The 129640-nt window shown below is 24.1% G+C and overlaps 20 protein-coding genes and 2 non-coding genes across 23 annotated transcripts; 16 read left to right on the top strand and 6 right to left on the bottom strand.

Annotated features, from left to right (window-relative positions):
* Positions 1–11575: 11575 nt before the first annotated feature.
* LOC128958266 (transcription factor RFX4-like) lies at positions 11576–19007 on the bottom strand (the record flags this gene model as incomplete). Its single annotated transcript, XM_054304083.1, has 11 exons — positions 18970–19007; positions 15658–15798; positions 15267–15565; positions 15012–15151; positions 13254–13302; positions 13024–13128; positions 12674–12915; positions 12124–12581; positions 11952–12046; positions 11742–11865; positions 11576–11670 (listed from the first exon to the last, which is right to left on the bottom strand). Coding segments are annotated over exons 2-11 (1671 nt in total), but the record flags the coding sequence as incomplete, so codon positions are not given.
* Positions 19008–22636: 3629 nt separating this feature from the next.
* On the top strand, positions 22637–25855 carry LOC128958265 (Bardet-Biedl syndrome 2 protein homolog). The gene is made up of 7 exons (XM_054304082.1): positions 22637–23104; positions 23521–23709; positions 23777–24448; positions 24525–24857; positions 25039–25421; positions 25526–25674; positions 25755–25855. Exons 1-7 carry the CDS (start codon positions 22637–22639, stop codon positions 25853–25855), a joined length of 2295 nt encoding a protein of 764 aa, XP_054160057.1.
* Positions 25856–27965: 2110 nt separating this feature from the next.
* On the bottom strand, positions 27966–29741 carry LOC128958444 (uncharacterized). Its single transcript, XM_054304301.1, has 5 exons — positions 29611–29741; positions 29283–29415; positions 29063–29200; positions 28518–28652; positions 27966–28376 (listed from the first exon to the last, which is right to left on the bottom strand). The coding sequence occupies exons 1-5, from the start codon at positions 29648–29650 to the stop codon at positions 28058–28060; spliced, it is 765 nt and encodes a 254-aa protein (XP_054160276.1). The 5' UTR covers positions 29651–29741; the 3' UTR covers positions 27966–28057.
* A 399-nt stretch (positions 29742–30140) lies between these two features.
* On the bottom strand, positions 30141–33306 carry LOC128958264 (ABC transporter G family member 20-like). The gene is made up of 5 exons (XM_054304081.1): positions 33174–33306; positions 32126–32411; positions 31942–32024; positions 30800–31852; positions 30141–30724 (listed from the first exon to the last, which is right to left on the bottom strand). The coding sequence occupies exons 1-5, from the start codon at positions 33223–33225 to the stop codon at positions 30141–30143; spliced, it is 2058 nt and encodes a 685-aa protein (XP_054160056.1). The 5' UTR covers positions 33226–33306.
* A 2541-nt stretch (positions 33307–35847) lies between these two features.
* Positions 35848–36736, top strand: LOC128958263 (elongation of very long chain fatty acids protein 7-like). Its single transcript, XM_054304080.1, has 2 exons — positions 35848–36393; positions 36470–36736. The coding sequence occupies exons 1-2, from the start codon at positions 35848–35850 to the stop codon at positions 36734–36736; spliced, it is 813 nt and encodes a 270-aa protein (XP_054160055.1).
* A 2834-nt stretch (positions 36737–39570) lies between these two features.
* Positions 39571–40502, top strand: LOC128958262 (elongation of very long chain fatty acids protein 7-like). The gene is made up of 2 exons (XM_054304079.1): positions 39571–40438; positions 40492–40502. The coding sequence occupies exons 1-2, from the start codon at positions 39571–39573 to the stop codon at positions 40500–40502; spliced, it is 879 nt and encodes a 292-aa protein (XP_054160054.1).
* An 8270-nt stretch (positions 40503–48772) lies between these two features.
* LOC128958261 (stearoyl-CoA desaturase 5-like) lies at positions 48773–53749 on the top strand. Its single transcript, XM_054304078.1, has 5 exons — positions 48773–49293; positions 49979–50163; positions 52251–52547; positions 52712–53019; positions 53738–53749. The coding sequence occupies exons 1-5, from the start codon at positions 48893–48895 to the stop codon at positions 53747–53749; spliced, it is 1203 nt and encodes a 400-aa protein (XP_054160053.1). The 5' UTR covers positions 48773–48892.
* Positions 51701–51771, top strand: Trnag-gcc (transfer RNA glycine (anticodon GCC)). The gene has a single exon. It is a non-coding gene; the product is annotated as a tRNA-Gly (tRNA).
* On the bottom strand, positions 52023–52093 carry Trnag-gcc (transfer RNA glycine (anticodon GCC)). The gene has a single exon. It is a non-coding gene; the product is annotated as a tRNA-Gly (tRNA).
* A 1030-nt stretch (positions 53750–54779) lies between the features above and the next one.
* LOC128958260 (motile sperm domain-containing protein 2-like) lies at positions 54780–56862 on the top strand. Its single transcript, XM_054304076.1, has 2 exons — positions 54780–55591; positions 56832–56862. Exons 1-2 carry the CDS (start codon positions 54834–54836, stop codon positions 56860–56862), a joined length of 789 nt encoding a protein of 262 aa, XP_054160051.1. The 5' UTR covers positions 54780–54833.
* A 205-nt stretch (positions 56863–57067) lies between these two features.
* LOC128958259 (putative inorganic phosphate cotransporter) lies at positions 57068–59010 on the top strand. The gene is made up of 4 exons (XM_054304075.1): positions 57068–57370; positions 57499–58330; positions 58413–58657; positions 58780–59010. Exons 1-4 carry the CDS (start codon positions 57068–57070, stop codon positions 59008–59010), a joined length of 1611 nt encoding a protein of 536 aa, XP_054160050.1.
* Positions 59011–62445: 3435 nt separating this feature from the next.
* On the top strand, positions 62446–69385 carry LOC128958258 (uncharacterized). Its single transcript, XM_054304074.1, has 8 exons — positions 62446–62627; positions 62693–63521; positions 63587–63828; positions 63915–64103; positions 67610–67867; positions 67954–68779; positions 68852–69093; positions 69191–69385. Exons 1-8 carry the CDS (start codon positions 62523–62525, stop codon positions 69383–69385), a joined length of 2886 nt encoding a protein of 961 aa, XP_054160049.1. The 5' UTR covers positions 62446–62522.
* A 1503-nt stretch (positions 69386–70888) lies between these two features.
* LOC128958477 (uncharacterized) lies at positions 70889–72275 on the top strand. The gene is made up of 5 exons (XM_054304338.1): positions 70889–71282; positions 71500–71579; positions 71660–71673; positions 71744–71806; positions 71945–72275. The coding sequence occupies exons 1-4, from the start codon at positions 70908–70910 to the stop codon at positions 71746–71748; spliced, it is 474 nt and encodes a 157-aa protein (XP_054160313.1). The 5' UTR covers positions 70889–70907; the 3' UTR covers positions 71749–71806; positions 71945–72275.
* Positions 72276–72456: 181 nt separating this feature from the next.
* Positions 72457–75723, bottom strand: LOC128958256 (putative fatty acyl-CoA reductase CG5065). Its single transcript, XM_054304073.1, has 6 exons — positions 75277–75723; positions 74877–75174; positions 74736–74810; positions 74626–74658; positions 73868–74448; positions 72457–72471 (listed from the first exon to the last, which is right to left on the bottom strand). The coding sequence occupies exons 1-6, from the start codon at positions 75721–75723 to the stop codon at positions 72457–72459; spliced, it is 1449 nt and encodes a 482-aa protein (XP_054160048.1).
* A 5318-nt stretch (positions 75724–81041) lies between these two features.
* LOC128958255 (uncharacterized) lies at positions 81042–82443 on the top strand. Its single transcript, XM_054304072.1, has 3 exons — positions 81042–81556; positions 81714–81888; positions 81940–82443. The coding sequence occupies exons 1-3, from the start codon at positions 81042–81044 to the stop codon at positions 82441–82443; spliced, it is 1194 nt and encodes a 397-aa protein (XP_054160047.1).
* A 6749-nt stretch (positions 82444–89192) lies between these two features.
* LOC128958254 (elongation of very long chain fatty acids protein 7-like) lies at positions 89193–90268 on the top strand. The gene is made up of 2 exons (XM_054304071.1): positions 89193–90102; positions 90192–90268. The coding sequence occupies exons 1-2, from the start codon at positions 89337–89339 to the stop codon at positions 90266–90268; spliced, it is 843 nt and encodes a 280-aa protein (XP_054160046.1). The 5' UTR covers positions 89193–89336.
* A 5164-nt stretch (positions 90269–95432) lies between these two features.
* LOC128957562 (elongation of very long chain fatty acids protein 1-like) lies at positions 95433–96648 on the top strand. The gene is made up of 2 exons (XM_054303351.1): positions 95433–96060; positions 96230–96648. The coding sequence occupies exons 1-2, from the start codon at positions 95521–95523 to the stop codon at positions 96608–96610; spliced, it is 921 nt and encodes a 306-aa protein (XP_054159326.1). The 5' UTR covers positions 95433–95520; the 3' UTR covers positions 96611–96648.
* A 912-nt stretch (positions 96649–97560) lies between these two features.
* Positions 97561–100174, bottom strand: LOC128958299 (protein TIS11-like). Of its 2 annotated transcripts, none has more exons than XM_054304117.1 (2): positions 100157–100174; positions 97561–98643 (listed from the first exon to the last, which is right to left on the bottom strand). In XM_054304117.1, exon 2 carries the CDS (start codon positions 98469–98471, stop codon positions 97746–97748), a length of 726 nt encoding a protein of 241 aa, XP_054160092.1. In that variant the 5' UTR covers positions 98472–98643; positions 100157–100174; the 3' UTR covers positions 97561–97745. The 2 variants fall into 2 exon arrangements, with proteins under 2 accessions (XP_054160092.1, XP_054160091.1); XM_054304116.1 differs by lacking the exon at positions 100157–100174 and adding an exon at positions 99908–99981.
* A 1517-nt stretch (positions 100175–101691) lies between these two features.
* LOC128958482 (uncharacterized) lies at positions 101692–102419 on the top strand. The gene is made up of 2 exons (XM_054304344.1): positions 101692–101879; positions 101954–102419. Exons 1-2 carry the CDS (start codon positions 101731–101733, stop codon positions 102321–102323), a joined length of 519 nt encoding a protein of 172 aa, XP_054160319.1. The 5' UTR covers positions 101692–101730; the 3' UTR covers positions 102324–102419.
* A 3708-nt stretch (positions 102420–106127) lies between these two features.
* Positions 106128–106658, top strand: LOC128958253 (uncharacterized). Its single transcript, XM_054304070.1, has one exon. The coding sequence runs from the start codon at positions 106128–106130 to the stop codon at positions 106656–106658; it is 531 nt and encodes a 176-aa protein (XP_054160045.1).
* Positions 106659–123744: 17086 nt separating this feature from the next.
* On the top strand, positions 123745–125703 carry LOC128957354 (glycerol-3-phosphate acyltransferase 4-like). Its single transcript, XM_054303097.1, has 3 exons — positions 123745–124282; positions 124361–125017; positions 125112–125703. The coding sequence occupies exons 1-3, from the start codon at positions 123958–123960 to the stop codon at positions 125657–125659; spliced, it is 1530 nt and encodes a 509-aa protein (XP_054159072.1). The 5' UTR covers positions 123745–123957; the 3' UTR covers positions 125660–125703.
* Positions 125704–126419: 716 nt separating this feature from the next.
* LOC128958251 (uncharacterized) lies at positions 126420–127944 on the top strand. Its single transcript, XM_054304067.1, has 4 exons — positions 126420–126848; positions 127109–127231; positions 127291–127435; positions 127511–127944. Exons 1-4 carry the CDS (start codon positions 126420–126422, stop codon positions 127942–127944), a joined length of 1131 nt encoding a protein of 376 aa, XP_054160042.1.
* The last annotated feature ends 1696 nt before the right edge of the window (positions 127945–129640 follow it).

Here is a 129640-nt window from a genome sequence, read left to right as displayed (position 1 = left end):
TCTCATTTTATATTAATATATAAAAAAAAAACTTTTTATATCTATTAATATAGTAATTGATTGACTAATTTGACTAAATATTTAATATAATTATTATTATAGCTATTATTTCTTGTTTTGTAACATAAACAATAATTATGAGATTATGTAGTAATTGGTAGCAAATATATTAATTACATAAACAGTAACATATTTTTTTTGTTTTATTAATTTATTTTTACTATTTTTTATTTACCATTTTTATCAATTAATTGGTTAATTTGGTTCTTGATATTACTTGATAACATAGTTTAACATTATACTATTTAATGGATTTAATTATTATTTTTAATTTTTTAAAAAAAATTAAGTGCCTTTAATTTAATTGTAACTTACAAGTTGTACATTACATGATATCAATCTAATAATCAATTTATTGAATATAATTTCAATATATATTTGAATTGAATTATATTTTTTATTAATTTTCCGAATGAACTTATTTAAATTAACTCTAATTGTGAAATTTATATTATTATTATTATTTTATTGTTTTTTTTTATTTGCAAATTGTTAATAATTATTTTAAATATATTAAATTAATCAAATTTGATGTTAAAAAATATTATTTTTATTGTCAGTATCATTTGAAAAATTTATTTCATTAAATTATCAATTTGTGAATTTTGTTTTATTATTATTTTTTATTGATATTTAATTTCAGTACATTTTGTTTAATTTAATTTTATTTGTTGTTTAAGCTAATTTGATTTATAACTATAATATAGTATTAGTAGTATAAATATCTAATGTAATATTATTTGAATAACACTAACATATCTTTTATTTTATTAATTTCTATCACAAACCTGTTTGCACTATATTTCCATATCCCTGTCCTCCCCCACACACTGTACTCACCCGTTAAACATAACGTACCCAAAAATAGGTTATGAAGACTCAGAGGAAGCGCTTATCATTGAATATCATTACAATTGATGACAACAATCCGTGATATAGCGGTCGACAATAATATTTAAGCAAAAAGAAACGTTTAAAAATGGTTAACAGTTTAATAAAATTAGTAATTTTTTATTGGGAGCGAAATTGATTATAACATAATTAAATAGTATTATTATTATTATTATTAAAATATTTACTAATACTAAGAATAATTAAATTAACTAATATATTAATTGCAAATCAAATTAGTGATTAATATTTATATAATAAAAATAGCAATATCAATTTGTTAATTGACTAAATTTAGTTATAATGTATAATATATATATATAATTAATTAGACATATCAGGGAATTTATTAAGTGAATATTATTACAATTTATTACTCTAATATTATTATTATATTAAGTGTCAAAATACATTTTTTTGTTGATAATTGTAAGTAATTTTTTGTTTAATTTGCAAATATTTGTTTATAAAAGAAAGTGTATACGACAATGAAAATTGAGTTTTTTTTACAAATTTATCAAAATAATATTTATTATAAATACAGTATCTATTTAGAGAGAAAACTTTGTATTTTTATTATTATAGTTTCTAGTATACAATTGTAGATAAATTGTGAGAAAATTTTCAATATATTTTGAACCTAATAAATGTCATTTTTTATAAATTTTTAATATTACTATATTATTTTGATATTGGATTACCGGTAATGTTTTATTTTTATCCAATGAACTAATAAATTAATTTTATATTTAACTTTTTTTAAAAAAATATCAATATACATATGTATATTTAATTATGTATTAAATACTGTAAAATCTAAAATGAAAATTATATAAAAAAATAAAAATGTAATAATTTTTTATTGCTATATTTTTTCTATTTTATCTATTTGTTTTGTTGGAACTATCAGTTAATCATTAAATGACCGATAAAATGATTTTTTAAAATTAATAATAACGGATATAAATAATGTTAATATACTTTACTATTGATATAAATGTATTTTAAAATAAATGAAATATATTAATTTAAAAAATTCATACTAATACTAATTATACAATACTACAGTACATATATTATATAATATACTTTATAATTAATTGTAAGTGTTATTTATAATAATTATATTTTTTAATTAGTTATAATTTTTAAATAATAAATTATTTCATAAGAAATATTGTTAATGTCATTACTTTTTTAATTGTAAATAATTAATATTGATATCAAAGCAATTATGAAAATGATGCGCTATTATGATAATAAACACAATATTTAATATATGATAATTCAATTAACGATATGATGATATAATTGAAAATAATTTATATAAATAATTAACTAAAATTAATTTACATTTTTTATAGATATAAAATTATTTTAAAAAATTTATTTTATTAAATTTATAAACTAATTAATTATAATTAGGATATTATATTAAAGTTCTTATTAATACTGTATTATTAGTACATTATTATATCATTAATTTGTAATGAATTTAATATAATATAGGTTTTACAATCTTAAACAATATGAATCATTATAGATATAAAATCAGATAAAATAAAATATGTATTAAAATTATCACCGGAAAAGAAATATGATTTTGCAAAATAAACATTAAATTTCATTCACAATATAAAGTTATTATATAAAGTTATTATGTATTGAATGTGTCATAAATATATATATATAATCAATAACAAAAATATTATTATAAGTTATTATTATTCAAATATAAAATAAATTTAATATTATAAATGTTTTAATATCTAAATTAAAAATTACATTTTTTTTATATTGACATTTAAATAAATACTTTTAATTGTTTTTCAATAGTAAAATAATATAATGTGTGTAAAAAAAATATTACACAAACTGTTAAATCACTAGTAAGTGAGTGAGAGAGTGAGTGAGAGAGAGAGAGAGAGAGAGAGAGAGAGAGAGAGAGAGAGAGAGAGAGAGAGAGAGAGAGAGAGAGAGAGAGAGAGAGGTAGTTATTAATTATCTAATCTGTAAGTCGGATCTGATTTAAGTTTATCAATCAAAAGCACCGGCCGATTGAGTGGCGTTACTTCATTATATAGTAATTACGGTAAAAACGGTGTACATAACTATTACTTTTTTATTGTATTTGTATAAAAATAATTTAACACATTTAGGTATACATTATAAACTTTATTCAGTACTATAATACTGGTATACACTCTATTGCCGTAAAATGTTTTATGTATATGTCATGTACTGTATATGTGGCTTATGTATTGAAATGGAAATTATATAACTAATAGCGATTAAGTAGTTATAGTATAATAAATAATAATAATATTAGGACACGTGTTTCAAATAGCATCTGTAATTAATTTGGTAAAAATTTAAAAATTGATTTAAATAATAATTTATTATTCAACTAAATATAAAATAAAATTACCAAGTTCTATTTAATTATTTATAAAATAATCATAAATGTACAATATTATTTTTACTTAAAAAATAAATAAATGTGCTTAAAATAAGTTATAGTTTTTTATATTACTGTTAAAAATAAAGCTTATCGTATTTATTATAGTATAAATCTAAAAGTTTTAATTTAATTAATGAAAAACTAAAACGTTTCTAAAATGTAAATTTATAATTACTATTATCTAGAGTTAATTAAAAATCTTACTATAAATATTACATTTTTATCAAATTGTGGTAGCTTCAATTTGTGATTTTCGTAAGTAAGTAAGTGTTTGTGATTATATGTTAAAGAGAGAGAGAGAGAGAGAGAGAGAGAGAGAGAGAGAGAGAGAGAGAGAGAGAGAGAGAGAGAGAGAGAGAGAGAGAGAGAGAGAGAGAGAGAGAGAGAGAGTCAACTATATGATTAGCACAACTTTAGCAAACATATGGGTCTACTAAATAATAACATAATAATAATAATAATATAATAATCAATGCCTGGTATAAAACAAACTTAAAATAATATATGTGTCGGCAAACATTAAAGTCAAACTTTTTTTTTCTCTCTCACTCACTCTCTCTTCTCTCATTTACTCACTCACTATTTAACAACAATATCATAATAGTTTAGTTAAACATTTACCTACAATTACTGTGTATAGTATATAGATTTTTTTTGTCATATCATAGCGCACACAATGCCGTATATATATGTATTTTCACACATTACGAGACTTACAATACATTTAATCTTAGTTCACTGTATGCATTGCATACTATGCAACCCCTCTCTAATGGACAAACAGGAGAGAGAGAGAGAGAGAGGAATGGGAGGTATTGTTAAAAGGGATGAGGGATGTGACCAACAGTTGTGACTTTGTTTCATCTAATTGCTGAACACATACAAAATATAATAAGCTATTAGTAGTCTGTATTTTTTTTATTTAAATCACTACATTTTTATATACTGTATGATATTAGACAAGTAATCTATAAATAAGTTTTTTGTATTATAAAAATGCACTTTTTTAATTAATTAATTATTTTATTATAATAATTATTGTTTTATACACTTATAAAAATGATATATATATATAAAAGTTTTTGTTTCTATAATAAATGTGTTTCATTTATTTAGATGAAATATTTACAATACTATTGCAAGTTTATTATATAATATAAATAAAATACTGTATATTAACATTATAAGTGTCGGCATTATAATAATTATTAATAACAAATAAACTGTTTGGTTGTTTGATTATATTCATTACTGTTTCTCATTCATTGACTATATATCTGTATCTGTATTTACTTCCTAAGCCGTAATAATAATAATAACAATTAATAATTGATATCAATTTTCTTGGTATAGACTGCGTGGCGATAGTCATCCCACGATTTTATATAAATAAATATATATATATATATCTATATGTATTTGATTTTCTCTACCTGTCCCATTAATTACTTAGTTTATATATACAATATTATTAATTTAGTAGTGTTTTCACTACTAGTATACATAAAATAATAATTTATTATAAATACTTAGTTAAAAGTTAAAAAGTTATAAAAGTTTTTTGTGTTATTTTTATGTTTTAAAAATTAAATTATTTTAAACGATATGTCTAACCGGAGAAGCCATCACAGAAGATTAAATGAGCACACATTGAACTGGTATATGATTTTCAAAAAAAAACTAAATAAATAGTTTTATAGTTACCATATAAAAAACTATATCCATTTAGGCTTGAATCAAACTACGAGATCAAGGATGGCATATGTCTGCCCAGGTGTCTACTATACAAACACTATTTGGATTATATGAGGCGCCGATCCGGCAAACCTATCGGTGCCGCAGCCTTTGGCAAAGTACATAATGATCATAAATTAATTATAGAAATTATTATTATAATAAAAAAAAATAATTAACTAAATAATTATAATTAATTTTAAAAAAAAAATTTAGTTAGTCCGTCAAAAATTTCCGAAAATTACGACCCGTCGGCTGGGAACGAGAGGACAGTCGAAATATCATTACTATGGTGTAGGCATACGCAGGACATCCATATATTATGCAGACGAACAAGAGGTTCAAAATCAAAATAAACTAAATAATAGGTAAGAATACTATTCAGACATAAATATTTTTTTCAAAAAAAAAAACTAAATAAATATTAATTATTTTATTATAAAACTTAAATTACTAATTAATAGAGTTGTAACTCATGACAAAATTTGCAACAAAACTCTTAATAATAATAATAGTGATAATAATTTTAATAAAAATATTAATATTAGTAAAATTAAGATTAAGTGTAATAAAAATACTAATAATAATAATAATAATGGAAATAATAAAAACAAAAAAATGTCAGCAGCTATTAGAAAATCGTTAACCGCACGACCCATCAAAACGGCTGCACAGGTAATGCCCCAATTGATTAGTTTTAAGCCACAGTTGCGACACTTTCCCCGGGCCCGTGATTTTATCGTACCGGTGCACATTTCACCTGATAAGTTATCAACATTTTTGCTAATGTATAAAAGCCATTGTCAACGTATTTTGGACACTATTATCATTGCCAATAGCGATGAAGTTCAAAAATATTTGTCACATTTTTGGACAGGTATTCCACAACATTTGACCGACCTGTTGGACAACCAGTTTATGGTCGATGTCATTGAGTGTGCAGATTCTGTACTGTATTCGGTAAGTGTCTAGAAATTACAATATTTTATATCATTTTAAATTTTACATATATTTATAATTTAACAATTTTCTAGTATTTTGTCTTATTTGCAGTATATATGCTTTTTTTGTTTACAAATTTTATCTATATTATCACACCATGATAATTGGTATATATATATATTGTTTTGTTTAAAATGATACTTTTACAATATATTAATAATTTATTGAATAGTGTGGGAAAATTAGCAAAACAGTTAGTTTTATCTCTATATTAAACTCTATGTTTTATAAGTATATCATTTAGGATTCACACACCAATTATCATACAATGATATATACCGGTAAAGTTATAAAGTAACTTATAAGTAACTGTATATTTAAAGTGTTGAAAATAGATAAATAAATATATACAGTATATATATATAATAAATAATTTTTATTATATAAAATTTTTTTTATGTCAACAAATTAACAATGATAAAACTAGTTTTAAGTGCATTATAATCTAGATATTCTTTAAATTTTTTATGTGTATTATATTTTGAAACATTTTCATAATAATAATAATAATAATATACTGTATATATACTATAATATTTTGATATAATAAATTATTTTTAAAACAAAGTTTTTTTTAATATAAATGTTACTGATAGTAAATCAATTATATAAATATTTAATATAGTTGTGGGTATTATTATTAAAAACTTAAAATTCAATTTCATTGCTCAATTAGTTTTAAAAATCTATTAAATAAATTATAGTATTGATAGTATAAAGTTTATATTCAATAACTAATTAAAATTAAAATGCAAATTAAAAACCCTAATACAAATAATACACTTTAAATATTTGTTTAATAAGACAAATTAGCGCATTGCTACTAATAAATACTAAATTACAGATAATTTATATATATGCAATACATAAGTAAATATAAATTAAATTACATAATGTAATAGAGATTTATTAATAATAAGTAATTATATTTAAACTATTAATAAATTCTAGATTAATATTATATATCCATTTACTGTAGTTTTATTTATATAAAAAATTTATTTATAAATTAAATTAAGATATGTTGCTATAATTAATACATAAATAAATTCTTAAATATAATTTACATCATCTCTAAAAAATAATTAATTAATACAAAAAAATATATATTGAAAATTAATTTCTCAAATTTGTTAATCATTTTAAATATATAATTTTAAAATCTTATTATTTGTTTGCTATTAGATTTTGCTAAAAATTTAGCAATCTTGCAATGATTTTTTTTAGAGATATTAATTATTTTGAAAAATTACAATATAAGATTAATTAGTTATTTAAAACTTCACATTCATTACACATTTATTAATAAATTAGTGATTGATTATGAGTAAAATATAAATTTTAATATTGTAGATTTGTTATCATTAAATCATTAAGACTATTATTTTATTTATTAGCAAATTTTTAAAAATATCAAATAGCATGCAATGTATTAAATATTAACAATTACAATATATTGACTATTTTTAAACATAATATCTATCTATAGGCTATTGAAGACTCATTGTCCCCGAAATCGTTGTATGAATTGCCGGAACAGTTTACACACGAGTTGTTACGGATCATCCAATCGATGCCTAAATGGATCGAACTATCCATGAAAGCCCTGTCCGCGCAAATAACAGTCAAAAAGTTGGATGTATTGCAACAGTTTACACGTGCTATCAAACGACAGCTATCTTTCCTACAATTAGTCAAAGTATTTTAAAAACTAAATTTTTTTACTTTACTAATATGTTATACATTTGGTGACAGTTAAAGTAATATATTGTATGTATTTTGTTTTTACTTATATCTGACTTTGAATTAGAGCTGCAAAATAGTGGTCTCACAGCCGGCAAATATACTACTCATGTGTCGCGAAATAGCCAGTGTTGAGACACAAGAAATTTGGTCACAAATGGTGACATTGTTGGCCAACAATAACACCTCCACCACTACTACTGCCAGCCTATCAGCTGACGGTGGTATATATCAGTCATTTTGCGATCTCATTGGTGCCGTACGCCAGGACATCCAATTTGATTATATGACCGATTGGGTCAATAATATTGTTGATAAGCATGTGGTTAATGTAAGTGTGAAATATTTAAAAAAAATTAAATATAATATATATATTTGCATTTTTACTTTTAAATTTCAAAACTTTTATTTATGTATATCATATTATACTCAAAATAAAAAATCTTAAAATTTACAAGAATAGCTTAGAATATTTATAATAATAAAAACATGTTATTTAATATATATTAATATATAATATAATTAAATATTATAGGTATAAAAACAATATTTTATTTATGATTTATTGATAATATAAACAAACACATACACACACACCGGAAATTATATTTTTGATTATAAACAAGATTTCAATAAAAATAAAATATAATAAAAATATTATTATTAGATAAATAATATTAATAAAAATATTTATTTTAAGTGTTAACTATAATTTATTGTCTTTGTATATAGATATACAACAATTTTTTATTAGTACAGTTAAAGGGAATATACAAATTATTTTCAATAATAAATAAATTATATAATATATATATATATATATATATAAAAATACCGGTACATTATTAGAATTATCATTATTTATTTATTTTTCAACAAACATGTTATATAAATACTAATTTGATTTGTAATACTAATAATAATAATTTTTTTAATAACAAATAGGGGAAACACGCGTGTTTGACAACTAGGGCGAGTCAATTGGTGTTTGCATTGGGCACATACCTATCCGGTATAATACGTGATCTTACATTAAGCAACGCTAAAAGTTTTGGTATATTATTTATATAATCAAAATATCATTAATTAATTAATTTATTGTTATTTTTAAAAAAATATATAAATCAGTTTATGCTATTTTGTGTGCAATTAATTATAGACTTTAAATCCTTTATAAATTATGTAGAATAAATAGACGATTTATTTTTTATTTATTTATTTAAATAATTATTAATATATAAATAAATACAATATTATTTTTTATCTGAAAAAATTATGTGAGCTTTACAACTATAATATTTATAAAAATAATTAATTTCTTTTTTTATTTGTTTTTATTAATATCATACGCGTGTATTAACTATTGTAATCGCAAATACAAATTATTTCAATTAGTCATCAATTATATTACTCATTGTATAAATATTATTAATAATAATAATTTATATTATCTAATAATCTATAATAAAAGTTAATCTTATAGAGTTAGATAATTTATATGAATTATAGCTTTAATTTATAGGGTTAAAATTAATATATTAATTAATTATACTATATAATTTTAATATTAATATTAAACCTATATTGTTGATTTTTATTTATACAGAAAAACATAATATTTTACTTGAAAGAAATTAATAGCATAAACTAAATTATTAATTTAATATTAAATAATTAAAGTACAAAAAGTAAAGTAATCATAAAATAATTTTTATTAAATTATATCATAATAGGCTTTTGGCACTTATTGTTTGTAACACTTGAAGAGTACACCCTATTGAGGGTTTGCCGATCAATAAGACACGAATCACTTTCGGTTAGGAGACTAACCATAATGAAACAACCGCTCAATAATAACAATATTATCATCAATAATGGTATAAACAGTAAATTATTAATTATATTAATTATTATATTAATTTTTGTTTGTTCAAACAAACTATAAAGATTTGTCTCAATTAATATCATGCGATACAACTACATCACTAACTATGGACAGCTATCATCATCATAATCATCATCAACAACATCAACAACAACAGCAAAACCATCATCAATCACAAGAACAAGAACAACAACTTCAACAACAATCCTATAACGATATCAACCAATGGTTGTCAACCATAAAATGGGATCAATATATTTGTGACGACACCGACTACTACTACTCGCCCACATTGACAGACTCATCAAACAACGACTCATTGTCGCCACCGTCGGCGGCCAACTATTCATCATACAGTGGTCAACAACAACACTATCCAGTGGACTATCAATATGTCATAGACGGCGATCAGTATATTTTTGATAATAACGGAGCCATATTTGACAATACTGTTAACAGCAATCATATTATTGCCTCTAATGGCAATCTCTATGCATGTTTGTCTTAAATATATATATATACAGTATATATATATATATATATATTAAAAATCTAAATACTATTAATAATATATATACAGAAATTACAAAACTATTTCTATTTAATTTTATAATAATAATAAAAGTTTAAATCTTATTTTTATTTTATTTTTTTAATAATTAATTGTCAAATAAAATTTAATTGTATAGATTATTTTACTTGTAATGAATTTAATTAAGTATTTATTGTTATAATTTTAATTTTTATAGAAATACAGTATAATATAATTGAATTTTAGTCAACTAATAATATCTAATAAAAAATTGTATTATAAAATATCATAAATTGAAAATTACACATACAATAATAAAATTTAATAATAATAATATTGAATACTAAATAATAAAAATAATTTTTTTTAAAACATATTTTGATGAATATAATTTTCGATGACTTTAATTAAATCAAATGTTTCAAACTGAGCCTTTTATAGTTAAAATATTAATTTAAGACAATAGATATGATATAAATTTATATTAAAACAAATTATTGAATGCAATCATAAAACTCGTTTCCATTCACTTGATTCATGCCATCAATAGTCTGTGCGCTAATTACTTGATCCCCATTATGTTGTTGTTGTTGATGATGATGTTGATGTTGGCTGTGATGATGTCCATCAATTGGTTGCTGATTATCGCCACCAAACTCATACATCCCGTGACCGCTGTTAGGCGTATACCACGAATAGTTGGATGAGTTAGTAGTATGTCTTTGACTGTGTTGTTGTTGATGATGATGGTGTTGTTGTTGTTGTTGCTGCTGCTGTTGATCTACTTGTGTATCATATATTGCACTGTTATATACGATATAATAGATAACACTTTTGAGTCAATACATAAATTCTTATTAATACAAATATTTTCATTTAACCATTACCTGGGATTCTGATATGTAGTATACGAGCCTTGAGTTAATGGATAGGATGTATAGGCATAGGACTGTTGTGCAGTAGTACCAGTCATAGTGTCGTGACTGACATCGACTGTTATATTGCCGTTTGGAGTATCGTTGGCACCAAAATCGCCTGTACTGCTGCTTACAGTCGACTCGTACTCGATGGGTACCGTTGGGTTTGGCACCGGATGACTAGTATTAGACATTTCACAGTCTATCAGCACAAGAGAAATAAAGAAAGAAAGAAAGAAAGAGAGAGAGAATAAATATTTTATATAATACTAGTGTGATATACATTTTTTTTGATAATAACCATTATAATAGAAAACAGTAAAAACAGGTGGTTCGTTGTTAGGTATGAGCCGTAGAAATTGTTTCATTTGTTCATCCAGTTGGACATATTCGACCAAATAGAGGACATAGTCGTCAAACATAAGCCGTAATAAGTGAAATGATCCTAAATTATGATCAACAATAAGTTCAACGATTTTGTGTGTGTGTGTGTATGTGTGTGAAACTATTGCATACCAAAGCTTTGTGCACTTTGTAGAGTCATGTCTTGGATGACACGGGAGCCAAATGCCGACCACAGAAGCAGAAAATGTCGGGAATAGCGGCGTAAAGTCGATGTATTGGTACATTTGAGACTCGGCTAAGCAAAAAAAAAAATCATAAACAAAACTTATTATAATATCAATGATAATATTTTGAAAAAAATTATCAATGGTTTGAACATACATATAGGACACACTTGTGAACGATTGACTCCAACCACTCTAAATAGTTTTCAATTTGTGCCTCCTCTTCCAGTAAATGCTCAAATTGCTCGCAAACTATATATATACCGTTCCCCACCACAAAAATAATAATAATTAGCATTATTATACTAAAACACACGGAATGGACTTACATTTTGAGATCAACTTTATCTTTGAATTGCAAGACCTGTTGCTGTTGTTGGTGTTGATGCGTGTATTGCTATTATTATCATCAGCGCCGACACCAGAAGCACAGGTATCGTCATCATTGCAATTGGTGTCGTTGTCATCCATAACGTCGTTGTTGTCGCCATTATCAACAGTGGTATTGTTTTCAATGTTAAAATAGTCGGCAAAAATGTTGGCACAAATATTTTGGACATCAATCGTACGCCAGTCCCTTAACATTTGTAGTGTTATATCTGTATTGTTGACAACCATACGTAAGGCCTGCGACAAATGGTTCAGCGATGTCTGTCGGCGTAACACTTGACCGAAACGTCGGGCCAACTCTAGCTTAACCGAGCGTAGAGTCTCCGGTAGATTGTAGAGTGACATACGAAGCCAACTGTCCAACTCAGAGGCAAACTGTTTCATCATTTTTGTTAAACTTTAAAAAATAAAATTAAATTCTCAATTAGTTTTACGAATTAATATTATTTATAAATTTATTTAAAAATAATTATTGATAGGAATATATACCTTTCGGGCAATGTTTGCAACACTGACGGCAACAGTACGTTAGCTATTGTCTTGTATAGTATTGAGTCGCAAACACCAATTAAATTGATTACTGAATTGCACTCAAGTATTGGGCTCAGGTGTGGTGGAACCCCCTGCCAAAAGTGTAACAAAAATGTCTGGACCTCATCGAAGTTGGCCCGTATGACAGTGTCCAGTATGCGCTGACAATGGGTTCGGTACATCATTAAAAATGTTGAAATCTATAGGCATATGTGTGTGTGTGTGTGTGTTTGGGAAGCAAAGGGATCAAAATTTAGATATATAATAATAGCTAACAATTGTAACAATTATTAGTTGATAATCCATACCTTATCCTTATCCAAACTGCTGTGCAATATAACATCTTTTAGGTTAGGAAACTGAGGCAACATTGTGGCCGTACGGCTCCGGGAGCTGATTGTTGTTGGTATAGACTATTGTGTTTTTTTTGGTTATTGTGTCAAACAAATATTATTATTACAATATTATCAATAATATTTAATATTTGTATGCTAAGTTTTTTATTTGGTATGAATTTTATAATAATTTTTATGTATACCTGTTTATTAATATTTTCACGTGCCTCACGTTTTAGTGGATCAACATTACTAAATTAATAAATAATATATTAATAGTGTATAATATATATATATACTTACATGTATATTATAAAGTATTAATATATTAATAAATATATATAAAATGTTTTATATTATATTGTTTTTCTAAAATCACATGTTTTGACAAATATTTTGTTAATTAAATTAGATTTAATTATGTAATATACCGTAATATATATGTTGAATAAAATAAAAATAATTTACAAATTGATATACTATTAATTCATTTCAAATACAGTAAGTTACTAATATAGCAATTTAAGTTAAATAATTTGAATACGGTTTCATAGTTTAAATAATTATCGTTTTAATTTAAGTAATCTAATTTAAAATTTATTTTAGTTATTATTTAGTATAATTATTTAGTAAGTTATTATCAATTTATATCTAATTATGAAAATATTCTTTATAAACTTTAAACTTTTCTCATTAAATATGATTAGTAGTTTTAAATTTTTAAATGTTTTAATTAATTTTTAATTAAGTTTTAATTAATTTTTATTAGCTTACTTATAAATAATAATATTTAATTTTTTCTATATAGAATATAAATAATATAATATATTTTCTAATAAATTTTTATTAAAATTTATACTAATATTAATGTCAATTATTGCACAAATGTTAACCAATTAATATGACAATTGTTATAAACTGTAATAAATTTGATTTCGTTGCACTTTTAAATGCAAATAATTGAATATAATTATTATATCTTAAAAGTAAAAATAATATAATATAATTATAAAGTTTAAATAAATAATTAAAAAACATGATAACACAAATTTCTATTATTTTTTATAATTACTAATAAATAATAACTTCAATATCTATTGCTTATACTATAAGTTTGGTTTGTATTCCCGTTCAAACACATATACATACTCTACATATACTGTGCATAGTTTGTATGTCATTGTGTTGGCTTAACGACTGTCTCACACACAATACATTTATTGTTATAAAAGGTAATAACAGTAGATATCAGTTATGTATAGGATATAGGATTACTGATGCGATTTGCTATACACACCACTACTAATTGAATGAGACATTTAATACTCTCTCTCTCTCTCTCTCTCTCTCTCTCTCTCTCTCTCTAACACACACACACACACACACACACACACACACTCACTCACTCACTCACTCACTCACTCACTCACTCACTCACTCACTCACTCACTCTCACGTATATTAAATACAAGTTATTGAAAAACATGAATTAGTATACTATAAAATTCAATACTTATATAATATTGTAAGCATTTTTTCAGCAATTACTGACATTTAATGCAAATACTGTATACACAGTAAATGTATTTTAACAATTAATTTATACAATTCACTATATTTAATTATGCATTGTTTACTAAATTGATAAATTTTTGTAATAATTATCTTTATTAATATTTGTAATTATATAATCAAATAATGATATATATATATATATATATATATGAATAATATTAATAAAATATTTTATTTTAATTTAGTATGCTTTAAATTTTTTACTTATAGTAGAGCTAAATTTACCTATATTTATTTATAAACAACTATAGTATAATATGCCAAACTTAAGATTAATATATAAAATATAAGACTATTTAATTAAAAATTAATATAATATTTAGATTAATCAACAATTTACTATAATATTACGATTTTAAAAATCAATTAAATTGTTGATTACTTACTTTTGTCCCGATTTTTTCGAGTACGACGACTGATAGTAAACGGATGTCTCTCTAATGGCAATACCATAATAATGATAACGTGATTGGCCTCTAGTGCCCAATCGTCGGGTTGTTAATTGGGGAAACTGTTGTCTAATAATCTAAACGAAATATACAATAAAAATGACCCGTTTGTTCAATTTTGTTGTTATTATCAATTGGTAACTACAGTATAATCTAAAAAAATAAAAATAAAATAAATAACATCACAAATACCTTTCCAAAGGAGGCAGCGTTTACGGGCTGGACATTGTTGTTGCCGCAGAAGTCCACGTAATGCATATAAAGTACGCTCCGGGGTATGCAAACACCTTCGGCCAACTCGTAATTATCTTCCAACCAGATCAGTGTTGCCGGTGTCGAGTGCGGTCTAAGTATACGTGTTGTTGGCTGCGGACAACCTATCGTTGATGCCGACGATGCTGTTGTTGTCGTTGTCGGTGTCGTACATGCAGTTGCACTGCCGTTGGCGCCGCCATTGATGGTCGTCATCAGCGGTGCCATTGATGAGTTATCTAATGATAAAATAAAATAAATTGTTTATGTTTTAAAAAAAGTTTAATAATAGCACTAATTATAATAATAATAATAATAAGTATTTTCATACAAAATTGATTTGTTTGATGACTTAGACAACCATTACTTGTATAACCATTGCTCTGGTATCTCATGTGATGATGAACTAGTGGTTGTTGTTGTGTATATACCGGTGAATCCTGTGTCGATGATATAGATGACGACCCTATTTCTAAAAATAAATAGTATTATGTAATCAAATATTAAATTAAAAATATTATTAACAATAAATTTTATATAAAACAAACCATTTTCAATACTTGTCATAATTTTGTTATCAACAAAATATATTTATATATTTATTACTTATAGTTTAAAATAAAAAATACAAATAATATTCAATATAATTTCTATAATAATATTATATTATTTTAACTATATATTAATCAAATCAATTTTTATTTGACACTATTTTTTTAATTATTATTTTTTCATATGTTTATTATGAGAAACCTTTTTATTTGTATATGAAATTGAAAAATCCAGACAGATTTAAACGGATAATAAAATATTACTGTATTTATAGGTTTTTATAAAGTAATACTGAGAGGATAGGGATGCGCACACATACACACATACTTACAGTACATCACATACAACACAGACGTAAACTATCGGCTCAGACATCCATACCGTAAGCAATGATTTGCCGCATCGATCGCACTATTAAATTGCTTTCAACATCTCTGTGGCCATTCAGTGGGCGTTTCGTTTTTATTGCTATTGTACTGAATATATGTATATATAGTAAATCACATCATATTATTTGCACAACTATTCAATACTATAGATATCGGATATATATATATATCTTTAAATTAAAAACTTAATAAAATACTTATTTAATTGAAATTATTTAAATATGGCTTTATTAATAATATGCAAAATTTATTTATAAATTTTTATTTAGTTTTTTTTGAATTATATATATATATCTATAATTGTATAAATGTATAAGAGCTAACACATGTAGTTGATTGACAAGTGAATTGATTTTTGAAAATTTAAAAATATTTTTTGAAAATTTCAATGTGTACTTCACATTATATTTGCAATGAATAAGTTATATTTAGTAATATAACTTAAACCAGATAATAATTTTAATAGTTTAAAAATTATTGAGGTATTTAGAAATTTATATATAAATTTACAGTACTATTATGTATTGTTATAATTATGTGCATGTATATAATATTTATATTAAATAATATATTAATACATAAAAAAAATTGCTAAACATATTAAAAATAGTTGCATTACACATGTATATTGCATTAATTAATGTATAATATATACCTAATTGATTAAAAAGTATATGACAAATAATTAAAATAAATAATATTTAATTATTTACAAAAAAATCTAACAAAACATTGAATTAATATTTAATTATATTTTATGATGAGTGTCTTTTGACTATTTGTTTAATGAGAAATATAGGAGAAATATCGGAAATGTGTGTGTGTCTGAGTGAGTGAGTTAGTGAGTGAGTGAGTGAGAGAGAGAGAGAGAGAGAGAGAGAGAGAGAGAGAGAGAGAGAGAGAGAGAGAGAGAGAGAGAAAGAGAGATGACATCGGGATGTTTAAAGGAAAGATAGCTATAATATTATATTACTATCCAAAAGAGCATTATAAAGGATCATATGATTAAATCATATAATTTTTTATATGCTTTTTTCACAATTTAGTTATTAGTATTGAATATAAGAAGCAAAAAAACTAATAATTGTTTTTTTCTATATCTATTCATTTAAATCATGTTATATATGCATCACTAAATATGTAAGAATTTTTTTTGATTATTTTTTTGTTGAATAGATTATGATTATAAGATCAAGTATGTAATAAAAAATATGACATACATATTGTGACTAAATTTTATAAAAATTTTACTTATTATCAAAAAAAAAGTTTTAAACACTCGTATGTATCGTACAATAACTACAACACTGTAATTGTAAAGTTAGTTCTGAATATTTATTATGATAATTACTATTTTAATTTTGTAGGAATTTTAATTAGAAAAATTTAATTATAATTAATTGTAAAACAAAATAATACTATTTTGACTATTTTCTCATTTAGCTAATTTTTTAGTCGTTTCAATAATAAAATATAGTAATATAAGTATATATATATAATTTATTATATTATAGAATCTCAATCTTAATTTACTATAATTATATTTATTACTACTGTATAATACTGTACAATATCAAATAATATATATATATATATTACATTAATTTACTGAAATGCCACTCATAATCATTGCTATTATTGTATTGTATATGTATTTATACCATATATAGAGAGTTAAGTGTCAAACAGTACACAGTTAAGAGTATAATTAAATAAAGGATAGTTAGTATAGGCATATATAACACAGACATTGGCACTGATAGCTATTAATATAATCTCTCTCTCTTTCTTTCTTTCTCTCTCTCTCTCTCTCTTTGCTAATCAATGTGTTGATGTGATTGCTATAATCAAAACTATTGTAATCAATAAATTCTCGGACAGTCGACAAATATCTTAATTAATTTTTATCAATTATTTGGGAGCAATTTGATTGTCATTAAGTCACATTTTACTGACTAATTATATACTAAACTACATTATTATTATCAACGTTATAATAATAATAATTATTATTATTTCAAATAGATGACATTTAAAAAGACCAATTAATTGATAAACAATTTGATTATATTGTCAAAAAACAAATATTTTTATAAAACATTAATTATTTTTGACAAATTTATTATAAATATTTTCAACTAGTTTATAACTAAAAATATGACTTTACAATGATTTAAATGATTTTTTGTTGTTAAAACGTTTAATTTAAAATTTTTTGTTTTATTTGAGATTATTATTTAAAAACACTATTCAATGGTTTTAATATTATTCGTATGGTCTGTATTGTATTAATATAAACTATACTATCTGTATAATATTGCAATATAGTACAGTATATGCTATGATATAGAGTATTATACGGTATATAATGTATATAAAACTTATAGATTTGGTGTATCCCTTATCCATCAGTTTATGGTCAATGCATTTATTCAATGTCACAATAAATTGGCTCAAAATCTATCTATCTATATATGTTTTGTATGCTTCCCTATATTACATACATCCACACAAACATATATCTCTTTCACTCTCTCTCTCTCTCTCTCTCTCTCTCTCTCTCTCTCTCTCTCTCTCTCTCTCTCTCTCTCTCTCTCTCTCTCTCTCTCTCTCTCTCTCTCTCTCTCTCTCACTCACTCACTCACTCACTCACTCTTTTGACAAACTGTGTCTCAACAATAAGTATTTTGTATGACACTTACCGATAAATGCCAGTCGACATATGCCAATGGTATGTAACAATTGAATAGACTGTGTGTCGACTCGTGTGTATGCTGTCGACCCCTTAAACTTTTCCTATTTATTACTCTACTAATAATAACCATCAGATTAAATAATTTTTGATCCGATTTGATGATGTGATTCATATAAATATATTACGATTTTTCTCTTTCTCTTTTGCTTTCATTCAGTGAATTACTTTCAATATATTTAAAATTAATTACAAACTTATCTAAACTTAATATGAAATCAGTTTCATTTCTAATAATGCAAGTTTTTATGTATGTATGTATGTATGTATGTGTGTGTGTGTGTGTGTGTGTGTGTGTGTGTGTGTGTGTGTGTGTGTGTGTGTACATGTGTGTACATGTGTGTGTTAAAGTTAATAAGTATGTAATAATTTAAATAGACCTCTCAAACAAATCCTAATCCAATAATCCTTTAATAACAATCCTATTAATAAAAATGTCATAATAATAATATCAATATTATTGCTTTTACTGGTATAATATTAATAATTATATTAGCTATATTAATAAAGTAATGGATACATAATAATAAGACTAATATTTTATTATTAAAATATTATATTACTATTTATGCCTGGAAAATAATTATAAAAATATATTTAAATATTTTAAATACATGTCAAAGAAATAAATAAAATAAAAATATAATATTATAGTAGTTTATATAAAGTAGTAAAAACTACAATAATATTATCGTTTTTAATAAATCTAAATTATAAGTGACATAAAATACAATATATACTTTATATAAAACAAAATATGTGCGGAATTTACTTATTGAAATACTTAAATAATATTGTTTATATTGATGTTTATACAGTATTTTCTTATAGTTAAACCAAATATATATCAAAAATATATTGTATACCCTTATATAAAGTTATATTATTTACTGTATACATATAGATACATACAATATCAGGGTTAAGCAAGGTTTTGGATTTTAGGGGGGGGGTAGACCGGGGTAAAATTTACAAAATTCTCAAAAAATCTTGGGGGGGGTATTGGGTGGGGTAAGATTTTTATTGCATTTTTAAACGGCAATTTTTTCAAAAATCCAAAATCAAGGGGGGGGGTCTAGAGAAAATTCCCTAAAAATTCCTTAAGTTCCCGAATATTCCCATGTAAATTCAATAAAATTCCCACAAGTTCCCGTATAAATTCCCGGGAAAATAGGTAAAATTTCCAAAAAATATAAAAAAACTTAAAAAAAACTTAAAAATTAACAAAAATTTAAATTTTAACAAAAAATAAATATTTTTAAAAAAAAATTTTTTAAATTAATAAAAACTTAAATTTTAACAAAAAAAATAAAATAATGTATTTAAGATTTAAAAATAGTTGATAAAAGCATTAATGATACACTATGAGTTATTTTTAGTATTTTAATAATTTTTAACTTTTAACATAATTAATTTTTTAAACAATAATTAATGTTTATAGTTTGTTATATATTTTTATTTTTATACAAATACTGACTGAATACTACTTATTTAACTCAAATTTCGTTAAAGTTTAATTATATTAAGTACAAAATTGAAAATATTTTTAAATTTTTTATTTAAAATTTAAAAATTATTAATAAAAACAAGTATTTATTGTTTTATTAACTTCTTAAACTTATATTTAAATTGTAATATGATTACTCTTTTCAACAAATAGGTAATTTTTAATTTTTTAGTTTATTTTAATTAAAATAATGTTATTTTTTGATGACTTTTAACGTTATTTTAACTATTTTTAATCAATAATTAGATTTTTATAAATATTAAAAACATAAAAACACTTACTAAAATAGTATCAACTAAAATTAAAATTTTTATAAATTTCAAAAAAATTTTCGGCGCCTTCGGCGCCGAAATTTTAGGGGGGTCATTTCTCCTCGTTTTTAAGCGACAATTTTTTCAATTTGGTCAAAAAGTCTGGGGGGGGGTAAAATCCCAATTTCTCGATCTTAGGGGGGTATTTTGGCCTTACCCCCCCCCCCCCCCCCCCTTACTTAACCCTGATACAATATATATCTCCTAAATTGATATTAAATCTTCAAATAATTTAATCCAAGTTTTTATGTATATATATATATAGATAAATACTGTATATGTTTATAGATATAAATTTATAATGCTAAATATCTTTTTAAAAAATAACCTATAAAGTAAACTATTTTTATATAATATCTAACTAATTTGCAAAATTAAATTAAACGTAATTATTATTGAAATCAGTGACAATCTAGTTTCAAATTTATTAGTATAATATGTTTTTATTTAATATAACAATAATACTGTAATAATAATATCAAATTTATTTAATTTATAATTTAAAATATTTTCAGTAGAAATGTAAATTATTTGGTCTTTATATGCTGTATTATAATTTATATATTTATATATCAAATAAAAAATACAGTATTTATATAAATTTTATATATATATATAATTTTATATATCAATTTATATTATATACACAACAGTTAATTGTTGTCATAGAGATCGCCCTCTAAATGCTATGCAAAACATAACAAAAATAAAAAATATATACTGTTTTAGTAGTGTATAAGAAAAACGTGAATTACTAATAACGATAATAATAATAATATATTCAGAAAAATATTTGTTTTTCAGTTAAATTCATTTTATAAAATTAAATTTGCTGTTTGTTTGAGAATATAGTTTGTTTTTTTTTGGTGATAACATTTGAATTTAATATCAAATGCTTAAAACAGTATTCACTGTAACATTAAATGAGAAAATATTGCCCAAAAAGGTTTCAATTGGAAAGTTTGATGGCATTAATCCATGCATTGTTGCCGCCACTCATACGGATAAGGTATGGCATATTGAAGATACAGTTATGTTGTGTTGTGTATATGACATTCATTACATACTTAACATCCCTGTGTTCTATAAGCTATAAGCATACAGTGTGTGTACACATAGTACTACTACTATTATACTACTACTGTACAGCTGTATTACTGATGACTGAGCTATTTATACTGTATATATCAATATATGGCACATAACGGGTACTACTAAACAGTATATAACTGTCCACCAAATTAATTGGACAGTTATTTCTTTTATTACAATTTCATTTAATTTTTATTATTATTATTGTTGATTATTAATAGCAGTATTAATAATACATTTAATTATTTTCATCAACTAATTAATTTTTATTTACTTTTATAAATAAACTAATTTTTTCTCGATAAATATTTTAATTAATTTAATTATGTAGATTTTATTTTAATTAAAAGTTATATTTTAAAATAAATGATAATACAAACAAATACTGGATATATAATACAATATCTAAGTACTGTATGATTTTAGTAAATTATATTTAATTATATTTATTAACTGTTAGTTTAATTGATATAAATTAATCTTAATTAATATATTAATTGTCAATTATAATTTAAGTCTTATTATATACTTAAAATTTACTTATAAACAAAAGTAAAATTATTAATTTAATATTATTTATTCAGCAAAATTGAGGGGGAGTTATAGTAGTTTTCATATGCATTTTTTACTACTATTATATGCATAACTAACCTCCTAACCTTTCTCCTAACGTGACCCTCAAACCCAGTGGTTATTGTGTGGTTACAATGGACTGTAAACATATATTTATACATATAAAAGCACTCATTAAAATTGCTATCATATTTCTCCTATTTATCTATATATATATATTACATATCTGTCTCCCTATTGTACGTCATAAATCACAGGTGTTTGTACACAATCCGAACAGCCGTTCCCTCAATGCTGATGGCCGGTGGGTAATGAGCGCATCTGTCAGCGATATTAACTACTTGAACATCAACCAAACGGTCAATGCGTTAGCCGCCGGAAAGTTGCGGCAATCGAGGCCAACATCGACTGTTGGCGGCAATCAAAAATCGGCCAACAATAAGTCGAGAACCAGCTCTGCCAACAGTAGCACAGGTAGCACTAGTGGTGGTGGTGTTGGTGGCACCAACAGTGGCGGGGATAATGATGTACTGGTGATAGGAACTCCTACTTCTATTATGGTCTACGATGTTATAACTAATAGTGATTTATTTTATAAAGAGGTATATAATGTAAATTTATAATTATATTCAATACGATATATACTGAACACAAAATAATAATAATTTTCCCAATAATATTGTGATATTTCAATACAATTCAATTATTGTAGAAAATCATAGACTATACTGTCTATTGAAATATGAATTTATATAACATTTATAATAGTTTCCTTAGAAATTGCTTACAAACTATTAATATTAAACTATAGAGAATATACAGTACAATAGTATAGTTTAAATAAAGGAAAGGTATTGAATAAAAACGTTTATTTCCTAAACTTTAATCAATTTGTTGTATGCATTATATGTTATAATTGTATTTAATCATTGAATAGATCACAACTGGTGCATAACTTACTGTTTTAAAAAATAATTTTTTAAAACTTTTTTTAATAAAAAAATATCTCTGATATCAGGTACCTGACGGTGCAAACGCTGTAATCATCGGCGAAGTGGGAACTATACACAAACCGTTGGCTATTGTTGGCGGCAATTGTGCTCTACAGGGCTTCGACTACGAAGGAACTGACAGCTACTGGACAGTCACCGGTGACAACATTACATGTATGGTACTGACAGATCTGGATGAGGACGGCCAAAATGAGGTATGGGATGATAGTAGGATAAGGTTATAATTTAAGATATTTTATTTGAACTGTCCTCTCAATACAGCTGTTAGTCGGTTCCGATGATCACGACATACGTGTGTTCAAAGAAGACGCCATAACCTACGAGTTGTCCGAAACCGATACTATTACCTCACTGTGTGCTATAAGTCCGCACACGTTTGCCTACGCTCTGGCCAACGGAACGGTAGGCGTGTATCACAAGAAGGAACGATTGTGGCGCATAAAGTCCAAAAATCAGGCAATCTGTTTGTTGAGTTTTGATGTCAATCAAGACGGCAAACCCGAATTGGTTACCGGCTGGTCAAACGGTAAACTGGACGCCCGTAACATTGAGAACGGAGAAGTCCTGTTTAGAGATAACTTGTCGCACTCGATTGCCGGCCTATTGGTGGCCGACTATAATCTGGACGGTATTGACGAACTGATTGTTTGTACAGTTGAGGGCGAGATCAGGGGGTATGTATCGGCTTCGCCACAGGAACGCCAATCGGTGATGGACGCTAACTTTGAACAGGACACTGTTAGGGAAATGATGAAAAAACGACAGAACCTGTTGATGGAGCTCAGGAACTATGAAGAGAATAGCCGTATTCAGCGTATTGCCGATCCGTTCATATCTAAAGCTAAGGCAACGATGGAGAACGACCAGTTCGGTGCTATACCGGCCAATACACAGCTAAGATCGGCACTGGTTATCAGTCAAACAGACAAATTGGTTGAGTATATGTTTTTTGAAACAGTATTAATGTATTTATTGGTTTATATATCACTATTATTATGCTTAAACTTAGCCGTGTGTGGAGCTGACACTGGAGACAACAAACGATACAATCATTAGGACAGTTGTAATATTTGCTGAGGGTATCTTCAAAGGCGAAAGTCAAGTAATACATCCAGTCGACAGTCAGGTGCGCTCCGAGATCAGTGTCGCCCTCCGACCGCCCAAAGATTTGGCTATTGATCTGCACGTCAAAGCACTCGTTGGCTATAAATCCAGTTTTCATTATCATGTATTTGAGTTGACCAGACATTTGCCGCGTTTCTCAATGTATGCCGTCACCAAATTGACAGCAAAACCTCAAAGTCATGTATCATTTGTTTTACCGGAAAAGTTAGTCCGAGTGGTATGTCTTTACAATCAATCATACTATTAATATCTAACTTTTCCCTTACCGTAAAAGTATAAGAGATATTAAATTATAAATTAATTACATTATATATTAGCACTTTGTACAGAAATTTTAACATATTTTAGTTAATTATGTTTTTTTTAAATTTTTGTTTCTCTCACAATCGCACCGGTAGACAACATGGCTAAATGCAAACTTTCTATTGGTCGAAGAGTTTGATTACGGCGAAACACTGGACATATCGTTTGTATCGCTACGGGACGGTTCGCCACTGGCACTGGAAATGGACGGTCGTACCGGTGAGCTTACTGTCCGAACCGATAATATTGAATTAGCCGGAGATATTGTACAGTCACTGGTTTATGAATATCTTGGCATTGAAGACATGTCCTCAACGGCCAGTTTTCCAGTCGAAGTGGACAAACTCAAGAAGTTTGTCAATCAAGTGGAAGAACTGCAGAATGTTCGCCAGCGATTGGCCGCCGAAATTGCCGACAATTCGGTGGCGATCAGAGAACTAGTGGTTCGGGCCGAAGACGCCCGACTTATTGGCGAAATGTTTGTTTAATTACTAAAAAAATTCATAATTTATTTTTTTTTTAAATTTTATTTGTCTGATATAATATTTTTTTGCTTAACTAAAAATCTATAAAAAAATATAGTAAACTCATGAAAAACTTATACAACGATTTAAACACTTTTAACACGGATTTGATTACTGAATACAAGATCCGCTGTCAGAATCATCAGGATTTGGTGGACAGTCTAAAACAGGTCAATGTTTGCATACAGAGAGCCGGCAATCTGAGAGGTATGTCTGTTTGTGGTCTTAATTTTAAAAAATAACATTTTATTTATTTTTATTGTGGCACCTGTATCTGAAATAAAAAGTTGGTAAACCCAAGTCCCAGTTGATTAACTCGTGCCGTAACGCTATTCAACAAAATAATTTAAATCTATTGTCTCGTATTATAAGCGATGATGAGTTTTAAATATTATATATAATACTGATATAAATTTAATAAATATTAGAAATAAAAAAACATTTATTATAAATAATATTCTATAATTATGATGTTATTAATAATTGTCATTAATCTCAAATGATTAGTTAATATATTAATAAATAAATATTTTATTGTTATATATATGTAATTAACAATTAATTATTTATATTAATTATTAATTATTGAAAAAATTCTAATTTCATATAAGTATCGCAACAATTAACATAACTATTACGAGATAATACAAAATTCAAAACAAAATAATATTTATAAATCAAACGATTTTATAGTAAAACTTATTTTAGAATATATTAATTGTAATAATCAATAGCACCGGTAGTTTTTTTTTTATTAAATCAAACCCATTAATATGGGTAATTGTTGTAATTGTTGTGACAAAGATAATGACAAAGTGGTGTATGATAATGACGAGAGTCTACCACAAATTGAGGTCATAAATCATAGATCAAGTGTTGTTGAAGTTGTGGACAATACTGATAATATTGCCACCGATAGCATTGCCATCGATAACAACAGTCAACAAATAGACTGTCAAACAGATGACAATAATAGTCGCCATTTATTAGATTTGCCAAAAGAAATCATTGTTATGATTACAAGACATCTATCACTTGAGGATCGGTTACGTTGCGAACAAGTGTGCAAACAATTGCAACAATTAGTATTCATTAACCATAATGTTGTGATAATCAACAAAAAATTGATAGAAAAAGATGTCAATACTTTAGATGAACAACAGTTGAATGATTTTTTTCGGCGTTTAGAGACACTAATCAATAAGTGTTATAATATCACACAATTTATCTTTGATATCAACTGTAATACTAAGTTTGACGACCAAATCCTCAAATCAGTTACCAAATGCTGTCGTCGTTTGCTAAAAGTTTCTGTAATAATCAATCAATATGTGACTGTAGAAACCATTGAATTGTTTTTTGGCAAATATGGCGAACAATTGAAAGAATTGGTAGTCTATGTAAACTCAGTTGACGATACAATTGGAAATTGTCTTCAGCAATTTGTTGGTCAATGTCATCAATTGAAAGTTTTAGGTTTTATTCATAGATTAGTCACCAATAGAGAGCAATGGACTAATTATGTGTCAGACTTAATGGGATTAAATCCACAGACCAGTAGACCACGATTTGTCAAACTCGAGAAATTGTATTTGATTTTTATTAGTGAGACAACAGTTGAACCGTTTTTCAATCAATATATTAATGAAAACATCCAATTGATTGTCAAGAATTATAGCCGAAAATTGAAAGTTTTTTATATAAATTTTGAATATTCAATTAAGTGGCCATATATTCAATCGTTATTTAAAGGCATATCGTCTATGACTGAGCTTCGAGTTCTGTGTTTGTATAAAATTTGGTGGACCTCACAATTTGATCACTGTTTCAGACAAATCAGTAGACAATGCCAACAACTCATTGAACTTTATTTCATAATTATTATTGTCGACAACCAAGACATGGCTGACTTTTTATTGATAATTAATAATTACTTCAACCGATTGAAAGTTTTGATAGTAATTGTCGATAATTTTGAAGCGTTTGAAATACCCGGCCATTCCTTGAATCTGTGCAAACAATTGACAACATTGTCTATAGAATGTTATATACAGTTCCCTTTGTGTGATGTATTTCTTGAGAATATTGATACAAATTTACCACAACTTGAATCGTTGTCAATCAGATGTCATATTAATCAACAATAATCCCAATCTCTAAATAAACATTAAATAAAAGTTTTACATCATTTTAGCTATTTTTTTGAAGAAAAATAACTTTTATTTGTATATTTTTTTATCAAATATTTTTAATACATAATATTATTTGCGATAGTTTTATTATAAATTGTTATATTTAACACTATATCTAATTATAGCAATAATAAACGCTAATTATTTTCAACCAATACAGACAACCATTGAACAACTTTATTATATATATATATGTATTTTGTTATTAACTTTAATAATAACACTAATAATAACAAAAACAACACTAATAATATTAATTAATAACAATAAATAATTTAATCAGAAAATAAATAACACATTTAATTTTACGACAAATTATGTAGGAGATGTATTTTGATTTTAAATAGTTATAAGGGACAGTGGGGTGGGAAAGGGTTAGTATTAAATTGTTTGCCAAATTATTTGCGTCCTTTTTTCTTATCTTTTTTTTCTTTCAAACTTTTATTAAACTGTTTGGCTTTTATTATACAATTGTCGAGACCGAGAAACCAGTTCATCAATAATGACTTATACTGTGGTATATGTTCGGCGGGAATGTCGACATTTGAAAAGTCGCATTCATCCGGATATTTGCTTAGCTTACGGTACTCGTGGGTCAGTTTTTTTATCTTATCCAATGCCCAGAAAAATGTATTATGCATTTGCTCTTTAACCAGTTTCTTGGCTTCGTCATCTTGATATACAAATATTATCTTCTCCATGTATAGCTTTGTATAACTGTTTTTGTTGGTGATGGTGATGGTGATGGTGATGGTTATAATGATAATATAGGAAGGGAGTGGTGGATGATATCGTAATATTGATTATTAGTAAAAAAACGTTATTTACATATTATTATATAATTTAACAAATTATTACCAAATAAATTGAAGCAAATTTAATTTAGACTCTGGATCGTGACAGTGATCGATAACATTAGTTAAAAGTACATTGAAATCTTTAGCGCCCGTTTCCACCACTTTTTTACTGCCGCATAGATCCCAAAACTCGGGCCTAAAAATTTAACACAAAAAATAATAGTTTATTTAATCAATTGTCGTACAGTATGTGTTTTTTTGGGCATTACTTACCTTAAAGGGCTTCGTTTTTTATATGGTTTTTAATGTATAATATAAAAGCATTAATTTTATCTTTGGGTTAGTTTGGAGGTGGGGTGGGATAGGGTGTGGGAGGTTAGGAAGTGGTGGTGAGGTGTGTGGAATTAGATAGTAATGTGTTAGGTAGGGGTGGTGTGGAGTCATATTATGATTTATATATTTTTATTGACTTCTAATGTGAATTATATGAGAAGCCCTCTAAGGTAAGCGTTGCCGTTTTTGTTGTTGTTGTTGTTTAGATGGACAGTTAGATTGGAAAAAGGAGTATTTATGTAGTTTTTGTTGTTGTTGTTGTTTGTTACTAACTTTTTGACAGTATATGGTTTGCAATGAACTGGTTTACTTTCCAATGAGAAAACATTTTTGGCTGCCTCTTGTAATTCAGGTGATGTAACTTTTTGTTGAATAAATTTTAGCGACTCTTTTTTGTATTTAGCCGTATCTCTGGAAAATATTATGAATTTTTTTTTTAAATTTATAATTAAACTAAACAATCAAAATAATAATAATAATAATAATAACATACTTGCAATAATTGTCTAATACCTCACGAGTATCATTATTACACTCTACTAGCTCATCATCGCCATAGTAAAATGCAACACGCATCATTGCATCAATTTCATATTCATCCAGGTCATCGCATTGTACAACATTAGCTTGATAATTTATATATATATATATAATTAAAATATACAAATATATTTATATAAATTATATATATAAATTACTATTTATTAAATTTACATACTATTTTTATTATTAGTAATTGTATTTTTTTTATAATAAAATTACAAAATGCAATAATTATATATTTATTAGTTTTAATTATTTTATTTTTGTTAAATACTTACATAGTGTTAAAAATCCTACGATTAAAATAACTATATACATTTGTTTTATTTCCTTATTGTTATTATTATTAATACTATCTGATATTTTTACAATTAATTTGCATTAATTTATTTATAAATGGCGTACAAATTAATTTAATAATAATGTATGAATATAAATATAGTAATATACGGTACATTTACATTATATATATATATATATATATATATATATATACCTCATGTAAACTAATACTACATACAAATGTTTTTTCAATTAAATTCATATATTTTATTTAAAAAAACATTTATTGCGTTTGTTATTTATTAATAATAGTTTACTACTAAATACTACTAAATTTAAAAAGTTACATTTATTTTTTGAATAGTTTATGATTTTATTTTTATTTTATAAAATATATTGATAATATTGTATTTAAAAATGTATGTCTATTACAATTATAAAAAATTGTAAATACAGTTACTTATAAAAATTTATTACATATTTTTTTTAATTATTAAACTTGTTATTGAAAATATTAGTTGATATATCATCGAAAAGATATATTATGAAAACCGATGGCCGCTATTATAACTAACAATACAAACCAAACGGCGGGCGCAACTAATCCATATATCACTGACAAGTAGTAGATATCCCAACCGCGCGATATGACGTACCGCATACTGTCCAGTGCTAGTGTTTGCGGTCCAAAATAGCTAATCGGTTTCATAAATGACGGCATAGCTTCTACGGGCCAAAAAATACCAGATATAATGGACACCGGAAGGAATGAGGCCATAGACATTGCCAGGGCTTGGCTTTCATTTTCGCTAAATGCCGACACCACAAGTCCCAGTGCCATACCGCACATTCCCTGTATTAATGTTATAGCGTATACCAGTCCAATGGATCCTTTGCTGTCGATGTTCAATATGTAAAACATAGTGATTATACTGAGCAGCACCTGTACGGCCAGCACAATGAGCTGTGTGCTGATCTGTGATACTATAAACTCAAATGTCTTGACACCGGCCACTAGTGTCCGCTCAAACACACCGTCTTTACGCTCCAATACCAGTGTTATGGCTGTCAGTGCCATTGCGGCAAAAAATATGGCCATCGATATAAGACCTACCGGTTCGTTCAAAGATATAACACTTAAATATGAAAAAATGACTAAATAATAATAATAATAATATATAATACCCGGTGCCATAAACTCTGTCATTTGTGGTGACTCTACGCCGTAAACAATACCCTCTATGGCTATTGGATTAGGCAATCCATCAGCCGATATATTAGCGCCGGCCAACTCGGCCATCATTAGGGCTGTTCTGTTATAAGTTAGATACAGTTCCTTTTGTATGGTATTACTGATCACATAGTTAGTGGTATCCAAATAGAGACCAATTTTCGGTATCGACTCGACGGCCGAGTCTTCGTAGGCCAATGTCTGCATCTGTCGGCTATAGTTGGCGGCAAACGATATGACTGCCCAGGCGTTGCCTTCCCGTACCCGATCAAGTGCTGCGTCTAACGTATCAAACGGTATCAAATTAAATGTGACATTACTGAGTGAACGGAGAAACAAAGCGCTCATAACGGCCGGTGAATCGGGATTATAGACAGCAATCGGCAGATCATAGGGATCGGGACCCAGACATGTAAAGTTTAACAGACATTGAAACGATGGCATAAGAAACTGTATGACAAGCATCGATAGGTTGCGGCGAATACCGGTTATGTTTTTCCAGTTCAATGCCGACACCCGACGAAAAAAGCCAAATCTTGATTTATTAGTCAACTGTTGTACGGGTGTTGCCCTAACTGTACGGCTAATTCTATGATTGATGCTATCAATGTTTGGCGAAAGATTGCTATCTGTGCGCACCTTTAGTTCAAGTGCATTGCTATCGTAAACGGCTATACTATTGTCGGCACCGGTACTGACCACTGAGTCCAGATTGTCGCCAGTAGTAGTAGTAGTAGTACCAATTGAACCATTATTGTTGTCATTGTCGTGGGACTCAATTTGGCATAGTTTGAGAAATACCGACTCCAGTGACGGCAGATTCATAGCATTCAACAGTTGTATGGGATTTCTTTCCATCAGTAGTTTACCGTTTCTCATGAACGACACAATGTCAGCACTGCGCGCCTCTTCAATGTATTGGGTGGTTATGATTATTGTGAGGCCTAACTCACGGCACAGCATCTCCATGTGTGACCATATACTTTGACGGAGTACTGGATCCACACCTAAATATATTAGTTTATTATTATTATTATCATAGAAAACAATAGCTATAGTTAAAAAATATATATTTAAAAGTTTCAAACATACTGACCTACTGTAGGCTCATCCAATATGAGCAACGGTGGTGAATGAATGAGTGCCATGGCTAGCGACACCCGCCGTTTTTGTCCGCCACTGGCCATAACAATATAGAAATATATTTATATAAAATTATAAATAACTTATTATATCATTATTATTATTGTTATTGATATTAAATCTAATTTTAGACAAACCTTAATCTTTTAATAAACGTGTGTTTATTCGGCAAATTCAACAATGATATCAATTGGTCAGTCCTTTCGTTAACTTTTGATAAATCAATTTCATATAATCGTCCAAAATATTGAAATGTTTCGTAAATTGAAAAATCAGTAAACAATGCGATCTCTTGTGGCATATAACCGAGTCCTGGTCCCGGTATACCACTGTCTGGTCGACCGGGAACTTTACCGAACACCGTTATGCGTCCACTATCGGGTGCTCGTATGCCGACCACACAGCGCAATAATGATGTTTTACCTTGGTAATTTTTGTTGTGATTAAATTTTTTAGTTGTTTAGATATAATATGTTTAATCAATTAGTTTTTAAAATATTTAATGTACTCTATTTTATAATCAATAATTAAATAATATACTATTAAATATTTATATTACTTGAATATAAAAAATAATTTCTAATAACAACAAATACAGTATATAGACTGACCACCCAATTTATTAGTAAACCTGTATAATAGTATAAAATATATTATTTTCACCTGTATTTTCCTGTATATTAAATATTATATTCCTGTATGTTAACCTGTACTTAAATAACTCTATATATTCGTATATTTTTATAATATAAATTTTAAAAAATTTAATTTAGATACTATATTTATATAAAAAGTTGAAATTTATCTTTTATATTAGATATGAACAATTTTATAAATATTTATAAATTTTTTATAATATTTAAAAAATAATATTTAGATTATTTAAACTGAAATTAAAAATATAAGTAATTTTTTACTAACAAAACTTAATTTATAGTTATTTTATACTTTTATTAATCAATTAGTTTTACATATTTAAAACTCTATATTTTATTATACAGGTTAACCCCTTTCCTGTCACCTGTATCAGACCCTTGATTCCTGTATAATACAGGCGTCACCTGTATGGGTGGTCAGTCTAACAGTATACAAAATAATTGTGATTTTTATTTATTAAAAAACAATTTTAGCTAATAATTATAAAATAGTTTTTATTAGCAAAAAAATAATAACTCAATAACATACCACAACCACTGGGTCCAAGAAGTCCATATATTTTTCTAGCCGGCACAGTCATGTTAATACCGGTAAGCACCTGGTGTTTGCCATAAGCCAATTGAACGTCCACTATTTTGACGGCATTTTCTGGCGGCTTACTAATCACCCGGTGCTCAATAGATTTATTTTCATCGTAAAATGCATAATTTTCATAATAATTACTAACAGTAGACATAACTAATTATATTTAGATAAAACAAATATTTACTTAATTATACACTTAATTATATTAATTAATTTAGATTTAAATTTAACCAATATTTAAATTAATTATATTAAATTATAGTTTTTAATTTAGAAATGAATCATATTTAAAAATTTAATACTAAAACAACTATTAAAATATTTTTTTACTAAACATTTGTGAGAGAATGTTATAAATAATTTTTTTAAAATATTTTTTACGAAATATAGTAAATATTGTATAGTTATTCGTATTATTGTTTTTGTTATAAAATCTAATGTTATTATATTTTTTAAAATAAAAATAATAATATTTTTATAATTTTTTACCACATTATTTTTGTTTATCTAATAAGTTGATTTATTAAATTTTTTTTGTCAAATATAATAATAATATATAATAAAAAAAATTAAATGTGTGATAATTTGTAAATATTGTTTTAATTTAATTGTTTAATTTTTACATAATAAAATAATACAAAAATATAGTACGAAATATATTACAGAAAATGTAAATAATAACCACAATATTGCAAAATTATTATAACAATATTTTATTTAAATATGAATACAATATATACAATAAATGCTAATAAAATAATTTATTAGTGATACATACAGTTGTAGCTACATATAGTTACATAGCTAGATATATATAGCATCGTTTCACTTAATAATAATAATACTAATAATAATGAGATTATAATTTTATTTGCGTCCAACAAATACATATGTTATGAATGAAAAACATAGTTATATTCACAGTATTTGATATTTTTTTATAAGAATTATATCTTATATTTTTCAATTCAATAGTATATAACTTTTGAAAATACATAGAAAGTCAATAATAAAAATTATAAACACTTTAAGTGTACAATACAATTATTTTATAATAATTATTTTTTTGTGAACTGATATAAAATATAAATCAGATATGTTTCCCGTATTATATTCAATAATTGTATGACAACTAAATAAATAAAACAAACTATTTGACAATCACTGTTACAATCATAATAACAATATAGCTTATATTTTTTTAATAATTTATCATTATTGTCCTATAACATACAGTATATAAGTTATAAATAAAAATATTAAGTTTTTTAAACCAAAAAAAAATTTATTGATATACAAAAAATAAAAAAGTAGAGTATTTATTATGTTGAAATTTTGATCCAATTCAATTCAAATACCAGTTCACTAAAGCACCCGATAAATACCAAATTATGTCCCAATTGATGTCGGATTACATTACCTACCTCCCTGTGCTTAACATTAATTTATAGATTAGCAAACAACATAATAATAACAATATACCAGAATATAAATTTACATAATACTACTAATGTCTAAGCCATTAAAATTTATTTAAAATTATAAAAAATGTTTAAACTTGTATTTTTAAGCAAAAATGCCTAATATAATGGTATCTAGTATTTTAAAAATTACTACTTAATTTATTGTCATAATATTTATTTTTTTGAATTTCACTTGAAAAACATTTTTATAGATAAATCTTAAAATAAATGCTAAAAATATTATAGAAATTACATTTTTATTCCGAGTCTTATTATAAGATTAGATTAATCTGAAATTACTGTATTTACTATACATTATTAAGTTTGATACCCATATTAAAATTTTTTATTATTTTTAACATTTACTATGATTACACATTTAAATTGGCACCATGGTTTTTAAAAAACAACAATTTATTTGAATAAGCTAAAATTAATATAAAAATATAGTAGATTTGTGCTTTAGAAATAATCACATAATTATTAATAACTACTAAATTTTATTAAAGTACAAGTGACTAAAAAAATTAATAAATATTTTTTTCTTGAAAAAAATTAATTTAATAAAATGTATTGTACAATACTATCTTGGTTATGTTAATAAATTATTTGGCTCATCAACCTAACAGTAGGTTATTTAAGATTAAAAAAAATTCAGTTAATAACCTTGAACATTTTTTTCTAAATAATTATGACAAATAACTTATAAGCGGTTTATTAACAATAAGTTCATATTAAAAAAAATTACATTTCATACGGTATAAATATATCTAAACATTAAAGGTAATATATATATATATATATACATGTTATATAACTTTATTAATCTATACATGAAATACATCATTAAAAAACAAAAAAAAATAACTATGCAATCATTGATTTGAACGATAAGTTAATAATTTTGAGCAAAAATAAAAATAGTTAAACAAAAAAAATTACTTTCACTTAGTTTAACATCAAATCATATTTATTTATTTTTAAAAATAAACATTTTTTGTGGGTTTTTATTACATTATTTCATAACAAAGGAAACAATCATTTATTTGTCAAATTAGTTTTTCTACTGTCATTCAGTATTAGACATCCCATTCCCATCATCAACATCTCATTGCATACCATTTCTATCAATAACAACAACAAAAAATAAAATGATGAATACATCGGTCATCGAGAGTGATATCGGTGTTACCGGTGCTGTAGTTTCTGTAGATCTAAACAATGATTTATCAATAAATTCAGTAAAATATTTTCTGTATGACTACTGGATTCGCGAGTGCGACCCAAGAACTCGACACCATTTTTTGACCCGCAATGGACCCGAACGGTGTCTATTGGTAATGATATTCTGGTTATTGTTTGTCATTCGTTGGGGACCCGATTGGATGCGCAACCGTAAGCCGATGAACCTGAGGACAGTTATGTTGGCCTACAATACATTTATGGTAGCAGTCAATGCCTACTTCTTTTATAGGGCCCTACATTGGCTTAACTTTGGTCGACGACTCTGGGAGTTTGAATTCCCTGAGCGTAACGACAACTCGCCCTCGACACTGGCGCTCATCGACGAGCACGTACTCTACAGTTATACCAAATTTATTGATTTGATGGACACAGTGTTTTTTGTATTGCGCAAAAAGGACCGGCACCTATCGTTTTTGCACCTGTATCATCATTTTACAGTACCAGTTCTAGCATGGGTAAAACTATAAGTAACTTTTTATATGACATTATAATGTATTGATTAATTTGTTTTTTACATATATATAAAAACAGGTAGTTATGAAAATTGCGCCAACAGTTGTGCCGATCGGTGTGTTTGCCGCACTCAATACGTTTGTCCACACATTTATGTACGCCTATTACGCGCTGTCGGCTTTCGGGCCACAAATGCAACGATATCTTTGGTGGAAACACTACATCACTATCGCACAGATCTTACAATTTGCTATTTTAATTATTTACGGCATTTTCAATATATTTCTCAGCAATGGTTATCCAATTGGTCTCTATTGGACAGGTATGTTAACTAATTTTTATTGACAATAAAAAATATTACTGTTTAATCATAATATTATAATAATAATGCTTTATATATTAGTTTATGTTTAATACTATATGTATAATATAATATTATATAATTTATGTTTAATTATTATTATTTTTAATTTTTTTAGCACAACTACAAAGTCCTTTATTTTTATATTTGTTTTGGGATTTTTATAAAAAATCATATTTGAATTTAAATTACAAACACGAATCCAACAGTAAATTAAATTAATTAATCAATTATTTTACTTTAAACAACATTTATTTATAATATTTATCATTTCTTTTATTAGTTAATTATTTAATTAACTATTTGTCGTATATTGTATAAAATAATAATTTTTATTTAATTTTAATAAACATTTATTTTATATATTACATTAAATATTGCTAATTGTTTTATTATATTATTTAAGTTATAATAATTTAGAAAAATTTTAATTATATTTTTAAATCAATCAAAATATTTCATAAGTTTAAATAGATCTAAAATCACGTATTAATATTTTATTTAATAATAAATTTACTATTTTATGATATTTATCGCATGTAATATATGATTCATAACTTTTTTTTATAAAAAAAATAATTATTGCATTATTAGATAAACAGATAAATATATCATAAAATACAGTAAATTAATAAATAGATTTTATAATTTACATATTTTATATGTAAATATGTGTAAAAAATGCGGTTAAAATATTATCTATATTTACTAAAAAATTTACTTATAATTTATCAAAAAAAACTAACAATTAAAAAAAATCAAATAAAAGTTTCAGTTATTATAATGTTAATAGTTTTTGCTGAAAATTTTAATTAATTTATTTCCTCAGTAAATCTCAAACTAAATAAACTAAATAAATATTTATTATATGTTTTTTGGATATATCAGTAAATACAGTGAGATATAGTTTATACACAGTAATGATTATACAGTATAATATATGCATATTTTTCACTAATAAATCCGTTTAAAACACTTATAGTTTTATTAATCAGTTTACAAATCGTGTCCTTAAACTTCATAATATAAGTTTAAACTTTTGATAGTGTGTTATCAATAAATAAAATCAAATAAATTAATGTGAATTTAACAAAAATAATATGATATTATATAAATCACACGCACATTACTATACATACTATACAACTACTACTACTACACACAGGTTTTTAATAGGAAAAAACTTTAAAACATTTTTTTTGCTGTCACTATTAGTATATCTCAAAGTAATGTAATTTAATAGTAATAGTAATAATAATGTTATTTTTTATTTCATTTGTTGTATAAACACATTTAACTATATTCAAGCAAAACATTAGTTTATATATGAAATCGCAGGTAAACAGTAAGTACAACATATATATACTGTATGTTTGTTGACCTAAAATTTTTTTGTGGACTTTTTAAAAAATACCTGTTCCCATACCCATAGGTCCTAAACAAACTGCAAACATACATACACACACACACACACACACACACACACACACACACACACACACACACACACACACACACACACACACACACACACACACACACACACACACACACACACACACACACACACACACACACACACACACACACACACACACACACACACACACACACACACACACACACACACACACACACACACACACACACACACACACACACACACACACACACACACACACACACACACACACACACACACACACACACACACACACACACACACACACACACACACACACACACACACACACACACACACACACACACACACACACACACACACACACACACACACACACACACGTACACACAATTTATATATTTCAGTTTATTTACACTAGTTAACATAGTTATTAAGCGCGCACCCCCGAGACCTCCCATCCCCTCCCGAGAAAATAGGCACACAGTTAGATATACTGTTAAATATTTGGTGATACATATATACTGTATATACATAGACATACTGTACATATATATATATAATACAAAAAACTAGATGAAACTGAGTGGACAAGTATGTCATCGACAGTTTAGCGATAAATGAAAATTTAATGACTTTTTAGTTATACACTCACAAACACATACACAGCAAACAAACAATCAGTCTTTAATAGTTTGTATACTTGATTAACATTTATAATATACTATATTATCTGTAAATAACTTTAAGTGCTTACTGTATATAAATTTAATTGTATTGTGAATTTGTTGATCGGTATTGAATATATATATGTATGTATTTAGGGACGTCCTATTAATAAAATTATTGTCTATTAATCATATATACTAATAAAACTTTTATGCGATAAAAAATTTTACTAATCGTTTATAATAACTTTTTGATAACTTTTAACCTTGTTAATTTATATTTACACTTTTATATATATATACAGTATAACTATACTGTAATTTATGAAAGTTTAATATTTTTTTGTTTGTTATTATATCATTTCAAATAACTCAAAAAATATTATATAATTTTGATTATGTAGAAAATATAAATAAAAACAAATAAATTTAATTATATAATAATTTTTTTGTAAAGTATTGTTTTTATTAATTTTAATTTAATAATGATGATAATAATAATATAAATTGTTAATAATAATGTTTGTCAGTTTAAATTAAATGTAAACTTATTTCTATTGTGATATTAATACTACTTAATAATAACAATAATATTAATAATAAATCATTAAAATAAGTATTCAAATACCTGGTGTACATTAAAAAACAATATACATTATTATAAAATATTTTTAATAAATCAATTGTAAAAGTGTTATAATAATAATAATAATAAATATTAATAGTTATGACAAACATTAGTGTTACAGATATAAATGACTTTACTTCTAACGATATCATCAAAACAATTAACTACTATCTGAACGACTACTGGCTCCAGGAGTGCGACCCGCGTACCCGTGACTACTGGCTGGCCAGAGATGGACCGCAATGGTTGGCCGTCGTAATGTTTTCGTGGCTCTTATTTGTCACCCGAATCGGTCCGCATCTGATGGCCAACCGTAAGCCGTTCGAGTTGCGCACAGTTATGTTTGCCTACAACGTATTCATGGTGCTCAGTAACGCCTACTTTTTTCTACTGTCCATCCGATGGCTCGGCTACGGTCGCCGTCTATTTGAGTTTGAGTTTCCGTCTGCGGCGGACAAGTCGGCCGGCACTTTGCAGCAAATCGACGAAACAGTACTCTACGCGTACACCAAATTTGTTGACTTAGTGGACACCGTTTTCTTTGTGCTTCGCAAAAAACACTCCCACCTGACATTCCTTCATCTGTACCATCATTTTATGGTACCTGTGCTCGGCTGGGCGGCCATCAAACTTGGTCCCACTTGTCAGCCGTTAGCCGTATTTGCTATACTCAATACACTTGTCCACACTATTATGTACTCATACTATGCTCTCAGCGCATTCGGCCCATCAGTTCAGCCCTATCTCTGGTGGAAACGGTACATAACTCTCATACAGATCACACAATTTGTACTATTTGTTAGCTACGGTTTGGTTAGCGCCTACCTGAGCACTGGTTGGCCGCGCGGTCTCTATTGGATCGGTTGGATACAGAATCCACTATTTTTGATGCTATTCCTCAACTTTTATCGCCAGTCTTACAATAAATGCAATCGTAATAATCATAAAACACATATTAATAGTAAACATAATAGTATTGTTACTAATAATAATTGTAATAAAACTAAAAAACATCTGTAGTCTGTAACTGATTTAAATTTTTAAAAAAATATTATTTTTTTATAATTTTATTAATTAATTAATTTTAAATAAAACGCTATCATCATTCAAAAATAATGTTTTTTATAATTTTATAATATTTATATAAACTGTATAAACAATATTGTTTTAATACAATGAATAAATATTATTATTATTAAAATAATTTTTTAAAACTTGGCTGTAGTTTAATATACATAGTGTAGAGTAATTTTTTATTATTGTAAAAATTATATATATTTTTTAACTAAATGATAATCTTATTAATGCATTATAAAATACAGATATATATACTATACTATAGTATATCTGTAGTGCAATATCTTGAATCACAATTTGATTTCATTGTGAAATATAATAAAAATAATACAATACTATATTTCAAATATTTTAGCAATTTTACTATAAAAAACAAACAAATTATTGTAAAAACCCAAATCAAACAAAAATTATTGTTCATAATAGTATTGCAAATAAGTTTTACATTGTATTAAACATCTCAAACATTAAATATATAATTAGTATGAAAAAATTAAGCATATTTTTAATCATCAATTTGTCAATTTACGTACCCACTATTGATTGCAATAATGATATTACTATTATTTTTTATTATTTACAAAATATTTATAGAAATGATAATTATTAATATTATTATTGTTATTATTTGCTATAACTGGTCTCTTATTACAATTGACTATCTTATTATTCTTAGTATTAATTTTACATTTATTATATATATATATATATATATTTGAGTTTAATAAATATATAAGTTTATTAATTATCAAAATTAATGTTATACTTGTTTTTCATTTAAGCTTTGAAATTAAAAAAAAAATGTTCAAACAATGACAAAAATATGTGACTTTGCACGTCCAACAATAGCTGAAAGTACACTTAGGTATACCATCGATGACCAGGGGAACAGTATATACCGTACAGATCGTAGTATTATTAGCTGCAGCCTGCAAGTGATGATCAAGTAACAAGGTCAGGGCATAGTAGGAGTAGATGAGCACATGTATGATACAGTTAACGATGATAAAATGCATAGAGATTTAGTGTAGGACCTTCCAGTGTCGAAAGCACATCCAGTAAATTCAGTAACATCAGTGATGTAGTAGTATATGTGATATAGCAATAGGTGAGTATGTTTTTTTTGCGCAACACACAAAAACACCGTTTCCCAAACAAATCGATGTATTTAATGATAAATAGAAAATGACACAAATCTCGATTAGGATTAGGGCTTCAGGGCGTAGGTCAGTACGATTAGGCTTCTGGTGCACAACTAGAGCCAAACTGTAGTCGACATAGACCAGGATAGACACTAAGATTTTTTTTATGTTCAATAGGACCATGGTTAGCTATTGTATGACTGTAACATCAATCGGTGCAATCGAAATAGCAAGCGCCGGGACTTACATTTTGGACCTAAATTTTAGTTATTTATTTAGTTTTTAAAATAAATAAAAACTAATTAATTAATAATTGGTTGTGTTTTTTTCTGTTTGTTAGACAATTTAGTTACATGTAGTTTCATATTATTTAAGTAATTGTTAAGTTATTTATTTATACTTTTTCTTTGTCACTACAAGTCATTGGTTTAAATATATTGTAAGTTATTGACTATATTATTACTATTACTATTATTTAGTTTTAAGTTGTTTAATTAAACTTTTTAAAAATATTTGATAATGTAGGATACAGTACAATATTTTTTATAAAAATTATTATTTATGTTTAAAATTATTATTGCTATTAATTATATGCAAACACCAAACTTATATAAAGTAAAATTTAGGTGTTTTTAATTAATTATTATTTTTGTTTGTTTGTTTAAATTCTTGCTATGCCTGATTGATTTAAATAGTATTATATTTTACTATCAATTATAATAATTATTTTAAAAGCTAATTAAAAAAAACCATAATTGTCATCCTAAATAACTAAAATATTTTAATGTGCCTCAATGAAAAATTAATTGCTAAATTGTTGTTATTTTAATTATTGGTCTAAAAACAGTATATTTACTAAATATAATATTAATTTTAAAAAATAATAATCATTAAGTTAATTTTATTTAACAACACTTAATAATCATTATATTTATTTAATTGGCTAAAATTTATCAAAATAATATCTAAATAATCTGAAATTTTTTTTATATTATACAACTTGTATATAAATAATTGAAATAAAATACCCAAATACTGTATAAGCTAAATAACAGATTTGTGGTAACGATGGATAGTGTAAATAGTGGACCAGTTTTAATAAATAAAATAGTCGTCAACACGTGTATAGTACTACACATTGTATCAGAACTGGTAGGTTAGGTATCGCCGTACTAAACGACTAACTGAGCGTTACATTTGACATGAGATCATTAATTAGATGATTACCCATATTATTGTTAATTACAGTTTATTATAAATCGTATAATAATTATTTTATTGTTTTAAATATTAAATTTATTTGAAGGTTTTGTCTTTAACTTTGGTGTCAAACAATACAAAATTATAAAAAATAATAATAATTAATTTAGAAATGTGTGATAAATGTATAGACACTAAAATTAAATAATAACAATAATAATTTCAAATTAATAATATTTATTTGTTTGCAAACATATAAATCTCTTACATTATAATTATTTATTTTAATAATTATTTCTAATATTTAGTGATTATATTTAGTAATGATGATGATAATAATAATACAAACTAATTACAAAAAAATTAATTAAATTTATTTTTGTATCTTAAATTTTTCAATAAATAAATATATATTTATTAAACAGTTTCGTGAAAATAATATTGTTTTTTACATAGATTATCTACAATAATTATGTACATTGTATTATCATACAATAGCCATTTAATCTTACAATATATTGTATTTGTATGTAAAAACCAAATTATTAAAAAATTATTATTTTATTATTTTCCCAAAAAATTCATTCAAATACAACAAACATTACATGTGTTTCTAAAATATATTTATTATTATTATTTTCATTGTTTAGTACTGTATTATACAAATTCATTTCAATTATAATTTTGTAATTTGTCAAAAATAATTTAATCATAAGAAAGTTTATTTTATAAATTTAATAATTTAAATTTAGAACTTTAAACTATTCTATATAAATATATAATAAAAAATAATATAAAAAATAATAATTTTTAATAACAATGTTTTGACAAATTATAAACGAAATATTATTTTTTTAATTGTAAAAAATAATCTAAAATACCAAAAAATAAAATATATATAAGTCTTATATTAATAAAAATAAATACTAATAAATGTCTGAAAAAATAATAGTTATTTAAAATATTAAGTATTTTTGTTGTTGAATATAATAAATGATTATTTTGATTCTTAAAATTAATTATTAATTTAAGATAAATAAATTAAAATAATTTATAAATATCAACAAAACTAACAAATTTAATTATAGCATAATTTCAACTTTAATTTATGTAAAAATAATTTTGTATATCAATATTATCTAAATAATTTATATCTTAATTATTTTAATATTGTTTTTTGTTGTTGTTAATTATACTGTATCAATATATAAATACATTATTATATTAATCAAACAAAAATAAAGTTGTTAACTAATATTATTTTCCATAAAATAGAGTATAATTTTAAATTACTGTATATATAATAAAATATTTAAAACTAAATATTGGATTAATTGATAATAATAAATATAATAATGACTACAATTTCCTTATTGCTTTTAAATATTTTAATTCATTTAATTAGTTCAAAGGTTTACTAACAATAAAATGATTACTTAAAGTATAGTTTTTTTTAAATAAAAATATATTTAAAAATTATTAGCAAATTTAGTATTTTTTTTTGTTTCTAATAAATTTTCACTTAACAAAAATCTTTATCACTAATCTGTGCAATTATTTAGTAGCCCATAACTCAATGAAAAATCATATATTACAGTAAAATTTTGATTATAAACTATACTCAGGTTTTAATAAAAAAAAATTCAATAAAATTATAATTTATTATAATTTAATATTTCAAATGATTTAATGAACTGTATTAACTTTTTATAGTAAAAGTATTAAAATATTAAAAGGCTTTATATAGTCAATTATAAGATGAAATTTAAAAAAATATAAACAACAAAAAGAGTGATTGTTTTTAATTTTAAATTAAATTTATTTATAGCTCTCTCTCTCTCTCTTTCTCTCTCTCTCTCTCTCTCTCTCTCTCTCTCTCTCTCTCTCTTTCTCTCATTGAGAAAATACTGTATTATTTAGGACACAAATGTCTTATTGTTTTTAACTAAATTAAAAACATTAGTACCAAATATAGGAAATTTACACGATTTAATTTATTTTTATGTTTTAAAAAAAATATTATACAATCTCTAATATCATATTATTCGCATAAATATTTTTATATTGATATATTTAATTTGTTTTCAAATAAAACATTTAAGAAAAAACATTTTTATTATTTTACAGTTCAATAAGTTATCAAATGATAATAATAAAATAAAAATTTCAATAAAATATATATTAATTTATTCCAATAGTAATATAACATTTATCATGTTAATAGATAATGAATTTTAATAATGCTATTGATAGATTACATTCACATACATTTTATTTGGCTTATTTTTACAATTTAATTAATCTATAATATATAACAGTAATAATAATCATAATAAACAAACAAATTTATTTATTTATACTTTATAGTTTATACTATTGTAACATTTATAAAAAGTTAAAGCTAATCAAACCAAACAAAAATATATAGCTTTGAGTTGTACAGTAAAAATTAGCAATAATAATACACATTATAAGCTTTATATTAGTAAACTATAATTTTAATTTTAATGGTTACACAAACACCACACACACACACACACACACACACACACACACACACACACACACACACACACACACACACACACACATACACATACACACACACACACACACACACACACACACACACACACACACACACACACACACACACACACACACACACACACAATAAGAACAAATTTATTTATAAATAAAACATTTATATATTTTATTAACTTTTATAAAATCTTTTTTCCTATCAATTGAGGTCACAGTGTCTTCACTTAATAACAGAGTGAGAGAAATACCTTATAAACAGGTATTACCATTAATAACAGTACATCATTGTACTCTCTCTCTCTCTCTCTCTCTCTCTCTCTCTCTCTCTCTCTCTCTCTCTCTCTCTCTCTCTCTCTCTCTCTCTATGCTTAAATAAAAATATTTTTATTTACTGTACAATTTAATTGCATGGATTGCCACAAATCTATTAATAGACATTACGGTTTTTTCTCTATTGGAGCATTGGCTGGGAAACAGGTATAGCACACCTACCGATGCTAAACAATTTTGGTGCTAAAAGATGATTTTGAATACATATTATACATGACTTATAAACAAAACCACACAGAGAGAGAAAGAGAGAAAAAAAGATTCAAACGAATATTTATATAAATTTTATTAAAACTTTTTTTTGGGCCATTTTATACAATGTGTTGTTAAACCCGTCTGTGGATAATTAAAATATTTATACTATATATATATAATATAATACATATTATGCTTTTAATGAAACAATTTTTTTAAAAATTTTATTAATAAAACAAAAATATAAGTTTTTGTTATGTTATTAAGTTATAAACTAAATGTTTTTCTTTCTGTTTTTGTGAACAAAAATAATGATGACATCCCATATTGACTATACTTTTACTATCGATTTTCTATTATATAAGATAATTAATTGTTGTGTATTTTAGTTTAATATAAATAATATCATATATAAATATATGAAAAAACAACATCACCGTAAAGGTAATTATATGTTATTTACTATTTGTAACTAACATTTTTATTGACACAAATTTTATGTACGACAATTTATTTTTCTAACTTAATTTAATACTATTTATAGTAAGATTTATATATATAAAAATAATAATTAGTAGCTAAATGGTAGACTCACTTTAGGCTAAAGTTAAATTTTTACAAACATTGTCAACAAACGATAATATGTGATACAAGTTATTAGTTTATTAAAAATTTTCCAAATTAAATAGGTTATGATTTTTTTAATATAATTAAATATATTAAATAAACATTTGTATTTAAAATATTAAAAAAGTCAATTTTTTGAAGTTTCCTAAACAAAATAGCTTTATTTACAGTTAAAGTGTAATTTAAAATACAAATAAATTAAAATAAATAAATATATGGGAATATATATATTTTTAGTTATTATTTATTAAATCCAAATATCTGTTATTTTATTATATAATATAATTATTATTATTACATGATAAACCCAATAAACATATGTCAATTTATTTATAATTAATGTTTTTTATATAATTATTTTATTTTATTTTTATAAGTTACAATACTTGTTATTTTATAATAATTACATTTTTATTTATGCTTAACTAAAAGTTTTTAATATAAATATTTGTAATGTATGCATTTATTGTTTTCGCAACTCTAATAATTAAATGTATTTATTATTTAATTTATTTAAATTTCTATATATTATTGAAAATTATTTTATGAGAAATTTATTTGAATAATTAATTACTAAATTTTTATATACATAGTAATCTCAGTAATAATACACAGTAATATTAAAAAAATTAAAGGATTGAAACCCATAGAAATATACATAATTATTAACATAATAGACATCAAAACTTTATATAATTTGACACAAAAAGATTTATTAAACTATTATTTTTCCTATTAAAAAACATACACTTTATGTATATGTATGTGTGTGTGTTTGTTTATATGTAAATACGTGACTATCAAACAAATAAACAGCAAACAAAATTGCCGCAACAAAAAACTTCAAAATATTTATAAAAAGGCATCTATTTTTAATACATACCATCAGTATTAATAAATGTGTCACACTATTGATAGTCTGTATCTTTCTCTCTCTCTTATCTCATCTACCGGTGCCTATTTATCTATAGACACTAGTGCAACATCCCAAATATAGATAGGTTGGTATTATAATTTTAAATTAAGATATCCTAAAAAAATTAACATTTTAATATGTAATCTATGTATATAACTATGAAACTATTTTAAAGTAGCACTTATATACATATGTTATTGTATTATGGTTAGATACCTGTGGTGGTAGTAGTAGTAATAATAATAATAGTGTTTTCTCAAACAATACCCCAACCATAATATCTATGTAATCGGTAAGTGCTATTTAAAAAAAAGTGATTTATCAATTATAATGCTAAACAATCAATACATATTTATAATTTATGTAATGTATTATGTATTGTAGTTTCTATTTATATATATATATACATAGAATTTAATAATATATGTATATATTGTAAACTGTATACTAATTTTTAATAACAATTATAATTAATATTAACAATGAAGTTATTTTTTGTTCATTACATAGACTTTATATAATCAGTGCATTACTACTGTAAATAACAATTGCTAATATATTGTTGTAATTTATTATTGTCTTAATGATAAATATCTTTCAAGTTTGGTTATTTCCAAATATAATATCTGTTAATGAAAAACATTAATATTTGATTATAATCATAAAAACCAACATAATTTTTTTTTTTAAATTTTATATATTAATGATGATGTCTTGTGTGTTGAATAATTTAGCTTCAAGTGTCAAAAAATTATTGTTTATGTGATTACTATCAATATTTAAAATACTGTAAAATAATTTATTATTTTATTGTTATATAAAAGACAGAAAAAATAATAAATTTCTTTTAAGTAGTAAATGTTTGACTATATTATTGGAGATTTTAATGATAAAAAAATATACCAAAAATATACTGTAATTTCAGTGCTTAAAACATAAGAATAGTAATCATTTTTGATATATTCATTAGTATTAATATTTAAAAGTTTTTCTTTTGGTATTTTCCTCTAATTGACAAATTTTATAAGCAAATTATAAACTTAAAAAACTATTAGTGATGTTATTTTTTGATAACTGACCCAAAAATATCTCCAGTGAATGACTAGTTGATTGCCAGTTATAAACATTAGCTTTCAATTACACATTTAATCTATTATTTCACAACTTATGACAATTAAATGTATTGTTAACTATTTTAATATCTTTAAATATATCTAAAATTGTTTTTATTCCTAATATAGATATATATTTGATAGATATATATATATAACATTTAATTATTGTTTCTGTGTATTAGTGTGTGTTTGTTATCTGTGTTGTCGTCGACAAATCCATACCTATTGAGAGCCACGGGTGCGGACAGACACCACAACAGACAATAAAAGTATAAATGGCACCAAAGTTTGGCTCATATGAACATCCGGCCAACGATAACGAGCTGAAGTCTGTTCACAGGGGAACAGTAGCCACGAGTAGTAACAGTGTTAACAATACCAGCAGTGATAGCAACACCACCATCACTAATGACAGTAATGATGGCCATCAGTACACTAATGGCGAGAACTATTCATATAAGACCAGTGAGATTGTCTGGCGAAACGTTATCCTACTGTCCATTTTGCATGTACTGGCCTTCTATGGATGGTTTCTATTTATTTTCATCAATGAACTGAAATGGCAGACAGCAGTGGCCACCTTTCTGTTTGGCCTATTTTCGTCATCTCTGGGCATTACTGCCGGCGCTCATCGGTTGTGGTCACATCGTAGCTATAAAGCCAAATGGCCGCTCAGGTTAGCCTAATTCAGTCATTAACTAAACTGTGCTTATTTTTAAATCAAAAATTCAAAAAAAAATATTATTATATTATTATTATATTATAAAATGATTAAATTTGCTATTTTAATATATATTTAAAAATGATAAATTGTCTGATAGTTGTACCGATAATATATTAATGTGATAACTTTTTATGTATTATTATTACTAAAAAAATTGCTAAATAATAAGATAACTATAGTATAATCTTTAATTGTAAAATAATTGTAATCAGTTTGTAATTTATATGAAATTTATAATTTATGTTTTAGTAAATTAGTTCTTAAATTTTAAATTATTTAGCAATTTTTTAATATAAAGAGAGAATATACTGATCTAATCTATATTTAATAACAAAAATCTGATTAATTAGTTAAATAAATAATTTAATCTGTATATAATTTTCTATTTATAAAATTTTGACAATAATTTATTAAATAATTTTAAAAATCTTAAACAACTAATATATTTTAAAAATATTCATGATTAAACATTAAAATAAACATAACAAAATTGTATGAAATTACTTAAAAATTATTATTTTTTTTTAAATATTATATTTCAAATAATAACAAATGTGATAACATACTAGAAATTAAGGACAAAAATTATTGTATATATTTACATTAAACAAATAATAGTTTTATTTATATTTTATAGACTATTATTAGCATTTGCTAATACAATGGCCCTACAAAACGATATCTATGAATGGAGTCGCGATCATAGGGTCCACCATAAGTACAGTGAGACCAATGCCGACCCCCATAATGCCAATCGGGGCTTCTTTTTCTCGCACATGGGATGGCTATTGTTGAAGAAGCACAAGGATGTCAAACATAAAGGTCAGCTTTTTTTAGGATTTTTAATCTATATATTATAATACATACTGTATATGCATAGAGCATACAATAGAAATATTTAATTTATAGCATACATATAATATTATATATAAATTTAGTATATATTTTAATTGCATATAAAAAGATTTAGATTTAACTGATAATATGCGTGAGTGTATGTATGTGTGTGTGTGTTTGTGCGCGCATTATATAATAAATTATATGTAATAATTTATTAATGTTTATATCGCTATCTATTTTTTAATCGGTTTTTTTAGGAAAAAATATTGTTAATTTAATTTAATGCACTTAATTGTAAAATAATTTAATACAAATGGAGAACCTATATATATATAAGATTGTATACAGTATAAGATAGTAAAACTTGAGTTAATAAAAAACGGTATCACCTCTATTGACCCTATTAGACCCTCTTTTGTGTAATTGATAATTATGTTGAAATGTTGGGAACAGTTATTTTTGGGTAAATTTTTCGCATAAAAAAATTCCTGTTTTACTATTAAAAAAAATGTTTGTTTATATATAATTTTATGGAAATATTTAGCATTAATTTTTTTTGCGGGCAAACAATACGATATTATATCAATCAAATGAAAGAAATGTATGAAAAAAATTATATATTATTTATTAAACTATTGAATGTTTAAATTAATAGAAGATATTCATAGATTTTTTTTAAGTTTATAAATAAAACATTTATATTATTTTTATATCATTTGTTATTTTAAAAAATAATACTTTTTTATAGCTATTAATAAAAATACAATACTATCTGTTTGAAAATATTTTCACTTCTATTTAGGACAATATTATTATTTTTCAATTATTTTGTTATTTTATTTAACAACAATTTTAAAAAGAAAAGTAAAAAAATACGTAATATTTATATATTAATAATAATAAACATACGAAAATATTTTTATTTAAAAATACTAAGAGATATTAATATTTTATTATAAAGTGATATAAAATTCATTGAGTTTATTGATCAGTATTTTCAATTTTCTCACTTAACATACATTTATATTTTTCCAAATAAACTTAATATAATTTATATTTAAATATTTTGACTCTATTTTAAATGTATGAAAAAAATGTTTGACATAAAACTCTAAACATTAAACAAACAAACTATTGATTATAGAATTGTTTCTATTATTATAATTTATATAATAATACAATTACTATTAGAATGCTCTAAATGTTTATGTATTTATGAAATAATTTTTTAATACATATAAGTTATAGAACATTGTAATGATATTTACAAATTAGTAGATTTTTAATATTATTATTAATTTAAAAGTGATAACAATTGTTTATTAGAAAAAAATTGATTGAAATAATTATTGTATATAAAAGTAAAAATTACAGTACATTATGTAATAATTTACTAAATGATAAATAATGTTATTTTAAAAACCATATGTGCTTTTAATATCTATCTCTAAACGGATGATTTAATTTATTAATTTATTATACAACCGGTTGATCGCTAAAACTTGCTTACATAAGCAAAGCGCCGGTGGTTCAGTGGTAGAATGCTCGCCTGCCACGCGGGCGGCCCGGGTTCGATTCCCGGCCGGCGCAATTTTTTTTAATAATTATTTTACATTTAGATTTTTTTTCAAAAATAAAAACGAAATGTCTGACTTTATTACAAAACGAAAATAATAATAATAATAAATTCTACTATAATAAGTATATGAGTCAATGAGTATATTTTTCAATAAGTAAAAAAGATAGATTGATATTAAAATTAGTTAGTAAAATATATGATTAATCTTAAAAATAATTTAATAAAAAAAATTATTTTAAATTTCTAAAAAAACTACAAAAAATGCGCCGGCCGGGAATCGAACCCGGGCCGCCCGCGTGGCAGGCGAGCATTCTACCACTGAACCACCGGCGCTTGGTATATGTAAACTAATTAATCGATCAAACAGTATTAATCTAAATAAATTATAATTAATTAATAAAATATTAAATAATACTAGAGTTAAAAAAATAAAATACCAAATAATTATTTTTACATTAAACTTATTAATATTAATATTATTGATATTAAGGTATAACTGTTGATATGAGTGATGTATGGGCCGACCCTATCGTACGATTTCAACGCCGATTCTATGTACCACTCATTATATTGATATGGGGTGTCATACCTACACTCGTGCCCTATTATGTTTGGAATGAGCGACTCTGGTACGCGTTTTTGGGTTGTGTATGCTTTCGGTACGTGTATGTACTACATTGCACGTGGCTTGTCAATAGTCTGGCACATTTGGAGGGTAACCGACCCTATGATCGCCATATTGGACCCAGGGAGAATAACTCAGTTATCTATTTTGCTTTTGGAGAGGGTATGTAATAAATAATAAATAATATTAATAGTTATATATATATATATATACTGTATTATATTTGTTAAACATAATTTATGAAACATAGTTTCAAACGTATAATTATATAATGAAATCGATTATTTTGTTAGTTTTTTAATTCATATATTATTATTATTATTAAGGTTACCATAACTATCACCATACGTTTCCCTGGGACTACTCGGCCTCCGAGTATGGCTGGAAATGTAATTTCAATTTGACAACACTGTTGATAAACTTTTTTGAGTGGTGCGGACTGGCCTACGATCTGAAAAAGCCATCCAATGAACTGATAAGACAACGGTGTTCGCGAACAGGTGACGGCACCGATACCAGCAATGCTGGCTATCGTATGAATGTGGCCAAGGACTGGGTCATCGGTATGGGCGTCACATCCGGTCAATTGATAGTCTCACTGATATTGCGACATACATTTCAAATGATTTTTGCTGTTTTTAAATATGTTTTTTTAGATTAATTTGATTTTTAAAAAAATTTTATACTTTAATTTACTTTTTTAGTATATATTTTTTATAAAAATAATAATTATTAATAAATATATTATAAATTTGTTGTTATGCAAAATTTGTATCTTAAATAATATATTATAATATCAATTAAAAAATTAATTGTTTTTAAATTTTTAATAGGTTTACTAATAAATACAAATTATTTAATAATTTTTTTAAAAAACGATTTAAAATGATTAAAACTTATCAATTATGAACATAATATAAATTATAAATATGTTGTAATTGTTAGATACAACTATTGTATAAATATACTGTATATATACTGTATTTGTCATAAATATAATTTTGGACAAATGTTTTAGTAAAGTTGACTACAGTGTCGATATAGTCAATAAAAACTATTTATTAATTATATGCAACAATGAACATGGTCAATTTTCTATCTATTTACAAATATTATGTTTCTCTGTGTAAATATAAAAATGACTATGGCAATTGTTATATATATAATAATACAATTTTATAGTGAATATATTTATAATTGATCATTTTTTTTATTTACTATTACGATTGTCCAGATAATAGCATTTAAAATTTTTTTTAATGGTAACGCATTCAATAAGTGGTAGCAAAAAAATAATAAATTCCCTTGGAATTCCCAATTACAAAATTTTTGGAAAATTAAACGAGGCATAGAATTTGCCCTGACACTAAATACAATATACATAGTTATTCATATTTAACAAACAAAATGTTAAGTACAAAAAAATTGCAAAAATTACAAAAATCTTTCTACAATATTATGTTTATTTGGATACTATCAACAAAACTACAATAAAATTATAAAATTATTTATTATAATAAATTTTTGTTATTATAGTTAATCTTCAAAAAATTAATTATTTAAATATATATGTTGTCATGAAATCAATTGAACATTGATTGACTAAACATTGTTATATTATATATATAAAAACTTATTCATTTAACTATTTTTTCTAATTTTAATTTTTGCTTAATTTAAACATTAAATAAATTATTTATTAGAAATATTTTAGACTATAAAAATTTACTTTTTTAAAAAACAAATCTATTTATAATTAAAAACAAGTAATGTATTATATAAATAATTAATTGTAATTTATAGAGAATATATTAAGCGTTTTTAAATTATTTTAATTTTATTTATATACTGTTGATAGCAATTATTAAAATTTAAAAAAATAATTATACAATTTTAATTTTCACATTAAGTTATATTTAATATCATTGATATATCAAATAAGTATTGATATGTTTAATTAAATATAAACTATGCATTAATAAGTTAGATTAGTTAATGAAAAAAAAACATATATTTAATGTGCATGCATAAAATTTTCTAATTTTGTCCAGCATATAAATAATATTTGTTTGAAATAAAAATTTATAAATTTATAAATTCAAAATTATTAAATGAAAATGTAATAATGGGTAGTAAATGCAAATGGATTTGCAGTATAATAGTTATTATCAGTTTAATAGTTTTACTTATATTTATAGTATATGTAACTTATTTGTCAAAATATGTAAGCTATTTTTTTAATAAATAATAATAATTAATTAAAAATTTTATTTTTTTACTAAATTATTTTATTTTTAATTTAATAATAATATTATATTTTACTTTACATTTACTTAATATAATTAGTCGACAAAATCATTAAAACCAAAAGCAATAACAATATATTTAAATAAAACCGATAACAACAACAACAACAACACCAACAACACTGTCAGTGTATTTGATGAAATGCGTCAAAAGTTTTTATCGATAGTCAATAAGTCCAGCTATGAGTTTGACAAACGAGACATCGAAATGGTTAGACTGAAGGACTGGTGGATCGAACGGTTCCTATTGGTCAGCAATACGGAAGACGAAGCACTGGACTCATTGGTCGACACAATGAAATGGCGCAAACAGTTTGGTGTCAACGATCTGACCGAAAGTTCATTTCCCGAAGAGTTATATAGAATCGGCGAATTTTTGCAGTTCTGTCGGGACCGGGAGGGACGTCAAGTGCTATGGCTTCAGATGCACAGACATCATAAATGCGATGAAGACAAATGGTATGATATGGCCAAACACTATATCGTCTATTGGTTAGAACTTTACGACCGAAATAATACTCACAAAGGCGGTTGGGCAATGGTCAGCGATTGTAGCCAACAATCATTGAGCAATGTAGACATGGATCTCAACAGTTTTGTTGTCAACACATTACAGTCCCGCTATCCGAAAGGTCCGAAATATTTGTTGAGCATAGACTTGCCGTGGCTATTGAATTTTGTGGCCAAAATTGTCGTATCGTTTATGAACGACGAGCTCCGGGCGATTTATAAGCCCATATCGAGCAGCGAATTAGATGGCTATATTGCACCTGAATATATACCGGTGCATCTGACCGGCGGTAAGTATGATAAACCATTGATTCAGGTTCCGGCGGGCGTCAAACCGTTGACCAAATTTCCAAACTTTACCGATAGTGACATTAGTAATATTTATGAAACGTATAGCAATGAATTAAATTAATTTTTAATTTTAGTTATTGGTATTTTATAACAAAAATTTTATAAATAAATATTTATTTAAATATTTATCGTTTTTAGTAAAAAATTGAATTTTCAATTAAATGAATCCGTTTTATGATAAAATGTTTTGTTTTATTTCTCTCTCTCTCTCTCTCTCTCTCTATATATATATATATATATATATATAATATTTTGTTTATACAGTATTTTTCTAATATTATATGTTTTTTTCAATGACAGCAAATGTTTGACTCAAGTTATAAGACATTTAGTAATTATTTATATGAATTTATCGTTTTTTCTGTATAATAAAACAATTTTATTTGAAACTTTAAACACAACAAAAATTTAATAATAAAATAAATATAATTACTTTGACAATTAAAATTTTATTACAAATTCATATAATTTATTATCTTTAATATTCTGAATAAATTCTATTAATAATATATTAATTGTTATTAATATACAGTACGTTAATTTATTAATAATATTCATCAATTAAAATTTATATACCTGTAGCTATCTATATATCTATCAATAACTATATATTTATATGTTGTTAATGCTACAAACATTGTCAGTTAAACAAACAGTAATTATTTAATATTAATAAATGTAAAATTAATAAAATTTCAGTCATAACTTTGAACATATAAAAAACTAATATTTTTATGACACTAGGAAAAACTAATCATTTAAATTTTAAATTAAACCCAAACTAAAAATAGCTACATTTGTATAATACATTCATAGAGTACATGTAAATTTATGTCAAATATGTCAAATAAAAAAAACAACAACACATCAATTAGATGCATATATTATATATATTGTGAAACAATTTATATGAAACAAAAATTTATTTGTTTCCAAGGGCTTACTAAATATTAATACATTTAGATGATAGTTTAGTTTGTTATTTAGTAGTATAGTAATGGCAATAGGGAGCACATGGTTTTTACAGTATATATATATATATATATACAGAATATATTAATATAAATGTTGAAAGTTAGCTGAATGTCAAACTATTATATAGAATAGTGAGAATAAAAGGCATACATTTGAGGAGAGAGAGAGAGAGGATGAGTGAAATATACTAGTATTACATCACAACATAGTAGTAGTAAAATACAGGTTATTGATTGAAACAGTATATACTGTGTGTAATGTATATATACTACAAAAAATAATTGTGTCTGTGTTATGACATTAGGAATGGGAGACTGACGGGAGAGTCGGTCTAAACCAGAATTGAATCGATTGTTTTTAGTACTCATATGATCTCTCTTTCTCACTCTCTATAACAAACCAGTGATTCTGCTGCTACTATATACAGGTTAAATGTAATGCGTTTAGTGTATGAAATTATTTTTTTAAAAAAATTAGTTACAAATTTTTAATATTTATTTTTTTTTAATACAAAATAGAAATCTCTAATTAATTATTATTATGTGTGATATTAAATACGCTAAAATAAACAAACCGCCAGTCATACCGTGTCGGGTGACGGTAGGTGTTTTAGGTTCACTGGGTTGTATGCTATTGTTTGTTGTCCGGTCCAACCTTAGTGTGGCCATCATAGCGATGGTCGACGAAAAACTCTTGTTGACAACCGAAACAAACATTAATAATAACAGTGCTGTCAATAGTGATAACACCAATAATTTTAATAATAATAATCAGGATATCTGTTATGACATCAATAGTATTGTTAATATTACTACAACTGATAACAATGATATTACAGGCAAAGTGAGTACTACTACTAATACTACTACTACTGCTACAAGTAGTGCTTCTACTACTGTACCGTAAGTCTCAATTGATTTCAAATAGTTTTTAGCTATACCTATGTTTATCACTTTAAAAAAAACATTTAGATTCAATACGATTGGAGTCAATCGGTTCAGGGCATAGTTCTCGGCTCATATTTCTATGGCTATACACTGACCCAGTTTTGCGGTACATTTGCCGACCGGTTTGGTGCCAAATGGATGATTGGATTTGGCGTATTCATACCGGCAATTCTCAATGCATTTATACCGGCAGCGGCCAGCATACACTATATGGCCGTAGTGGTTGTCCGGCTGCTTATGGGTGCCTTTCATGGTGTTGTATTTTCATGTTTGTTTTCAATGTTTGCCAAATGGTTTCCTCAATCAGAGATGACATATCCAGTAACTGGTATATTGTTTGCCGGCAATTTGGGTGGTGTCATAACAATGCCATTGGCCGGGTATCTGTGCGAACTGCCAATACTCGATGGTTGGCCAACAGTTTTCTATGTGACATCACTGATGCACATACTATGGGTTATTATGTGGTTTTGTTTCGTGCATAACAGTCCGGCAGACGATCCCCGTATTGGCGACGACGAGCTTAAGTATATAAATGCTAATAAATGTAGCACCGGTAGCAAAACTGTACGCAATTTGCAGGTTCCCTGGAGGGCCATACTATTATCCCGTGTGGTCTGGGCATCAATGGTTACGAAAATATGCTGTGCCTTTAGCTACTATATATTAGCCGCCAAAATGCCATCATATTTGGACACTGTGTTTGGTTTGTCAATACAAACAAACAGTTGGTTTAATTCATTATTTTATGCAACACTGGGTCTATCTGTTTTGGGTTCCGGTTCGCTGACCACATGGGTGGCCAGCAAGCAGTGGACATCATTGACAAGAACTCGAAAAAATTTCCAAACTTTCGGTAATATTAATATAATAATAATTCATTAGGCCATCAAATTTTATCATTTAAATTAACAAAATGTATTATTAATTTTGAATAGGCATGACCTGTGCCTGCATATCGGTGCTCATCATACCGATGGTCGGCTGCGATAGCAATGCCGTAATATCTGTATTATTGGTCGGTATGTTTTTGTTTGGATTTGGCTTTGCTGGCGGCGAGTACGCAGCCATACCCGAGTACGCGCCTAATTACGCGGGCACTGTGTTCGGTGTGACCAACACACTGGCCTCGACTACCGGTTTTATGGCACCATTATTTGTTGGATTGCTACTCGACTATGGTGTATGTATTTTAAAAATATAACATTTTTTTAAAAAAAAAGTTAATAGTTTTATTGATATTAAAATTTTGGGATAAAAATAAATAAATAATAAATAATTATCAACAAAATAATTTTAAAAAAGGAGGCGTCAGGAGTCCGACATCAGTGGAACATTGTTTGGTATACATCGGCTGCGGTCTATATATTTGGTGCCCTTGTCTATGAACTGTTCGGTACGGCCGAACCCCAGCACTGGGCTATCGCTAATAATAATAGCGGTTGTGATGATGTCAGCGACACATTGATGACTAAACAACATAATAATAAAATTAAACATCAGGATAACGATAAAAATGTTAATGAAAATGTATAATGGTGAAATGTTTTAATTTTTTAATTTATTATCTAAAAAAATAATTAATATAAAAAATTAATAATAATAATAATAATATGAAAATAATTAATAAGTAATATTTTTAATTTTATTTTCTATTGTTATTGTAAATCTCATTTAATTGTTTAGTTAGTAATTGTATTATTTTTTAAACTGTATGCTATAATCATAAGACAAAAATAACAAAAAAAATAATTGTTATAAAATAATTATGTTTTACTGTAAATACTATTAATTATTTTTTTATGTATGACTAGCATTGATGATACTTTAAGACAATTGTTATACAATTTATTTAATTATCAGTTTATTTTTTGATTTTCATGATGATTGCTAATTTTATTTTTTATAATATATGTCTTATTATATATATATACACACAATAACTACTCTATATGTTTTTAATTTATTCATTTAATAATAATATCATTTTATTTATAAAAAATTAAACATCGTGACTATCATAATAATATTTATTATTATTATTTATATGTAATAAATATTATGTATCAAAATTTAATATAATTACTCTTAAATAAAATGTAATTTTCATTTTAGTGCTGTCAAAATATTTTATAGTTTTTTACCAAATTGAATAATAAATTATCAATTAAGTATATATATATATATAAATGTATAAAATTGATAAAAGTGTGTTATTTATATTAAATCAATAGTTAATAATATTATATTTATTAAAAATATTACATTACATTTAATAGATTTCACTAAATATAAGTAATACTGTATATAATAGGGTTTAATGAATTAAAATTTTAATATTGAGAACATCGCACTTAATTAACGCTAAAATTTTGTTTTATTTTTTATAAATATTTATATCAATCAATCATATGTTAATACTTTAAATATAAACATAGGAAAACATTAAATATACTATAAAATAGATTTTTAATGTTTTTATTTTGTTGTAATTTATTATTTTTATTTATGTAGTAAATTAAACTAACATTAGCAGATTATTATTTTCAATTGTTAAATTATGTCATTTAACGATATTCAATCAAGTTATTTCAATAATGAGCATGTACCATTACTTGCCACTAAACAATATCGCTATAATTATAAGGTAAATTATTTATAATAATTATTTTTACTTTTTCAATTGTATAAATAGTAAATATTAATATAATTACTATAATAATAATTAGTACTACACCAGAAATATGATGTTTATTTTAATTTTTATAGTAAATCATAATTATTAATTTTTTATACAATATTTGCTTAAATATCAACATTAAGTGCATTATTAATAATAATTATATTGATAATAATAATAATAATAATAATAATATAACAAAATATAATAAATTACTATTTTTTAGAATTGTTTTTACATTTTTATTTATTCATTCATTCAAAATAATATCTATTATAATTAATTAATATATTAAAATTATAAAAATAAAAAATAATAGTTTGAGTTATTAATGTTATTTATTATTTGAAATAATTTAAAAAACATTAAAACTGTTACTAACTAATTATACCGAGGACAATATAATAAAAATTATACATATACTATGCCATAGTAACTATATTTGTCATATAAACATTTGATTTATATGAATTGCAATCTAATTTTAATTATTTTACACATATCAATGTTAATCAATTACAGACTGTAATTTACAATACTACAGTATAATAAAAGAAACTAGATCAATCTAGTTTCAAAAAATACAAATTTCAGTACATAATTCAAAAAATATTTTACAATTAAAAAAATTTTGTTAAATTTTTTTGTATTATATTTTTAGTTATTATTAGTCACAATAAGCAGAATTTTTTTAGTTAATTCATTTTTTTGCTTATTATATATTTTTGTATATATTTATTTATACTATAATAATATATTGTTTAAGTGCTAATTGTAGATGTACTCTATTGGCCTATTTGATTGATCATGAACAATTTACTCTATATTTTTTATAAATAAAATTAAATAAAAATACATTATCATTACTGCTCAATTATTATTATTATAAAAATACAATAGTCTATATAAATGTAATGCTTTTTATGTGTATTAGTAGTACAAGTTTTTATGATTTATTAAACAGGGAATTAACCTTTAAGTAAATAATATATATATGTATAAAATCGATTTCAAAAACGGTTGACACAGTTTTTTAAAAAAGTTATGATGCAAGAAGAAAATAAATTATTAATAAACTATGAAATCATATAAATTTTGTGTTAAATAATAAAATAATAACATTTAATTTAGCATAGCTCTAAGAGGCGAGATTTAAAAAAAAATAAATAAAAATGTTCAAATTTGTAATATACAAAAAAAAATGTTATATATTATTATCGCATAAAACCAATTGTGATATTTAGAATTAATAAATTTATATCTATGTAATAAATTAAATTTTTAAAGTATTTTTGAAATCTTTTAGTTTATAAGATACAATACATTTCCTCCCTGGCCTTGGATCTCAAATTTATGTTATTAAAATGTTTTCATATTAAACCAAAAAAACTATTTTGTCTAGCTCTATTTATTTGAAAATAAAAATATAAAAACCCGTTATAACCATTTTTTTGATAAAAATTATGACTATACTATATATACCGGTAATCGATTAAGACGTTTTTTAAAGATATTTTATCAGTTTTATTAGAGGACAGTTGTTTTACTTAATTTTTTTTATTGAATTACATGTATAATGTATATTGTATTAGTAATTACATAACTAAACACTTATCAATAAAGTTCAAGAACAGTACTTTTAGGTGAAATTTTATTTATTTATTATAACATTTATCTAATGAGAAATATGTTATATTATGTAATAGCGAAATACCACACAAAAACAAAAATTATGATACAATTTATTTTTATTGGATATATCTATTATAGTAAAATAAAAATAAAAAAGTTTTATTGCATTAATACATATGATGTTTCGGTAAATTATTTATATATTAAATAAAACTTTATATAAATACTGAGACAATTAGCTGAAATTTCTAATGTTATTATTATTATTATTATAAGTGACATTATTGAACACTATTATTAGACTATTACTACTACTACTACTTGAGTAATATAGTAATACCACTTTGTCTTAAAACATACCGTTACTAACAGAATATATAAAAATATATGAATTACATAGAATTTTGGTTATAAATAACAACTTATCAAAAAAAAAAATAATGGGTTACAGAGTATATTCTACTTTTTAAGTCCCAAATTTGCTAAATACTGTATAACCAGTATTGAAAAAAACATATATTTTATTTATTAATATTATATAAATAATAATATTATTAATATTAATCTAAAATATTATTTATTGAAAAATAATATTATATTAATTATGAAAAATGAAAAGTTGGCCAACAATGGGAAGCCAGTGGTACCGAAACGGGTGTTCGTTGGTCTGCTCGGGTGTATCGGCTGTTGTCTGCTATATGTTTTGCGATCCAATCTGAGTGTAGCCATCATTGCAATGGTCAACGAATCAAAGGTCATGACTGATGACAACAGTGCGACGACCAATGATTTGTGCTATGATTTGGACAGTCGTCAAAATGAAACTAAATTCAAATATAGTGTAATAATACAAAATAATTTGATAATAATTTAAACAATAATAATTATCCAATTTTTTCTAATTAGGGACCCAAATATGATTGGTCGTCATCGACACAGGGAGTTATACTGGGCTCGTATTTCTATGGCTATACTGTTACACAAATGTTGGGCTCGTATGCCGACCGTTTTGGCGCCAAATGGATGACCTGTTTGGGCATTATGTTGCCGGCACTTTTCAATGCACTGATACCGGTATTATCTCAATGGCATTATGGACTGGTAGTTTTTATGCGTGTGCTTATCGGTGCCTTTCACGGTGTAGTATACGCTAGTGTTTTTTCATTGATGGCCAAATGGTTTCCGCAAACTGAGAAAAATTTGGCCGTAAGCGGTACACTGTTTTTTGGCAATTTTGGTGGTGTCATTACTATGCCAATAGTCGGCTATCTATGCAAAGCCGACTTTCTGGACGGTTGGCCTGCGTCCTACTATTTGACATCAATCATACATATTATTTGGTTTGTTTTGTGGTACTTTTTTGTACATAACAGTCCATCAGACGATCCAAATATCAGTGTTCAAGAGCTCGACTATATTACCGAAAACAATCCCCAGTCACACAATCACAACAAACTGATCATTCCGTGGAAGTCTATATTCCTGTCCCGACCGGTTTGGGCATCAATTATGACCAGAATGTGCGGTTCATTTGGCTATTATTTGTTGTGCACCAAAATGCCCACCTATTTGGACACTGTGTTTGGTATGTCTATACAGTCTAACTCGTGGTTTAACTCAATGATGTACGGAATGCTCTGTATTTTTAACATAACTGCCGGTCCTTTCTCTGATTGGGTTCGCAGTAAGCAATGGATTTCGCAAACCAGAAATCGCAAGAATTTTCATACATTTGGTAAACTATTTTATATATTTTATAGATAACTAATACGTCTAAATATAACTGTTATAATCCAATAGCACTGATCACACCAGCCATATGTCTGATACTGATCCCAGTAGTTAAGTGTAATAACAATGCTGCCATAGCATTGATGTTGATAGGGATGGCTGCCTATGGATTTATAACGGGCGGTGAATACGGTGTGGTACCAGAGTATGCGCCCAACATGGCTGGCACTGTGTTTGGTGTGACCAACACATTGGCCTCGTCTACCGGTTTTGTTGGGCCACTGATTGTCGGTGTATTACTTGATAATGGGGTTTGTATTACAAAATAAATTCATAAAATATATTGTATTATTCGTATATTAGTATTTATTGCTAATCTATTAATTAATGTGCACAGGGAGGTAATGGCATACGACATCAATGGGATATTGTTTGGTATTTATCGGGTGCTATCTTTGCATTTGGTGCACTGTCATTTGAATTGGGCGGTACAGCTGAACCACAATCGTGGTCACTGATAGCTAACAGTGATAATAGAAAATCAATTGAGCATGATGATATTTCTATAATATCAAAAATACAATCTGTATAATAAATACTCTATTTATTAGGTATATAATTTAAGTTAATAATAAAAGATTTTTTTAATAAATTTTAATATTATCTTATATTACAATAATTAAAAATTAAATAGTAATAATAGTAATGATAAGTTATATAATAGTTTGTTGATAATTTGTTTTAGTTATTTAGTTAATAAATTTTTAATGAATGTTTACTGTTAATGTAAATTATTATTTTAATTTTGTTTTTGCGAAATAATTATAATAAATATTAATTATTTATTTCAACATAATATTATAAGTAATACAAATTACTAATGCGTTTTATAATACAGTAAATAATAAATTATTGATTGTTTTAAGTATACAGTGTTTACAATATTATAAATATGTATAAATATATATTAATAGTCAAGGTTAAGCAGGGGACAGGGGGTTAAGCCAACTGACCCCCTAAGATCGAGTTTTCCAAAACCTTGCTTAACCATGATTAATAGTATATATGTTTATCAAAAAATAGTTATTTATTAAAAAAAAATATTTTTATCAAAATTAATTTTATTATTAACAAAACATTATATTTATAAAACACAATTTCTAAACAAACAATTATCACTGAAAAACATAATATACAGAAAAATAAATACAATAATTGGACTAACTGTGCTAGTACCAATATCTCAAACTTGACAATATCTCTGACCGGTTCCATATCAAACCGTATGGCATAACCGTGATATGATAGTACAGTGGCCATCCATTTATTATAGATACCTGTTTCCTTAACATTAGAAATACTATAATAACAAAAATTTTTTTTAATTAATTTAATAGCTTATGTTTAATATCAATATGTAAATTAGTGTTATATAAAATTAAATTGTACAGTACTAACAATCTATTGAGATGATTGAGTATGTAAACGGCATTAAATGATACTGGCATTGCATGAGCCAATTGATGACTACCATATTTAGACAAATGTAATTGATCCAAAAAATCGGTTACACCCCTGCGTCGATCAATTTGTTTAGCCATACGCATCAAATGATAGATCAATGTTAACCGATTGCTAACGTATGCCATTTTGCCATCATATAGACCATCGATTACGGAGTCAATGAATGTGTTGTTAAAGTATTGATCGGTTCCATACGGTATCAATCGTTTAGCAAAATTCATAGCCATTGGATGATCTGGCGAACTGTCTACAAATGTCTTCAATGCTCCGGAATCTTGTTCAATAATGACAACATCCCTGTGCTCGTACAGGCCATACCAAGTGTCGATTTTTGAATAGTCAATTGATCGCAACATTGACTCCAATATAAGATTGCCATTGTATTTTGATATAAACATTGCCGATAGTAGCCAGGTAAATATAATAATTTTATAGCTAATAGATCCACTAATGGCCAATGATGGCCTATGGGGTGCATATAGTGATGTCAATATATCAAACAATCTATTAATTAATTGGACAATAAAGTTAGCATGTTTATTTTTATAGGATATTGACAAATAGGCGACAACAATACAGGCGGTAACTAATATGGCCATGATGATTTTTGAATAGTATTCATTGAAATCATCAATCATATTATCTGAGCCTGGATATTTTCTATAGGCAATGTGCCCAATTGTATCAAAACCGATTATACTGGTTTCGGTTAGATTGAGTAGATAAGCAATGTCGTTGAATAAAAAATATGGCTTCTCCATTAGTATAATATCCCTGGGCAATTGTTTTATTTCATCAAAACCATTTTCAATATTAATGAAATCTATATATTTAATACTAATAAACAAAACAAAATATTATATTAAATTTATATAATAAAATAACACAATAAATAAAGTAAACATACATATAGATTTATTTTTTTTTATAAAATGTATACTACAATATTACTTACGCATAATTATGTTTTATGGCAAAATCTTTGATCAATATTAATAATGGACCGCATACCTGGATAATTTTATGACCATTTTCAATATTTTCATTTTTATCAATCATGATAAATGGCATCGTATTCAAACCCACTGTAGTTATAACTTTTGACAAATTAGTTTGACTAAAATTATATTGATAATTATATTCTTTATTAAATATTAAACAAATTTTTGATAAATTTTTTAACATTATGTTTTTTCACAACAATTTATTAGAAAATAAATAAAGTGAGAAAAATAAAATGAAAAATATTTATTTTTTGATTTAGTTTTTACAAAAACAAACTATAATTTAATATATTATTTATGAACTGTTTTATTGAATTATTATACTAAAATGTAATGTTTCATATTATACATTTACAATAATTATATAAATTTTATGTATTATATTTATTGATATTTTGTACAGATATTATATTAATTATTTTACAAAGTGTTTTATTAATCAAACAGTACTAGATGCATTAACTTATAAAAATTTACCACCTTATAAATAAATATTTAGATAGAAAATATCATAATATTATTTAAGCGAATTTTTATATTATAATAAAATAATTAATAAAATTATCAATAAAATACTCTGTTTACAATATAATAATAATAATAATATTATATGTTAAAATATTGAATTAATTTTTAGTTAATCAATACTATATTTAAATTTTTATTGCTAAATATTTTTATTAAAATAATTACCAAATGTTTATTAAACAACTAATGTATTAAAATATATGATAAATTATGATTAAATTATGAAAAAAAATAATTTAGATGATAACTATAAAAAATAACTAATAAATGACAATCTATAAATAATTAATATAATTTTTTTTACTGTAGATAATTAATGTATTATTGCCATAATATATGAAACTTGAATACTTAATTGAGTAATTGTAACCATAATTGTAAATTTTGTGCAATAATTGTTTATTACAGAGATCTATTTTTTATATATATCATATTAAATAAATTTTATATAATAAATAATTGTACAGTAAATGCAACAAATAAAATAAAACTATTATTATTATAAAATATTTCACATAACGTTTATTCTGTAATTAAAATTATTATAAAATTTTTATTATAACTTATAACGTATTAATTTATTAGTACAGTATGTATATATACACAATAGACACGCTATCATATAATTTAATAATTTCTATACACTTACATAACTATCATATATATAATCTTAAAGTATCCACAATATAATATTAGCAAAAATAATAAAAATTATAAAAATAAAAAAAACTTAATTTAATGCTTAGAGAACTATCGCAAATGCTTGCAATTTATTAATGTCATTATTTTTTTCATAATTATTTTATTTTATAAACTAAAGTAAAACTAATTTTTGTTATTGTTTTATATATTTATATATATAATCATTAGTATAATAGATCATGATCATTAATATTGATATTAGTTAGTTTATATGCCAACTAATAATTTTTGATATAATAATTTTGTTTTGTTTATTTTGTTGACATAATAATAATACAGTATTTAAAAAGCATAACTATATTAGATACTGATATTTATTTATTTTTAAAAATAGTACAATAAATTAATGTCATTTCGGATTAAAACAACACAAGTAATCAATACAAATAAGCCATTAGTGCCATGTCGTCTACAAATAGGTATATTGGGATGTCTAGGCTGTACGCTTCTGTACATTTTAAGATCTAATCTGAGTGTGGCTATCATAGCTATGGTAGAGGAAACAACATCGGTTAGTGAGGACAGACACAAATCACAAGATCTGTGCTATAATGTTGACACTTATAATACAAGTACAGGTCATGACAGTAAGGTATGTCATATTTAAACTATAATTTCTAGATCTAATCAAAAAAAACATTCATTAAATATACTAATTGTTTGACATATTTTTTAAAGGGTATCTATCAATGGAATGATTCAGTACAGGGAATAATACTCGGATCCTATTTCTATGGCTATACGGCCACCCAATTGTTTGGTTCCTATGCCGACCGTTTCGGTGCCAAATGGATGGCCGGTTTGGGTATATTTGCACCGGCCGTCTGTAACGCTCTGATACCTGTGTTGGCCAACATTCACTACGGACTGTTGGTCTGTATGCGTGTCCTAATCGGTGCGTTTCACGGTGTAGTCTATTCGTCAATGTTCTCGTTATTTGCCAAATGGTTTCCAACAACGGAGAAAAACTTTGCAATAATGGGTACAACATTTGCCGGCAATATCGGCGGTGTCCTAACAATGCCAATGGCCGGCTATCTGATAAAAACTGATTTTCTACGAGGATGGCCATCAGTTTTCTATATGACATCACTGGTACATGTAATTTGGTTTATAATTTGGTGTATTTTGGTTACCAATAGTCCCGATGAAAACTCCAGAATCACTGATAGTGAGCTCAAGTATATAGTAGCCAATAATCCAAGTTCAAGATCGGCCCGAAATATGACAATTCCTTGGCGCAGTATATTGGCATCCAAAGTGGTCTGGGCCTCGATTATTGTCAAAAGCACAGGTAGTTTTGGCTACTATTTGTTGTGTACAAAAATGCCCCAATATTTGGACAGCATATTCGGTATGGCAATACATACAAACAGTTGGTTCAATGCGCTCATGTATGTGGTACTGTGCACAACATTATTGGCGGGCAGTCCGCTGTCATCATGGATACAGACTAAGGGTTGGTTTTCACAGACACGAAACCGTAAAAATTTTCAAAGTTTAGGTATAAAAATAAGTTATAAAACAATAATTTAAAAAAATAATTAATAACTTATTTATACTTATATTGTTTAAGCAATGTTTGGATGTGCTCTTTGTTTAATACTTGTGCCGATTGTTGAGTGCGATAGCAGTGCAGTCATTGCCTTATTATTGTTGGCAATGTTTGTTTACGGGTTTATTACAGGCGGCGAGTATGGCGTTATCGTTGAATATGCACCCGATTTTTCGGGAACAGTATTCGGTGTGGCCAACACACTGGCCTCGGCCACAGGATTTGTTGGACCTATGATTGTCGGCCTATTGCTCGATCACAGGGTATATCGGGTTTTTTAAAAAACTAATTGATTAGCAAATAATTATAGTACTAATATAAATATTTGATTTATGGATCGACTATCTGTATGATGTACAGGAAGCTACCGGTGCTCGACATCAATGGAATACTATATGGTATTTGTCTGCCGGTATCTGTTTGTTTGGCGGCCTATTCTACGAATTGTTCGGTACGGCTGAACCACAGGAGTGGGCGGTTGTCAACAATAGAGAAGATAGATATAGATCACCGAAAAAAATTAGTATTGTATCACAACATTTGTTTTGCGAGTAAATTGTGATTAAATTGAAACTATTAATTCATATTATATATTATTGTAATGTATGGTATATGAGTACTGTATTAAACTTTATGTTGAAATTATTATTATAATAATATATTTTAATAAAAATAAATATTGTATAAAATACTATTAAGTTATAAAGTATATGTATATAAATAAAAAGTATCAATACATTAATTAATGTCATATTAAATATTTTATATAAAATAATAATTATTAGTTACACTCAAAATATTTCAATTATAATTTATTATATGAACAGTGACTATTGCATTACTAATTTAGATTAAATCAATTAAAACTAAACATATTTATTACATTTAATGACATCTATTTTGTTAATTTATAATTATTTATTTTATGTTTAAAATGTCTAAAAAATCATATTAAACAAATACTACTGAAAAATTTTAGTAAATACATATTTCAATTAAATTTTATACACACTTTAAACATACGTTTGACTATAAAAACGATTTCAAAGATACTGGTCTATAGTTTTTACAAAATATTTCTTTTGCTTAACATTCCGATTATTACCACAAAAAAAATTAATTGTTTGACGAGACAATTGTCAACAGTTTTTTTTGTTGTTGTTGTTGATATGTTTTATTAATTAAGATTTACATTATTATATTACAACTTACATTTTTAATATTCAAATTTAATAAACATTTCAATACTTAATTTTTAAATTATATAAAAAATGCGAAAAATACATAATTCAAAAATATAAATTTAAATATTTAAAAGTTGAGATCTTTTTATATAAATAACGTATAATTATCAATATTGTATGCATAAGTTTTCATTTTGAAAGTATTTATCAATATTGTATGCATAAGTTTTCATTTTGAAAGTATTTATCAATATTGTATGCATAAGTTTTCATTTTGAAAGTATTTATCAATATTGTATGCATAAGTTTTCATTTTGAAAGTATTTAAATTAAAAAAAAAGTTGCGTTAAATTATTTTATTTCGTTTATTTTATATAATTAAAAAAAAAATTATATACAAACATATAAAAAAATGATAGATAAGACAACATTTTATATTAATAATATATTTAATATGTGCACTAATTTTAATTAATTTTATTTACATAAACTGTCTTTATTTTAATGTGAAATGACGTCAATTAAAATATAAATTTGATTAAATACTCTGCTTTTAGTATTTAGTTTTACAATAATTTGTTTATACTTTTTATGTGATATATTTTATAGAATAAATCATTAAGAAAATGATAGATTTAGTTATATTTTTATTAATTATAATTATATTGATTATATTAGTAATTGTATCTACAATTCTACATTTATATGATAAGTATAATAATAATAATAACACACTTACTTCAAAATCAGTTTTACTAAAATTTTCTTTGATTGCAAATTTGAAAACAATTAATTTGATTAATAATCCGATAAAACCTGACCATGATCAGTTTTGTTTTCTTAATGGTTTGCGTTTTATTAACACTTTGGGTGTATTTATCGGTCACTTAATTATGTTCACTGCGATTATGAGCCAACAAAACCAATCAGACAAATATCTAAACTATTGGTTTGTATTATATTTGCGAATCCTAATGCACTTTTCATTTATCATAAACGGTATATCCAATGGCCGATGGCTGACCAAACAAGTGTTGGTCACTAATCAAGTAAAAGGAGGCAACTATAGCGGTATATGGAAACAGTATGTCGTCACCAGATTAGCTAACTCACTGCCCTATCATTATTTTGTGCTATTCCTGTACTATATATTAATAAAATATATGGCACTCGTCCGATGGCCGGATCCCGATGTCTACGAGGCCTGTAATGACAATATATGGCTAAATGTATTGTTAGTTTCAAATATATTTTCATCCGACAAAATGGTAACAAATTTTATAATTAATATAATATATTATAGTTTTAAGAATTTATTAGAATTGATTATATTGTTTATTATTTACAGTTTTATTGTTTAAAAAAAACATTTAAAAACAATAAATGCAAAATATAATTTTTTAATAAATAATTAAACATAAATATAATATTGATTTATTATATATTAATACTTAATTATTTTTAATACTATTTATATTTTTACAGTGTATACCATGGATGTGGAGTAATAATACACTATTTTTGTTTATTATAATTAGTCCATATTTTATTATACAATTACACAGGTAATTTTAATTAAAAAAAACAAACTAAGATTTATTGTAATATTAAGTTAATTAAATGTAAATTTAATTTACTATTATAGGAACAATAAATTCGGTAAAACATTGATTATATTAGCAAATATAATGACAATTTGCGTAATATTTTATGTATATGTAATCAATAGTTTAAAAATGAATGGTTTTCTCTATAATATCAATCCAACTCTAATTCCTAGTAATCTTTTATTGTAAGTAACAAAACATATATAAATATTTTATTAATAATAATATCGCAATAACTTCTATTATTATAATTATTATTAGTATTTAACGGTATTGTAAAATATAATAAATATACCTAACATTTATTAATTTAAACTGAATAGTCCATTAGATAATCTAACAAATCAGTTACATATGAAGCCGTGGTATTACATTAGCCCGTATTTTAACGGACTATTATTTGGTTATCTGTGCGAAACCATTGACATCAGAAATACTATTTATAATAATACCAGTGCTAAACATATAATAAAAACAATGGCATTCATATTGTCAACAAACATTATGATTGGTTTTATGGCCGATTATCAAATACTACTATCACCGGATACACTATTGGGTGCCTATGAATCAGCTATGTTTCCCGTATTATATTCAATAATTATATGCTATTTAATGATTATTATATCACAAAATAATGGTTCAATTAAACACTGGCTATCGCATCGTTATTTTAGACTACATAGACATCTAAATAATTCAATATATTTATTACATCCAATGGCAACTATTTTGTTTGTTTATTTAATTGATTTGTATGAAATGCATGGAGATTTCTATAAGTTATTAGCAATTGTAATAGTAATAATCTATATATTAATTATAATAACTTATCTTATATTTGAAATGCCTATCAAACACATTCAACAAATTTTTATAAAAAATATATTTGAAAAATTAAATACTGAGTAAATGATAATATTGTATTAGCTATAATTTATTAAACTATATAATTAAATAAATTAACTATTAAAATGTATTAAATTTTACAATGTTAAAATTAATTGTTAAAATACAATGCTTTCTCTATAAGATCAACAATTTTTTAGTCTAAGTGTTTAACATATAATATTTAAAAACTTTGCTAATAATCATAATAATAATAATAATAAACATCTAAAATTGTATAATATTAACAAATAGTTCAATAGATAATCCTACAAATCAGTTACATATGAAGCAATGATATTACATTAGCCCTTATATTAACAGATTTTTTGTTTGGCTATCTGTACGAAACCATTGATATTCAAACTTAAAATAATACCTGAGCTAAAAAACAAATAATAATTATATTCACATTAATACTGTCAACAAATATTATAATAGATTTGATGGTCGATTATCAAATACTACTATTACCGGTTAAACTAATAGGCGCCTATGAATTAGCTATGTCTACCGTATTATATTCAATAATTATATGTTATATAATGATCATTATATGGTTAAATAATGGTCTAATTAAACACTGATTTTTTAGACAGCTATTTTAGACTACATCTACAACTAAAAAAATTATTACATTTATTACAACTGATTTAATTTTCTGATCTAATATTTAATAATATCAGTTGATAATTATGATCAACTGATATTATTAATAAAATAATTATCATGAAATGTGTACAAATTTATTTAATGTAATAGCAATTTTAATTATAATATCTTATATATCAATTATAATTTTTTTAATATTATTGTTATATATTGGCAGTAATTTTGACTATGAATTCATATAAAACTTTTAAATCTAGAATCTTAAAAGTTTTTTGAATATTTTACTTAAACAATGACTCATTTAGACTAAAATTTTGGTTATAAAATGATTGTATAAAAAGTTTTCTAGCATTATCAACTGGTTTAAATATAACATCAACAAAAAACCTAGTTTATGTTTAAAACATAATTTTTAGCTTTATTAAAAATCATTAATTTATTTTATTGTTTTAAAAAACAGTTTACAAAGTGTTGCATTTTATAGATAATTGAAAATAAATATTATATAGAATTAAAAAAAAAACATTATTAAAAGTTTAATTAAAACTAATCGGTATTTCTATATAACTAGCATAAGATTTTTTGTTTTGATTAATTAATTTGATTAATTTTTTTGTCTATAATAATATACCGGTTATATAATAAATTTAAATTTTGAATATAAAGAAATATTATTTAAAAATAATTAAAAAGTATAACAAATATAAAAATATGATCCATAAAGTTATCAATAATGTATAATAAACTATTGTTATGATTAGTGCTCTTTTGCGGGCTCTGTCTATATTAGAGTCATCCTCTCTGAGCTGATATTTACGAAAACCAAAGTATAGACAACATATATAGTCTTTCCATTCAATTTGTCGGACATCCGAATAATAGATGAGCTGATCTTCACGGGACAGTTGGTTATAAATGTTATAATAGTTGTTACTATGGAAAGTCCATTCATTGATCATAAAATATTTATAGACTTTTAACGTTAAATGTAATTTATTAACCAGTTTAATCAGTGACCATTTGCCACCGATTAACGCCTGCATAATATCAACAAAATAGGCAAATAATGTTTCCGATACAAACCGTTTTAATCTAAATTTTATGCCATCTATTTTGCTAGCAATTGGTTTACACATTGTGTAGTTTGCTGGTCTGACCATTTGAATAGATGGCGCCGACATTATTGCCGACATTAAATAATTAACTAATTGTTTCCATGTTATCGGATTGAGTGCACCGCTGGTCAAATTGATGACCCGATATCGATCATTGGGATGACTTGCCGTATGCCATGCCGTAACAACTAAACTATTAGCTAATATGTCGACTAAATGTATATTTAAAATGTATTATTGTATTATTATTATTAACTTACATTATTATATTACTACTGTATACATTATCATACATATTACTATACATCTTATATTATTATACATTATCAATGTATTAATATTATTATCAGATAATATAATATTAATTATATTTATTAGTTTGTACTAACCTGGAATTATATCACATTTTCCATCAATTAAAACTAGATAAAAGATATAAAAAATAGGAACTTAATTTTTTTTTTAAAAAATATTAAGTCTAAATAATATATTTTTTTACATTCACAAATGCGTACAATACCCAATGTTGACAAAAAAGTTAGCATGATAATACCATTAAAATTATCAATCCAACCTAAAAAACAATAAATTTAAAATACTATTTAAGAGTTTTTATTTTATTTTTATTTTTTATTAATACCAGGAATCGGCTCTTTGAAAACTGGTGTTACAATAGATGGCCTAACGATGACAACCGGCAAATGCGAGTACTGTTCAGATATTAGATTCTCTGCAATAGCTTTGCTAAACGTATAGGGATTAGGCCTGTCGTCCATCAGCTCACTCATGGCTGACGTCTCACTGGAGAAGCCTTGACTTTCACCGATTGAATTGATTGCGGCGATTGTGTCCAAAGCGTTGTGTTTTAATTTGTAAACACTTTCAGCGATATCTTTAACATTACAATTGCTATAAGCTGTCGATACATAAACAATTGTCTGTATGTAATAACAAAATAAAACAATATATATATATATATATATATATTAGTTTATAATTATAGTTAATTTTTAGTTAATAAAAAAACATTTTTTGTTTACCTCTAGTTTTGTCATTTTATCGCACAATTTCATTACTTCATTAGTTGCCAACACGTTTTGTTTGATAAAACTGTCGACCGGTCCGACAAAATTGATTGAAGCGGCCAAATGAAAAACGACCGATACTTTGCTTATAAGAAGCTCTTTGTCATTATCAGACAATCCCAAACCAGGTTCACAGATATCACTGGCGATGGCAACCAATTTGTCAACTTTCAGACAGTCTATGTTAATGCTATTAATAAATAGATTTGAATTAATGATTTCTTTATCGAGTCTTTCATCTGCCGATAGATTAGACTTTGGTCTCAACAATACATAGACTGTATTTATCTGAGGACACGAACGGATCAGTTTCTCGCACAACACTTTTCCAACAAAACCAGTGCCACCAGTGATAAGCACCGATCGATTGGCATAATATTGATTTATTTGTGATAATTTCATTATGTATGATAAATAACTTAATTTTTAAAAAACTAGTTATAGAGTCTATATAATTATTTATATTTTTAATTATTATATAAAATAATTATTTGTATTAAATTATGTTAAATATTTTACTATTATGTAGTATGTCTTTATGTTAAAAAAAATATTTTAGCTATTTGTTTTTTTAAAATAATAAAATGATTTTGATACGATTTTGACATGATAACTTAGAAACACATTTTTAAAAATTTAAATACGATTTAAATCAGTTGAATTTTATAAATAGTATTTTTATTATTATTTTTAAATAATATATATTTATTTTTTATTCATATTTTTAATTTATTTATAACTGAATGCAAGGCTGTATAAATAAATTTTGATTTGATTTGATTTATTGTACTAAATTATAAAAAAATTCAATGTTGGACTTTTAATAAATTTATTGATATATAAATTTATATATTTTTTTAATAAAATTTCTGATTTTAGTTTAGAAAAATTAATTTTTTATTATATTTATATATATATATATACAAAAAATAGTTTTACTCATTTAATTGAATTAAAAATGTTATCATATTTTTATAGATGTCATACCATGAAATTATTATATTATGATTTATTATACATTAAAAGTTTATACAAAATTATTGAATCGTTTTAATAAGTTTACTATTTTATCACTGATTCAGTATCTACTGTATAGTAAAGCACTAATAGCACAGAGAGAGAGAGAGAGAGAGAGAGAGAGAGAGAGAGAGAGAGAGAGAGAGAGAGAGTCTTAAATAACAGCGGCGGCGGTGATGCTATTAATTACAATTATACTTTGGATTTAAAAATGACCAAGAGCAAAGTTATAAATAATTTTAAACTAAATAAGATTGGTCATTTTTTAAATTAATTATATGATTTGCCAGATAATTTCAGTCGACTGTTAAAACAGTTGCATTTTGTTGTTGTTGGTTATACTACCGGAAATGTCTCATATGATATATACATGTAAATAGTTATCTTCAATAAATATTTTAATATACTATCCCATATAAAAATATACGGGTTATCTATTAACTATTTTCGATGTTATATTATAAATTCAGATAATAAAAATTTAGTAATTTATATATCTGGGCTAAGCTTTTTAGCATTATCAACTAGTTTTAAATATAAATGATATTCATATTTTTAAAAACTGTATATAAATTTATATACTGCAGTCTTTTAATAAATAATTAAATTTATAATGCATTATAAACTAAACTTTATTAAATTAAATTTTTACATAATTGTTAGTCTGTATTTGATTTTTCATTTATTATTTTTATAAAAAGTTGTTGAATATGATTTATAGGCATTTCAAACATAAGATAAAATATAATGACAACTATATAAGCTAATAAAAATATAATTACCATTAACTTAAAATTATATGAATGCATTTCATAATCATCACTCGCATAAATAAATAAAATAATTAGCAAACTATGTAATGAATATATTGAATTGTGTAGTTGTCGATGTAGTCTAAAATAAGGGTGCGATAACCACTGTTTAATTGGACCATTACTTTTTGATATAATAATCATTAAATAGCATATAATTATTGAATATAATACGGGATACATAGCTGATTCATAAGCGCCCAATAGTGTATCAGGTGATAGTAGTATTTGATAATCGGCCATAAAACCAATCATAATGTTTGTTAACAATATAAATGCCATTATTTTTATTATATGTTTAGCACTGGTATTATTATAAATAGTATTTCTGATGTCAATGGTTTCGCACAGATAACCAAATAATAGTCCGTTAAAATACGGGCTAATGTAATACCACGGCTTTATATGTAACTGATTTGTCGGACTATCTATTGGACTATCCGTAGAAATTGATAATTATTAAGTATTTTATTATTTAAATATATAATTATTATTTTTATTTTATATTTGTTATGATATTTTTAATTATTATTATTGAAAATATTTATTATTACTTACAATAAAACATTGCATTGAATTAGCGTTGGATTAATCTTATGTAGAAAACCTTGCATTTTTAATCCATTGATTACATATATATAAAATATAATAAATGATGCCATTATATTTGCCAATATAATTAATTTTATACCAAGTTTATTGTTTCTTTATTAGAAAATTAATGATACAATAACAAACATAATACGATATATATATATAAATATATAATTTTAGTTTATTTTTATATAAATTACCTGTGTAATACTATAATAAAATATGGACCAACTATAATAAACAGTATTATTACATTATTACTCCACATCCATGGCATACACTAATAAAAAAAATTATTATATATAAATTATTAAGCTTATTATTTTATAATGTATTAAGATAAGTCAAATTGTTTTTTTTTAATATTTATTGCAATTGGGATTATTTTTAAAAATGTTTATCAATAATTAATTACTAACTTGTAAATACTAAATAATTATATTTATTAAAATATAAATTAATAATTTACCATTTTGTTAGACGAATATATATTTGAAATTAACAATACATTTAGCCATATATTGTCAATACAGGCCTCGTAGACATCGGGATCCGGACGTCGGACGAGTGCCACATATTTTATTAATATATAGTACAGGAATAGTACAAAATAATGATAGGGAAGTATATTAGCTAATCTGGTGACGACATACTGTTTCCATATACCGGTATAATTATTATGTTTTACTTGATTAGTGACCAACACTTGTTTGGTCAGCCATCGGCCATTGGATACACCGCTAAGTATAAACGACACCTGCAGTAAATGACGCGCATATAAAACAAACCAATAGTTGAGATATTTGTCGGATTGGTGTTTATGATTAACCATTACAAGTATCATAATAAAGTGTGCAATTGCCACACCCATAGTGTTAATATAACGCAAACCATCAAAAAAACTAAACTGATCATGGTCAGTTTTAAGCGCATTATTAATTGGATTAATAGTTTTAAAATTTGTTATCAAAGAAAATTTCAATAAAACAGATTTTGATTTAATTTTGTTATTATTATTATTGTTATTATTATATAAATGTATAAATGTAGACACGATTACTAATATAGTCAATATAGTTATAATTGATAAAAATATAACTAAATCTATCATTCTATCAATGATTTTGTATAGAAAAATATAACATAAAAGGTATAAATAAATATATATCACTCATAAAAAATAAGTATTAAACAAAATAATTATTAAACAGTTACATATTTAAAAAATATATATATTAAATTTAATTTTTATTAATTAAATATGACGTAATTAAACATTAAAATAAACACTATTTACATACAAATATTTAATTATATAATATTTATCGAATATAATATTTAATAATTTTTTAATATTAAAAATTGTTAAATATTTTAGTTTAAAAATCTATAAAAATGCTTTTATGCGGATTTAATTTGTTGTTAAATTAGGATATCTGTAGTTTTGTTAAGATTATATTTTTAAGCAAATTAAATTACTAGTAATAATTAATATTTATATTTAGAATAAAATTTTTTTTAAAAAATACTATTTAATCCCGCGTTTCACAGAACCTAATCCTACAAAACAACTAAACATAATCTTAAAAAATTTTTTTTTAAATTAAATCACAATTAGCTAATATCACGGTGGGCTATACCATATAAATAAAATGTACACATCACTCGTCTACCTGTCCCACTAACCTACCGTTGCTTAATAATATTTAACAAAATTTCCCATAGAAATAACAATGATTTAAATTAAATAATTGAAATATAAGAATAAATATGTTATGTTTTTTTTTATAAATATAAGATTGTTTGTGAAAATTGTCACAAATAAATACAAAATTATTTTTTAAAGTGTTATATATCTTGATTTTGTTAAAAAATTTTAGGTAAATAGTAATACTATTCATATTTCAATTAGATTTTATATATAGTAAAAACATATGGTTTTAAAATTATTTATTAAAAAATAATGTAGTGTTGTATCGATTATAGTGTTTCTTATTTTTTCTTTATTTTTTAATTGATTTTTGACTTTTTAATTTAGATCCTAAATGTTAGAGTAGTTTAAAAATATTAATTTTTTTACAATTAATTTTGATATCGTTTTTATTAATACAAATAATAAGCAACTGTTTGTCACAAAAATTATTTTCTGATAAAAACATAGACATTAAGTCTAAACAGATTTACCGACAGTTCACTCGTGAGTCCGAGTTTACAGAAGAAGAGATAGAAATTGGTAGACAATATTTAATTAAAAGATTTGCAAAGATTGGATCAGTTAGACAACAATGTAAACGACTAAATATACGTAAAGATATCAAATGTATGACAAAACAAGAGATACAGAAACTGATTGAAATGTTTTTTAAACGTCTGTATGCTATCAGTTATATGGATTTATGACAGCATTGCATCTGAATAGTTGGCCACAAATATACCGATGGTTTGTTTTGGCAAACTATGCTTTATTCCCGATCTCTTTGTTAGACCAATCAATCATTTGATTAAAGGAGTGGTCAAACCAACGGCCGTTCCCGAAGTTATCAAACGATTCAATAGTTCACAACCGGATAAAATAAAATACTATCAAAAGTCTACTTTATATTTATATGAGATTACATGAGTCAGCACCAGTTCCTTAACCTCACAGACCCCACACACCAATAATTAAAGATATAATTTATAATTAAAATAATTTATGATAAATAGTACATTAAATTACAATAAAGTGTGTTTTACTCGTATAAAACCAGTCGCGAGACTTATAGCAAATCAATATAATTTAATTATTAATGATTTTCATTGTTGAAATGGACTATTTGTACATTTATGTAATTTTGTTTGTAATCACAATTAAAACTTTATTTTTTCATAACTTTTTTTTAAATATTGATTTGTTATACGTCTCGCACCTGGTTTTACGGTACATACACGAGTGAAACGATAGTTTTAGTTAAATCGCGCGGTGCCGACAAACCATTATTACGGTTAGATATATGAACACATCTACAGATTAATAAATATTTTGAAGTTTTGTTTTCTATAATTTCATAAAAAATATCTCATATGATATATCATATAAAAGTTATTATAATAAAATCTATTAATGTATTTATACGAGTGGAAGATAATTTATAATTGTCTCGTGAATTAAATGAACGAACAATTAATTGTTTACTAATTGTTAATAAACTAAGAATTTAAAAAAAAATAAATTTAAAAAAATCCATCGGTTGTGAAGCTCAACATGTCTTTTGACTAAAAAAAAAAATCTTAGACCAACAACAAGACACCATAGATATGACTAAAAAGAGTTCATCTGATGAAGACCTTAATGACAGAAAAGACATCAATGATATTAACAAAGACAGAGCTAAACGAATCGTTGGTCTCACAAAAGATCCAAATAGTTGTCCCATTTGTCTCCAACCTGTGTCTAACCGTTCATTGACCGACACTTGTTTGCATGAGTTCTGCTATGAATGTATTCATGAGTGGTCCGCTGACCACAATCGGTGTCCAGTGTGTCGGCTGAGCTATCGAAATATTATTCACAACGTAGTGTCTGCCAATAAATATGACTGCGAAACGGTTCCCGATACTGTCGCTGAGTTGAATGATGAGGAGGAGGATAATGAGGAGGAGGAGGATAATGATGAGGAGATAAGTGAAACCATTGCAGCACTTCTACAACAAATCCATTTACTCCATTGCGTGTATTCTGTCCGCAATCAAAATATCCAACAAAGAAACAAAGCTATCAATGATTTGAATGCCATCAACAATGAGATCATTGGTGTGGACGACAGTAAGCGGCAAACAACTGAAAGATTCAACAAATTGATAGAAGAGTCTATAGTATTATTACAGACCATTGAAGAACTGGACAGAGATTCTATTGCTTATTATAATATAATAGTTAATAATCATTCAGAAAAAGACCAGTTTTTAATTGAATGGCTTCAATGAAAGGCAATCTGACTTACCTTTCATTGAAGAATTTGAAGACATTGTGGACTACAATGAAACAGATGAGTCTGTAAACAGTGATTTACATGAAGAAGATTATAATTGTGACTATCAATTGCAACAATACATCCAAGTTTGTAGACAAAGACGCGATCACATCACTAGTGAATTGCATTACGTTAGGCAAACAAATCAGTTATAACGTCGGATCAACTATTCGTACAATCAGAGTGTCCAACAACGAGACAGAGCTATCAATCAATTGAATGCAATTACAAATGAGATCAACGGTATGGCCGACAGTAAGACACATCAATCAAGAGAAAGATGCAATAAATTGAGAGAAATGTCCGCAGACTTACATAAGACTATCGATGAACTCAATACAGATCTCAATTCTTTCTCTGGGATAGACTACACCAATCACTTACAGTTATTGGATCAATGGCTCAATAGTCGAGATAGTGATATACCTCTCAATATAGACTTTATAGATATTAAAGACTTGTTCGTACAAACCATTGGATCACATGAGTCATCGCCGTCATCGCTAGAATCAGTTAAAAGTAATTCACATGAAGATGACAACGATTGTGGCAATGAATCGGGCGATGAATGTGAAGATCATGGATGCCATGAATCCTATAGAAAAAGACAACAAACCGATAATTCCAACGACAACGACAACTCTTTTGGCGGACAATCAGACATCAAAAGAATCCGAAAAGAATAATATATTATTGAAGTAATCAATTGATAGAAGACATATAGTGTTTGATATTTAAAAAAAGAGTAATGAAATTATTTTTTAACAAATAAAACAAATTATAAATTATGACAATTGTATAAAAAAAATTATTCTATATAATAATTTAAAAATTCAAATTGATTTTTTTTATAATAACTTTTATATATTTTAAGTATAGATTTTTACACTGGTATTTATAGTGACTGGTGTGGGTCTACTGTATTTTTCCAAACAGTTTGACTTGGATTATACTAACTGTTGTCCGCTGTATGGTCTCAGACGGTGCGCCCAGACTTTGATAGACAATCCCGAAGCTGAGGGATGTAAATGTTGGTAGAAATTGGAATTGAACGACAACTTTCTGGCGCCGGTATATATTTACTACGGACTCAGCAATTAATTCTTAAAAAAAATCATTGTATGTAATGATAACTAACAATTTTCTTGAGATAGACTACAGTATGTGTTGTGTTATAAAAATTAATTATATTTTTTAAACAAATGATGTCATCTTTTTTTTTGTTTTGTTTGTCTAAAAACTAATTTATTATTATTACTACTAATTATAGTTTATCTATAATATAGATTCTATATATTATTATCTATTAATAATTTATTAATACTAAAAATGAAAACAAACTATTATATAAGGAGTCAGTCAATTAATCTTGCGTCGCGTAAAACTTGAATAACTTTTAAACGGTTAGAGATAATTTAATTCTGTAAAATACATTTAAGAATATCATATCGACCACACTTAATATACACGCAATCACAAAACTAGGGTGACCAGATATACAAAATATCGGGACCAACGCAAGACACTATGTTACAGGCAAAACTACAACTGACAAATTTATTTTGACAATGAAATTTTGTAGTCAAGAAATAATAGTTTAATATAAAAAAGAATCATCAAAATCGGATTGGTAGTTTTACTTTTATGGTTTATCAAGTTTGTCATAAATCATATTATATAAAATAGTCTAATATGAAAATGGCGTTATTTATGACTTGTATATGACTATTAGATAAATATTTCAATTATATTACTAATTCTAAAAACAAAATTTAAATATGTCGATTATTTTTCAAAATAATTGAATTTCAATAAAAATTTTAATATCAAATTACAATAGTGTGATTTATATTGTAATTCGATTATTTCAAAAACTAATCGACATATTGAAATTTTGTTTTTAGAATTAGTAATATAATTAAAAAATCTATCTAATAAATATATACAAGTCATAAATAACGTCATTTTTATATTAAACTATTTTATATAATGATTTATGACAAACTTAATAAACCATAAAAGTAAAACTACCAATCCGATTTTGATGATTCTTTTTTATATTAAACTATTATTTCTTGACTACAAAATTTCATTGTCAAAATAAATTTGTCAGTTGTAGTTTTGCCTGTAGCATAGTGTCATGCGTTGGTCCCGATATTTTGTATATCTGGTCACCCTAGTTTTGTGATTGCGTGTATATTAAGTGTGGTCGATATGATATTCTTAAATGTATTTTACAAAATTAAATTATCTCTAACCGTTCAAAAGTTATTCAAGTTTTACGCGACGCAAGATTAATTGACTGCCTATTTATATATTAAATAATTAAATTTATAATATTTAATATATTATAATATGTACAGCATATTTTACATATTTAAATTTTTTATTTTCTGATTTATATTTGTAATAAAATTATTTATGTGATTTGACATGTGTTTAAATTGTTATTAAAGGTCTATTTTTTAATTATCATATGATAATCATACTATTGTAAAAAAATAATTACAAACAAATTAAAATAATTTTAATAAGAATTTTTGAATGAAATAAAAATTAATTTCATTTTTATATAAAAATAATATATTGTATTGTGTAGATTATAATGTATTTATTTTTATCAAATTTAAATTATTCAATTATTTTATATCATTTTAAAAGCTGTTCAGTGATAGATTTTAATACAATAAGTACTAAAGTATTATTTTGTTAAGTTTATTTATAATTTTATCATTTTTTTAAATTTAAAATAATTAAAAAATGATAGATTTAATTATATTTTTATTGATTATTATAATCTTAATTATTTTAGTATTTGTGTCTACATTTATACATTTATATAAAATATATAATAATAATATCAAAATTGGATTAAAATCTGATTTATTGAAATTTTCTCTGATAACAAATTTTAAAACTATTAACCCATTCAATAATACGATAAATCCTGACCATGATCAGTTTAGTTTTTTTAATGGTTTACGTTTTATTAACACTATGGGTGTAATTATCGGTCACTTAATTATATTTATTGTAATAGTTAGCAAACAACACCAATTCGGCAATTATTTAAACTTTTGGTTTGTTTTATATGCGCGCCATTTAATGCACTTTTCATTCATCATTAACGGTATATCCAATGGCCGATGGCTGACCAAACAAGTGTTGGTCACTAATCAAGTAAAAGGTAACAACTATACCGGTATATGGAAACAGTATGTCGTCACCAGATTAATTAACATACTTCCCTATCAGTATTTTGTACTATTCATGTATTATATATTAATAAAATATGTGACACTTGTCCGACGCCCGGATCCCGATGTCTACGAGGCCTGTAATGACAATATATGGCTAAATATATTGTTAATTTCAAATATATTTTCATCCGACAAAATGGTAATTCAGTATATTTATTACTAATATATTAAAAATGTCTATATTTGACTTTAATTTTGACTTTTTAGTGATTTATTTGTGAAAATCTATAAATACTAATGAAAAACTTTTATAAATAATTAGATTTAATATTATTTAAAGTATTTAAAAAATAATTTTAATAATCTTTATTTTATTATTTATATTATTATCAGTGTATGCCATGGTTATGGAGCAACAACACATTAATACTGTTTATTATAGTTAGTCCATATTTTATTATACTATTACACAGGTAATTTTAATATAAATAAATCAAAACTATATGTATTATTAAAATTATCTATTGTATCATTAATTTACTAATATAGAAACAATAATCTTGGATTAAAATCAATTTTATTAGCAAATATAATGACAACATTCATTATATTTTATGTATATGTAATCAATGGTTTAAAAATGCAAGGTTTTCTATATAAGATTAATCCAACACTAATTCAATGCAATCTTTTATTGTAAGTAACATATAATTTAATAATTATATTCTGTTGTAATTTATTATATATATATATATATAATTTTATATAATTTATATATGTATAATATATTATCATTAATATCCCAATAATTGCTATTATTATAAATAATATATTATTTTAATAAACAAATATCTAACATTTAATAATATTAATATATAGTCCAATAGATAGTCCGACAAATCAGTTACATATGAAGCCGTGGTATTACATTAGCCCGTATTTTAACGGACTATTATTTGGTTATCTGTGCGAAACCATTGACATCAGAAATACCATTTATAACAATACCAGTGCTAAACATATAATATCATTATTAGCATTATTACTGTCAACAAACATTATCATTGGTTTTATGGCCGATTCTCAAATACTACTATCACCGGATACACTATTGGGTGCCTATGAATCAGCTATGTTTCCCGTATTATATTCAATAATTGTATGCTATTTAATGTTTATTATATTGCAAAGTAATAGTCCAATTAAACTGTGGCTATCGCACCCTTATTTTAGACTACATCGACAAATAAACAATTCAATATATTTATTACATCCTATGATAACAATATTTTTAATTTATACATTTGATAATTTTGAAATGCGTGAAGATTTATTTAAATTATTAGCAATTGTAATAGTAATATTCTATATATTAATTATAATATGTTATATTATATTTGAAATGCCTATTAAACATATTCAGAAAATTTTTTATAAAAATTATATTACAAAAATCAAATACTTATATACGTATATAAACTATAATTGATTTTAATATACGATAATAAATTGTAATTTAATAAGTTATAGAATTAAGTTAAATAATTGTTAAAATGTAATCAATTGCCGGTGATATTAGTCAACCAGGTTTAGGATTGTTTGTTTATATTTTTAATATACAGTACGGTATGCTCCGGGAGGACAACACTAATATTGCCAGAGCTAGAAAAAAGAGTATTAATTATAACAATAGATTACTATATATTATTAATTATTAGTTTTTTTATAATATCATTATATTTTTCTATACAATATATTATAATTATTTATTTGTCTGTGATGTATGTGTACTTTAATATGTGTAATATTTTTTTTTAAATTTTAGTTTTATAATAAGTTGTTTTAATTATATTAAAGGGACAAACATTTTATAAATATTAATTGTATAGATATATTAAAATAATTAGCTTATATATTGTATTTTTTGAATATTTTTCTTTTAACTAAATTATATAATTATTTAATAATCTTTTTTTTTAATAAAATAACTTAAATTATATAATATAAACAAACATTGCAATATTTAAATAAATTTACTATGTATTTTTATTAAAAAATAATTTTTGATAATTTATCAATAAATATTTTTAGTTATTTATTTATAAATAAATGCACACACATTTTAAATTGTATGATAAAACTATATGTATGATAATTGTATATTATATTATTTTAAATAAAACATTTTTACTTTGCATACAATAATTGACCTTCAAATTAGGCGACAAAAAATAACAAATTATTTAAATAAACTTAAACTGAAAATATTATATATTATTAACAGAGAAATACAATTGTCGTTTGGATAATACATAATATAAAAATTAATAATAATATAATATACTATATGTATCTAAAGGTATATTTCAATACCCTTTCCGTTTTTGACAACCATTACAATTAAATAAAAAGACAGACAGACAGACAAACATAAAAATAAATTTTTTTTTAAAAATATTATAAATCCGGACATTCCATATCATTATCTAACCGGCCGTTAATAGACATATCATTTACTTGTGAGGTCATACTATATATATGTTAGCATTTTATTTTCTATATTTATAAATTTAAAAAAATGATTTTCATGCATTAATTAACAACAAAAACAATAAAACATTTTACAATTAATAGCCATTAAATTTAAACAAAATAGTATAATTATTTTTTTTTTAAAAAACGTATAGACTAAATTGATGATAATATTTTTATTTTTATGTCAGTTTTTTTAAACATAAAATACATTATTTTAATATATAGTTTATACAATTAAAAGTTTAGATAAATTAAGATAATACAATATCTATAATAATAATAATAACAAAAAGTCTAAATATTATACGTGTATTAATTAATATGAAAATAATTTATTAATATAACAATTGCATAATCTATAAAATTGTTATTTTAAAAAAATAAAATAGTTTACATAAAATTATTTATAGACATATAATTATTAGGAATTATAAAAATAATAATTGAATAAAATTTTCCCACACCTATACATTATTTTTTATTAAATATGTTAAATTTATATAGTATTTTTTTATTGGAAATTTTCAGAAAATTATTTTACTGCAATAATTATTATTGACATGTGATTTACATTTATCTCCCGATGATGTCTATTGTTTGTTAAAATTGTTATCAATATAAAGTAAATAATACAATACAGTATTTTTTATTACAGTGTTTACATATAATATTTATATAGATTGACATATAAATTACAGGTATTTACTGTATACTGTATTTTTATTAAAACATATTGTATTACATTTTTAAAAAAATATATAATTTATATATTAATACAGGTATATTTTATTTATATATATATATCAATACATACAGTATAATATCATACATAAAAAGCTATGTAATTAATAATTGTCGGAAGTATTGAAGGTTTTATTTTCTATACTATTTAGGAAATATGGAAAATTAAAATAATTTATTTGTAATTTTTTTTCATTGCCTTGTGTTATGTGTGTGTATATATCTATGACATTAATATTAAAAAATTATTATTATTTTTGAAAAATATACACATAAAATTTTTCTAAAATAATCAATATATAGTATTTAATATTAGATTTGTCATAGTCTTATCATATATTTCATTATATTTGTTTTTAGAAAATAAAAAAAAAACATTAAATTTATGGCAAAATTATTATATTTTAAGTGAATATTTTTATCAACAAACAAACAGTTTATTGTTGTTATTATATGTAATATAATAATATTTTAATATCAACGTTTAACTCTTATAAATATAAATAAATAGATAATATATATTTATAAAACAAAATCTGTTGAAAATATTTTTGTTAAAATTATTTTTCAGTGCATATCATAAATTTTAAAATTATATTTTTTTAAAAATACATTGTGTTTTTATACTTAATTTGAATTATTTTAATTTGTATAACAAAAACATCATTGATAGTGAAATTTTTCTTTAATAATATAAATTTCAATTCAATTTTAATTAACAGAAGACTGATTTTTCTTCAACTATAATAATTGTCATTTTAAATGAATATTATTTTATTATTAATATTATTATGTGTATAAATACTGTATATTAGTACTAAACTAAATAGCAAAATATTTGTTAACAAAACGATAAGATTAATAGTCTATTGTTATATTGAATAAAATAATAATAATAATAATCATTACTATTATTATTATTATTATTATTAAATTTGATATCATCTCTACATAAGAAAAATCCTTTCAATTACTATACAATTGATTGTAATTAATTGAAAGCTCCGGGATTTTCGACCTGAAAATAGTTGGGTGTTTTTTATTTTGATTGTCAACCGGTTTTCCTAATCAATACAAGACATCCAATTCACTATTCATTAGTAATGTCAACCCCTTATCGTGTAAGCGACTCGACATCGAGCACACGGGTGTCGGGAGGCATCAGGTATTACCTGCAACACTACTGGCAGGACACTGGCGATCAGCGCACGGTTGGCCTGCCATTGATTCGCGAGGGTCCCTGGGCTATGCTATTTGTAATGACACTGTACCTGCTGTTCGTTACCAAACTCGGCCCACGTATGATGAAACACCGGGAGCCCTATCAGCTACGGGGGCCGATGTTTATCTACAATACTCTTATGGTGGTCATCAACTACTACTTCTTTTTTCAGGCCTTTCGCTGGTTAGACTATGGTCGTGAATTGGCCAACTTTAGATGGCCGGACGGTTCCGATAACTCCCAGCGCACAATGGACTATATTTGGTCATTCTATCTCTATTGGTTGACCAAATTTGTCGACCTATTGGATACAGTGTTTTTTGTATTACGCAAAAAATACAGACAAATTACTGCATTGCATCTCTACCATCACACTGTCGTACCAATACTCGGTTGGCTATATCTATGGTACTGTTGGGGATCGCCGGCCATTACACTGTTTGCTTTGCTAAACTCGGCCGTCCATGTGATCATGTATTCGTATTATGCACTGGCAGCTTTTGGACCCAGTATACAAAAGTTTCTCTGGTGGAAACGGTATATAACACAGATCCAGTTGATACAGTTTGCACTGTTATGCATGTACGGGTGCTTTATCTATAAGTATCAACACGGCTATCCACAGTTTGCCTTTTGGTTGGCTGCCAGTATGTATACATTATTTTTATTATTTGTTTTATTAATTTTATTTAAAAAAAACTATTTTTTTCATTTATTATTTGTTTATTTTTTTTAGCCCAACCGCCGCTATTTTTGATACTATTTGCTCAGTTTTATCTTCAATGTTACACAAGAGTCAAAAAAGTCGATTAATTTATATTTATATATTTTAAAATATATATAAAATAAATTAAATTTATATAATCAATATTACCAAAATAATACCAAATATCAGTAAAGCTTTAATTGTGATAATTTTTTATAGTAATGTACAGTAATTTTAGATTAATCTATATATTTGTAAAATATCTTTTTTATTATTTGGAAAAAATATTTTCTAATTACAATTTTTTATTGTATAATATATTCAAATTTTTATTATAATAATTAAATATAATAAAAATGTTTTTTTTCTTAAATTAAACTATTTAAATATTATATCATCGTTTACATTATAAATAAAATGAAATTAATATTATTTGTAAATAAACAGTTTTGGTAATTAAAATTAATTAATAATGTGGGTTTGATTTTTGCTTAAACAAAACATTTCTATTAAATATCAATACAGTATTTAATATAAAAATAATAACAAGTTTCTCACATATATAAGTGAATTTTTAAGGGAATTATTAAAAGAGGGAAACTTCAAACAAATTAAACCGGTAATACTATTATGCCAACAATGTTTTTTTATATAATAAGTATTATAGCTTAAACTTAATAATATAATTTAAAATTAAGTTTTAAAAATATAATATAATAAAAATAGTTTTATTATTATTATATTTAAGTATAAATTTTATGAAACTTAATATAAATATTTATTTTTTCAAAATATTAGCTAAATATTTCTTTAAAAAATAGCAATACTAATAGATTATCATTATAATTATAGATTTTTATTAATACAAAAAACATGAACTACTGTTAAATGCTAAACAATAATGTAATTATAATTTATTTAAATATAAAAATTAATTGGATTTAAATTTATTTAAACTATTCAAATTTATGCATTTATTTAAATTTATCAAATATATAACTTTTTAATAAGTTTTTAAAAGTTGTATAATTTTCCATATAAGACACTTTTGGTGGTAATTTTGATATATTAAATATATACAGAATTTACTATTATATGACCCATGCATTAAATTTAAATCCTATTAGCATTGATACAGTATTTACATTAGTATTAAATAAGTTAAATAAGATGACTGTTTTTATTATTGATAAATTAATTTAAAAAAATAGTATTAAAAAATCTAAAACATTAAACAAAAAATTAATTGAACAAAATTTTATTTTTATAACTTCAAACTTTTTAAATAATGTCTTTATATATAATAATATATAAAGTTTATATCACACCCAATGTCTATCTGTACCACCAAACCTAACAGTGTTTAAATATTTATTTAGAAACAAAACAATTAAATTAATAACTAAAATACTGTACGTTCATTATTTTTAATATTATTGTTAATTATTGTTAATAATTTTTTTTATCTACTTTTTTAATACTTCAACATAACTCAAATTAGTTTTGTAGTTATAGTAATTATAATACTTATATTAATTACTTATTGTTTCTAGTGTTTTATAGTGAGTTATAAAAATCATGTATTAAATATTTTAATTAAAAAAAGATAAGATAATTGCTTAACAATATTATCATCATTTCAGCAAATAGTCTGCCAGTTCTGTACTGTATTTCAAATGTCAATAAAATGTTCACTTTTTAAAAGACTTTTATTAAAAACAAGATTTTAGTTAATAAAGTTATAAACAAAATTAAATGCTGTACTCAATATTATCATATTTATAATAGTTATTAAAGTGCTAATAATAATAGGTTATCATTAATAATACTTAATTTAGTTATTATATATATAATATATATAATGACATCTATTTTTGTTAACTTAAGCAATTAATAATTATAAATTGTATGCTGAGTGTTGTTTTATAATAATAATTGTATGACTAATAATATATTTATATATAATATATTAATCAAAATATTTTATTTAATGTTTGAAATGTCTATAAAGCATATTCAACAAATTTTTATTAAAAAATATATATTTTAAAATTTAGTCAAATATTATTAAAGAATTGAGTAATAATAATAATAATAATAATAATAAATTTTTCAAATGAAATACATATAATTTGAAAAAACTATTTAAAGAATATTTTATAACAAATATTTAAATAAAAATAATTTTTTGAGTTTGAAACATAATATCATAGTTAATACAAATTAAATTATACAATCAAAATTAATTCACATTTTGAACATATGGTTAATTTTGAAAAAATGGAGTTAATAATATATTTTAATTAATTAATAAAAAAAATTTATTAAATATTATACGACTGTACGATAATACATGTAAGTTAATTCATAATTTTAAATTTTAAATAAACATATTTAATAAAAAAAAATATTTTTGTTGTTGATTAAATCACGTACTGCAAGTTTACGATCAATTAATTAGTGGCACACAAATATATAAATTAAAAAAAAGGAAAGGCCGGTTAGGACAGCAATATTGAGGTGCTTTAATAATTTTTTGTTGTATAATAAAATCAGTTTAGTAAAAAAAACTTTAGTTACAAAAATTTTTTTTGTTGTATTTTAAATAAATTAAATATTTTATAGTATGCATGGATTGTTATGTAACAAAAAAGAAAATGTTTTTGTGATGTCAATAAAAAATATTTTTAAAGAAAAGTTATTTTGTGTTAATTTTCTAAATAATATTAATACTATTTTATAATAACAATTAAACGTGAGTTACGTGTGTTTGTCATTCAACAAAATTTTTTTATTTATCAAAGTTTAATTATGTAGTTTAATTTGATTTTCTATGTAAGTATTTTATTTTATTATTATTTTTATTATTATTACAATCTATTTAATAATAATATTATATTATATATTTATGTACATATAATTAACTAAATGCCTGGTATAGGATACTATATTTATTATAAATATTATTATTTACAATTTATTATAATTATTTATAATAATAAAAGACATTTACCTTAAATTTTTTCTTAATTATTTGTCTGTACTGTTAACCGCAACAATGACTAACTACTCCTACAATATATTCAATAACAATATAACTTATACTAAACTATTTGTTAACCTCTAAAACTTGTATATGAAATCAAAATTTTTGTTTATATTGTAGATAAAAAAAATTGCCACAACAAATTTTTTACTAATAAATTATATATGTACTCATATATGTAAAAATGCAATAATAGTTTTCCCCCTCTAAAATGTTATTAAAAAGTAATACTTATAAACTAAACATTTTATCATGAATTTTATGTATACTGTTTGCATATAATATAATAATAATGTATAGTATATGAAAATAAATCACATATATATACAGTAAATGTATAGTTTATTTACGTGCAATTATCAACTTCCTTGTCATTGGATTTTTTTTATATATCATTATTTTGTAACACAATATTTTGTTAGTTTAATTCAACAAATTATTAGTAAAATTTAATAACTGACAAATATAAATGTATAAATATAACACTAATTCATTACTATTGTGTATTATTGTTAAAAAAACAATTTTAATCAATGACTTGTACAGTACTATAATAACTAATGCAATAAGTTTGTCTGCTAAAAAATTAAACTGAGATATCTATTTAAAAAAAAAACAAAACAAAAAAAATTATTATACATTATTGACAGACAATTCCTTATAATAATACACGTGTGAAGTGTAAAATAATGTATGGATGGACAGTCATATACCAACAGTCCCGGAATAAATGACATTGAAATCAGTTTTCAAATATATCCGTTATTTTTCTTAATAATAGACAACAAAAAACTTTTTTTAATGGTTGGTAATAATATTTCACTCTTTAAAATCAAACTTTTAACTTTTTATCGCATATTGTGATTAATCTTATTGCATATAAAACAATGTTTAATATTTTTTTTTAAATTTTAAGTACTAACCAAAAAAGATATATCCTTATTAGTATTAATTCAATTAGTATTTTTTTAATTCAATAATTATTCAATAATTGAAATAATCATTTTCAATGTGTATAAATGTTTCAGCTTTGTTAATATTTTTTGTTTATAAATAATAATCTTTTAAAAAATATTTAATTTTTTTTTTGTAAAGTGCTAAATCTAAAAATAAAACAAATTAAACTTTTTTAGTTGAATATTTTCTGTGTCATAATGTAAGTTTTATTATTTTTATATTATTTTTATTTTAATTTTTGAATTATGACAAATTGTTTTTAAATCATTAGATAAATTATGTTTACAGCTAAATATTAGCAGATTAGTTAAATTGTGGTTAAACTTTTTTTTTGTATATAAATTTAAATTTCTATTTATAAACACTTTTTTTTGCTATTTTGTACATATTGTCAATTTTTATTACTAATAAGTAACTTATTAAATACAAATATGTTTTAAATATTATTTTAAAAATTAAACTTTATATATAATAATAAACTGCTATACAGTATTTTATTTTTAATTAATAATAATTCAATTAATGTTTTATCATATTTATATATATCAATAAGTAAGTAAAGTATTATTTAGTTTTTAATAACTTTTATATAAAATAAACTTAAATATTATTTAGTGTAAATAATATAAAATTTCTGTTTGAAAACATTTTTATTATTTGACAATTTTATAGTACATTTATTTACTGTATTAACAATTAGTTTTTACTAATTTTATTATCAATATAAAAGTGATAGTAATAGTTAATAAAATAATACATTAATACTAAAAATAATCTGACTTTTATTTTATGTTTGTTTATTTATGACAAAAATACTAGTTGATATTTTTTTTAAAAATCATACAATATACTCTATATTATATTTATACAATCAGGATGTAATTGTAATTAATCAATATTTTAGTTTTATTTGTTTTAAAAATATATAATAGTTTACTAAAAAAAATTAATAACTAATTAATTGCAATTATTTCCTTGATTTTTTTTGCCAAAATTGTCATCACATTTTATTATGTAATTTTATCATTACTATTTTTGATATAGTATAATATTAATTTTGTAATTCATTAATTTATTTTATCAAACTGTCATATACTGTATCACTATTTTTTTTTTGGTTGTTCAATAAGACAACTAATAAAATATCAATTTGATTAGGTTTTATTAAGTTTTATTTAAGTATAATTTATTTATTTTTAAAAAAATAATTTTATAAATAATTATTTAAATAGATATAAATATTGTTGACAACTATCAAACAACAACAACAACAACAAAATAATAATCAATATTCTAATCAATTATCAATTATTATTAGTATTATTATTATTATTACTATCATTGTTGACAATTATAATGTCATCGTCAGCCCAGTTGATAATAAACACAACAAAAACAGCTACCAGTGCTCAAACTGATTATGGCATAGATTATTATCGGCACCAATATTGGGACGACCGGTGCGATCCGCGTACTGTTGACCTGCCACTGATGAACGGCGGTCCGTGGAATTTGGCCGCTATATTGTTAGTCTATTTTGTGTTTGTCACCAAAATCGGTCCCAAATGGATGGCCAATCGGAAGCCATACGAGTTGCGACTACCGATGCTTATCTATAATATCGTAATGGTGGCCATCAATGCCTACTTTCTGTACGAGTCGCTCATTTGGATTGAGTTCGGGCCGCGACTGTTTAACTTTAAATTTCCCGATAATCGGGAGCAAAGTGAGGCCACTATGCGTGTGGTCCGTATGTTTCACTATTATATGTTTACTAAATTTATCGACTTTTTCGACACATTCTTCTTTGTGTTGCGAAAGAAAGACAATCAGATAACTGTCCTCCATATCTATCATCACGTATCGGTGCCTATCATCGGATGGATCAGCGCTTGGGTTAGTTTTTTTTTATTCACATAACTTTCTCTCTCACTCTCTTTTAACACATATATATCATATACAATATATTTGACATAAATATTAATAAGAAAAAAAAGTAAATTTATTGAATAATTAATGACTTTTAACTTTACTACTGACTACTTGTCCTCTCGACCTCAAACAGGTATCTCCATTGATGCCAGTGCTGGGACTGTTCGCTCTACTGAACTGTTTCTGTCACGTATTGATGTATTCATACTACGCGTTGGCCGCATTCGGACCGGCCATTCAGCCCTACCTCTGGTGGAAACGGTATATCACACAAATCCAGATGATCCAGTTTGCCATTATTGGTATCTACGGTGCAATACTAAGCGCATATCATGTTGACTATCCGCTCTTCTATCGGCTTATGCCTACCAGTCAGGGACCGATATTTTTTGCAATGTTTGCCAACTTTTACATTAAATCTTATCGACGAAAACATCGGTCAACTAATAGTATTACTGATAAACAACAAAAACAACAACAGCTTAAAAGTGATGAAAAATACAAAACTAATTAAATTCATTCATTAATAGTTTTATTTTTTTTAAAAATTTTGTATTATATTATATTTGTATAATTATTAACACAAAAGTGATAATATTGATTTAGCATTTTTTATGGTCATAATTTTTTTAGATTATTTTTTTTTTAAAGTTTAATAATAATATATATTTTGTATAAACATTGTATACATTTATAAATCATTATATATGGGTGTATAATAAAATAAATTTTTGAAAATATTTATTATTATTTTTTGAATAATTTAGTTTTATGTAAACATTAATTTTTTATTAGTATTTTTGTTTTGATTAATCTTGAGTTTTAATTAACAAATAAATGTTTTAAACAAAAATTTTTGAAAACAAAATCATTATTATTATTATTATTTATATCTCTTGTGTTATACATATATCAAATTTTTTTTTATTAAATATTAGATAAAATATGAAAAATATTATTTAAGTACAATTTCAGTGATTATAAATTAGTAATGAAAAAAAATGAAATACTTAAAAATCGCTTATTTAATATAAAATAAATAATTACTAATATCATAATTGTAATTATTTATTCTGTTTTAACATAATTATCTAAATATTTTCTTAATGTATTTATCATAAGTTAAATAAATTTATAGCAAACAGACACCAATAATTTAGATCATATTTTTTAAATCAATTATAAATCATGAAATAATTAATAATACAAAAAACAATACAAACAATGAAATCATTTAAATAAATGGACACAATTTTAATACATTATTAGATAATATTAATTATAAACATAAAGATTTGTTTAATATTATTAATTATACACTTGAATAAAAAAGACGAATCAATTGACAAAACTATTTTAATAATGTTTTAAACAAACAAAAAAAATCATATTTATGATGGAAAATATAATTTGGTAATAACCGTAATAAACACATAGAAAATAAAAAAAAATCTCATTAATATAAAGTAAGAAATTAATTAATATTGGTTTTATATTTATATCTATATATTTCATCTAATGAATTGTTATATCAGATATATCATATATATATAAGCACCAATTTTTGGTGACGGCACACATAGACAAACACACACACAACTGTCCTCCGCACTATTAAAGCCAACTTCGGTACTGTTGTTGTCTGCACTCTATTTCTTAGGTCGGCTCAATTCAGTGCGTCGGTTGGGTCGTATGGATCGCGAAGCACGTACTTTGGTCGGTCCTCCATCGCTGCTACCGCCGCCGCCACTACTACCACCACCGGGGCCATCCTGAATGCGGGCCTCCTGTTTCTTATGGATGAACGCACACCGGGAGCCAAACGAACAGAAACCGGAGCTGTGATAGGAAGCGCACAGTTTGGTCTTGTAGTTGGGTATACGCTTCAGTTCGTACTTTCCGTGTGCAAACAGACACCGTTCCCCGTAATCGCAATACCCGTACTCGTAGTACTGGCGACACATCTCTGTCTTGTAGAGCGATGGATGATAGGATGAGGCATTTTGTTGGGACTGTTTGCGTCTCAAGCCGTCACCACTATTGGACTCCAAATGCATTCGGTTCTGGTGTTGCTGTTGTTCGCGAGTCTGGGATATATGTGGTACCGGTTCGAGTACCGAACCGGTAGCAAATGCCGACCGTTCCCATCCAATCATGGCGTCATACTTTGGCGCCTTTTTGTTGAATCGTTGCTCAAAGTCCATACGCAAGTCGTCGATAGACTTACCAGTTAGCTGTCGGTCGTGAATCCAGACACTGACCACCAGTTTCTCTTCAAGCGAATAGTCGTCGCGCACGTCATTCAATGGTATGTCCCGTACGTCACGTATGTCTCTGACGTCTCTCACGTGTTCCCGCATGTGTTGGTCACTCATATTGTCGTCTTTTTAAGTCAGCAAAAAAATGTCAAATACTTGTGTCCGTTATCTTCAGGTCAAGTCTTCAATTACCACTTCTTTTTGTAGATTTTGATGAAATACTTTTTGATAGTTTTTAAGTTTAGGTTTCGTTGGATAATAATTTTCAACTAAATCTTGTTTATTAACTCTAATGGACATAAAATATAAGACAAACAGCAATATTAAAGCCATTATTAATATTTAATTATTTTTTAAAATTGTTATTATTATTTTCAATATTATTATTATTAAAAACTTAATATTATTATTAATTAATTTATTATAATATAATATTAACTCTTAATAATAAAATTGAATCTCATTTAAAAAAAATAAACTTAATTAATATAAAATTATTTAAACTTGGTTTAATTTTTAAAAAAACATATATAATCACTGAGTTTATTATTATTATTTAAACTTATGTTTTATAATATTAATTAATTATTATTATTAATAAACTGATGTCAAAGAGCTCCCGGAGCTGTCATAGACATCCCAAATATTATTAAAAAATAATATTAAAACTTTTGTCTCCCTTTCCTTTCATATATCCTTCCTTTTTGGATAAATCAATCAATTAATGATAAATTTAGATAAATAATTAAAAAATTAACAAAAAATATAATTATTAATAAAACAAACAAACAAAATAAGACTCTTTGATCTCTATAATAGATATCATATTTGTTTGACATTTGTTTATTAAAAATAAAATTTATTATTTATTTTTGATTAAACTAATAATATTAACTAAACTTTCTTTTATAATATAGTAGTTTAAGTAATTAATTTTATCGAAAATAATGTAAATTTCAATATTAAAAAATATTATTATTAAATTTAATTAACAAAAAAACATTAATATTTATCAATTATTTAGTATCACTATTATATTGTCATCAAAATTATTATCATATTATATACTGATTATTAAAATAAATAATAATATCATAATTAAAATATCATATATTATGCAAAATAATTGTCAATTTTATATCATATATGATATTAAAATAGTGATAAAATATTAAACCTTTATATTTAGTTAATTATTATTAAATTGCAAAATAAACTATAAAAATATTTATATATTATATATTAAATAGTGTGTTGTTATTAATATTTAAATATTGTTGTTGTGTTTAATAAATCAATTATTATTATATATAATACAATGTATTGTTGTGTAATATGACTGTCCATTCAATATAATTGTACTGTAATTATAATACAATAATAATAATAATAAACATCAAACCATTGGTTATTAATTAATTAATAATAATAATAATAAATTAATATATATATTATTAGAAAAACAATTATTTTTAAATATTTAATTGAATTTTCATTAATAATAATAACTATTATTATTATTATTGAAAAACATTAATGAATTGATAGCTCACTCTCTCTCTCTCTGTCTGTCAATGTTTTGGCCGACAATTGTTTTACACAAACACTTGATTTTTTTTAAGACACAAATTAATTAATTTAATTTTCAATTATTATTTATTTTTAATTATAATTAATATATATATATATATATATAAATATATGATAATTAAATCAAATCAATTGTTATTAATATATATATAATATTTACTTTTAATTATTAATTAATATATTATTATTAAAATATAAACTCAAAACTCAACTAATAATGTCTGCCATTTGTATTAGCGGTCAATACATTCACTCTCTCTCTCTCTCTCTCTCTCTCTCTCTCTCTCTCTCTATAGCTATATCTTCACAAAAAAAATATAACATAAATAACGTATTAGTAAAAAATGGCAAAAAAATAAAACCATTTCATTGATAAACTTATTGAGTTAAATCTAAAACTACATGTAATATATATATATATATAGAAATCCCTCCATATTTTGTTTTATAACGTTATTTATGTAAACACTTATAATTTTAATGTTGTCGATATACTCTTTTAATAATTGTTTGTACAGTACTGTAAATATATATAAATACATACAATGCATAGATCTGTAATATTACAGTATACTTTATACACATTAGTTGATTTATTATTATACTACAAATAATACACTGTATACAGTTTTATATGGCTCCTCCCTTACGTAGCTTTATATATGCTAACATGCATTTATGTGTATGAAAACAAATATACTGTAATAAACTTTACATTTGTAATGAATACCCATTTTTTTCTGTATTAATATTAAAAATCTCAAACAAATAATTTCAACTTATTTTATACATAAATAATGTGTTTAACCAATAGTTTTAATACTGTATTAAATATTAAATAATTTTATGATTTTATACTATAAGTTATAATTATATAGAAATATTAATTTTTATTAACTAAGAAAGTAATCCACAACTTATAAATTAATTACTTGTATTAATAAATGGCATATAATTAATATATTAGTATAACTTTGGGCACATTTATTAGATAATATATTTAGAAATAATTAAATTAGAGATAATAATTATGTCATAAAAGTTACTATAATGAAATGTTATGAAATTAACTTGGTGATTTTTCTATTTAATCAATTAAAGGCTAATAAAAAAATACCACCTAGTGCAATTAATTTTGTTGTTGTTAATAGTAATTAAATAAATAATGGGATTAGCAAAATATTAGTTGATTTAACAAATTATTTACTTTATTTAAAGTTATTATCAGTACATTTGTTACATTTTATTAAATCTATTTTATATTATAATAAATAGTGTATAAATTATATATATATATATATATATATATATATATATATATATATATATATATATATATATATATATATGCAAAAATAAAACTCATTAATAACATTTGGTAAAGCACCCTGCGATTATGTCCAATTATATGGGCGCACCCCCTCTAATAAATTCACATATAAGCACAGTGCGCCTTTAGGACAGTTAGATTTCGGAAACTATATTAATGTATTTTATATATAAATTTATACCAATTGTTTAGTTACTTACAGTATATCGGTATTAATAAATATTTACAAACATTACAAACTTTGTATTATGTAGTTTTAATATTGCACATTAAAAACTACTGTAAATCTTATGATACCATGCAATGCAGTTAATCGGATAATTGTTATCAATAAATAAAAAATAATTATCTAAATATTTATAATGTTTAAGAGTATAAATAGTCGTCAAAAAAAAGTAAAGAACAAAATATTACAATTTTTTTTACTAATATTTAAGATCACATAATAATAAAATAATGAAATATTTTTTTGCAACTTTACTATTGATTAGTGTTTATGGTGTCTACAGTGCAGTACCGGACCCATCACTGGTGACCGGCTATCACTTTCACACCTATTTCTTTCAGGACAACCCCGTCAGCTACAAGAGTGCTCTTAATTTTCGGTAAAAATTATTATTAATTTATTGAAAACTTAATTGTTTTTTTTTAAATAATAATTAATTAATTTAAACTATAGACGCCAAACACACGAACAGTCAGTGAATGGCACACTAAAGGGCTGTCGTCTAAATCATTTTAATACCGTTCCCAGGGGTCCGCATCCAATCGGAAGTTTTGAGACATGTTGTAATGCCAGTACGTTTGCCAACGGCATGTCGTGGTTTATGAAAAACCGCGGCAACCATTCAGTACTGATTCACCCGTTGACCCGATATGAAGTGGTCGATCACACCCGGGATGTACTGTTTTTGGGTAGTCCACTGTTTATCGATCTGACACCCCTTGCAGAGGATATCGGTGAAGCTGATAAGTGTTTGCCCATTCCCTGGGAGGACGGCAAGACACCCATACCTACCTGGCCTGCCAATCCTACTCCGTTTGAATAGAAATAATTAAATAATTAATTTTAAGTTATCATAATTAAACCAAAAAAATAACAATTATTAAAAAAATGTTTTAATGTTTTATTTTTATTTTATACCTAAACTACTAAATAAATCAACAAAATTACAATTATTTTATAATATCAACAGTTATTGAAGTGCATAATAAAATGCTATATTTATTATACAATTTATTTTTGTTTGTATTAAATACTATTAAAAAAGGTCATTAATATATTAGTTTTAATAGACTTGACATAAATTATTTAAACAATTGTTTTTAATGACTTTTTTATTTTATATAATTTGCTAAGTCATCTGATCATTAGATAATGCAAACAGTAGTTACTTTTAGTTTTAAAATAAATTTAGATATATTTAAAAGTATTATACAGTATATTATGATAAAATATAACCTTTTAATTGCATTATTATTATTATCCAAAAAAAAGGTATTTTCTTGACTTAGCATTTGATTCACGCAATGATTTCCCGGTTTTTTACAATGTCTTCAATAATCTATTAGTTTAATATAAAACACAATATATTTAAAATCAATAATAAAGATCTTGAACTTCAAAATCAAATCAAAAGGTTATAAATGAATAAAATAAAAATATTATATACAACAAAAAATTACAGTATTATAAGTCCTTTAGATATAGTTAAATGATATCAATTTTTACAATTAATATTACTTTTTAAAGTATGAATACCAGAAAAAAAACTTTATAAATATAAGCAACTAATTTATGACAACCAAACAATTAATTGCTATTTTATAATAATTTATTTTTGTGTTTTAATGAATAAAATATTTCAAAAAATTGTTTTTATATCATGAGATTAGATTCACTATTATTGAACACACTGTCGGTTGTCACACACTTTGGACTGGTAGGCACTCAATTCAGTCGATGTAAGGACATACCCTATAGTTTAGGTATGAGCGATCTGGTCAACTTCGGATGCAAACTAGTACGCGGTATGTTGAAACTTAAATTCAAAAATATTTGCGAAGGCGAACCCTGTCCGGGACTCGGAGCCAATACGGTATGTCATGAATGAGACATAAATGTCATAATATGGATATTATTAGTATTATTATCTATAGCTATGATTTGTTACAGATATGCGCAAACGGCAAATGCATCGATAGATCAGGCGGTTCGGGTATTAGGCCACGACTGCAGCCGCCGCCGCAATCTCGACCGTCAGCAGGTGAGCGCACACACCAGGCAACACCATCGGCACCGTTAGCAACACCGAGACCACGAACTACCCGTCGTAGGCGGCCAATCAAAGGTGCCGGTAGACTAAACGTGACCATCATATCGGCCTCGTTGGCCAATACGGACACATTTATTAACGCTGCGGCCGACGCTTATATAGTGTTGTGTTCGTTCACAGGTGACAAACGTGAGTCTACTGGACAACCGCTCGACGACAGAGATAACTGTTTTTGTAGGACAACTAAGCGTGAAGATAACAACGAGCCGTATTGGGAACACCAGTGCGAACCGTTTGATTTGAATCAATACAATCAAAGTACAACTGTCCTGACGTTTGAAGCCTACGATACCGAAGTGATCGCTGACGACGAGTTTATAGCCGGCAATGATATTACGATCAAAGAGGTCATCGATAGCGGCAATAATGGCATACCGTTAGAGCTTCCGCTATATGGACCGTATTCGGGATCAGTTACCGTTAATATCACGTGGACTGCCATTAAATAATGTGTTGAAAAACAGGTATTTAAATTTTTATTAAAAAAATTTGTTTTTTTGTAAAATTTTATTTATATAAATTTTTAAGATATTTATATTTAATTTCTAATCATTGTAAAAACAATTCAATATTAAATTGTAAAGTATAATTGATAACTTTTATTATTTTAATTTATTTTATAAAATATACAGTGCATTGTATAAATAAACATTGTTACTTAAATTATTAAAAAATACAGATCTAAATTACAAATAATTACTGCTATATTACAACTATTTTTACAAATTGAATTTAATTGTCTATAATTAAGTAAATAAATCTATTATTAGAAAGTTTTTAATAAAAGTATTTACATAAATACATACATTATATGATTATTAAATTTCATTAAATATATATAAATATATACAGTATATATTAAATTAAATACAACTAATTACTGTTTAAATTTAGAATTTTTGTAATATATATTAGATATTACAAAATTTACTGAAATTACATAAATTTTTTTCCATATATGTTTACTTTTGTTGAATTTTAATTAAAAAAAATCAAGTATTGTAAATAAAATAAGTTACATTTCCTAAAACATAATAATGCGGTAGTTATTAATAATAAATATATTTATATTGTATTATTATATGTTACATAAAATATCGATATATTAATGAATAGAAATTATATTAAAACTTATAATTTTTATTATGAAATATACAGTAATAATTTCCTTAAAAAATTAATTGTATTAACACTAATAAAATATATCTGATATTACTTTTAATCTATAATTATAAATATTTATTTTTTTTTAATTCTACAACTAAAATATTGTATTGTATTTATATTATAATTCAAAATAATAATAAAGATTTTAGATTTTATAAAATTTGTTTCACTACTAGTAATAGTGGGAATAAAATCAGCACATCTTATAAGTCAAACCAATAATTATAAATTACAAATATTATATATATTTATATATAAATATATTTGTGAACAATAATATGCAATTAGTTTGTACATAAGTTATTAGTATATAAAATATATTTTATATAACTGAGAGAGAGAGAGAGAGAGAGAGAGAGAGAGAGAGAGAGAGAGAGAGAGTCTATCAATTGTTATTATCCTAAATATAGACCATTGAAGACCTGATTTTCATCGCATCGTTGACTTGTAAGTCCAATAACTGTGACATATTAACTATTGGCTCAAAAACTATTGCTTTAAAAATTAAAATTTTCAATACCTATTACAATAGTACTGCAAAATATACTTATGAGAAAGTATTGTTTGTTTCAGATTACTAGTTAATGATAATACTCAACAATCAAATAGTAAACAAAAAAACACATATAAAGTTTAATTAAATACAATTAGGCTTTTTTTAAAAAATAGTTAAAGTTGTCTTCAAATTTAATTAAAGACTTGACATACATTTCATACACTTATATATATATATTAAATCTATGGCACTGACCAACACACACACACACATACATACATACAGTTAAATAAATATATCGTTCATGTATTGTATAAAAATGTATAGTTTGTGAAATAAATAGAAATAAAAAAATTTCACTTATTTTTTCGGGTAATATACCATAAACAATATTATTAATTTTTTTGTAGTTTTTATAACAAAAAAAGTTGTTTTTAATTTTATTATATATGTTTGTATACTAAACTAACAAGAATAGGATTTTTTTTATTGAATTTTTATGCGTTTTTATTGCGAAAAAATGATAATTTAATTTAATGAGAAATTTTATTTTTACTTTATTTAATTATATATTTAACTTAAATGTTAAGTTTTTTATAGACTATCTATTAGAGTCACATATAAAAGTGTTATCAAAAATTGCAATAAAAACAGTATTTACTTGACATTTGTTTAAACCACTAAAAGCAACCAAAAATTCCTCAAAATTTTATAAAATTTTTAGTCAAATTTTTCTAATATTATTTGTTTAATTTAAAATAAGTTTTCCAAATGGTTTTTATTTAGAAAATAATGTCATAAAAAGTATTTAGTGTTTTGGATTTTACAATTAAAAAAACTGTTTTAACAAAATTATGGCCAAAAAATTTGTGACAATATATTCATCGCTTGTGTTCATACTGTGCTCAATAAACGAGTGTCTATCGGGTGGTAATACTATTATATCGGGTGCGGGACACGGTGGTATCGGAACACTGGTCAACACCAACGGTCACAGGCGTACAATAATTACTGGTGGCGGCGGTGGTGGTGGTGGTCACGGTGGCGGTCATGGAGGAGGCGGCGGACCCATAATTGTTAAGACAAGTGGAGGCAAAAGAGGTGGCGGAACTATTATTATTATTGGTGGTGGCGGTGGCGGCGGTCATGGACATGGACACGGTGGGGGCGGACCTACTATAGTGAAAACGGGAGGTGACAAACGTAGTAAAGGCAAAAATATCATTATTATTGGCGGTCACGGAGGCGGCGGGGGTGGTGGTGAACATCATGGAGGACATGATGGCGGACACGAACACGAGTCCCATGAAGTTAGTCATTTTAGCCACGGGTGGGAAGGGGGTCACGGAGGTGGTCACGGGGGTGGGTGGTGGAGGAAAAGGTAATAATAGTAGTAATAATAATAATAATAATACATGTTATATTTCAATATGATAATTAAAATATTATTTGTTTGATGTAATATTTCATATTAAATAATACTAATAAACATTTATATATTATTAATACCTTAATATATATCATATATTTCATACATTTTACACTTTTCTATACATTGCCTTTACATGTAATTTATTTATAAATATGGGTTTAAATATATACATATAATAAATAACATTTTATAATAATAAATAGTCTAATTATGCTTTTATGGGGTTAATGTTGACTAAGTTATTGTACTTTAAAAAATAAAAACTTTTCATTACAAATATAGATTTTGTAATTTTGTTCATATTTGATAAATTTATATTTAATTGTAGTTTAATTTGTTAAACTATTTTTATCATACTAATTTGTCAAAATTATAACTATTATAACTATTATAACTATTAATTTTTTATTAATTTTTTAATTATATAAATAGTTATATATTATTATTATTATTGCATATTTATATATAACATTTCTTTATTGTAACATAAATATAATGTATTGTCAATAATATTTATAAAACTATATTTTATATTATGTTTTTTTATTCAATTATAGTTTTCATTATAATTAAAATAATTAATTAAAAAATTTATATAAATATATTTATTTTTGTAATATTATTTATATTTTCAAGAAAATAAAAAACTATTCTGTTATATGATACCTATTAGTATTTGAAACAGTTATAAATTATTTTAAAATAACAAATATTATTTATTTTTAAAAATTGTTAAAGCAATTTAATATTTAATATTATTTTTAATATTGATAATGTATTTTACAACAAATTATACAAAAAAATATTAATTATATTATGACATTAAATGTGATATACATATATATATATAATATAATAATAAATGACTTGAAAACATTGACACAATATACAGTAAATATACACTAATATACACCATATATACACATATAAACACTAAGAAATAGAGAATCGGTAAGTAATATAAATGGCATATTATTTTGAGGCAAACATACTATACATCCAAATAATAATAATAATTTTAATTATTATTAGTACACAATTAAAGTATTTAACAATAACACCAACACCAACAACAACGGTAACACTGACTAAAAGCTCATAAAAAATTATAATATTAATAAAAAACACATAATTACAACATTTATTTAAAGGGATTATTATTGAGAGACTATACGACCAATACATAAATATTTACAGTAATTACTAATGAGTTAAATAAAGTAATCCCCACTAAAACAAATCAAAAACTGATGATAATATTGCATGAAATACTTGACGACTATTTTTGTTGTAGTCGACAGAGATTATCGGCGTCGCCTCCAACCGCCACCCATTCCTCCTCCTCCACCACCACCGCCGTGCATATCCATATGCATGGGCACCGGTACGGCAATATATTTGACCTCCTGTTCCTTTTTGACTTCCTTACATTCGGGTCCTATCAGTAATATGTTGTTACGTTTGCTGCCCTTGCCGTTAGTTTTGAGCACAAGTCGCGGACCACATTTACCGCCCACTATAATCAATTCGTTTCCTTTTCCCTGTGCCCAAACCAACTGCACCAGTAGTCCGAGAGCACAAGTAGCTAAACAGAGTAATTTGAAATAATCCATGATATTGTTTTGATGGTCACTATTATTATTTATTTTTTTGAGTAAACAAATAAAACTTTATTAAAGTTTCACTAAATAATTAAATACAGTTTATATAAATATATACACTTATAAACGATAACTAATATACAAAATATATGTTTATTATAAGTGAGATGAGGACAGTTTGATTTGTCAGTTAACTACTAAACAATAATTTTTGATTCAATCATAACCGTTATATACCGTTTTTTTGGAGTGCATTTAACTATACTATAAATTGTTATACTTAGCTATAATAAGAAAAAATTAAGATAACTATTTTTAGTTATGGAAAACACTCCTCTAATCATATTTTTAAAATTTAAATTATTATTGTGTCTACAAATAACCTTTTGTGTAATATATTAGCAAATAATTAATATTATAATGACAATTATTATATAGTATTGTATTCATGTTTTTGTTATTATTATTATTATTGTTTTTCATTTTCATGCATAGCTTTACATACTTAATAACAGTTAAACAATAAAACTACTGTTTATTAAATCAAAATTAATTACACTTTTTTTCTTGAGTTATATTATTTTTTGTTCACCAAAAATAGCTCTCGTTTTTTAATGTTATAGCTCTCTCTCTCTCTCTCTCTCTCTCTCTCTCTCTCTCTCTCTCTCTCTCTCTCTCTCTCTCTCTCTTTCGTCTCTCTCATGGCTCACTCACTCCTCACTTATTAAAGCAAATTCATCCGATCGTGAATTTTTTCGCTAAAATAAATAGGTTTTTCTCACTTTTTTTGTTGTTAATTATTATTTTTTGGTTTTAGTTTTTGACTGAAAGTTATAATTAAAGAGTGAGAGCAATATATTACTAAACAAAAAAAATATGAAGTGAAAGCTCTCAATAATTGTAATTTAAATTTAGTGATTTCAAACTATTTATTATTTTGTTGTTGTTATAAATCATAGATCTATTTTTGGGTGATATATTATTGTTGTGTTTAAAACAATTTAAAATTTACATAAATATATATTAGCATACAATCTAATATAATAATTATTACTAAATTTTTAAAAATTGATTTTTTTATTAGGAAACTTATTTTGGTGTCAAATAATATGTAACATATATTGCATATACTATTATAGTATTTTATGCTATATATTATTTAACTAAATTATAAAATATCATTTGACTAATTTAAAATTTATGAGACAAATAAACAAATAATTTTTTGTTAATTTTTATTATAATTTGTTAACAATATATTTCCTAAAAGAAAACTAAAACTAAAGAAAATAATTTGTACTAAATATAAATGCAATTAAATCTATATTATTTAATAATATGTAAATAACATTATAGAAAATTTATAATTAAATACTAAATAATTAAAGAAACGGTTAATGTCATTATATTGAAATAAAACTAATTTAAAAAATAACAAATTGTCTATTAATATATTTATATAGAAAAATAAATTAGTTATTATGAATTAATTGTTAAAGCAATTAATTAAATTATTAGTTAATTTTTATTTATTATAATCATTAATACTAAAATATAGAAAATAATTGCAACAAATAACTATATTTCCTTATTATAACTAAATTGATTTTTTTTTATTAGTTATTTATCAGTGATTATTATAATTGTTTCTAATATAATAATAAAATTATTAAAATTATAAATACTAAAAATATATTTATTAAACTTTAATATTATCGTTATTAAGATTTTTAACTAATGAATTACAATTTTAAATAACTACATGTATTTGTCTATATTAATATGTTTATTAAAAAAATAAAAAATAAACATTTTATTCATTAATTTTACAAATTAACTTAAAGCTCTTAATAACGTAAATTGTTTTATGTAATCTATTTAGTAATTTTATATTAATTTTTAACATCTATTTATTGATTGAAAAAATATATGTTAAATGATACAAATAATGATTTTTTAGTACATTACACAAGGAAATTAATATATAATATACACTAAAATGTATATAAAAAAATCATAATTATAAATATATATATTATTAGATTTATTTAATGAAACAATATTTATTTTTAATAAATTAATATTTCAATACCATATAATCTTCAATAAAAAAAATAATTATTTCAATCATATTAAATCAAGCATTATTATTATTTAGTCCTTATTTAGTATTTATATAAACCATTGTATCAAATTATATTATAAGACAAGTTATGACTAACATATAATGGTACGGATTTGCATCAATTGACACATTTTAATAAATAAACAAATATTGAATAATAAATATAAATTATTAATGACTTATAAATTATAATAAATGATTTTAATAAGTTTAAAATATTTGTAAAAATAAACCTTATATTATAAATATTTACTAAAAATAATTTATAAATTTATATACAGTATATACTCTACAAAATATATAATAATTAAATATTTAATTTATATCTTTTTTTTAAATCTGATATTGTTTTTAGATTAACATAAAGTTTTACATTTATCTAATATAACAATTTTGAAATTAAAAGTTTACGTACTATTAAAATTCAAGTAAGGCGTTGTTCACATATTACGTTCGCACTTGAGGGGAGGGGGGTCGGCCAAAGCGAACTTTTGCGAACGAGGGGGGAGGGGTAAAGTCTATAAGAACGTTCGCATTTAAATAATGAATGAATTTAAAGGATTAATTTTGTGTAAACTTAATCCTTTGATAAACGGTTTAATAACTAATTTTGAATAAATATATGACTTTTGAATAATATTAATTTATTTTATTATTTGATTATTTTAAGTGAAAATAATTTTATAAAATATTTATTAAAATGGTGGGGGGGGGGTTAAGGACATGCGAACGTAATTTTTAAATATCATTACATGCGAACAATTGCGAACATAGGGGGGAGGGGTTCTAGATTTTTTAAAAACTGCGAACGTAATATGTGAACAACGCCTAAACTGTTTGAGATATTTACATATAAAATTACAATAAATTAGATAAATACATAATATTTAATAATTTAAAAATACTATTTATTTATGATATACTAATATTTTATAAATATATAATTACATTAAAGAATAGATTAAAATATGTTAATACAGAAACAAATAATGTATTTATAATTAATAAATGATATAAATAACTTAAATTTTTAAATTTAAATATGTATTTTATTATTTATTTTGCATAATTTATATAAGATTTTATTTATAACTTATTACTAAAAGTACTATTTTCAACAAAAATATATTACAAAAATTAATTAAATTTTTTGAAAATAGAATTAGTTTAGAAAAACTAATCAATTGATAAAAATCTAAACAAATTTTGTAAAATATATCAATTGGTGTTTATATTATTTACAATATGAGACACTATTGAAAACTATTAGTAATTTTTTCATATATAAGTAACCGATTTTTGGTCAGAACTTATCAAATAGTTTTCATTATAATTAAGAAAAAAACGTTATTTGTCTAAAATTATTTTTGTAAAAAATGAAAACTTTTAATATCATTGTTTTGGTTGTTATGATTGGAATCGGTATATTGATTATGCCTATTGAATCGGGTAAACATCACGGCGGCGATATTATCCTATTAGGTGGCGGTATGCACGGTGGACATGGATTTGGAGGTCCAAGTAAGTTGTTATTTGATTAAACTAAATAATAGTTTAACTAATTAAATTATTATATATATATATTTGTTGATTAATTATGAGCACAGGTATCATCAAAGAGGGTGGCAAAAAAGGTCACGGAGTCACTATTGTATGGTATGGCCGTAAAAGACGCTGATATGTTGGATGACTTATTTGAACTGTAAAAATGATATTTTTAATTTTTTTAAATATATATATATAAATTATTTATGTTTTTAATATATATAATATCTTAATATTTGTTGTGTCAATTGTCTTTTCTGTAAAATATTTTTTATGTATTATATATGTGTATTATAATTAATATACTGTATATTATAAATTATGTTTAGCTAATAAATATTTTATTTTTATTTAAAATGTCATATCATAAAGTGTTGCTTAAAAAAATCTTTTATATAATATTATACTTAAATTATAATAAGAGTAAATTTTTACAAAATAAATTGCAGGTCACACACACATACACACACTCACACACACATACACACACATACATACACATACACACACATACACACACATACACACACATACACACACATACACACACATACACACACATACACACACATACACACACATACACACACATACACACACATACACACACATACACACACATACACACACATACACACACATACACACACATACACACACATACACACACATACACACACATACACACACTCACACACACATACACACACATACACACACATACACACACATACACACACATACACACACATACACACACATACACACACATACACACACATACACACACATACACACACATACACACACATACACACACATACACACACATACACACACATACACACACATACACACACATACACACACATACACACACATACACGCATACAAACTCACATACACGCACTTACATATTCATACATGCATATTTTTAAAAAGGTGTAGAGCACCCTGGGTCAAGTTAAGTTAAATTACTATTATTATATGTTTTATACAATTATTAATTATTCATAAGCTTCGTTGAGCACTGGGAGTTCACAGTTGCCAAATAGGTATGACATTTACCATATTATTGCAATATAATTTTTTTGAAAGTTGGATCATAAACAGTCAATTAAAAAAAGTTTAATGCAATTATCTTTTTTTTTGACTTAATTATATTCATGACATACAGTAGTAGTAGTAGTAGTAGTAGTATTAGTATTAGTAGTGATATAACTTACTATTATGTGTGATTTATGCTACACTATTAGACAAATGTACTGTAAATACTATTACTTTTATTTTATGTTTTCAAAAATTATTATTATTATTATTATTATTTTTTAGAAAATAAAATATAATTATTGGGTTGAAAAAATATTGCTAATTATAATAAAAATAGGTAATATTATGATTAGACTTTCACTGTTAATCGGGCTTATGACTATGAATTTTTATGTTTATTATTATTATTAACAAATAAACATATAATGCAAATATAGTGTATATACAGTATATAAACTGTTTGGATTTGGATCGGAAATAACCGTTTATATTATATATATATACAAATAATAATTAGTTAAATAATATAATTAAAATTTTATGTTCATCAATTTTCAACTGACAATTTTTTTTAGTACCTGTATTGCAATAAAGGTATACTACGTATAAATAATATAATTTAAATTTACGCTTCATTAAGAAATAGTGACAAAAAAATTATGCAAAATTAATTACTTACCAAATAATAAATATTTATTACTTAAAGGATTTGCAAATCCATATGAGTATTAAATAAGTCATAAATTGTTTTACAAAATACATTTCGCATACATATATAAAGGAAATTTTTTTTCGCTAAACTAATTTCATTATACAAAACTGTTTGGTTACCGATTTTAGTATTTTTTTTATTGTTGTTCATTGTTTGCTAAAACCATTTGTGTGTTTGATTTAACAAAATATTTATTAACAATGAAAGTGATCAGTGTTTCAGTACTTATTGTTGTTTTGATGGTTTGTCTGGTATTTGAGTCCAGCAATTGCAGACATCAGGATATTATTGTTATGGGCGGCGGTGGCAAACATGGCGGATGGCCCAGTATGTAGATTTGTGTTTATTATTATTATTATTACATAAATATTTTAATCTTCATTTTAAATTTGATTCAAAATATTATATATGATTCATATGTAATTTAAAATGAATTTTTTTTACTAATAATAATAATAATAATTATTGTTATTTTTTCATTTTGATAGCCATTATCAAGTCTGGTAAGAAAAATAAGGGAACAACTATTGTGATGGGCGGCCGAAAGAGACGATCCATTGACGACGACCAGACCGCTAGTGAAGCCCGTGTTTACCGTATAATTACACCCGAATTCATTGAATCAATTGACAGACAGCTATGAATAGCCACTATTTATTATATAAGTCTTGCCGTTAATTCTCTATGGTTTTGCTATGCTGTCTACAAATAATTAATAAATAAATAACTAAATTATTATATTTATTGTTAATATTAGTATTTATATTATATGTATGTGTTAAATATTTTTTTCTAAATATTTATTTTATCATCAAATAATAAATTAAATGCACAGTATTTAGTTGTATCATAACATCATAAGTGTTGATCTAAAAAATATTTTTGTACTATTTTTTTAAAATCTAAAATTAATTTATGTATTTCATTTTATTTTTAAATAAAACTAAATTTCATTAAATACTTTATAAAAATAGCTAATTATTAATTAATAATTTAGCAAATAAATTATTTTATTAATATAACTTATTATTGGATTAATTAATTTAATTTTGAATTGATAAATATATTGTAAATGTAAATTAAATATTTTTACTATTTTAATAAACTTTTAATATTTATTATTATTTTATACATTTTTTTATTAATATTATATTGATTTAATTTTATAAAATTATTTAAATTTATTAAACACTAAAATAATTTAACTAAAAAAATTAAGTGATATCATATAATGCATGAAATAATTTTATTGAACATTTAATATGCATTCATAATACACCACTTGTTAAATAATTAAATTGTAATTAATATATGATATTTTATTGGTTTGACATTTAAAATCCCCAAAAATTATGTAAAATTGTATAATTAATGTATAATTAATAAATTATCAATGTAATATATTTATGTAATCTAATATATTACAATAAGTTAATTGCCAATATAATATGTACTGAAGCCAAATTATTATATAATACTATATAATTAAATTATGTTTTTTTCAATAATTTCATAACCAAATTCAAACCAATTTAAATCAAATTAACACAACAAATATTGTATACATTGTTGTAATGGTTATTGGGTTAGAAATCTAATTACATTGACATCTGTTTCTATGAATATTAACTATATATTCATGACTTTTACTTTCATAACATAACAATTATAGTCGAAAAAAAATAATTAATTAATTATACATTTATTTTTCTGCGATGATTTATTAGGCATAAAATTTAAGGTCCAATTGTATTACTGTATAAACTTAATAAAATTTCAATATAACTTATTAATAAAGATTAATAGATAAGCATTTTTTGAAAAAAAAATAATTATTATATTTAAATTATTTATTGAAAACCTCAAAAATTTCCGCTTGAAATTGCATTATGAATTAAAAACAAAATTAATTATAATTTTCTAATAAAATAATACCTGTACTTAATTTTATTATACAGTTTTGCATGTTTTATTTAGTACACACTTGACATTTGGTTGACTTTATTTTGTCCAATGATTTGCAACAATAAATTTGAAAAAATTATAAAAAAGTATTTTATAAAAATTGATTATCAAAGTTAAAATTATTAAATCTTTTTGATTATTTTTTTGGGGTATAAAACAAGTGTTTTTTTCTTAAATTTATTACAGTTTATAATATTAACTTAAATCTAATTTTTTTTAAAACAACAATGAAATCAATTGCTTGTTTACTGTTTGGACTATTGATAACTTTGTGTTTTGTATGGGACAGGACTGATGCAAGACATGGCGATATTGTTATATTAGGCGGTTATGGTGGCTATGGTGGTCACGGACATGGACATGGATTTCCCAGTTAGTTTTTTAAAAATTATTTTTATTTTTTTATTTTTTTGAAAAATATATATTATATGATATAGTATTTATGTTAATAAATTTTATTAATTTTATATACAGTCAAACAGTATAATTTGTAAAATAAATAGTATAAAAGTAAATTATTAAATAATAGTAATTAATAATTTATATAATTAAAATTTTTAATTTTATTATTTTTTTGTAAGTTTTTATCAATTACATAAAATAAGCTATAAAATATTTTTTTTAATTTAGTTAGAAAGTATAGTTGATTAACTATCCATCAAAATTATTAAATAATTTATAAAATCTATAAAGTTATAAGAAATATTTTTGAAAAATATTATAAAAACTTATTTGATAAAATGTTTTAATTATATAATTAAATATAATTTATTTAACATTATTCATAATATTTTATGTTATTTTTTGTTTGTTAATTTTTTAAATTAATTTATATAAATTTAATCTATTTGTATAACAAATATTTTTTGTTGATAACAGGCATAATTAAAACTGGTGGCAAAAAGGGCTCAACCATTATAATGGGCCGTAAGAAACGTGAGATTCAAATTGATAGTGAAAACAACTATCCCATTGTCTATCGTATTCAAACACAAAAATAATAACAACAACAAAATTAACAACAAAATAATTATCATGATCATTTATTATTACACTATTCAACATATGTAACATTTTAATTTATGTTTTTTTATCATTTTATTTTTTTGTTTATTTAATAAATTACTATTAATAGCATATCTTACATTTTGAAAAATAATATTTATGATTAATTTTTGGTTGAAAATTTAAATTTTATTTAATAAATTTACTTAATATTACAAAAAAAAGATAATAATTCATATTAATTAACAGTTAATATAATTTAATTAAAAATATAATATAATAAAATTCTGTTTAGCGTTTCATTTTATAGTTATATATTTATAATTTCTATTATTAATATATTAATAATATAAAATTAAAAACCTAATAAAACTTAATAAACATATAAAGGTGTGTTTTAAATGTTTAAATAAACAATATTATTAAATAAGTTAATTTGTCTGAAAATTATTATATTTTTGTCTAATTTTCTTATATAAATAAAATACATATATTTAGTAGAACAATACAAAAAACGTAAACTTAAAATAATAATAATAATAGCAATCATTTAAATAAAAAATGCTAATAATTATGTATTTAGCATAATATTTAATGCTGTGTTAACTTTATATAATTCATGCCTTAAGTGGAAATAATAAATAAAAATAACTAACAAGACAATTATGAAATAAATAAAAAATAATATATATTTATATAATAAATAAATCACTCAATTGCTTAATCAATTAATGTACACCTATTGTAATATATTTGAGAATACATATTTAGTTACATATAATTGATATGATTTAAATGATAACGACAATAATAATAACAGCAGCAACTTTTATATTATTTATTTGAAAATATTAATAATAATAATTTTGTTTATTTTGGGGTAAAACAATATTTCCTCAATTAGGGTGATAATTTTTGCCAAACATTATTTTATTTACTTATTTATATAGAAAATAAAATTATTGTTATATATATATAAAGTTTTATGGCTATATAAACAACCGATAGATAGTTAATAAAAAACATTAGTTAGTTAAGTAATATAGAGATACTATATTGAAAATATTTGTGTGATAGTATTTGTTGTGTGTCTTAAATAATAATAATAATAATAATAATAGCAATCTATTGTGTTTTTGTGGAGTTTACCAAATTTATTCAACAACAACAACAAAATGAAATTTTCAACACTAATTGTGGTCATTATAGCCCTGATTGCTGGCACTGTTGTTGAGCTAAGTCGAGCCGGAAGAAGCCGAAACATAATGATTTTGGGCGGAATGGGAGGCAATGGAGGCCAAGGAGGGCCCAGTTAGTCAATTTTTAATATCAATATTTATCTGTTTTTATCTAAAATAAATGTTTATTTTATTTAATTTATTTATTTATTTCGAAAAATAAATAATTTTTAATAATGTTTTTTTTTTAAAAAATTGTTATTTACAGCTTTAATTAAAACTGGTTCCCGCAGACATGGACAAACATTGATTTATATACCATCAGGATTTTATAGATAATCAGCAAAAAAATGTTTTTTTTATGTTTTACTTTATATTTTACTCTCAATATTATAAATTTATAATTACCAACACTAGTTTTGTTTGTGTCATCAATTTTTGTTTGTTTGTTTGTTATCTATTTTAGTTTTTTGTATGTCGTATTTTTTGTACTCAAATATTTTATTTTATAACTACATATTATTAATTTTTTAATCTAATATTATTTAACTTTATATTGCAAATCAACAAGAATTGTTAAATTTTAAAAAATAAATATTTTTTATGTAATATTTTAAAGTAATTAATATAAATTATATAAATTATATTTTTAAAATGTTTCTAACGTTATACTTATTTTAAATCTTTTTATAACTTTTAAAAAAATACATTTTCAGTTTTAAAATTATTAGATTTTGTATCATATTTATTAAATTTTATAATTATTATTGTCATAATTTGTAATACACAAAAATATTTTTTAATGTTTTTTGCTTTTATTTTTACAAATACATATAATAATAATGATATATAAATACAGTAAACTAATATTTACACTAAAAAAAACTATTTAAATACATAAATTATTTAGTGACTTATTATTAATACATATAATATAATGTAATATATATGATATAATAATACTTCTACAATATAATTATATTATAATTTTCGATTAAAACATTTAAAAATGTTTATTTTTTAAATAATTGATCAAGTTGATTTTGATTTGTTACTTGATTTGACCGATACTCTATGATTATAGCGTTTATTTGGATTTGCCAATTGTGATAACTGTGCTTGGTTAGTTGGCATTGGACATAAAAACCTACATTCATAAATATAATTAATAATTAACTTTTTTTTGATAATAAATAAATTTATAAATTTAATTTAGTAAAATTAAAAATTATTTTTAAAAAAAATATATTAAAACTTACATATAGACCAACAATACGAGACCAACAAAATAGACAAAATTATTATATCCCTCAATACTAGTGTCAAACAGTTCTACCGATTCCATAGTTTTAATTAACAATCAATCAGTCAGTTAAACAATTATTAAATCAAATGATTACATTTAAATAATAATATTAATAATAAAACGATTGAAAAATACAGTTTAAATATAATGTATAATTTTGTATTTTTAGTTTTTTTTTAAATATTAGTGACGGAAGTCTATGTATTAGAAAATGTTATAAACAGTTAGTTTTCTTGTGTTATATGTTGTGTTTGTGCTAATGTCTGCAAAAAAATTATTTAGCAATTGATTAGAAATTATCACTAAATTTGTTTTTTAGAAGATTTTTTTTCTCTCTCTCTCTCTCTCTCTCTCTCTCTCTCAAACACACGTAATCTCATATAATATGAAAAGTTGACAAAAATTGTTGCTATAAAATCAAATAAATTACTTAAGCAATAATTGTTATTATAATATTTTAAAGAAAAAATATATATTAGACTATACCAAACTTTTTTTTCAATTAACAATTGATATAAATCCATCAAATGTTAGTATGTGTAAATGTATTATAAATTTATGTATATTATATGAGTGAATATATGTTTATATTTATGTTTAAATATTTATATATTTATGTATCCTTTAGGCACATTCATTGCCCAATAAATTAATAATCAATTAAACAAAAAAGAAAAAATTAGTATTGATAAATAAATAATACAAGATTTACTAATTAGCCAATTTACTAAATCAAATAGTCTATAATAATATTTAAATTTTCAAACATTAACAAGGTCGTATTAATTATTAAGTATTATATATAGTATTATAATTAAAATTATCAAATTTGAAATTGATTAACAACATTACATAAGTCTTAATTTAAAATTATTATCTTTATTAAGTAATAATTTTATTGTTGCATAAATATTATTAAATTAATTATTATGTGTGAATAAAATATCTAATAGATAAAAGCATGATTTAATTATTCATAATTAATTATTTAAATAAAAATTTTAACTAAAAATATATTTATAAGTTTTTATAAATTTATTTTGTAAATAATATATATAATACTGTAAGCGCCTAAACGATAATAAATTATTTATAACATTAAATACAAAATTCACAATCCTAGCAATAGTATTAAATTTTAATCTATCTAATATTATATATTAATTAACTAATAAAAAAATACAGTACATATTTTATAATTATTATTTTGAAAGGTCGGCACTAATAAATCAATTTATTACTAATATCTACTTTAAATAGAAAATAATATATTAAATAATAAAAGACTAGACTATGTATTTTTTTAAAATTTTATATCTTATATGTTTTTAAATAGTTTTTTGATTATAAAATAAAATAGACTGTATTGTACAATATATTGAAACTTGGCCAACTATTAAACATTGATACAGTATATTGATATATTTAGCTATTAGTTTTCAAAAATAGCTATATTGTTAATTACTTAAATAATTAATATAATAAAAAAATCTCTTAAATTACATTTTATAAAATATAATATCAATATATATTAGAAGATATTATATTTTAAATTACATAATAATATGATATAATATAAAAATATAAGTATTATATTTTAAAAATTATCAAGATATGATATTTTGACTAAAAATTATAATAAGATATTTGAAAATAAAATTAATAAAAACCCATTGTATTTATTAGTGACAGCTAATTGTCGTAAAAAAAGTTGTTATCAATGAAAAGCTTGTTTATCTCAAGGCTTTTCAACAATTACTAAAATATATATTATTTATATACAGTATATTATACTGTCAATTGAAAATATGTTCAAGGATCATTTCATGTGCAAAGTAACAGTATTACTGTCAATGGTCTACATTAATATTATTTTAAAAACTAATACTGTATTATGATTTACAGTACATTATAAATGCTAGTGAGTTAGTTAGTTAGTCACTAATACATTGAAGATTCAGTATTTTTGTAAAAATTATTTAAATTATGATATAAACAGATAATAATTTGTTTTTATATAAGAAATTGCACAATAAAATTAAAATTTATTTTTTTTATATTAATCACATGACAAACATACAGGTGTTTCAATAACTTTAGTGCAATAATAATAATAATAATAGTAAAAACACTACATTAGACGCTCCTATCTTGTATATATTAATATATGTATATACACTTGAATAACCAACATAACTACACAGACATAATATAATTTAATTAATTGATTGCCAGCAAATCAACAAGTACAAATACAAATAAGTAAAGTATAATAAATATGTTGTTTATCTAGTTAGCCAACATAATAATTAACTATATATATATATAAATATTATTGTATATTATATATAAAAGGGCCTTACATTAATCTCGCACACGCGGTTTTTGCTATAATTCTTAAACGGAGTGAGATATATTAATTTTGTAAAAAGAGTATTAATAAGTGATTTACGCGTGATATTATAAAATATTAAATTTTTAATTTTGATCACGTGATCATATTTATTCTTGGATCTTTGCAAACCACTATGTCATAACCTAAACTATAAATGCTAAAATAAAATTTCAATAGTAAGTTTGTAATGCCTAAACTGGAAATTTATAGGAAAAAAAATTTTAAAATTGGTCCAAGAATAAATTTTTTATGGCTTTTCAAACTTGTGGAAAAACACATTATATAAAATTGTGGAAAATAAAATGACGTTATTTATGGACAGTAGACACTTATTAGATAGAGATATTAATACTATTGCTTATTCTGAAAACAAAATTTTTTTATGTTAAATATTTTTTTAGATAATTAAATTACAATAAAAAACAACATTATATTTCGATAATGCAATTTTTAATTAAATTTGATTATCTAAAAAAATATTTGACATAAAAAAATTTTGTTTTTAGAATAAGCAATAGTATTAAAATCTCTATCTAATAAGTGTCTACTGTCCATAAATAACGTCATTTTATTTTCGACTATTTTATATAATGTGTTTTTCCACAAGTTTGAAAAGCCATAAAAAATTTATTCTGCAACCAATTTTAAAAATTTTTTCTTCCTATAAATTTCCAGTTTAGGCATTACATACTTACTATTGAAATTTTATTCTAGCATTTATAGTTTAGGTTGTGATATAGTGGTTTGCAAAGATCCAAGAATAAATATGATCACGTGATCAAAATTAAAAATTTAATATTTTATAATATCACGCGTAAATCACTTTTTAATACTCTTTTTACAAAATTAATATATCTCACTCCGTTTAAGAATTATAGCAAAAACCGCGTGTGCGAGATTAATGTAAGGCCCTTTTATGTGTGTATATGTTAAATAATAGAAATTGTGCGAAATATTGTGTATTAAATATTAATTTTTGTAAATATTGTTTATATTATATAATAAACATTTATAGATGACTTTATTTCATGTGATTATTTGCAGTCAATTTCCTATTAATATTTTTCTCTTATGATATTTGTTTATATTATTATTAATAGTATCAGAAAACATATTTGCTGTACTATAATAAATTCAAATGTTATGTGTTATATACTGTATAGTTATATTAGAAAATTTTATATAAGTGTTTGACTAAAAAAAATAATGAATTTAAAACAAATATATAATATCATAAAGTGTTTCAATTGTTGATTGATTTGTTGTTTTTTCTACTAATATGTATTATTTTATTATAAGTTATTAATATAATTATCGCTATAATTAAATAAATAAAATGTTTTATGAGGTTATCATCTATTCACAGCTCTAGACAATGATAAAAAAAATCATATCATAATTAATATTTTAATACATTTAAAAAACTAAAGATTCAATTAAATATTTTTTTGTGATTTTTATTCACTTTCTAATTTAAATGATAATTAAATAATAATTTTATGTTAAATTATTAGCTACAAAAAATAGATAACAGTATTGGTTATAATCGTGATTTAAATAATTATAATCATTCAATAATAATAATAATTTTTTATGTGTGGTCTTATCATTAATTTTTTGTTTCACTCAACATAAATGTTCAAATACTCAATAGTATTCAATACTTAAATACATTAAAGTATATAATAAATGTATTAAATGTTTGCTATTATATTCACACAACGTGTATACTAAATGATTATTATTACAAAGTGCATGAACTTTGTACTGAAATCGTCAAAACTTGTGATATATATATTTTTTAAGTAAATAATTGGAGAAAACAAATTCAATTTTTATGGTCAAAGTAAATGTTATCCATATATACATACTCTCGACAAATGTATTATATTTTGTAATATTTTATTAAAAAAAATAATCAATAGTATAGAAAATTATATTTTTTTTTAATAATAAAACTTCCAAAAATAATAATTAATAATACTATTGTAGTGTACTTTATAATGTACTTAAAAATTTATGAACAATTTAATAATATAAACATAAATATAATTTAAATAAAATATGTGACTAAAATAATAAAAATAGTTTCAGTGAAATTTATTCTTTAACTAATAAATAAAGTTTTAATAATGAATTATTATTATTATTATGCAATTTTGCATAATATTTAATGTGATTAAGTAATAAGTGATTTTAAATGTTTGTGAACAATAGTTAGCTATTATTTTTATTAATCAATTATTATTATTATATTTTTTTCAAATTACCTCATATATACTGTATATTTTGTAATCTCATTATTTGATAAATTAATAAACAATTTTATTGACTTTTATATATAAAATTAGACAACAAAACAATCACAACATGATATTCATAGCATTATTTACATTAGCCATAATTATATGGTTGGGTTTGGCATCGGTAGGTCACGACTTTTATATACATCAACGCTATGTCGAAAAACTGTTGCAACTGTTTGAATACGGCCGCAAACGGGCCGACATTGTTGAGGTCAAGATTAAGGAAAGACAGAGAAAGATCAGTCGACTACAGATACAGTCGTACGAACCGGAAAGTGATGATAACGACGAAGACAAGGAACTGGAGGTCAGTAATGACAAGAGTCGAGATGGTATTAACAATGAGGAAGAGGACGATCTATTTGATCCATTTCATGTACATAAGTCAGGTAATGATCGACTATTGATTTTTAAAGTCTACAGTCAGTTCTCAAACATAAAAACTAACTGTCCTTTATATTTGACAGCAAATGTTGGCAATAATATCGGCAATATATTTGACAATCGACGGCACCGTACGATGAGTTTGTCAATAAATCAGGAGAAAAAAGAGTTCAATTTGGCCGACATTTACGAGTTTGTCCGAACAGGTGTCAAGGCTATGGTCGACGACGAAGTGACCAAACGGTTTGCAGCAAAAGAGTTGCCCACTTGGAACCTATTGACCCGAACCGACAAGTTTTATCACTACAATTCACTCAGACTGGCCTTAATCTGGTGGTCGGGACTACTGTTTCGATACCTGTTTTTATTTCCGCTAAGATTTACGATAACCTTTTTGGGGGTCAGTTGGCTGGTTTTCTGTACCGGTTTGATAGCACAGATACCGAACGGTCGGCTCAAACGTTGGGTCTATTATAGGGTGTCAATAATGTGTTTTCGAGTACTGTCCCGCGGCTTTTCGGGTCTCATTACGTATCATGATGTCGAAAATCGGGCAAAATCTGGCGGCATATGTGTGGCCAATCATACGAGTCCCATTGATGTAGTCATATTACATTGTGATAACTCATACGCACTGGTAGGTCAAACACACGGCGGATTCCTTGGTATTTTACAGAGAGCATTGGCCAGAGCTACACATCACATATGGTTTGATCGGTCAGAGATGACCGATAGGCTAGGTATGTACCGGTGAACATGGACTGTAGCACTAGTAGCCATCATCATTAATAAAGTTTATTTATGACTAACTATTTTTTTAAAATTTTTAAACAGCCGTTTCTCATCGGCTTCAAGAGCACGTTCAGGACACGTCTAAACTACCGATACTGATCTTCCCTGAGGGCACCTGTATTAACAACTCGGCAGTTATGATGTTCAAAAAGGGGGCGTTCGAAGTGGGCGGCACTATCTATCCGGTGGCCATCAAATATGACGCCCGATTTGGCGATCCTTTTTGGAATTCAAGTAAATACGGTTACGTAAAGTATCTGTTAATGATGATGACCTCGTGGGCCATAGTGTGCGATGTCTGGTACTTACCGTCGATGACACGCAGTCCGGACGAGTCGTCCACTGATTTTGCTCAACGAGTTAAGGCACAGATAGCTTTGAAGGGAGGTTTAGTTGATCTCGAAATTGACGGTCAACTTAAACGCCAAAACGTAAAGCCCGAGTGGAAGGCCAGACAACAGTTGCACTACAGTAGGCGTATCAGTGTTGGTATCGGTCCCTATAGTAATACAAATAATACTAATAATATTGTTAATAATAGTAATTTACATAATAATAATATTACTGTTGACAATAGGATTAGTGGTTAAATTTATGTTTTAAATAATATTTAGTTATTAATGTTATATTTACTTAATACTCTTTTTTTGTTGTAATTAAATAAAAATATAGATTATACTGTATTATTTGACTTATGTTTTAATTATCTACCAGAAATTTTTTTATTATATTAAATCAATAATAGATTTTTTTTAAATATATATTTATTAAATAAATAATTTTATAATGTATAAAAACATTTGCTAAAAATATATAAATTAATGTTGCCATTGATGATGCTATAATATAAAATTTATATTATAAATGCCAGTAAAATGATGATTAATAAAATGTAAATTACAACAACAATTATAATGGAAAATATTAAAATAGTTGTTTTTGCTATTTATGCTTATAATTTATATACCTTGAGCTTATTTATTGTTTATTAGTAAAATATCTAATAATAATAATGACAATGATTTATTTTTGTCAACTAATTATTTTAATACTTATATACCGGTATATATAATATTATATCAAATTGAAAATGTATAATCAAATGGTAACTTGCGTTTGTTATTACAATTTATTATTTATTAAGTTAGTTAATATAATTATTTTATTTTATTAATATTATTTTTAATCAAATTTTATTAAATAAAATATATTTTTTATATAATAATAATCATTTTTGTTTGTTTTTAGCAAAACTACTTAATTAATTACTTAATGAGTTACTTAAATTAATTTTTTTTAAAATATATTTTTCAAAATCTAAATTTGTTTATAAATATAATAACAAAAATAATGAATGAAATCAATAATAATCGCATTCAAGAACTATATGTCAACGAAAAGATTGAATTCGACAAAACCTATGAAACGGTTGTCCAACAGTTGTTAGGGCCGACAGATAACGATGACATCAATGATAACAAAGATATGATTGTTTTGGTCATCGATTGGTTGCATAAAATAGTCGATTATAATGTAAGGCACGGCAAACGCAATCGCGGCCTACTATTGACGGTCATCTATCGTGTACTGGACAACAGCAACAACACCACCGACAACATCAGTGATACTGTTTACAAACCGGTAGACAATAGCACTCAATTGGAATCGGTTCGGGTAATGGGTTGGGTATTAGAACTATTTCAGACATCATTTGTAATTGTCGATGACTTTATGGATAATGGTGTTACCAGACGCTGGAAACCCTGTTGGCATCTTATGGTAGATATTGAAAACATTTAGTTTTTTAAATATATTTTTGTATATCATCAACTATTATATTAAAGTTTCAATATTTTTTTAAATAAAAACTTGAAATTCTAACTTCGAGTAAACTTTATTAGTATAAAATTATATATTAATAATTAGACTTATATTAATTCAATATAACTAATATTAATAAGTATTTTCAAGTTTTATATTTACATATTTTACTAAAAAAATAATTTTTTTTTTATATAATCTGTATTACACTTTAATAGCCCGACGTGGGACGTATGGTTTGCAATGATAGTGCATTGCTCTACACAGGTATGTTTCATTTGATCAAGTTACATTTTAAAGACAAACACTACTATGTTGACATACTGGAGCTAATGAATGAGGTAGGTCAAATATAATAGAGTATACATGTACATTTTAATTAATACAAATTAAAACATAGTCTACACGACTAACATCAATAGGTCAGTGCATGGATACTGTTACCAGTAATAAACGAGATATTAGTAACTATACATTTGCTAAATATTCAACAATTATCAAATATAAAACTTCCTACTATACGTTTGTCCTACCAGTGCGCTTAGGTATGTCGTGTGCCATTACATTTAATTAAATTCTACTGTATTAGTTATGTAATTTAATTTTAATGCATGTTTAAGCAATGTATATGAGAGGCTATAGTCAAGCCAGTGATCATCAATTGGTTGAGAAAATTTTGCTAAAAATCGGTCATCTGTTTCAAGCACAGGACGATTATATTGATCTGTTTGTCGATCCCACACATATGGGCAAAACCGGTACCGATATCGAGGAGGGCAAGTGTTGTTGGCCTATAGTACGGGCACTTGAATTATGTGACGACAAACAGCGCCAGATATTAGTGGCTAACGTCGGCATCAAAAACGATGAACAGTCAGTCAGACAAGTTAGACAAGTGTACGAAGAGTTGGATCTGAAAACTGAATTCAGTAATTATGAGAAGCGCTGTTTGGATGATATTAAAGAGGATATCAATCGATCAGAGAGTTTGATGTCGATTCCAGTTAGCATTTTTGATGTGCCCTTAACTCAAATTTATAAACGAAATAAATAGTAGTAATAATAATAATAATTTAATTTTAAGAAACTAATGAGTTATACTATAAATACATTTTAATTAAAAATAATTAACATTTATTATTAAAAGTATAAAGCAATTAATTTTGAAATAATCTAAATTAGTTTAATTTTACAATTAAATTGTTAAAATCATAAATTATGATTCATAATAATTGACTATAATAAATGATAACAACAAGGAACTTTAATAATATTTTATAATATAATAAATTAGTTTAAAAAACTGTATAATTTAAAAAAAATTAATTTAATATAAATAAATTAATTGTAGTTTTTTAAAATTATAATATTTATATTATTTTAATAATTAAAATATTTTTAACTAAAATAAATTACTTACGATTCTTAAATTAAAAAAATACATAAATACTGTTAATTACATAAATTACATAAATATAATTAAATAGCAAAATAAATTTTCTCATATAATATTATAAAAATTTCCACTTTAACAAAACCTTTTTTTATTTGTGTCGTAAAAATAAAGGTAAATATAAATAATTATTGAAAAATGTGATATTAATTTGTTTCAGTTTACTTATTAACATTTATCATAGTTGAGTAATAATTTTGATAGTGTAATATAAACACTAATCAGGTATTTACTATTTGATGATGTTTAATTATGATAAAAATTATTATGATCAACTTTATTAGAAAAAATAATAAATGAACTAGGTTATTGTATATTACGGTACATATTAATTATATTATTATTATAATTATTATAAAAATTATTAGAATTACTTTTTTTTGTATTAGTAATTAAATATTATCAATAATTATATAGCTGATTGGTATTAACAATAATACAGTATTATTATTACATTAATTAAACATTATTAAATTTACTTAAATAAAAATACCGGTCACAAGATTAACATCAATAAGTCAGTGCATGAAAACTAATTATCAATAAACTAAACATTTGAAAAATTTAATTTAAATTCACAATTTCCTAAACTTAATTTATTGATTTTTTATAACTATTTTAATAGTTATCTGTATTAAAAACTTTGATGCTTTTGATGTTATTTGCTAAACATTTAATAAATATATTATAGCAACAATTAAGCTTACCGTATAATTTTTTTCTGATTACCTTAAAATCGTGTTTTTTCTCATATGGAAAAAAATGAAAAATAACATTTTCATACGGTAAAAAACTCGCAATTTTTTATCACCCCTTGTAAATTAAACGAGTCTGTAGTGAAAAGCAAAATTGTGGGAATAGGGAACTGTAATGACCGATAATTAACAGTAGTCTATTAAAACCTTTATTATTTAGATATTACCTGTAATTATTTAATTATAACAGTGTTTAACAATAAATGACATTTGTATACATTTACAGTATTTTTACATATTATTGATATAAATCGGTAAATATATAGCATATTCAAAGGGTTTGGAACAACTAGAATGTCCAAATACAAGGGGTGGGAAATCTTGAAAATATATTAAAAACAGGGGGGTGGGAAATTATTATTCAAAGTAAAAAACTATATTTTTCATATGGTACAAAACTCGCATTATTCCCCATGACTTAGACATTTCCATATGATAGAAAAATACGATTTTACGGTAAGTTATTTTATAAACAAAATCAAAATATTGATTAAAATAAAATAATAATCAATATGATAAAATATTATATTATAATATTAATA

The sequence above is a fragment of the Oppia nitens genome, unplaced genomic scaffold (assembly GCF_028296485.1).
Source record: "Oppia nitens isolate AA-2021 unplaced genomic scaffold, nextdenovo-longstitch-racon4-pilon3 scaffold3_pilon_pilon_pilon, whole genome shotgun sequence".
Taxonomy (NCBI): Eukaryota; Metazoa; Arthropoda; class Arachnida; order Sarcoptiformes; family Oppiidae; genus Oppia; species Oppia nitens.
Note: the sequence above shows the minus strand (reverse complement) of the source record. Positions and strands in the feature narration are given on the sequence as shown.

Excerpts from the sequence above, each read along its gene's own strand:
- LOC128958263 (XM_054304080.1), top strand. The coding sequence starts at position 35,848 with ATGAATACATCGGTCATCGAGAGTGATATCGGTGTTACCGGTGCTGTA. Across the intron at positions 36,394-36,469 it reads CAGTACCAGTTCTAGCATGG|GTAGTTATGAAAATTGCGCC; the intron begins GTAAAACTATAA and ends ATATAAAAACAG.
- LOC128958477 (XM_054304338.1), top strand. The coding sequence starts at position 70,908 with ATGTTCACTGCGATTATGAGCCAACAAAACCAATCAGACAAATATCTA. Across the intron at positions 71,283-71,499 it reads TATTTTCATCCGACAAAATG|TGTATACCATGGATGTGGAG; the intron begins GTAACAAATTTT and ends ATATTTTTACAG.
- LOC128958264 (XM_054304081.1), bottom strand. The coding sequence starts at position 33,225 with ATGACTGTGCCGGCTAGAAAAATATATGGACTTCTTGGACCCAGTGGT. Across the intron at positions 32,412-33,173 it reads TCTTGGACCCAGTGGTTGTG|GTAAAACATCATTATTGCGC; the intron begins GTATGTTATTGA and ends AAAATTACCAAG. Across the intron at positions 30,725-30,799 it reads GACAGAGTTTATGGCACCGG|GTCTTATATCGATGGCCATA; the intron begins GTATTATATATT and ends ACGAACCGGTAG.
- LOC128958265 (XM_054304082.1), top strand. The coding sequence starts at position 22,637 with ATGGACTGTAAACATATATTTATACATATAAAAGCACTCATTAAAATT. Across the intron at positions 23,710-23,776 it reads ATGAGGACGGCCAAAATGAG|CTGTTAGTCGGTTCCGATGA; the intron begins GTATGGGATGAT and ends CTCTCAATACAG. Across the intron at positions 25,675-25,754 it reads GAGAGCCGGCAATCTGAGAG|TTGGTAAACCCAAGTCCCAG; the intron begins GTATGTCTGTTT and ends TGAAATAAAAAG.
- LOC128958482 (XM_054304344.1), top strand. The coding sequence starts at position 101,731 with ATGAAATATTTTTTTGCAACTTTACTATTGATTAGTGTTTATGGTGTC. Across the intron at positions 101,880-101,953 it reads AAGAGTGCTCTTAATTTTCG|ACGCCAAACACACGAACAGT; the intron begins GTAAAAATTATT and ends TTTAAACTATAG.
- LOC128958258 (XM_054304074.1), top strand. The coding sequence starts at position 62,523 with ATGGTCAACGAATCAAAGGTCATGACTGATGACAACAGTGCGACGACC. Across the intron at positions 64,104-67,609 it reads TAATATCAAAAATACAATCT|TACAATAAATTAATGTCATT; the intron begins GTATAATAAATA and ends TTTTAAAAATAG. Across the intron at positions 67,868-67,953 it reads GTACAGGTCATGACAGTAAG|GGTATCTATCAATGGAATGA; the intron begins GTATGTCATATT and ends TATTTTTTAAAG.
- LOC128958262 (XM_054304079.1), top strand. The coding sequence starts at position 39,571 with ATGACAAACATTAGTGTTACAGATATAAATGACTTTACTTCTAACGAT.
- LOC128957562 (XM_054303351.1), top strand. The coding sequence starts at position 95,521 with ATGTCATCGTCAGCCCAGTTGATAATAAACACAACAAAAACAGCTACC. Across the intron at positions 96,061-96,229 it reads TCGGATGGATCAGCGCTTGG|GTATCTCCATTGATGCCAGT; the intron begins GTTAGTTTTTTT and ends GACCTCAAACAG.
- LOC128958444 (XM_054304301.1), bottom strand. The coding sequence starts at position 29,650 with ATGTATATAGTTATTTTAATCGTAGGATTTTTAACACTAT. Across the intron at positions 29,416-29,610 it reads CGTAGGATTTTTAACACTAT|CTAATGTTGTACAATGCGAT; the intron begins GTAAGTATTTAA and ends TAAATTATCAAG. Across the intron at positions 29,201-29,282 it reads GTATTAGACAATTATTGCAA|AGATACGGCTAAATACAAAA; the intron begins GTATGTTATTAT and ends AATATTTTCCAG.
- LOC128958256 (XM_054304073.1), bottom strand. The coding sequence starts at position 75,723 with ATGAAATTATCACAAATAAATCAATATTATGCCAATCGATCGGTGCTT. Across the intron at positions 75,175-75,276 it reads ATAAAATGACAAAACTAGAG|ACAATTGTTTATGTATCGAC; the intron begins GTAAACAAAAAA and ends TATTACATACAG. Across the intron at positions 74,449-74,625 it reads AAAATGTGATATAATTCCAG|TCGACATATTAGCTAATAGT; the intron begins GTTAGTACAAAC and ends ATATACATTTAG.
- LOC128958260 (XM_054304076.1), top strand. The coding sequence starts at position 54,834 with ATGCGTCAAAAGTTTTTATCGATAGTCAATAAGTCCAGCTATGAGTTT. Across the intron at positions 55,592-56,831 it reads ATTAGTAATATTTATGAAAC|GAATGGGAGACTGACGGGAG; the intron begins GTATAGCAATGA and ends TTATGACATTAG.
- LOC128958259 (XM_054304075.1), top strand. The coding sequence starts at position 57,068 with ATGTGTGATATTAAATACGCTAAAATAAACAAACCGCCAGTCATACCG. Across the intron at positions 57,371-57,498 it reads ACAATGATATTACAGGCAAA|ATTCAATACGATTGGAGTCA; the intron begins GTGAGTACTACT and ends AAAAACATTTAG. Across the intron at positions 58,331-58,412 it reads AAAAAATTTCCAAACTTTCG|GCATGACCTGTGCCTGCATA; the intron begins GTAATATTAATA and ends AATTTTGAATAG.
- LOC128957354 (XM_054303097.1), top strand. The coding sequence starts at position 123,958 with ATGATATTCATAGCATTATTTACATTAGCCATAATTATATGGTTGGGT. Across the intron at positions 124,283-124,360 it reads ATTTCATGTACATAAGTCAG|CAAATGTTGGCAATAATATC; the intron begins GTAATGATCGAC and ends TATATTTGACAG. Across the intron at positions 125,018-125,111 it reads AGAGATGACCGATAGGCTAG|CCGTTTCTCATCGGCTTCAA; the intron begins GTATGTACCGGT and ends ATTTTTAAACAG.
- LOC128958255 (XM_054304072.1), top strand. The coding sequence starts at position 81,042 with ATGACTAAAAAGAGTTCATCTGATGAAGACCTTAATGACAGAAAAGAC. Across the intron at positions 81,557-81,713 it reads GGTGTGGACGACAGTAAGCG|GCAATCTGACTTACCTTTCA; the intron begins GCAAACAACTGA and ends CTTCAATGAAAG. Across the intron at positions 81,889-81,939 it reads TCACTAGTGAATTGCATTAC|AGTGTCCAACAACGAGACAG; the intron begins GTTAGGCAAACA and ends TCGTACAATCAG.
- LOC128958251 (XM_054304067.1), top strand. The coding sequence starts at position 126,420 with ATGAATGAAATCAATAATAATCGCATTCAAGAACTATATGTCAACGAA. Across the intron at positions 126,849-127,108 it reads AACCCTGTTGGCATCTTATG|CCCGACGTGGGACGTATGGT; the intron begins GTAGATATTGAA and ends ACACTTTAATAG. Across the intron at positions 127,436-127,510 it reads TGTCCTACCAGTGCGCTTAG|CAATGTATATGAGAGGCTAT; the intron begins GTATGTCGTGTG and ends TGCATGTTTAAG.
- LOC128958261 (XM_054304078.1), top strand. The coding sequence starts at position 48,893 with ATGGCACCAAAGTTTGGCTCATATGAACATCCGGCCAACGATAACGAG. Across the intron at positions 50,164-52,250 it reads CAAGGATGTCAAACATAAAG|GTATAACTGTTGATATGAGT; the intron begins GTCAGCTTTTTT and ends ATTGATATTAAG. Across the intron at positions 52,548-52,711 it reads CTATTTTGCTTTTGGAGAGG|GTTACCATAACTATCACCAT; the intron begins GTATGTAATAAA and ends ATTATTATTAAG.
- LOC128958253 (XM_054304070.1), top strand. The coding sequence starts at position 106,128 with ATGGCCAAAAAATTTGTGACAATATATTCATCGCTTGTGTTCATACTG.
- LOC128958299 (XM_054304117.1), bottom strand. The coding sequence starts at position 98,471 with ATGAGTGACCAACACATGCGGGAACACGTGAGAGACGTCAGAGACATA.
- LOC128958254 (XM_054304071.1), top strand. The coding sequence starts at position 89,337 with ATGTCAACCCCTTATCGTGTAAGCGACTCGACATCGAGCACACGGGTG. Across the intron at positions 90,103-90,191 it reads TGCCTTTTGGTTGGCTGCCA|CCCAACCGCCGCTATTTTTG; the intron begins GTATGTATACAT and ends TATTTTTTTTAG.